Source organism: Lichenostomus cassidix, chromosome 2 (assembly GCF_008360975.1).
Source record: "Lichenostomus cassidix isolate B80296 chromosome 2, HeHo_3.0, whole genome shotgun sequence".
NCBI lineage: Eukaryota > Metazoa > Chordata > Aves > Passeriformes > Meliphagidae > Lichenostomus > Lichenostomus cassidix.
In genome coordinates this window covers 102,109,847-102,232,675 of record NC_139482.1, presented here as the reverse complement: position 1 = coordinate 102,232,675, position 122,829 = coordinate 102,109,847, and the positions used below count along the sequence as shown (strand labels likewise).

Here is a 122,829-nt window from a genome sequence, read left to right as displayed (position 1 = left end):
CGGGTGCGGCGGGAGCGGCGCGGCCGTTGGGCGGCGCTCGGGGGCGCGCCCGCGCGTCTCCGCGGAGAGGCGGCGGTGGTGGGAGGTGCGGGAGCGATGCTGCCCCTGCCCCGCTGTGTGTTCCCTGCCCGCCACCGAGAGCGGAACAGCTCTGCCCACCCGAACCCGCCTGCTCTCCCTTGTGCAAACACTCTGGGGGGTTGAATTTTAAAAGGCGTAACGTGATCGCTAGGAGGGAATAAAAGCTTTTTTTTGCACCGCTCATCTTCCACCCCTAGTTTTCTTTCCGATGAGCATCTCATGAGATGCTGCTGCCTTGATGGTACTGCTTTCAACTGAATAATTTGTACATAAATTAAACTTTACGGTGGCGCTGCTAGTGTAAAATGCAGCAGGTCTGCTTGGGAAAAAAGAAATCTCGGCAAGTACTTATGTTGGAAAATACGGCGAATTAAAGAAGTTACTTGAATAGTTGAGTCATCTCCTGGGAGCAACAGAATCATCAGGTTGATAACTCCTTCCTCTTCCTAAGGTGTTTCTGAGAGGTTTCTGTGCAATGCACTGACATATGTAGTGAATTTTGCTCCAGCTGGATCACTGTTTTGTTGGGTTTAATAGTTTTTTTTTACACCCCCTATTAGACATAATGAAATAAAGTCCCTATTTTGCCTGGGCAGTCAAAACTTCTAGGTTTGTTTTTGTAGTAACATTGGTGATTTGCATTCAGAAGGCAGACTTAACTGTTTTAAATAGGACAAGGAGTAATTCGGGGTAGATATATGGAAGACATTCTTTACGGTGAGGGTGGTGAGGCACTGGAACAGGTTGCCCAGAGAAGCTGTGCATGCCCCATTTCTGGAAGTTTTCAGGGCCAGGTTGGGTGGGGCTTTCAGACTGTAAGGTCCCTTCAAATCCAAACCATTTTCTGATTCTATGAAATCTCTGAAGTGTTTCTGATCCTGTACAAGAGCTCTCTCCAGTGTCGAAGGAGCTTCTCTTTTACAACTTCATGACATGCTATTTCTTTCTTCAACGATGTCCCAAGCACTCCTGCAATAGCGTTATTGGTCCTGAGAAACTGTAGCTGCTGGTTTGCTCTCTTCCTGTTCTATCTGTATAGCACCTGACAGACTGTGAATATGCCTACCTTCTAGGGTCAGGTTCTGCTGCAATGTGAGTAATCAGAATTAAACTAGAGTGGACAAAAAATACAGTACCTTGCAAAAGGTACAGCTATCCATTTCTTCTCTCTGCTTTTCTGCATCTTAGGCTACTGCTAAATGTGTGTTTCTGTGTGTTTCTAATTGTATCATTAGTAACTCCCACTGAAATACTAAAATTGGGAAAGCGTATGTTCAGTATCCAGACTAGGTAACTGAATTGTGGAGAATAAAACATAAAGCGTTGTTAGTGTCTAACTGTGTGATGGTTTGACTGTGGCTGGATGCCTGGTGCCCACCAAAGTCAGGGTTAACTGGGCAGGAGAGAGAAGATAGATTGAAAGGCATGTGTGTTGAGATATAAGGGCAGGGACAGATCACTCACTGATTACTGTTACTGGCAAAACAGAGGAAATTATTTTAATTTATTATAAGTCAAATCAGAGTAGGGTGGTGAGAAATAAAAGCTAAATCTTAAAACACCTTTCTCCCACGTCACCCTTCAGTTCTTCACAAACTGCTCCAGCATGGGACCATTCCCATGGGATGCAGTCCTTCAGGTACAGACCACCCAGTGTGGGTCCCCTGCAGGGTTACAAGTCCTGTCAGCAAACCTGCTGCAGTGTGGGCTCAGCTCTCCATGGCTCCACAACTCCTGCCAAAAGCCTGATCCAGTGCAGGTTTCCCACAGCGTCACAGCTTCATTTGGACTTTCACCTGCTCCAGCTGGGCATTCTCCATGGGCTGCAGGTGAATATTTGCAGCACCATGAACCTCCATGTCCTGCAGGGCGACCAACTGCCTCACCAAAGTCTTCTCCAAGGGCTACAGGAGAATCTCAGCTCCAGTGCTGAGCACCACCTTTTCCCCTCCTTCTTCACCTGCCTTGGTGTCTGCACAGCTGCTGCTTTCACATGTTCACCCTCCTCTCTCTCTGTTGCACAGTTTTGCCCCCTTCTTCATCATGTTATCCCAGAGGCACTACCACCATCAATGGTGGGCTCAGCCTCAGCTAGCAGTGGGTCTGTCTTGGATTCTTCTGGCATTGGCTCTGTCAGACACGGGAAACTTCTAGTGGTTTTTCACAGAAGTCACCTCTGTATCTTCCTCAGCTACCAAAACCTTGCCACACAAACCCAATACATTATGTCATATTTTTCCTTAGATATGAATGTTGCACTAGGTTTTGGAAATAATAGGCAAAAGGTAAATGTCGCAGAAATTCTGGTTGATGAGACCTGGGATTGAAAATACACATTATTGAAGGTGAAGCATAAGAATAAAAAACCTCACATCTCCACTAGCATGTTTGTGGGCTAATGTATGTAGTCATGTCAGTTGCTAAAACTAAGTATTTTTTCAATTTACTAGAAAATACCCTTCTGCAGAAAAAGTGTTTGAGTCATGTATCTGACTGAAACACTCTTCCTATAAAATTACTCTGTACCCAGCTAGCACAATTAGCAATCAGGCTTTGAAGTAGTTTTGCTGTTTTCCTATCTGATGAACTAGACTGTAGATGCTGTGGACATGTTGAGCCAACAGGCTCTTTCCAGATTGTTTGGATTGCAGGGATATCTGTAAGGGAAAAGAGCCCTTTGTAGGATGTGCTTCTTTTGTTTAGAAAATTGTGTAATAGGAGTGAAGAATGACAAGTGCCACTTTGTGTAACCATGCATGAGGCATTGGAGATGGCATGCAGGGAAGACTGAAGCTTTGCAATCTAACACATTCTAAGTAGTGACCAGTGTTAAATATACATAAAGTGTCAGTGGATTCCTGTGTGCTTGAAATTGTTAGATATATAAAGTCTGTGTGAGTTCCAAATTACGGAAGAAATTGTGATATTATGGCAAGGTTTCATGTGATGAAATTGTACCTTGGCCCTGCAGAATTGGTCATCACCTTAAAGGACACAGATTTTCCATATTTACTTCCCATAGGTCAGATTGCTTGTCAGTCCGAATGCACAAAAGAAGGTGAAGATACAAAATGTCCAATATTTGTGAAAGGGAGTCATAGACCCTCTTAGCATATTCCCATGTGTCAGTGAGGACAGCGAAACCTCCTGAGAATGTAAGTGAATGTGCTAGGACGCAGGAGGAAAGTCAGGGAGCAGATGCTCCTTGCAGTGTGTGTTTCCCGTAGCAACCTGGCAAATTTCCCGGCAGAAATTTGCGTGTGAGTTAGTCATGTTTTCGCATCACTTACTCGCGCCTGTATTTTCAAGTATCCTCACAAAAGAGGAAATAGTAGAGGCAACTGGGGAGGAGTGCAGCTTAGATGATGGAGGTTGGTGGCACAGCCCCTAGCTAAACTATACCAGCAGGGATGGCGAGAGGCCATGCCACCCTCCAAATGACTGAACAGCACTTAGAATTTGCAGTTTACACCCATGCCTGAAGGGACAAAAGTCCTCTCGAGAGAACCTGATCTATAAAATCGTATTTAATACTGTTGTATTCTAAGTAGAAGAGAATTTTAATTATATGCTTTTCTTACCAATTAATTCTACTACTGCTGTTGTGATATACGTGCTGTTTATCTACAGTCACGTATAGTAATGCATGGAGACACGTGATTGTCAAGAATTGTGGGAGGTAAATAGATGTGGCCATGTGAACGTGGCAGTTCACACTGTGCATGCCCAAGGCATCCCACAGTCTAGTCAGGTCTAGTTGTAACACAATCACACATACTCTCTTACTGTCCCTGTTAAGGTTGTCTCTGTCTCTGTGATCCATCTCCACCCCCCCTACCCCTTTTATACTTTTTCATGCTTTGGTGTTTGCACTCCATTTCTTTACTAATTTTATCTCTTTCTTCCCTCTATCCTGCCCATCCTCCTATTTTTTCCTTTGTTTCTTTCTCTTTCACTGTCAATTACCTTACTCTAGGCCCAGTTCTTGAGTCTGCTGATGCCCTTATTTGATTGGAACCATACAGACAGTTAGTGAAGAAAGATGGATGCCCCTTTCCAATGCCAAGTACCAGAACAATACCATGAAACTTTCTCTCCCTTCCCCAGGGTTCTCTCTGTGTTTTCTTACTTGTGTCATCGTCTTCCTCCCTGATTCAGTTGTGATCCTGTCCTCTGGTGCTGAAGCTAAGAAGTGCTACAGGTAGAGACTTTAGGAAATAGCAGCATTTACTGTCATTCACAGCACCCAATGGGAAGAGAACACTGAACAAATGTGAGAGGTCCCAGAGGAGAAAGAAGGAGTGGTGTATATATTTGGACCCTTCAACCTTGGTAAAGATGGCAACAAATGGAAAAAAGCCGAAAATTACATATTCATTCTTAAGCTGGATATTTCTTGACCTTTAAGGGTATAATATATAGGCAGATAGAAGGTATTTTGGTGAATTAGTTAATGGTCGCTAGGCAAGAGCTGTTTCTGTGCTTGATTCCTGCTTGTGCTGCAGACCTGCCAACAGTATAATGTGCTGCTAAGAAACAGCTGGTCCACAGGAGTATAACAGCTTCCTCATGCCTGATCTATCAAAAAAGAACAAATTTCTCATTTGCAGGTCAGGTGCATTTTTAATTTACAGAGTGCATATGCAACCTGTTCCTATATGGTGGTTTTAATTTCAGCCATGTTTCATGTTCCTGGCAGAGTCTGTCAGTATGCAGTTAATAGGAGAGACTGCCATTCTGTGAATTATTTACGTGCTGTCCAGTTTGTGTAAGTAGGGCAGACAAATATTTTTGGATGAATTATTTGCTGGCGTGAGAATGGGCAGAGCAGAACAATTTAACCCTTTTTTGAGCTTGAGTTGTGGTTACCAAGATATGTATCTCATCATGGTTATACAAAAATTATTTTTATTCACATTTGAATTTTAATGATAGAATCATTTAGGATGGAACACACCTCTAAGATCACTGAGTCCAATTGTTAAGCCAGCACAGCCAAGTCTGCCACTAAACCATGTCTCTAGTGCCACACCTACATGTCTTTTAAATGTAGGTACAGGATGGTGATTCAACCACTTCCCTGGGAAATCTATTCCTTTTACTGAAGACATTTTTCCTAAAGATAGAATCATTTGGACATGGCATAGTCTGCATTTCTGAAAGGAGCCAAGCTTGCCAAATGCAAACAAGTTCTGTTTACTGTGATGTTTTTATTATGTGAAAAACCCAAGCCTTTATCTTGTGTTTGAATACTGGAAACTGTTCCTCATAATTATGGATAGACTATAATTGAAAAATCAGTCGTCTCACAGCTACAGCCTTCAGTCCCCTCCAGCCTTACTCTTTGTCTGCCTCCTGTTTTTTTAAAACAGTTAGATGTTTATTGTTTACAGCAAGAATGACTCATTTAATTCCCCATTGCTATATTTGTTAGTCAATGCTCTGTAAAAAAACAAACTAAAAGCAATATCTAATATGATAGTTTCACATCACTGATTGGCCAGTATTCCTGCATTCATAAACCTCACTAAAAATGCCATCAGTAGAGACAAATCAGGCTCCCTCTTAAAGAGAGGAGGAAAGTTTCATTACAATGAACAAGTTGTGTGGCTTCATGTGTGACATTTGATCTGAAAGTTATCATAAGTGCAAACTGCATTTTCAGTCTCACTATTGAATCTGAATATTTGTAGAAAGCATGGAAACAATTTTATGGTAATGAAAGTAGAATTCAGAAGTGATCTTATCTAAGAGCTAAGTCATTAAAGATCACTGCAATGACACGTCACCAAAAAAACCCCAAACCCACCATAACCGCAGAAGACCATTTGAACATAGTACTCCAGCTAGAAGCAAAAAACCCCTCTGTGTAGTGTGGAACCAATTAAATATAATTAATTGTAACCTGTTCAAGAATAAGAAATATTTAGATAAAGGGAGAAGTGTTTGATTAATTTTAAGGGAATAAATCAGCCTAGAAATCTAAAATAGTTATCCTGATGTCATACAACATTAAGGAACTGAGGTTTGACTTTTCAGTTCCATGGACAAACACAGAACTTTCATTACCAGTCATTAAAAGTGGAGAAAAAGAACTAAAAACTTTGGTATCCACTTCTCTTACCTGAACTGACAGTCTCTGTTATATTAAAGGTGGCAATACCTGTCCAGGAGAAAGAATTAATTTTGTCTGTAATATCAGTTATTTAAAGTAGCTTCCTTCTAATGGCAGGTAGACATACAGTAATAGAAAACACAGAAAGAGAAATTGAAGTTCTTCTGGTGTTTACTCTTGCTTGTAACCTTTTCCTTTTCAAAGAACAAGCCTTACACATTGCCTTCAGGCAACTCTGAGATGTGACTCATTTGTAGTAGCAGTAAGACTGTTTTAAGATATCACTTTTTACTGATGTTTTTTGCCACATGGTTGTAGGAATGCTGCAGAAGGTAGAATCTTGTCTAGCAGTCTCAAATGCAGAAAACGAAGCAGAAGTAGGAAGTTGAAATCTAAGGTTAACATCTTAGGTGAATCTAAGGTTAACACATACCTAGCAAAAGCAACAGTACTAGCAGGATTCCCCTGGCTTAGGATGGTCTGAACATCCTTGGGTGAAGGACCAGTGTTTTTGCAATGGATCCTGACCTTAGAACAGTGGCAGGTGGTAAAGTGTTCTCCATGCCATCTGCTTTAATTTTACTACTGACACTAGCAGTCCTTGTTGTTGTGTAATTTTTTTGTTTCTGTATTTAATGTTTTGTGGAATGTAAGTAATATCATAATATAGAATTAGTCTCATAAATGTAATAGGTCTGTGCCTGTCCCAAAAAGGCTGCATAATTTTTTCCCAAGAAAAAGAATGGGTATAGATATATAGATATATCTGGGTAGGCTGAGGCAGGTGTGCATTGTTTTGGTTTGGACTCATGATGGGTATTAGTCTCTCATTTCATGTTGAAATACAGCACACTTCTGATTCCAGTGTTCTGAAGAGGATGAAGGAAAAAAAGCAGAAAGTAGCTTCAAAATTACTTGGAGGACACTGCAGGAAGTGTTTTAAAGTGAGAGACTTCATTACCACAAGTTATTTAGCTTCCTCAACGAGTATGCATTAGGATGACTTGATTACAGAGACTAAGACACTTAATGGAGAAAAAATACTGAGTGAATAAGGGGATCTTTAGTCCAAAGACAAAAGACTTGAATTGCCCTTAGCTGGAAGCTATGACCACGAAACCATTCAGATAAGCAATGAAGCACCTTTTTTTTTTTTTTTAAACAGAAGGAATGATTAACTTTTGGAACAAACCAGCGACAAAATGAATGGATTCTTCATCTCTCAAAATCCTGAAGTGAAAAAATGAATGCATTTCAAAGTTATGCTTAGTCACACGCTAGTTAATTGGCTCAAAGTAATAGCAGCAAGTCACATTGTGTCCTGTTTTATACAGGAGGTCAAATTAGATGGTTATAGTAATTCTCTTTGGCTTTCCAGTTTGTGAAATACTGCAGCTGCCAAAACCCTGCATTAAAAGAAAAGCAATGCTTTGAAGTTAAGCACTCCAAGGATAAGGAAGGAAGAATTAAGGTTACTTTGGTAATCTTCACTATGATCCTCTGTGTATTTGCATTATGATGCAGTCTTAACTGCTCAGCAGCTCAGATTACCAAAGCTATAATCCTAAATTTCTAGAAATGAGACTATTCTTCTGCTTGATCTATAGAAACAACTCCTACCCCTTTTATGTGGGTCAGCCCTTAACAAGGGGTGCAATGAACAAATAATTGTAGAAAGGACTGGCAGAATAAAAAGCACTTTGTGTCAATGTCAAGTTAATGAAAGTACATGGTCTTCAAAGGGAGAGGATAACCCATTAGGCCATCAAAATGCCTATTCTGGAAGGCAGCACAGTTACAGAGAGGGCATGATCCTGCATATTAAGGATCAATATTCTGTTCATAAATGCAGATACATGACATTGGTCACTGCCCAGTTGCAGAATATGATGGATTTTTGCAGGGAAGAATTTCTTTCTCATATTTATGTGTGTTACCTGAGATGCATACAAACATCTTGAGACTCCCATGTGCCTGTTAGGAAAAGGAATGAAGCTGGGAAAAATTGCTGCCCAACAATTTGCTTGAGCTCATTCTCCTCACAGTCAGTAGGAATATTGCCCCTCATTAGGGAAGTAGATGTGAACCCAGAATTTATAGTGCAATGTATAAATAAAACTGGCTTATTGACTAACATTGATTTTTGAACATATCACTTCATATACAGGAAAAAAATGTAAAATTTGTATTGAAAAGATGCATAGAAATATGAAATTATCTTTAAAACCCATTGAAAAATACCCCTCTCTATGGCTCTGTATTTTACAAGGAATTTAGGAAATAAATTTACCGAATTAAAGTCGTAGATTAAGTGCTTTTTTAGGAGAGAAGGGAAAGAGTGTTTTAGTTTATAAGGTTGCCCGGCTTTGTCTCATAGGAGTCTCAAGAACATTAAAAAGTTTTGTGTTAGAGTATGAAAGAAAAACATAAGCCTACATTTGGGGATTTTTTTTTAGTGTGCTCCTTTATTATTCAGGCCCTTTTCAAATGCCATAGTGTTCAGAAATCACATCCAACATCCACTAAAGTACCTAGAATGGCTCCCATTGATTTCCATGGGAGACACTGCCAAGCTGTGCTAAGATAGGACTGAACACATCATAGGTCTCTTCAGATGTAATGGAGTTTTATTCTGATAAATCCAAAGCTATTACTGTAAATCATCAGTCTCATTTCTTAGAAGATAAAAAAAACCTAGCTCTCCATTTAGTTTAATGAGAGTTTGGAAAAATGAAAATCCTGTATTAGAATCAGTATAAGTATTATTATTGCCTTGTCTGCTTTCTTAGGACTGGATTTTGCAAAAGCAGTATTTAAATTATTACTCCTTTTCACTGTATTGAGGCTACTTGTATCCTCATGTGCTACACTGTGTGAACAATGTTTGTGGAATAAAGACAATGATTATGCTGAATCCTATTAGTATTACTGTTTAAAACAAAAACAATCCCCTGTCAACTAGTCTGGATCTCCTCCCATGTTCCTTATTAGTATAAGCTTCATCTCTATATGGTGTGGTTAATTTTTTGCCCAAGGGAAAATATATCCTGTTACCATTTTTGGACCTCATGGTACTTCAATATGAAGAGATATTAACTGTTGGCTGCTGGATTTGGTGGCTACAGAGAAGCCTTTACTGATATGCAAGAACACAAACTGTAGATAAGAATGATTTTAATCATCTCAGAAACACCTGAAAAAGCTTTACATAAGATCAGAAATGAGTGTCAAATTAAGTGAAAACTGTAGGTAGGATAGCTAAGGGAAAATAGTTGCCAATCACTTACTTTGTATATACCAGTCATTTAATAATCCCCTGAATACATACAAATTAAATTCTCTGACTGAATTCAAAAACATATCCAGAAGAAAAAGGGGTGTCTGTCAAGGATAATAAATTTCAACCATGATCAATACATCTTCTGTTGTGAAATCTTCAACAAATTGCCTTGCCACAGTTTTATAAATTGCTAAGAGATCTTAAGATAAGTATATCAAAGTGATGATGCGCAGGAAATACTAACATATCACAACTTAAGCAGCTCTTCCCTTTTATCTTCTTTCTGTTGTTCCTTTGCTATTAAGTATCTTCCAGAGGCTTGGAAGAGTCCTCAAAAAAGAGCATTTACTGGACTGCAAAAAAACATATGCAGCTATGAGCAAATAATATGTAGTGGCCAACAAAATGCTTTACTCCACTGTCAGTAGGGACCATAGTGACAGATACGACAGGTGCCAACAAGCAATGACATATACAATAGTTTAAGTTCTCCTCTTTTTTTTGAAGACCTATTCATTTTGCCTTTGTAGGACTGCATCCTCTGTGTAAATTCAGACAAGGAATTGCCAGAACAGAATATTTCAAGCAAAGGGACTAGGGTTTGATTTTTTTTTTGTTGTGTTTGTTCGGTTGTTTTTTTGGTGTGGTTTGGAGTTTTTTTGTTGTTGTCTTTTTTTTTGTTTGTTGGTTTGGTTTGGTTTGGTTTAAAAGTCTGGTACCACAGCATACTCCACCAATTTCTTCTTTTCAACTACTTTCCTGTGAAGTCTAGTGTCAAAAGATGTAATAATGTGGCTTTCTGAAGCTCAGATCTGCCTGTGTCTCTATATTTGCTTTAAACACATCACTGTTCAGTGGTGTTTCAGGGGATGCTAATAGCTCTAGGTTGGCTTTGCTACCATTTCAGAAGCTTGAAAATAACCCAGTACACTGTAGCTTGTAATGTTTAACCTATGGCAAAATCAAAAATAATCTGCTTTTGACATCTGAGACAATGGCTTAGATGCATTCAGCTAATGCACAAGATCCCTAGGGATAACATATATCCTTAGGAACATGGGTAAACATAGTTAAGAAAATAAGAAATGTTATGACCACAGTATAAAAAAGTATAGTTCAACAAGTATGGCAAACAAGAAGTTATAGCACTGATAAATGCTTCTGACTGAGGCAGGAAACCTATGGATTTCCCAGTCTGAAGAGTTTGTATAAGAGGGATTGGAAAATTGGAAAAAATCCATGGGATGTAGCTACTGCATGCTAGAATGGTAACCAGCTGTGGTGTGCCACTGCTCCTAGTGCAATGATGTTATGCAGTTGGACTTGGCCTGAGAACAGCATTTGTTGTTCAGCCACAGGATTGTCAAAATTTCTGCCAAAACAAGCTATTCTTACCAGCTTGTTTGATCAAGATTCTTTCATGTGCTTGAGTCCCCAGTATGTGTGTGTGTGTCTTTCAAACTGATAGCATGAATTCAACTGGATATGGACTTTGCAGCCATAATTGGGTCTGTGATTCAGTACTCTACAAGTTGCTGGAAATACAGGAAACATAACTTGCAATAAATTACAGGCCTGTGTGAATTATTAGTCCCATGGAAATAAGTAGAAGTTACATTTGCCTGGTTTGAACAATCTATGTTTTATAACCACAGTCTGTTAGAGTCTTTTTCACAGGGCACATATAAATATTTCCAGCAGCTGTGACTGCCAAATTACTTGGAGCAAGTGAACATTGCTCAGTCTCAGTATGAAGAGATTAATAACAATCATGCCTTATGCTCATCCCAAACATTACTCATTCTGCTTTACCTCATGCATACTTTGGACTTAAATGCTCACTGACATCTCAGCCAAAGTTGTGAGTGATACAACTACAGCCTGTGATGGTAATACAAGAAGTCTTTTTGCTTGAAATGTACTATGACTTTATAATAAGGTAGAGTTACATCAATCACTTATAGTATATTTGCAGCAGAATTTGCAAACTTACACTCTGATTATTTTATGCATTGGCAACTTAACTAATCTGCATTTAACTTTCAAGCTTAATTTATTCACAGAATTCAAGGTGGATTGCTAAGCATTGATTTCTGCTTTCTATCTCTGGCAGTCTTCCTTCATGTTTTATTTTGACATGAAAGCAGTCAGGTAGTCTCATAAATGTGGAAGAGAAAAACATGCTAAAATAAGAACCTCTTCTTGGAAAAGCCTTGAGGAGTTTCACAACTAAGTCACCAATCATCCAACTATGATAAGATACAGCAACTTCTCAGAAACCTTGCATAAATACCATAATAGATATGCACAGCTCAGGAATGATTCTTACAGTCCCTTCTTGGTCCCAGTATCTGTGTGCAACATAAGCCAAATGAGGAAAGGATGGAGGGGATAGAGTGGAACAATTTTCATAATATCAACATAGTGGCTCTGCCTACTCTCTGTCAAGTAGTCCAATTTACAGAAAGTAATGCTGCTGGTCTGGATCATCCTTTAACGGTGGGTGCCATGCAGGTGAAGTCAATGGAAAGCCTACAGAGTGCTTTAAAATAGATTCTGTCCCTTAATGGACTTTTCCATCTCAATTATCATCACTCCTTTAATCAAATGCCACTAGCCATTGTAGGTGTTCCTACCTGTTAGGGGAAGATATGCACAAATAAAGCAGATGTGTGGTACACTGCTACTGCATGTTGATTCTCACTCTCTGAGCTTACCATAGTCAAAACATGATTTTCCACATGCTGGCCAGTGCTGTCCATCATGGTACCACTCACTGAAATGATAATCAGGGTTATTTGTGCACATTTTAAACTAGAGATATTTTGTAACTGCAGCATTTACTGGACTTTCTCTTGTGTGAATATGGTATATTGTTATTAATAGAAGTAAACCAAGTTCTTTTTGTCAGTCTTAGGTGCATGCAATTACACGCTTTCACAGCTGTTAAAATAACAGCAAGCAAGTTCACATACACATCTAAGCAAGTCAAAGTGCTAGGATAACCTTTGCTTCAAATACACCCATATGAGAGAATGTGGCTGTTTTTCTGACTTAAACCATGATACTCTCTTGTGAATTTCTCCCATCAGTGCCTATGAGACCAGTCCCAGCATGCACGAGAAGTTTCTTAGGCCATACAACTTGTACCTTAACAGTATAAGCCCTGATTTCAGAGATTTCTTTCAAAGAGACTGAAACACAGCAGGAGTGAAAGTGAAATGACAGCAGCTATAAACTTCACCTCTTATATCGACATAGTTTCTGTAGATGTCATTCATTTCAGCAGCAGAAACCCCTCTATTTAGGTATATGATGTCCATAAAATATTCCAGAAATCATCGTTTCACTTTTAAACCCCTGTGGTGCATTTGGCACTTGGGATGGCAAATGCTTCTCAGGAGATATTGTACTACATATGATCTGCACTTAGCTATGTTGTAACTCTGTCCAAAGCCAAATTTAGAGAAAAGTAGCATGGAATATTTTGCTTGTTTGAAGATCACCAAATATAAGTGCCATACAATTCTCAGGGGTTCTCATTTGCTAACATAATTGTCATCTTGCTTCAGCAGAACCTGAGATAGCCTTTGCTAGCCCTCTAGCTTGAAAAGCTCAGGTGTAGCTGTATTTTAAAAAGAAAAAAAAGTAAATGTATTGGCTTAAGAGCATACAGCTTGGTCAGTTAGTCACAGAATCATAGAATATTTTGAGTTGAAAGGGACGCACAGACATAATTGAAGTCCATCTCCTGGCCCCACACAAGACACCCCAAGAGTTACACCATGTACTGAGAGCATTGTTCAAATGCTTCTTGAACTCTGTCAGGCTTTTTCCTGTGACCACTTCCCTGGGGAGCTGTTCCAGTGCCCAACCACCCTCTGGGTGAAGAAGCTGTCCTTCTGCTTCCCCTTGTGAGACATTGTAGACTGCAATGAGGTCTCCCCTCAGTCTCCTCCAGACTGAACAAAACAAGTGACTTCAGCTGCTCCTCATAAGGCTTCCCCTCCAGATCCTTCACTAGCTTCATGGCCCAAAAGCTCTCTGATAGCTTTATGTCTTTTTCATACTGTGGTGCCCAAGACTGTGATACTCAAAAAGAGGCCGCTAATGATCACAATATTTAAGTATTTCTTGCACTGCACAAGTCAGAGCATCTGTTAGAGCTTCGGACCGGTATGTTGCCTATTAGTCTACTACACTGAGTGTTAACATTATTATATATGTTTGCATGTTTTGCTGTGACAGTTAAAGATTCACAGGATTATGTATTATGAACACAGAGACTAAATATGTCATAACAGCCTTAGGCATTGCAGGCTGCTTTGATTAACAATATTCTGTTGCAGTCCTCTAACACACTGTTAAAACTTTTTTGTATGCTCGCTTTGCAGGAGCAATTTAACCATTAATTTTTGCTCAGATAATTACTTTGCTTTTCCTGAACATACAATATGTTGCTCACAGAAGTTTCACATAAGTGGTAACTCAAGTAAGACTTGGGTGCCTTTTCCCTCTCATAAGATCACTAGTGCAGAAAGACCAGAGTGAGGATGTGACAGCTTTTACTTTCCAGTCTTCTAATTTTCAAGTACTCTCACCCTCTCTGACTTTCAGAGCACTTGATCTCACCTGACCCTTCTTTTATTATATCCTGGATACCTCAAGTGTGGACCCTGTACAGCACTGTCTTTAATTTTGACTTATGTTGTCTGTTGAATGTTTTTCTCCGCAAGGCCCCTCATGCTCAGATGTCAGTGACCTTCTTGTTGATGGATATCTATAACTTCCCATTTTCTCATCCTTATAAGCTTATCTAAAAACTCCCCACAAGGATGATTGAGATGTGTCTTCCTTGAATAAAACTCTGTGCAATCTTTGGCTCCATTCCACCTTGGTACATTTCAGTTTCTTGCCTCGTTGGCTCCCACAATCATATCCTGTCACTAGTCCAACCATCAAAATCTATGTCTTAATTTCTCTTAGTTTGCCTTAAATTTTCTCTCAGGCAGTCCATTGTGGGACTATTTTGGATTTGTTCTGGAAATTCTCTATAAACATGACTAAAGTATTTCTTGTGTTCTTAAAATTTCCCCTTTCAAAACTCTTTGTAGTAGACAAGCCATGGGCACTGGGATCCTTTATCCCTCATATCCCTTTCTATTCCCCTAGGTGTCTTTACCCAGTCCTCTCTTGCACTGCCTGTAAGCTGTTTGGTGGAAGAATCCAAATTTTTGTTCTATATGTGTGCTACGTCTTGCAAAATGAAGCCCTGTACCAGGAGTGGGGGTTGAAGACAGTATGGTAAAACAAACCATATACTATACTGATGATGAACCTAATTGTCATTAGTTCCTCTCTTTTTGCAATGTTTTAGTGTGAAATGTCAGTAAATATCATGCCAGATATACAACTTTTGTTCAATACACTGGCTTAAACCTAGAAGCATCGTCAGGAGGTTCTAGATTGTGTATTTACAGTTTCCCATGGAAGAAAAAATATTAACAAAGTTAAAGCATATTTGCCTCATGAATTACTGTCACATGATAAAATAAACCTTACCAGTTCAGGCCCTCAAAGATCTGTGGTGTTCTTAGGCGTCTGTTTTCATTGCTGTAATTATGAGGCTGCTCTGATACTGTAGTTCTAGAGATTTGCTTTTGGTTACGGCCAGATATTGGGTAGAAAAATCCTGTTTAAAGGCATATTGGCCTTCTGAAGTAAAATTCTGAGGCAAGATCATATGTCAAAGAAATACTACACAGTTTTCTTAAAAATGCTTGAAGACAATGGTTTTAAAGGGCAAGAGGGCTTTAAGAGGTAGTTGTAGTTCCTACTAGCAGTAGAATATATGCATTCTGTTTAAAGTTTACTAAAACCCAAAACATTGTATCTAGACATGAGAAGAGCCTGCAGAGTTCTGTTTGCTGCCCAAACAAAACTTGCTGCAGCAGAATTCCTTTCTCTTTTCTCATCTAGCTTCAAGTCAGCCTCCAAATCTTGTAATAACAAAAGCAACATATCTAGCAAGTACTGTTCACGAGTTTGGTTCTTAGAGTGCAAACATATAGGGAATCTTCAGTTCCAAATTACTTCTCCTGCTTTCAGTACAACCTGGTAAATCTGCTACACATCTGTTGTTTGCCTTCTTTTAGGGTTACATCCTTCAGACTCATCTGTTTGGACTATTTAGACCGCTAGCCCTCAGGGTATACAGACCTTCTTTTCCGCATTGAATCTCTTTTTAGAGAAAAATATTTATGTTTACCTGTGTGATATAGACAGATGCATTATTTCCTTCTGGGTCTGCCACAACTCTTTCCCTGTCTGGCACCGTAGGAAGGAATACACACTGTAGAAAGGAATATGCATTCTTTAGTACCCACATTACACATTTTCATGTCTTGAGATAACATCTCCCTGCGAGATTTCCTCTCATATGTTTGAAGCTGTGCCTTCCCACTGCCACTGCCATGCCTAATTCACTTGTACTTTCATTGGAACAAAGACACAGAAAATAATATTAAATCAAAATGACAGGTTTTCCTGTCATTTGCTGAGGCTGATCTGAGAACTTACCTGATAATTTCATTTCAAACGTAAAGAGAAAGAAGAAATAAAGGAATTGCTGTTAATGTTCTGCTTGTCCTGTCATCTGCAAAAGTAAGATCCTGACAAGCCATGCTGATGACCAATATAATGTACAAAATGGACATGTAGAGGAATCTATCTCTGAAAGACACCAGATTGCTGTTGTGAAGTGTGTGTGGGCATGTCTTTCCCAGTGAAGGAAAACCACAAACTGTCTGAGGAAAGACACTGACCTTCTTTCACCTTTGCTGTACTGGAGCTGGGAACATGCTTCTTACTGTTGAAGTCACCTTCATGTGAATCTGGGAGGAGTGTCTGTTTCTGCACACCAAATGACTGAGCTCAGTCTAAAAGAAGTTCCTATAAAGAATATTGAAGGATATAGTTTATATATACATACATCCTTTATATATATATACATATATATATATGTGTGTGTGTGTATAATTAATCTCATGCCTGATGCAGAATATTCAACTTATTCTGCATCAGGCATGAGATTAATTATACCTTAATATTTGCAATGGGATACATAGAATACAGACTGACAATTGTCTTCTGATGGCAGTAATACTAACACGCTGCATTTGTGAACTTCTGCTCATCAGCCATAGCGGCAGGGTATAGAGAGCTAAGAACTTGTGAAGAATTTTTAAGGAATAGTTGTTGATAAATGGGCATAGACATATTTCACCTATCATCTGATAAAAATAAAAATAGAAAATATTAGAGGAGGGCATTACATTTTATAGGTTTCAGCTTCTCTGTAGGTAGCTATTCCTTGCACTTCTGCTCTACTAAGACAAAGATTAATGCTCAGTCATATCCACAAAAGGGATAGCAACCCGGTACCTGAGTGTTTATAATGTGGAAAGATCTGGCCCTGACTACCATCATAGTGGGCTCTGAGCAGGCCACAGGTATTGGCTGACAAGAAAGTAGGCATGAGGGAAGTTTCCCTGCCACCTTGCATGGATAGGGATGCCTCTGCAAATTTCTGTCTTCAAGGAAGTAGGGATATTATATTTGTAGGTTGAATCCAAAAGACCGGTAAGGTCAGATCTTCAGGTCTTGTGACTTGTGTCACTGTTTTACTCACCAGGAAGATGACAGTAAAGCTCAACATGAAATATGGCTGACTCCATCCCAGAGAGAAATTACTGAGATGAAGCTGAAAGCTTTGTTAGAAGAAGGATGATGGTGGGTGATGAGAGCCAAGGGGCTTACAAGGCATGTGAGAAATATGTAGAACACCAGGGAGGCATATAGAAAGCAGAAACAGAACCAGGAGAGGCAGGTTTCTCCCCTATGCAGTTCTAGATTAATTAAAGTGTAACTGGGCAGGAAAGGCTGGCAAGAAGACTACTGAAAACCAGCTAGAAAAGACACCATCAGTTCAAATGTTCTTGGATACCACATCTTCTGAGGCCAAAGGCTTGCCCTGCCAGAAGCAAAGCTTGCAAGGGATTATGACTTCTATCCACCAGTGTATTCCCAAGAGAGAAATTCTGCTGTCTTTGTTTATTTTTTCTTCCTCCAAGAAAGAAATGGCTGCAGACACATCTATATGATCAGGTCTCAGATATTACTGTTGCCTCAAAAGTTCATTATTTCTCTTTCCATCAGCAAAACAGGGCCACAGGTGGAAAGGATGTGGGTGAATTTTAATTGTTGGTGCCAACAGAGTGTGCATCAATTTTGACAAAAGCTTTACCAATTGACTTATAACAAATCTATGTGCCAGAGTAGCTGAGCATGCAAGTCTTTTACCAAGCAGGTAGTTTAAGGTGAACATCATTATCAAATTATGTACAGCTGAAATCAGATCACTTGGGAGTCTCAGCAATAGCTGCTTTGCATAATTTCATGTAGGTACAAAGATATTACTGGTTTAGTGTTGAAATACTTCAAGCTTGTTCACACAATTTGTAGTTTCATGCCTGTTTATGAAGGGGAAAATACAAATGCAAATATTACTGCCTAATGAAATCCCTTGAAAATTTTGTTCATGACTGAGCCATCAGCAGTATCTTCACAGCAACTGGAGCTGTGCAGGCATTGGATATAGATTCTTTTCCCTAGTTTCTCCCTGGCATGCATTAAAAATATCATCAAATAACGAGGCAGTCATTGGTATCTAAAGACATGATTAGAGACACGGTTTAGTATTATACACTGAAGTCATGCTGTGGAAGTTAGCAACATTGTGGGGATGGTCTTTTTTATACTTGTCTCTAATCATCAAGATTTTAAAGTAATAGCATGTAAAGGTGAAATATGCCTGTTTCAGATGGTGTATGGATATTAGTCCATCACTATTTTTAACACCTTTTGAAGACAGCAACATTAGTAATTTATGACTGCAATGAACATTAAGAGTAAATAAAGCTATTTTTAGAGGATTCATGCTAAATGAAAAGATATGTTGTCTTGCATAGCTGAACTTTTCGTTACACCTGCACTACATTTTGTCTGATTTATTTTTTTACCAAGTGTTACTTGGTAAAAAAGACAAATAGGTCGTGTTCCCTCTACATGTCCTGCATTAGCACTGTCTGCCCTACCTCATTGTCCTAAAAAAAAAAAAACCAAACCACATTAATTTTACAAAACCCATATAGCCATTGGTTGTTCTGTATCACCATGTGCTGCAACACTATTCCCTTATTTTACTTGTACATACTGGAGGTTTTGGTTTTCTCACATGTTAGCTCTCTTATGTGCAGCCATAAGATTTTTCTTCCCCTCTGCCACCATTGTTTTTGCCTTAAAGAAGCACAGAATAAATGTTGTAAGCTCAGCACAGATAACAAAGTTTTTTACTGCGACTCAGGCATAAGAAGCAGCTTTTTTGATCCTGAACTGTTACCAACTGCCTTATCTTTCAGCCACATCATCTTCCACAGGCTCAAAAATAAGTTCTATCATACAAAGTGAAGGAATTGATTTTGCCACCATAACATGTCAACAATACTGATGCTTTGGGTGGAATTTTCTTAAGGCTGTTGTTCGGATCTTTTCACATCACTGTGAAAGGCAGGTTTTTAGTTTTGGCCAAATTAATTTTCCTTTGACAAAAAAACCCTTGTTCCAAACCACTAGAGCAATGGCTTTTGGCCTGATGCAGCACCAGGTGGCTTCCTTGACACTGCAGGGTTAGTTGTCAACAGGAGATTAACATACTTCACTGGAGAAGCTGGAAACAGCTTCCCACATTGTACATATGTTTCTGGAAAAACAAGGACATATAATGATAAAATTTGGGTAGGAAGCCAGCTGTGCCTACTGTTGTCGCAACATCCATTAGCTTTAATTGCTGGGGTGATTGATGTACTTGACAATACACATGGAACATGCAGGGTGCCAGCCAAGGTTTCTGTCACCCACAAGGCTATGGCAGAGCTTGTGCTTTGCCTGCCTCTCTTCTGCTATGTCATCTTGCTCCTGCAGCATCAAATGCACTGAACGTGGGCTTAGGGATGTGGCTGAATAAATAGTGTTGATGCACCATTTCAGTACAAATGCACCGATGCATGTAATCAGTGAGTTGATACCTGACTTGCTCAGCCTGTGTCACTGCAGCCTGCCTCACATGGATCAGAATATTTCACTGTATGCCTAAAATTTATGTAAGGGTCATGTGTACTAGAATGGCAGGAAACAGCCCTGTTCCTCAGCCCTTGCTCTGAGCAGATTAGGTAGAAATCAGCTCCAGTTCAGAGATTACAATGTTGGGGCCCAGTGAAGATGTCCCTTTGGTCATGGGCATTTTTATCAGTGGAAATAAAACTGGCTGTTTATTCCAGAACAGTTTAGGTGTCAACATAGCAATGATGACTGTTTATTCTCATATACTAAAAAATATCGCATTTCCTGGGGGTGTGTCCATTTTGCTTTCACACAGAAATCCTAATGTGGTAACACAAATGACAAAGCTGTTTCTACTAAACAGTGCTGCAGCTGTAAATAGACACAAATTGCTTGAAGAGAAGCAATACTAACCTTACTTTCAATAAGTTGGACAGAAATATGGGCTGGCTGAATCCACATTCGTGGGGAAGATCACAGCAAGGCAGTGTAAAGGAAGATTGGATGCATACGATGAGCTGCAAAGATTTCCACAGAAAAGTGAAGTGAAAAAAGTAGGGCCTTAGCTAGAAGAGTGGATAGAGAGGACTTAAGTGAGCACAGTGATTGACAAGATTTAGACAGAAAAGTGGGGTATGTGTCTACAGAGAGGGCAAGTCATGGAGGAGAAAAGTACTGAAAGGTACTGGTCCTGAGCCTGAGCCTGGAGAAGAGCTGCTGTGGTATTTGTTGTGGGGGGAAGACAAGCTCCAGAATAGGAGAGAGCAGCTCTAGATAATGTTGACATGATCCTAGATGTGAAATTGAGACTTGGTGGGGACCAGAACAGACATTTTTACCATGAAGAGAACAAAAAATTTAGGAAATAAGGCTGCTATTGTGAGGAGAAAGATCACTTGGGATGCAATCATGAGAATGTGTTGAGGCTGTCAGGAGCTGAAGCAGAAAAAATACTCCTATGTCTGTGAAAAGGGCAAGTTGAGAATGAAGATGAAGTAGAAAGGCTAATAATAGCCATTGCTATTTCTATCTGCATGTTAATTATGCAGACAAAATTTGCATTGGAATTAATACAATTTTTAAAATTCCATACCTTCATGCCCATACCTTCCAATAAAAAATGCACTAGAAGTTATGGGCAGGAGCCCATGCAAAAAGATGTACAAGCAACAGGCAGCACAGAGTTTGTCTTCTTGGGGGAATTTATTGAAATAGGAGAGTGTAGTTTAATATTGTTAGAGAAAAGAATGTTTATTCTACTGAAGGCAAAGTATCTACAGCATTTCCATCATGCATGTTTTTTAAGTGACGGGTCAGAAAGAGGAGCAGAGAAAGTAGGGATGGGGTTTGAAAGGTCTGAAAGCAGATGAGAACTCATCAAAGCTAATGGACCAGAAAACATCAAAGGTCCAAGTGTCAATGTGATGGAAAATGGGTAAATGCTAAAAGAGATCAGATGAAGGCTGAAGAGGGAGAAAGTGGCTATAAAAAAATATCAAAGAGAGTACTGCTTGATAAAACCACTCATGGGAAAAACACCAGCAATGAGAAGAATGAACCAAGACTGAAATTTGTAAAGAGATATGAAAGCAAAGAAATATGCACTTGAGGGTTGGATGTATCAACACTGTAGGAGTTGAAGTGGTTATGGATGAGTGAGGAAAACTGCAGGACAGAGAATTAGCAAGACTTTAAAGAAGGTTGATAGGTGTTATAAGATGTAACAGCAAAATGAATAGAAGGAGAAGCAGCAGATGCACACTGCTCAAAAACTGGGAGAAAAGTTGGAAGAAGAGAAGATCCAGAGAGAAGTCTGACAGATCAAACACAGATCAGTTAAGTTGGAGAATATGAAAGCGAGCAAGAAGGGACGAAAACAATTTAAAATAAATGGGAAGTGGTGGGATAACTAACTATTACAGGCTGTCCTCCCAGAGTCTGTAGAAGTCTTCTCATCACAAGAACCACATCATACAGATATTCAAGACAGTTCTTTATTTCTGTGATATCAAGCCACATGTTGCAGTGTTTTCATGTTGTTCTGTGTTATAGAATGATACAACAAAAAGTACCTGTACTGACATCTCATCCAACTGCAGGAAAAAAAATCTTGTTTCATGTCAATCACCAGATGGCATTTTGAAGGGAAAGAAACAAACCAAAACAAAAATATAGTGTTTAAAGAATATTCAAGGATGATTTAATCAAAATACTCTTAGAACAAGTAATGATCTTTGGAAATGCGTGTGTGTGTGTGTGTGCATGTGTGTTAGTCCAGTAGCTTAGGATTTAGGAGCTCTAAAGATGAGCAATTAAACTGTTACCACCTCTGTGACTATATAAAATGATTCACATCTATCTAAGTTGTATATTTATTGGAGATTAGACTACAGAAATAGAAATGCCTTTCGAAGCCTTCATATGCCAAATCCATCAACTGTTTGGCCAGAAAGCCAATATGTCTGAGAAACATCCTCCTAAATCCACTGAGAAAGAACATCTGGGCTAGTAACACTCTTGATTTAAGGAAACATCATATTAGCTGGACTGTTCCTACTGGAAAAGGCTTTAAACATTCTTAATTTTTTGCTTTTGCATGCTCATATATATTGCTGTATTTTTTTTCTTTGTCTTGTACAATTAATGATACACCCTCTCCTGACCCCTTTGATGTACTTTGTCTAATCTTGTATCTTTTACACTCTAGCCACCCAGGATTATATGCCAAATAACACATGCCCAGTACTTTATATGTGCACTGTAAGGCAAGGCTTGTGTGGAAACACACCCTCTGGGTTGTGATTCTGACAGCTCCAAAGCTGCACATGTTCTGGGATCTGCTTTTGTGCAGTTTCTATTAGTTGACATTGCCCAAGCTTTGGTTGTGCACAGAAGTTAAGGGTCATGGTACACCTCACCACAGGAGACAGCAGAGATACTTCTAGAAAATGGAAAAGAAATTCCTAGTAAACTCTGGACAAAAATCCCCCACCCCATCCAAGAAAAAAGGGTTCTTATTTAAGTTTTATACCGGAGAAGTAGAGCTGGTAGACAGTAGAGATAAAAATCTAATGTATTTAAAAATGAAAACAATTTCTAGTGTCAGAACTCTTTCTCATTTTTCTTTTCCCCTTTATGTCACTGTAGTCATGCTCCAAGACAGGCCATTAATACTACTTACAGTGAGTGATGGTCGTTTCAGCTGCAAGGATGAGGTCACTGATTTATGGAGGTTATAGCTGAATTTGGGAACATGAGATGATGGAAGAAAGTTAATTGACTTTTTTTGTGTATTTGAACATATTGGATTCCCTTTAAACAAGGATTTTTGAAATTCTGCTCCAGGAGTCTTTACAGGAACCATTAGTTCTAGCTGAGGAGCAGGACTGATGCTTAATAGGAGTCAGAAAAAAGGGTGGAGGTAGAAACAAATGGCATAAATCAAAGTAATGTACAGGAGCTGTATTGTTAGCTCTGAACAGGAGCTAACAGTATTCCAGGATAATGGAATAATCTGGTTACACTTAGTGAATACAGAAACTTGTGGAAAATATTTTTATATAAAAACTAACAATATGCCCCATTGTTTATTTATATGTAAATCCTTGAGATGGAACTAAAAGATGCATAAGTAATAATAGTCTTTTTAAGTATGACTGAGCTTTTATTAGGAAGGCTGGTATTTTGTGTTGCTCTGAGGGATTGGAGCAACCACGGATAGACTCTTTGCTGATATGGCTCAACATTAGTGACAAAAGACACAGCAAACCACTATTTGCAGCCTAAGCCTGATATAGCCTTTGGAATCCATAGATTTTAAAAAAAGTGCCTAATTTTCTTTCTTTAAAAATAACATAAGCAATGCAATTAGTGTTCTTCATAACCATCCACTGGTCCACCCATAGTACGTCAAACCACCACTGTACCTCGGGATCTATATAGGACTGCAGGAGATCTCAGCAATGCTACAGGTGTTGCTGTTGACCCACTAGCAGAGAATTAGAAACCCAGGTTCTCAGGCAAGAAAAGAGAAATTTATTATTTTGATTTCCATATATACAGACTTTTCACAGGTCACCCGGATTGGTCAATCAAAAACCTCCCCCTAGGCCTAATTGGCCAGGCCTGAACTACCCAAATCTCTAGACCTTGTTTGCAAAAACATCCAAACTTTATCTTTGTTTATAAAACACAGCAAAATGTTCTTACGAGAGAGACCTGTGCTAGCCACATACAGGCACATCAAAACTTTTGGTAACTAGGAAAAATTATTAAAAATAATTATTTGATTCCTAGTTCCGTTATTGTTCTGGTATAAAAAAGGGAAATGCATTCCTTTATCTCATCCTTATTACCTGTGAAGAGGGAAGATATAAAGGTGAAGCTTGTAAATGGGCTTTCTGATCTTAGCTGACAGAACTATTTTGGTGTAAGGCAAGAAAACTGCAGCAAGACTTGCCAGTGTGATTGCCAAACTGAAGCCTGGACTCAAAGTCCAATTTATATACCATGAAGAACTATTTATGAGGAACTACTATTTTAGCAGATTCAAATCGTTGTACAGATGAAACACATCATCTCACTAGCTGCCTAAATCTGCTCTAGGAAGAATTAAGGCTAAGCTGCTAAACCCTTGCTTTGATCTAGTGTATGGATTTAGAAGTTCATTATTTTTTATTTTTATATTTGCTTGAGCACAGAAACACCATTTCTTGCCATTTGTGATGCGACAGCCTTTAAAAACTTCAGGGGAATAAATGTTAATGGATCCCAAGCTGCTTTAAAAAATGTCAGCGTGATGTATTCACTCTTTCTGTATGTGTAATGGTCACAATTGCTGTGAGCACTTGCTATGCCCATTCTTGCCTGGTGTGCAAAGCCCTTACCAAAATGGTTCAGAGCAGCCAGTTCTCTCAGGATTGAAGCTGTGATTCCAGCTGTAGCAAGTGAGGCTGTCTCCTGTGCTGGTGTCTGTGTTTGCAATGCTGTCTTCAAGTAATATACTATCTGGTGGTTTATTTTCTAGGCTGGTTTATGTTGAGAAGCCAGACAAAGGCCAACAATAAATGAGAAGAGACGGAGACAAAAGATAGTTGGTAGAAACAGGCAGGTGCTCTTTATTTCATGTGGCACAGCATTAGGCAGACAACCCAAGAAACAGTTTCTAACAAAAACCAAAGCTATCACTTCCAGGAACCATCCCCCAAACAAGGGTCTACTGCCAACAGTGGCACTGAGATGTCCTTGCCTGTCCACTCTCATCTCCTCATAGTTTATATGCGCTTAGGCCGTATCTTAGTGGTGAGTGTCCTTTCCAAGGAGCCTAACTTCTTACAATACAATATCTTTAGACAGCATACATACTGTGCAGGATCACCAGAGTACAATCTCCTCAAGCCATGCTAAAATATAATGCTAACTCTGGAGAGAAGGCAGTGCAATCGCCTCGTGTCTCTCTGAGGTAATACAATGCTGTTTCTTAGCTGACAACATGAGGGGCACCTGAGGGAGGAACAATATGGCTTCAGAGTCTATTTTTAAACTCCTGATGCAGTAGTGAGGACCTGGTGTGCCATCGGCCAGACAGGGTGAGGACATCCTCCACCGCTGGCTGCTGCTGGGCACCAGCAGCACCAGAGAACTGAGCCTATTGTCCCTCAGGGGGATGAGAACAGAGATGGTCTTGGATGAGGAGGAGGAGGAAGAGGAGGAGGAGGAAGAGGAGGGGGAGAGGGCCATCAGAGATCACAACAGACCATCAGCTTTGAGTCGGTCATTAGGCGAGAGGTAACAATAATGGTGGTGTGGGGAGGGATTACATCATTAGCACTCTGGATTTAAAGGCATGAAGAATGGCTGGTGGAAGGGAGATGTTTTGGAGACTAAGGGCAAAGCTTTAAAAGCCTTGGGATATTACTTTTAATTATTATCTACAGGTTATTCTCTCTATATATACTATTTTTCTTTCTAAATTATGAAAATAAACATTTATTAACAAGTCACTGGGTCAAATCCTGCTCTCCACTGAAGGCAAATCCATTGACTTCAATGGGAGGGAGCCCCGTGTAAACAATGAAGGGCAAATTTGGCCCTTTATGTCCTGAAAAGTCTGCTTGTACCCATTGTCTTTCAATCCTGCAAGGAAATACAGATTGAAGGGTGAACTAATTGTTACTAGTTTCTCTTAAACTGCCAGGGGAGTGTCAGTGAGATGTGGCAAAGGAGCAAAAAAAAAAAAAAAAGAACCAATAAGTAATACTGCTTTAAAGAGAATTTTATCCATGTTTCAGAGCAAAAACACAAAAAGAGAGTGGATCTGGATCAAGCGCTACTGGCCTTTACTTTCTAAGCAATGACAAAATTCTTCATTTAGCTTCGGTGAAATGTTACACAACCAGAGAAAACAGAAGGAACCAAACAATTCTTTTCCTTTGCAAACATCATACATCCAAAGGTGAACACTGTCATCCCTTTGGATTCTCCAATAACTCTCACTGTCTGCACAGTGCAGTGTGAGCCGCTGAAGACAAAACACATCTACTGTGCACATGGGTAAAACCTGTGGTGTCTTACAAACATAGCATTTTGATGTTTTGAATGTTAAAATCCACTAGGTGCTTTTAGACACAGAACAATACAATTTCGGATGCATTTACCACTTTTATTTCACTATGCAGAAACATACATTCACCATGTGTTGTGATGCAGCTGACAGTGTAATGGACGCTATCCCTTCCGTGGGTATTAGAGCTGGACACTAACGAGTTTTCAGTGGACGTTCTGTACAGGTTAAGGCTTGACTCAGAACTAGATAGTAAATGCTGACCAGATTCTCAAACAGATTTTTTTTTCCTCTGAGAACAAAAGGGAAATCAATAGAAAACCATCACGGTTATTTCAGATTAATAATTTTCTAAAGCTGCAAACTAAGTAAAATACAGATTTTTTTCTTTTCTCTGAAATAACTACATATAATTTACAAGGTTTGTGAATCTGTGAAGGGTGACTGGAAGCTGACTCTGAACAATGCTGACAAAAATCATTAAAGTTAATATACTAAAACCATTACTACCTCATAAGGTATTCAGTCAGGTATACAAAGCACACTTTGTAAGCATTTAAATGTTTTGATAAGAGTAAAGATTCATCATCATTTATTGGGCAGTAATAAAACCAGATAAAACAAATATAAGATTCAAGTTGTTTACTGAATAAACTGTGTTATTGGCACATCTAATGTGTGGTAAAACATTATACACAGTACCTATACAGCTTCTAGCATTTTGGGGGTAATCTTCATTTACAATATCCGTAAACAAAAGGCTTGCCACCTAACAAATTTTAATTTGTTTAGACTTTCAGAAACTGTGAAAGGCATGAACTGTTTATGTGTTACATGAGATCACTGTTTATATTGTTTATGAACGTGCAGGTAAAGCTGAAAACTTAGACATTTTAAGAAAATTAAAAATGCTGCTTTTCTGTAATTTTATTGTTGCTTCATGCAATATTGTTTAACTGCTGCTGATTCAGATTGCTTTCTATGGGAAGGTATCTCTGCCAGTTTCTTTATTAACGGTCAAGATCAATTCTTCTGTACTGAAATTTTCCATAGACAGATACAAGTCAGTCAGGTTGGAACTGAGACTCCGTATAGGCTCTCGTATTCCTACTGGTATGCATGTCTGGATTCATATGCATTCTAGGTTATTCCTGCAGAGAAGAGAACTGAGTTAATTATTCAAAGCAACTACTCTCTTGCAAAAGAGATTTTGTCAATTTGTTCGTTATAGGAAAAGCTATTTGAAAATGGCATCATCCCAGTATAAGCAACTTGGACCAAATCCAAAGTCCACTGATGCCAATGGAAGAATTAGTGACATCAATAGACTTTTAAGCAAGCCACATTGAGCTGTCTCTGAAACAATTAGCATAATACCACAAGAATCACAGCTACTCACTCCTTAGTGACTGGTTCCATCTTCCAAATAAATAACTGACACTGAAATTCAGTTTTCTTTAGGGTCTGTATATCCAAAAGCAGGAGAGCCAAAGAGCTTCAAAAGGTGCTGTGCATTATACTCTGTTACTTACACCAAGTGCTAGGGAATACATATTGTTTTAAGAATAAAATGCTGCTATCGATTCAACAAATCTGACAAGCAGCCTTTTCTTCCCCTTCTGCATACAGCATTCAAAGCAATTTGTGCAATGGTGCTGGCATTAAGAGCTTTCGCATAGCAGGTTAGTATGCATGACATGTTTCTGCACACAGAATAAATATAGGAATATTAAGATGTCTGTTTAGCCAGCCACTATTGGAGAGCATGCCTTTACTGAGAAAAAGCTCAAAGCGAGGAAAGCTGCATTATCATCTCATCCTGATAAACAATGCTGCTTTAAAACACAAAATGTTCTTTCAAATACAAGAAAGCCAAGACACCCAAATACCGACAAACTATTTCACTGCGTTTAAAAGCGAGTTGGACCATATCTTTGCAAGTTGGGAATTAAAGCATAACTTGTAACATATCTGCACAGGACATTTAAAAAGCAGCTGTAGGTTTTTCCCTTGGCATTTTTAACCCAAAATGCACACCTTTAAGAACAAATTATTTTTGTTCTTAAATGACACAAAAGCAGACAACAGTTTTTTTATGACTTCAGAAGTAGAAAATTAGACCATAACAAAGCATGGACAATGAGGACTTTTCAGAGAGCAAACAAAAGCAAATGAGTAGTTTCTCTTTCACCAGCTGGCACTGTTTAATGAAGACAGATGTCTAGAGCCGAATGTGGTTTACTTTCAAATATCAGAATGATAACCAGCAACTTGAAAATGCCAGTGAGAGCAAGTGAAGAGTTAAAGGTGAAATATGGTAGGAAAACAACATCTGCAACATGCCAGTCCAATAAATGCCTAGGAAAATCATCTGGTCCTCTTACCTGTGGTCAATCCTCCCCATCTTCTGGTGTGATTTCTGTCTCTTTATGTACCACTACTTTGGTCACTGACATGTCAGGGTGCTGCTCTTTGGCTTCTTTAATTGCCTGAGCCAGCGCCTATCCCAAGGAAACCACAGAAGGGCAAAAACAAAAAGGAGGTGGAACATGCATGATCAGTAGTGAGGTGGAGAGATTCATGACATATTACACAATTTATAAATGAGGAAAATGATTAAAATATGAAATATACCATCACTGATTTAACTACTATTCCAGCTTAATTTAAGGCATGCCAGTATGAAAAATATCTGTCAAAGCAATGTTTAGAATTGTTCTCTTTGGCAGTCTTCAGGGTAGCGTTTTTAGCAGTTTGTAGATTTTACCTGATCATGATCAATATCTGCATCTCCTGTGATGACTATTCGCTTTTCAATTCTTGTCTCTGAGATGCCTCCTTTCACAGTCTAGATGGGAGGGAAAAATTCATGTCAGTAACTTTAGAGTGCTGCTACTCATCCCTGGAATGAACAGTGCAGGAACCCTCTCGTGACCAGACCAAACACAGGTAACTTTATGATTCTAGTTAATCTGCACATGTATCAAGAGAGATGTTTGTATGTCAAAAATGTCAAATTTGCCCCATGAACAACAGAATGGGAATACAGACAGCCCATATTCAGACCTATTTGAGTCCAAGTGCTTGCTTCAGAGCAGTGTACAGGGCAGTATGGCCTTTGTATAGCTCATCTACTAATGGGTGAACTTCACTGCTGAAAGATGAAATCCTGTTCTTGGTGAATATTGGTAGAACTGTCACAGCTCTAAGAGGGTCTCTGCTTAGGGAGGAGCTGTTATTTAAATGCTACCTTGGAACCTGGAAGACACAACATAATTTGTCTGTGCAGATATGAGTTTTTGGTCTGGCTGTGGGTAATTTCCTCAGGGTACCACTCAGAAACACAGCCAAGGTGTCTGAACTGACTGAATGTCCTATTACAGCTGCAAGATACAGATTTACTGTGTGCTTTCAACACCATGCAGGGCTAATAGCTCAGAGCTGAAAGGCATAGTCATGGCAATGGAGCCTCAATATTGCTACCAGGCCACTGTATGATGCCAGTGTGGTTATACTGTTTCCAGTTCCAGGTAGCATTTGCAGCTAAATCAAGTGTCTCTGTACAGCAAGGTTTTGTGCTTGCATAGACATACCCTAAGGGTTTAGGACCCTTGTCAAGTCGTTGGATGATGCCTTAATCAACTCAGCATAGCCAAAGACAGGTGAATAAAGACAATAATTTATGGTAAATTTACAAGATTTTTATAGAGAATATCAGAATGTGTCACCATTTTGAAATAAATCATAGAGCCAAAGCTAAGATAGCATACACCCTGGTGAAAAAGGATCTCCCTGTTTCCTGAGGACTCACTTTGGTGATATGTGTAGTAGTCGTAGTGCTGGTGGTTTCAGATGTGATAGTTTGTGCACTCATCAATACACCTGGTTCAGAATCAGCACCGCAATCCACCTAGAAACCAGAACAGAAAACCAGTCACTGAAAAAATACTCCTGACCACAGGGAGGCAAGAACTGGATTGTTAAACTTCCCTATTTCTACAGTTCTTCATAAAATGAGTATCTAATGATAGGGGTAAACTGCTATTAAGGTGACCATGTGTCAGTATTTCTCTGTGCATCTGGAGGCTCTCCTTTGCCTCTGGAAGGACAGATGAGAAGCTGTGGCTCTTAAATCTGTAGTTTCATCACTGTTTTCAAAAGGCCCTACACCAGGACATGAGTCACCCTCAGGTAAGTTATTCTTCCATGTATCTTCCTCATGCTAATATTTAATTCTTGAACAACTTAGAAAAGTTTGCACTAAAGCATACTCCTAAAGATGGGTGAAGAAATGGGTTCCTTAAGGGCACATTAAATTAGACCATGTCTTTGCAGAATTTCTTACCTGAGAAGACTCATATGTAATGGTTTTTGTTTCTGTATGGACTACTGGCACTTCCTTTGTTGAAATTTCAAGGGTTTCCCCACCAGCAGGAACACTGCTGAAACTGATGGTCTCAGTCTTCACAACTGGTGACTGCGTGAACAAAAAGAAGGGATTGGAACATTTAGCGAAGCTTATGGATTTCTCAGAACTTTCTTCTTTTTTTTTTTGCTTGGGTAAAAGAAAGAACAACAAAAAAGTGCTCTGCATTTAACAAAAAAAAAGAGAGAATTTGCTTCATTACAGTGGTACATTCATGTATATAATGCTGGCGACTTTTAGCACTTCAGAGGATTTTATGAAAACAAAGTCCAATATATTCTAAACATTACAAGAGTAGCAATGGTCACAATTTGAAAAACAGGAGGTTCCCTTTGAACATCAGGAAACACCTTTTCACTGTGAGAGTGACTGAACACTGGCACAGGCTGCCCAGGGAGATTGTGGAGTATCCTTCCTTGAAGATACATGGAAGAAGCTCTCTGGCCGTGGTCCTGAGCAGCAGCTCACTCTGGATGTCCCTGCCTGAGCAGGGGGTTGGTGCAGACAACCTCCAGAGGGCCCTTCCAGCCTCAACTGTTCTGAGAATTTCCAATTCTACATTTTCTTAAAATGACAAGGGAAAAAATCCTGTCCAGATCAGTCTTCTGTTCAGTTCTTGGAAAAAATCCCTTTGTAAAACAGCTCTTGAAATTCTGCTAAGAGGCTAAGATAAGGAACCTGGTCTGTTTAACACACAGTATACTTATTTATAATTGCACCAAGCATGGAAAAAAACAATCTCTTTCCTGTCTTTGAGGACATGTGAACTTTGCCAACCTCGATGGACTTTCCCAAACAGAATGCCAGCTGATTTTGTTATCTGTTAGATAAAATGCCATGAAATTTGGTATTTCTCTGTAGCATGAAAAGCACTTTCAAGTAAAACATGCATGGCATTTTGCTAATGATGGAAACCAGCAGCAAGCCTTGCAGGTGACATGCAAGGAGGAAATAAGAGGAGAAAAAAGCTGCCTGCTGTAAAAGGGCAATCATACAAGCTGGGGACACTTTACTTTCAGTGACAGGAATTAACTTAATCCACTATTGCCTACAATCACAATTCAGCACGGAAATGACCAATTTAACAACAAGTTACCTCAAAATGAGGTTTTCTTTCCAAAGACTCTGAAAGTTGGACTGTTGTTCTGTGCTCCTCCGCCTGCTCACGCGAAGCAGCGGCAGCGACTCCTTCCTGTTTGGTTAGGGCTTTCCCAGCCTCCTCCCTTTTTTCCTCCTTCGCCCCCTCAGTCCCAGCAGAGCCCTCCTTCCCTTTCACGCCAGCAGCCACCGCCGACGCTGCCTCAGCCTGGGCATCCAGCGCAAGTCCGGCCACTTTAGCAGGATCCCCGCCTGCATGCACCTCCATCCCATGTCTCTCCTTGACAACTACAGTCTCCTGTACAACCTTCTGCACTGTATCCTGATCCGGCTGGACTGCTTGCTTCATGTCACTGGAAGTTATCTCCTGAGACGTCGTCGTGTCTATTCTCTGCAGGGAAGGAGGAAAAAACCCTCAGCATCAGAAGCAGACAATGTTATTTTCAGTAGCTGCTCAGCTTAATGTACTGTGAACATAAATTAAAAAAAAAAAAAGGCATTGTATTTTGCCAAGTTATTTCTCTCACATTGCATGGATTTTTGTTCTCAGGATGTTATCAGTATAGTAGAAAAGGAAAAGAAAGCAAGAAAAAAATCTTTTAAAAGTGAAAAGAAATTTCAGTGTCAGTATTCTTCTCATTGGTATTCTTGTGTGAGTTTTATAAAGGCAAAATACAGCCCCCTGCAAAATGACCAAAATAAAATGAAATGAGAGAAAACCTGGTTGTTGTTTTTTTCTTTTTCTTTTTGGTGAAGTTTCTGTTGTGGTCCATTGTAACAAAGGAAAACACATATGAATACATGCATTAGTTATACAGTTCCAAATTGTGCAAAAAAACGCAAAACAAAAAAGCAAAAGTAATTGGTGTGTGGTTATGACATCGATGGTGGGAATCAAGCAGCCACCTGAGCCCAGCTATGGGAAGTAGAAGTAACCCCTCCTATGAACTCAGTCGGTTTTCTGGCGGACTCTATTAAAGTGAAGATATCTGAACCGTCCAAGGTTTTTTCACTGGTGGACTGTTTAGTCTAAATAGACAAAGAAATGTAGAGTCATACACAGAGAAAAGGCAGACCCATATGCACAGACATATTAATTGCCAAAACCAGAGGCGGAGACGGAGGAAAAGGAGAGAAGGTTGCAGGGGCACGGAGAGCTTGGAAACAGGAAAAGAATGGGAAAATAAATCAGAGCAAATTCACAATGGTGGTAGTAAGCAGTAGTTACAAAGCGTAGTTGTTAGCATTGGCGTTTTGCTGGTTCAAGCAAACCTTTTTTTTCCTTTTATAGACAAGGCACAGCAGCAATACTAAATTTCAGTACATAAACCAGAAAGGTTGAAAGCCTTATATAATGTCTGCTTCCGACTGTGAGACGGATTCAAAGTATGAGAGAAAAAAAATAAGCTGGGTTGGCTGCTGTCAACATAAAGCCAGGCAGCAAGAGAACTGAAAGGTAGGGTGGTGTGAGGGGATTGCCTAAAAGAAGTCATGCTTTTATCTTTAAATCGTGGCATGAAGTCAAGGCCACTTGTTACCACTACTTTTGATGCAGACGACTCAGTAACATAGTGAGCAGTAGCAATGGTAAATGGCTGTTCTCTGGAATATCTCCACTCAGACAGGCTCTTATCTGTCCGGGCAAATGCCCTTGTTTTTACAGCTTCACCTCCAGGATGCTTTTCTGCTTTGCCAAGCTGTAAGCTTTCCAGTGTACCAAGCAACTGCAAATCCTGGTCGATCCTTAGCGTCTTTTTCAAACTCTCCTCTTCAGGACTTTGCAACTGAGATTCTGCTTCCTTTATGGGTGTCAGAGAGTCAGACAGCTTTCTTTTCGTGCTCTGCATGTCGGATCCCCGCCTGGCTTTCTCATCAGTGACAGGCTTGAGGATTTCATACTTGGTCACTATTGGAACGATTTTCACAGATTCTTGCACTTCCCTTTCCACTTTTTGCAACATTTCTACTGAAGGCTGTACTGCTTTCTCACCCTCTTTAGCTTTACTTGTCATGGTTACAATTTTCCCAGATACGGTATCATAGGACTTTCCTAGGGTGAGCATTTTCTGCTTATTCTCCTCATTGGATTGTATTTCACTTTCCAAGTCCTCAAAGCTCTGCATTAGAACAGTACTGGATTTTAATATCTCAGGTGGAAAGGCAGTTTTACTGCTCACAGTCACTACTTTGTATGTCAGATTTTTTTCCGATTCACCATCAACTACCCCAGAGGGTATTTTGTCTATAATAACCCAATCCTCAGTGCCCTATATTTGAGATATAAAAGCTAAATTAGAATATCTGAAGGTTTATCTGTACTTCAGGAGCACTAAAGTATGAAGGCTTTTAAGAAATCATGCTACTTCTTCTGAAAGCATATAATAACTTTTAGCATTGTACCTCTTAGAGCAGTTATCAAGCAAATAAACAGAATCACCTTAGGCAAAATATGATTTCTTTGCATATTCTCTCTCTTCAGAGGTCCATATAATGTGGACCCAAAAAAATTACTTTTGCCACACTATTTTTGTATTTTTCTGAGGCAGAAATAGCATGTCAGCACATAATTTAAAATGATGATTGGAATCAACCTGGGGTTAAAAATCACATATTGCAGCAGTTCTCAAAGCTACAGTCAAAACCAAATTACAAAAATAGGGCAAATAAGCCCATTCAACTGTACCCCAGTTGCTACAAACATGCTGTTAATGATGTTTTAGAATAGTATGCGTTTGTATGTAGCTGTAGCCTGCACTGAATTTCCTTGTTTTCGTTAGAACATTAACCCCCTTCAGGATTGTTTAAATGCAGAAGCAAAACACAGCAAACTGTATAAAGTAAGCACGCTACTAAAAATTCTGAATGGAACTTAATTGCAGCATCTTTTTTCCTCCTCATGCAAATGTGCTATGTGATTTACTTTGACTATGCAATCAGCATCCAGTTATTTGACTCTAAGACCATAACTCCTGTATTTAACTAAGCAAATGATGTAGCTTAAAATTGAATGAATTAAAAATAACCTCTAGGGATGATGGGATACTTTTCTGGATAATGATTTGATGAGAAGTAACCAAAGTGCCAGCAGATTCTCCTTCCTGCAGCTTCTTCTCTATCACACTTGGCTAATAGAAAAACCAATAAAAATATAAAGTTCACCATCACTCAGCATACTCTAAATTCACTTGACAATATAAAGGAAATTCATTCTTGTGACAGAAGTGCCCCATTCACCGTAACGTTCTCAGTGAGGTTTATGCTGGAAATGCATGCAAACTGCAAACAACATCCAAACAGCACCGTGCAAGTAGATTTCTAACTAGCAGAGAAATCATTCTCCATTAGGAAGCCATAAGCTCTGGAGAGGACCCATTCCTCAGAATTTGGTCCCCAGATTATATCTCTGTCTGAAACTTATGAAATAATAATAATAATAATAATAATAATAATAATAATAATAAAGTATAAAAAGGGAGGGCTTGGGAAGGAAAAAGGATAATAAAATAATAAATCATTGCTATCCTTTCTGACTGCATTTCAGTGAAGTATTGTTTGTTTTTACCTGCATTTCAAGGAATGTAGTACCTCCCTTCTGCAAAAATATGAGTTTTTCTGATTTTTCTGTTTCTTCTTTGGTCTAATTTCAGGGGAATAAATAATTTTAGTAAATGGAGGGTATAAAGTCCACTATACTTTACAGTAGATTATCATATTTCTCTACTCTACAAGTTATTAATCGCATGGAAAATCAGGAAACAGAATTAAAGATAATCATTTTACAGCATAGAGGTTTCCAATAAGAAGTGAAATCAGTGTCTCTCTATGGTGAATGCAAAGCAGATAGGAGTATAGAAATGCTATGCACAAGTTTAGCACAAAACCCACTATATTGAGCAACACCCAGGTGTGGATGCACTGTGTTTGTCTCATTTCATATTATTAACTGTGACTGATGCCAGCTTACACAGCTTCCACCAATAGCCCAAAGCAGGCCCCTTCACCTTCACTCTGCACAAGGCTCTCTCCTGAGTTTGCACCCTCTCTGCTGAAGCAGGCAGGTGTGTTCAGCAAAGATTTCAGCTCTCCCTTTTTTCCTGCTAGTATTAGAAGTCTTAGGAGCACTTTTCCTACACAGGAAGCTAACTGTTGCTCTATTATCCTGTAGTGTGACTGTCGTAGGTTGCAATATAGATGTAGTTAAGTATTCTATTACCACCAGCTGTGGGCTGTTAGCTGCTGTCAGCTGCTAATGACCCACTCCGGATGACAGGCAATGGGCCATCCGTTAGCTATTATCACTTGCTAACGACCCACCCGATGACAGGCAATGGGCCATCAGGGACCCACCGTGTGACTGATGGACTTATCTCATCCCATTGTGAGATGCTCTGCCCAGGAGGGAGGAACCAGGTGTTCCCACGTGGATATAACCTGGCCTTGGAACTGCCTGAGCTAGCCCTGTCTACTGGGTTCCCAGAGGACGAGAGCTACCACTGGATCTTCAGCTGGAGACTAAACCTTCACAGGATCACCGCTTCAACTGGACTACTTCAGTTGGACTGCTACTACCACCCTTACAGGGTGTTAGGTTGTATCTGACTTTGTCAGTGCTTTTCCTTGTATTATTTCACTTATTTTTAATTTCAATCTGGACTTGTGATCTCCCACTGGTTTGTTTTCAAACCAAGACAGTGACACTCAAATCTCCTCACTTTTATCCCAACAGTGCTTTCCCAGTGCTGTGAGAACAGTAACTGTATCTCTCTGACTTCAACAGCTGGGAAAATTTTAAATGTTGGTAAGACTCAATTTCCCAAGCCTTTTGAGCCCACCCTCTGGGCTGGCCACTGTTGTCATTTGGCCAGAGAAAGTAAGTCCCACAGTGCAAAATGGGTTTCTTGCCAAACCCTTTCTAGCAACTTCACTGTACTCATCAGACATACCAATGGAAGTTCTCTGGCATAAAAAAAGGGTTCATGTACTCAAGAGGAAAGGCAGAAATTTAAAGAAAGATAGAGAAAGGGATAAATGGTTCAATTCCCTGACTGCAATGAGATGCATAACTCCTTTATTCCTAAAGTGTTGGTTTGATCCAGTCCAGGTCAGACTAAACATTGTCAAGGAGTTTGTCAATATGATGGTTTTCATGTTCTGCAGCTGTCTGTCCACCATCATGGAAGATATTTAAAATGTTATTTTTCATCACTAAGGAAAATCAAAGTATTTCCCCATCTGTTCTAAGAAACCAAGTTTTGACTAGTCACAATGACCAAACACACTCAGGTGGCCAAATGCTCGAAGACCACATTTTGAAAAGGCATATTTTCTCTTCTGTTCTTGTTTTATTATATGAAGGAGCTACAGGTAAAAGTACTGAACACATATTTAAAGTGGATATGCTAAATGAAAAGTGTAACTGCTTTGACTAGCAGAAGGCACTGCACTATTGTGACTGCCTCTGCATTTCTTAGTAGACCTCAAAGTGCTGAATTTGACCTATGGTGGTCTTCAGTTTTTTTCCTGAAAAATTCCGCTCTCATCCTATTCACATCAGGACATGGGAACTGAAACCATCCCACTTATTGGGACCAAAAGGATGGCCAGGTGTCATCTACAGCAGAAGGGACCTCAGAGTTAGGCTCTGATAGCTCAAGTCCACTCTCAATTTTCCACAGAAATCCCTTCATTTGGATGAGGTTCTGTGAAACAGGTATAGATTAGATGCATGTAAGACACAGTAAATGGACACTGCTTTTGAGCAAGTCATCTACTAGCAAGAAAAGAGATACTGGATAAGGATAATTCTTGCCCTTTTCCTTTCCAAATGAATGGCTAAATTCAGATGTGTTTCCTCAGGGTGAAGCCTACATAACTGTGTAATACTTTGCTACTGCTTGTGTGTTTGAATTAAAACCTTTTATTAAATTCCTAAAGTAATAAAGATATAAAAAAACAGGGTGGTGTGAAGTTTGCTTCCACTGAAATCCTCTGATTCAGGCTCAGCTAGGCACCCTTTCCAACAGCTCCTTACATCTTTATTATGATAAATCCACCCTGTTCATTGTACTTACAGTTTTACTTTTTAGAAGGATAAACCTGTATTTTCAGCTACAACCAAACTAACCTGTTTGTAGGCTCTGTTATGACTCTTGAACAAAGCAGTAGGAGCAACACTAAAACTCTGTGCTGACCTCAAAAGGGAAGTTTTGAGCGCCGAGTCTGCTTTTTTAGGTATTTTAATCCAACTTGAAGGCCACACTTTACACACATGTGGTGCCCACATCAGCCACTGGGTATAATGTGGGAGAGGAGGAGGTGAGGCCTCTTCCTCAGCAATATCCCTTTCCCTGTGAGGAGAAGCTGACACTTGCTACCTACATGCCTCCAAGGATCCCTTCCCGAGAGCTGTGGGTCTGCAACACCAAACTCTTGAGGTGAGAAAGCAGAAAACTCTTTCAATTTACACTATCCAGACAACTTTTACTGAGTTCCTTCCAATATTACATCAGTGCTGGGGCACAGAAGCAAATTTCATGACCATTTATTGGTCTTTAATGCTAAAAGCAAGAGGTACCCATAAAGATAATTCCTGTGAGACAGAAACCAGATATCTATTCATAATAAAATAAAAAAAAAATAACTTTCAGACAGACCACACAAGCTTATATCTTTTTGTTCCACTGGACTTAAGCCAAGACACTGCATTATGTATTTTACTGCAACACAAATGCTGCCTTGCTACCCCTACATGTCCTTACCTATCTACAAATCAAGTAAACATCAGCTTTTAAATTGGCAAGTTTCTTACAAGCATTTCAAGACTGCATAGTGAGCAAGATTTTTTCACACATGCACACTGCATGAAAACACAGACACTTAACAATCTGCACTGGGTCTTCAATGAAATGGTATCCAGCAGACTGCAGCAACCATCAGTTCCCTTATGGAACTGGCCAAGAAGATCTAATTATTATCATTATTTCTTCCTGTCTTCAAAGACTGAGAGAGTTCTGCCCTTTGCTCTGTATTTTCTTGTCAAGCTTGGCACCATAACCCCCACCCGTCTCACTACATTGCTGTTCCCAGCCAGTCACCATTGTTTAAATTTTCTCTCCATCACTTTCATGGTTTCTTTCACACATGGCTGGACTTCCTCAAGCTCACCGAACCTGTAACAACGCCTGTGTTTTGCACCCTCAAAGAGACCTAGCTCTGCCACACGGCTTCCAGTGAATTTCATTCTCTAAATACCTATACATTTATATATGTATATATTTATGGTATCTACTCTTCCTCCAATCTTTGCTGCTAGAGCCTGAGTCCTGAGAAAACAGAGTGCCTGCAAGTAGGGACTGGCCTCTAACTAGGGCCTCTAATCTACTGAGAGCTGCTATAAGTAAAAATGAATAGACAAATACACAATGAAGCCTTTCAGCTCACGCTGACCTCTTCAGGCACTAGTGGTTCAATCATAGGAGCATCCTCCTGCCTTGCTGCAAGCCGAACGGGAGATGTGGAAAGCCTCTTCTCCCACTCATTAGACACAGTCGTTTCTGTGGAGGTTTCCAAGAAGGTGCGTTTCAACTCGCTTATATTGGTCTGATGTTTCATCAGATCTTCCTGGGTTTTGTCTAGATCCTGGACAGTTTTAAAAGAATAGAGCAGTTTGTGATACATCCTAAGCCAACCAAACTTTAGAGCCAAAACACACAACTCGGTTAGTATAGAGGGAAGTAATAGCTCAGGGAGCCGGGGAGCACAGCACTAACACAACACTCTGTGAAAATGTGGCATTTTGAAAGAGAACAGCATAGCATATCTCGTACAAGTGAGTCTGAATACACTCTTAAAGAGCTTATCCATATGGCTATAATTTGCACCTGATCAAGAGGCTCCAAACAAACATACATATGCGCGTGGAGGCACACACATATACGCACACGCATATATCGATATTTATAGTACAAGTTAGAAGAGTCATCATAATCTGAGAGAAAAAGTAGTCTATTAGCAGGTGGGAGTACACAGTGCATGCATCATAGTGCAGATCCACAGTTTACCACTAAAACTAACACACATGTACGTACATGCACTGGTATATACCAATACCAACCTCTAACATAAGATTACTATGTTTGACATACACATTTTCACCCTGTATTCGCTTAATCAGACTATTCTGAAAGAAGTGAAAAAGAAAGGGAAAGGTAAGGGACACAGTATTGAAAGGATACAAAATGCTGTTTCTACACATTTCTTCACAGAGAACTGACAGTAACATGCTGAAAGAGGCAAACACCTCCAACATTGATACCTGAGCAACATCTAGACCTTTCGTTTCTGTACCTGTGCCTTTAGATCTCCGTCCTCCTCTTGATCCGACTGCCAGCATGAGAAAGATGGGAAAACAACACCTTACCCACTCGTATGAATGAAGGCTTTATGAACATTGGTGAGAGGTACACGCTAGGTTCAAATCCCATTTTCTCTGCATTAATGATTTAAGGAAGAAGGACTAAACACACTGGCTTTGCGCAGTTTTTCTAACTCAGAGCAAGCCTCCTCAGATTTATTTTTTGTTAACAAAGGGGTATTAAACATCTTCTTTTTATAAATATTGCTATGCTCCACATTCATAGATCTCTATTTATGGAGCAGCATTTGCACCTTCTCACCAAGGTCACAGCTAGTCTACGACCAAACAGCAACAGCAAATTCTTTGGAATTCCATAATCCCAGAGTTTACACATATGACATAATCTGGGCCACAAGCAAAACAGCATAAATTCACCAAGGGCAAACAACCTGCAATGCTTTCTACAGATGGAAGCACATTTTATTTGCTTAAAATGCTATTTCCCTAACCTTACTCCCTTTCTGTTATTTCTGTAATTTTATTTCATATTTAGCCTGTATATATTCTTTCAGGACCTATCATCTGGAATGGCACACACATCCCGTCCACTTCAGTGAACATTTTCAAAAGCAATGCTGTTAGGGGTGCCCTGGCAGCCCAATTTCTGAGGGTGCAATTTTCAGGTGGCAAATACACCACAAATTGTGAAAATCAGGTATCTGCAAGGAGAACTGAGATATACTATACCTTCTCCTCTAAATAAAGATGGCAAGCAGGGAGATTAACACATTTTTAAGTAATAAACTGAACATTTTAAATGTCACAATTTTATGATTATGTTTTACTTTCTGCAGGGCTCAAAGTCCAAAGCTATGGAGTGGAAGAAGCACTTCAAAGCATTTTGTACTCCTGACTCATCTCAACAGACTTTCTGTTGTTGCACCGTTTGAATTCTTTTAATGCCCATGCTGCTATTTTATTGTTAATTTTTCATATAGTCCTAATTAGACAAATGACTCATGGGAAAATCTGTTGATTACTTTACAACTCAGTTCAAATTTATTCTATTTACAGCCAAGGCCGAATTTTCCTGACGTGTCATACAGAAAATTTTTCCTTGATGATAATTTTAACAGTCTCAAATATTAATGAGATCCTTCTGAAAACCTAGAGTAGTCTTTGTGGTAAGACTCTGTTTTCTAGCAGATGTCAGACAAAATTCAGCTCATGTTTGCAGCTGCAACCACATTAATTATGAAAGCATTATATGCACTTCAGTGAAGTCACACAGAGTTGAATTTGCCTGCACAGTCTATGTACCATGTTGTGGATATGAGGCTTCTCAGTCCAAGGAAAATATAAACATTTTACATTTCTCCTCTGAAAAGAATACCTGGGCTAGTGGTGGCAATATGTGAAGATGCCATGTGAACTTACATTAAAGAAAAACCTTAGATAATTAAAATGTGAGAATACCAGTAGCCAGTAAATTTGAAAACTGCTTTTTACTGTCTTTCCCCCACTCTCCCACTCAGGCTGCAGAGTATAAGAACAAACAAGCAAACAAAAAACCCCAGGGCATGATCTGGCCAGCACGACCCTCCAGGTGGGCAGCACCAGTGTGGGTGACACTGCCACTGCCCCACTAACCGCACAATGCAGAGGCCTCGCAGCTCCCAAACCAAACTCAGAGACAAGAGGATCACACAGGGAGCACTGGGAACTCAACTCTCCTAGCGAAGCTGTCCCACTCGCAGGCACGCACATGCACACACGCGCAGGGAGGGATCCTGGACTGCCGGAGCGCACATGCGGTTTAGCCCCAGCCCCAGGGTGGGGAAGAGACGAGGCGAAACGCTCTCCCCTGCCATAGCTGGGTGCCGGCGACTGTACAAACCTCGGTGGCAGTGGTCTCACCATCAGCCGCAGTATCCGTCTGCTCACTGTCAGTCTATTGGGTTAGACAAGTACCCGGGTCCCGAGAGGAAGGCAGGAATAAAGAATAAACCCAGCTCATCAGTACACGCGGCTCACGTGGGGAGCTGTTAAACTCTACATCCCTGTGAACTGCATTAGCATTGCTTTTCAAACAATGCACATGTCAAAGAAGCAAAATAAAAATGCTATATTAGTAAACAGAACAGACTCAGAGGAAGACTTGAGGCGTACTGTACACAGTATATGGCTTTACTGGAACAAATTTATAAGCCAAACAAAATATTACCGGAAAAGTGTAATTTGAATAGCTGATTTTTTTTTTCCTTAAGAAAGCTAGGTAGCTTTAAAAAAAATGGGGAAAAAGCAGCTAATATTTTCTAAACAAACTTTTCCTTCCATAATGATTTTTAACCGAAAATTATTAAACAAATTTTTGTTCTAGCCAATATAAAGTGGTGATTAAGTTTTTTATTAGGAGGGGGAAAAGATAATTAAAAAAAAAAAACCCACAACAACAAAAAAAGCTACTTTAACAGTCATCTGACTTTCAGCCCCTCATTTGTACAGAAGTTGTTCTTGTCTCCACGTTTATACACCACGAGGCTGTCTGCATTACCAAGGAGTTCAAATAACCATTCCCCCAGCCCATCTACTGTCTGTCTGTGGAGTAATGGTAAGGCTCAGATCCCACTTGGTTCCAATAAAGGGCAGCTGATCATTGTTAATGATAGTAAAAAGAAAGAAAACTGCCATTAAAGGAAGAAAAAAATACTTCTCATTCCATTTAAGAATATGGATGAAAACAGGAGAAAAACAAAAATAACTCCGCCACCCCCAAAACACTTACTAGGTATGAGTGATAAAAAGGAAACAAAGCACAGCATTGCACAGACTGATCTATCCCTGCTTTGCTTGACACCATGAAGAACATTTTAGTGGAGAACGCAAGTGTCAAGATAATAGAGAGTAGATTGGAGGTTACTGCAGGCTGAGAAGAGAGTTCAAAAAACTACTCTGATGTCAGACAAGCATATGGAAGACTAGTAAGTAAAGTGCACCCTACTGCCCCAGACTGGCACATCCAAGTTGTTTTGATAGCAGTGAAAGCGCTGGTTTTCATTAGGGATTTTCTGTGGTCCTTAGATAATCTAAAGTAACCCAGGCAGGCAATTTAAAGCCAGGACAACACATCTCATCCTCCAATCACATCAGTATGAACAAGAAGAAAAAAACAACCTACTGGTGGATGGAGTATCAATCTTAGCTTTGAATTTCCTCCAATCTTTTGTCATTTTCTGACAACTCCAATGCTTCATAAGACAATGTTTTGGTTTTTCTTATTGCTTTGTTTTCTATTCATCCCTTCCTTAGAAGAGTTTGTATTGTTTGTATAAAAGGCAGAAGAATAAACAAGCATTTTGCACTTCTTGCTAAGTGCACGAATGCAAATTACATGAAATTTTTCAGGCAATGACCACTCATGAGACAGACTGCATTTATTTTTAAATGAAAGTGTAATGTCAAAGTAGTCTACTAGGCTGGTCCAATTGCTTTCACTAAAATGCTAGAAAATTGTTTCTTTATTAGCAAAGGATCTCACATTTTTATAATGCTATAGGCAAATGTAAAGGCATGGCAATAGAAAAAAAAAGTATGCATTGTCACTCCTATTTGCAAAAAAAACCAACAACAACAAAACAACAAAGAGGAATGAATCTTGGCATTTAAAAAGAATTAAAAAATTTGTCAAGGCACTGTAACACAAGTCTGGCACAGAGGGTTCAGTTAAGAACTTGAAGTCAATAGAAAATTAGCTGCTAAGGTACAAACACAGAAGCCAGTGAATTCTAAGGGGTGAGATTCTGTCTGACTGCACAGACTGACTCCAGATGTATAGCTCAAGGGAGAACAAGCTCAACAATCTATGCCATTGGTTCAGGATATTGGCTGTAGTCTTCTGCATCTCTGTGTGCAATCTCTTCTGAATTGGGGGAGAGAAAGGATTCCTATTTCTTTTGCCATAAGTGGAATGAAATCCTAAACAAAGCATAAAACTTGCTTTATTGCAACATACATGTCTGCTAATAAGCCAATCAACAGCCATGGAGTCGAAGTCAGCATTACTGAGTTACTTGAAATAAAGATCTGGGGTTATCACAGAGCAGGGAATGGCGAACTAAGGCTGAGCAAGGCAGGTCTCCTCTGCAGTGAGGAGTAAGAAAGGCCAGGCTCAGCTCCAAGACAGGCTGTGGCACAGCTGAGGTGGAGCTGGCGGGCGGGCGAAGGCTGGAGCAGGACAGAAGGCAGCTTCTCCTGACGTGCTGCAGCTGCACCTCCCCTAACCTGCAATTGTAATTGCTGTGATTTGTTTTGCCAGTGTAATGCAGACATGCCCGAGTTTAAAACATATTCACTTTCATGCAATATTTTGAACAAGAAATACCCCGTGGATTAGGCACAAGTCTGTGTTGTCTGCCAGGAAGCACTGCCAGAGTAATCACCCTCATAAAAGAGTGATACTAAAAAGCCTATTTTAGATGTTTTTATGCTCAATACTTCCTAACTTTACTAACAAAAAGAAGTGCTCATTTCTGAAAGAGGAACAGACTAATGTATTACATAAACACTGCCTCATTATTGCCTCTGGAGCTGGCACTATATTAATGTTGTTATTGCTATTACATTAATCCAAATGCAGAGCTAATGCAAATTGAGACCTAAAAGCTGTCTCAAAATGAGGACAAGAAATGAGACAGCAGCATTTTGGATGCCTTTTATCAGAAATTGCACATTATTTTTTAGTTAGGCATCACAGAGCCAAAAGCATCTAAAGACAATGTTTTTACAAGACAAATCGATGTGACTTTTGGCTTTCCGTAAAAAAGAAATTAAATCCTGCCCCAAGCCTTACAAAACCAACAGCAGCAGATGACACAAATGTTTAGATGTGCAAGCTGGTTTATTGAAGAGAACTATTGCAATGGTATCGACAAGTGGCCAAGGTGGATTTTTACGTGGCCAACTGGTCTATGATTATCCAATATGGGTTTTTTTTCTTTATATACAAAGCAAAACCATACTTTTGTATTTGAAACTAAAGAGGAAAATAGAAAATCACGGAAAACCTGAACTCATTATTTTATTCTGTCAACAAAGAATAACCAGGCTCCAGCTAAAACTGAGATGCCAGTTACTCTGTTACGCTGATTCCTTTCCTACTTCTGGATATACCCTCACATCCACAGTACCCAGAACCACTGCAGACTCCTCTTGCTGCTGGTTCATCTGCCCGTGATGACCCAGGTGGCTTGAGGCATCAGTTTTGGCAGTGCTAATCTAACACTGCAAATGTCAAGGCAGCCCAAATGGCATGCTCCTGCAACAGCTGCAGAACAGCTGTCCCAGTCTGACCCCTCACTGATACACTGGATTTAACCTTGGGAAAACAATTTAATCTGCAGCAGAGATGGGATCAAGACTGAAAATCAAGATCCAGGTTTCGCTGGACCAGAAAGCCTTTTCTGGGACTCAGCTACAGCTGATAGGCTTTTGCACAAAGCTGAGCCCATCTGGACTTTGAACGTACTGAAGTTGGTGAGGGTGCTCATTGTTGTTGGGTAGCTAGTTATATAAATAAATGTAGATACATATGCATATATTTGTATGATTCAGTAATTATGCAGAAAATTATACTTTTTACTCACTATTTAGATAACTAACCCTAGTATAAACTGATAGAGGGAAGAAAAAGATATTATTTAGTGCAACTTACTTTGCACCAGCTGACACAGTTCAAGCCAAGCCACTTCCACACAGTGTTGTGCCTAACCCTGGGTTCCAAGCTGTACTCCCAACATGAGAAAAAAAATTTAAAAAAAAAGAAAAAAAAGAAAAAAAATACAACAACTCCCAAACCAAAAAAAACCCTTCTAACATATCAGCACAGACAGAAATGAGGCTCTGAAAGTAGGACCACTATTGCAGCAATCTAACACTGGTTAGGACTGAAGCACTGAACACAAAAAAGAGTGTGTTCGATGCCGAGGTACACACCTCTTCCTCTGAACTGTCACTCAGGTCATTGGCAAGTGAGGCACTCAAGGAGGCCGCCTTGGGCTCCAGGTAGCAGAGGCACATAGCCAGAGGAAAGGAGAGAGTGAGGGCGTATGGCACTGAGAAAGAGGCAGAGAGCAGAAAGAAAAAAATGAAGAGGAAGCAAGGCACGAGGGAGGGGGAGCGGATGGGGAGGTAGTGCTGCACACTGGCAGGCAGGAGGTTGGTTTCAGAGAGGTTAGGGAGTGACAGGTAGCCATCGTCATCCAGGAGGGAAGGAAATGACTCTGGAAGTTGCAAGGAGAAGGAAAACAGTGTTCCGCCTTTGCCAGCTTTTTGCTTGTAGCCAAAAGCCATGTCTTGCTCGGCGGAGCAAACTCGCCCCTTTCTGTCAGAGTCTGGCTCCGACTCGCTGTGTTTTGGAGCGCTCTCTTTGGGGGCCTCACAGCCTAAGGACTTTGTCCGAGTGCTCTCCTTGCATCTCCTGCGAAGCTTTGCTGAAGATACATGGGGGCCAGGCTGAGAGGATGGCGAGGGGTGGTGGGAGTCAGTGCCAAGCAAAGATGGCTGGTGACAGGGAAAGAGCAGCAAACAAGGCGCAAAAGCAAAAGGACAAAAAGAAAACTGTAATTAGTTAATTTTCTTCCGTGATGATAAATCATATATATTATATATATAAAATTATAAACAGTATTTTAACACCACAGCTTTCCACTGAATTAAACGGTGTATGTCCCCATGCCGCACACCACAGGTATTAGTGAATCACGCTTCCAGCTTACAAAAGGCAACTTCTTGATTCAACATTTGTCTAGTCCTCTGCAGCACAGGATTTACATAAAAGCCTCCATGGCCACATGGGGAGTTTCAGGTTCTGCCAACTTCCACTTACTGCAAGACTGGCTAGTGATCATAAAGAGTTTTCGAACATGAAGTACATGGAGAGCAACAAAGAAAGAAGGGAACATATTTCTAATACCAGCACTACTTGTGACAGCATTCTTGCAGTCAGGAGGAGACCTAGTGGGGGCTAGATGCTTCATATCTATGCCTTGAACAACCTAAGCAGTAATAATTAAAAATCCAAAACCTTTAAATTCCTCCACAGCAATATTTAAAAAAAAATTAATCTAGGTCCCAAACTTAACTAAAACACATTCTGGTTTAGTGGGGGGACCATAAATCCATTCATCAGCTGCTACAGATGGAAAAAACCAGCTTGACAGCTACCCCAGCAGCCAGTTCCCCAGCATGGCTCCCACTGCTGGCCTCTGCTGGGCATCCCCACAGCCCTGCCCTCACCTGTGCCTGCTGTGAGCCCAAGCAGGCAGTGCTGGGGGCTCATCGCCTCCCAGCCATGCACCCTGCCAGCCCCTCCACACTGCCACCTCTTTGGCTGCACACTGAAAGAAGGGAGCTGAGACTTGTGGCTCAGCAGATCCCATCATCTCTCACTGGGGATCTGAAGGGAGGATGGCCAGAGGGAGGTCCATGCCTCACACAGCCACATCTCCTCATAATCAAAATGTGACCCTTTACCCATAATGAAGAGGCAAAAACGCCCCCAGTGCTTTTACTCCAAGTTTCACCACAATGCCAAGAATACTGGCCACCACCAAGCAGGATTTGCTTTGATATGCCACTTGCAGGGCATTCAACTGGCCTTTCAGGTCATTTGAGGACAAAAACTTGGTAGGAGGAGGGAGATGATTCAGCAGGAATGGTGACTTTCATTTCACACGCTCCTTGCAAGCAGACACCACTGCTCTTTAGAAGGACAAAACCACTGTCATCACCAAAATGCATACCCCAGTACAACACATCTGCCACAATGCTGATGGATCAGAGATGTTTTGGCCAAAGTCCACCAGGCGCACTTAGCTGAAGTGGCACACTGGATCCATGACCACACCATAAGTGCCTGAGCTGCTCCATCCATAGTGCATCTCCCAAAGGAAATATAAAAGCCATTTCACTGCTACTGCCACTTCAGTCTCCCAAAATCAAAGTGACTTCAAAGCCAAAACAGCATTTGCCTGTTTAAACTGGTGTTGAATTGGAGGCAAAAAGCAGATCCAAGTTTTAGGTTGCTATTAAGCCTGAACTTTACTAGGTATATTAATGGTAGGAATGGGATGTAAGCCAAATAATTACATGGAAGAACTGCTTTCCTTCCTCTTAATATTTCTTTTTCTCTCTTCTCTAAAAATCTATCAGTTCAAGGAATTTGTAGTCCCAAATAAAGCAAGCAAAACCAAGCCTAAATTCAAACCGCTTACAAATGTCTTCATGGCTTTAATGCAGTAAGCTCAAGTCAAAACTTAATGCTGATGGACTCATAGGTTTTTATGTGAGCTACATACATACAACTTCTCTTTATATTGTAAAGATAAAAAATCCAAAGTAAATGTATTCTTTTCTAATACAGACTATTCACTTATTGACATCTTTATCGTCTTAATATTTACAATAACTGCTGGTACTTAAATAAACATGGATAAAACAAAGGCAAAATGTCTTAATGGAAAAGCTGAAAATCTACCTAAAACATTTATATAGCCTTAAAAAGGGATTTGATTTCAAGCTTGTCTTTTGTTTCTTGAGACCCTATTTTCTTTATGAGGAAAGATAACTCTGTTAGCAGGTCCATGTGGAAGCCGAACTGAGATTTCTGTAGGATTACAGAACTGAAGCTCTATTTATGACTGGTTTAAACAGAACTCATCTCTTGAGTGGGGGTAAAAATCAATAATTTGTGCATATTTAAGTTCCATCAAAATAGTGTCCTAAAATACCTTTGAGTATTTCTAACCATATATAAAGGATAGCTAGATGATCTTCCAAATGCAGCCTCCATTGACTTCAATTAATAAACACTTGGAACAGAACTAGCTTCTGTTGGATATTTTCTACATTTGTGATTTTCATCATGCTTCCTCCATGCAGAAACTAACGGACTTTCAAGAAGACCCCTGTTAAATTTTGTAGATTATCTTTTAAATGCTACAATTGCAGCACACACTTTCAAATGAAAACCTTTTCTCATTTGCAATTTTTAGTAACTCAGTTTGTTTCTGGTTTTCAGAACCTTGACTGCAACTCTTTTTGAAGACTTGATCCTTTAGCTACGTAGCTCATTGTGGCCTTACATGCTAAAACTAGAAGTTCAGGCTCTAACATGAACCTGTTCAGGTGCATTTGTATACTTGACAGTTCTGTGGATGTAAAGGTCTACAAAAAAGTTTTTCTTCCTAAAGGATGAAGGTAAACCTTACTTTTTTGGTAAGTGCATTCCACAGGAAACTTTTTGAATGTTATTCTACCATATGCCTCTTCACTGTCAATCTCTATTCATTATTTTCTCCATCCTCCTGTTTGGTTTACTCCATATTATTATCTCAGTGCACACTATGCACCACCTTGTGTGTATATGTGTGTGGCAGTGGTGGGATTGAAGATGATGAGTGATGGCTCAAATTTAACAACTGAGAAGAGACCCATCAATAAAAACTGCTTTCTTCAACACAAACTTCAAATAAGTGAAGCAAATGCTTTTGTAAGCCAGAAAAAAAAATGCTTATAACAGCAGATTAATATCCAGAAGTTAATGGAGAAAAAATGCCCATCGAAATTCATGCAAGGAAAGAAAGTGTTATGAGAAGTATAAGAGAAAAATACAATAATTTAAAGCAAAGAGCTACATAAAAGTATACAGAACTATTTTGTTGCCTTGTCAGAATAAAAAACCAGGATGGCCATACTAATGTCAAAATATGACCAAAAACCCAAAGAATAAACATGTACCACCAGGCTACTTCTGGGCATTTCCTGAAGAGCTGTTGAATACTGTGTGAAAACCACCACACTGACTGCTAAACGGATTTCAAAAATCAGTCCAAGGCAGGAACTAACTTTTACAACATCATATGAAAACTGAAAGGACTACAAAAACACTGATTCAAGACACATATATACACTTAGTATATTTCCTTTCACAGAACTAGTTATATTTCCTCCTTCCCCTCCCTCCCTAAAAATTCTGTTTCTCCAAGCACTCTCCAGGCAGCTCTGTTTAATACAAAACCCTGAAAGTTCTACCTTGGTGTCATGGCGTATTGCTGAAATCGGAGTGACTTCCTCTGCTCTCTTCTTTTTGCCCTCTTCATCATCTTTCTCCTCTTCTGTCTTTTTCTCTGGAGTCACAGTGGTTATCAAGTTGGTCTGAGAGATGCCCTTTGTTGTGGCGTACTGGCCAGTACCAACCTCTGCAGCAGACACAGAATCCTTCATGTACATTTCATGGTTTTCATTCACTGATGCTAAAAGCAAATATTTAAAGAGGGAAAATCTGAAATAGCTTTTGCTGAGAAGCTGCATAAAACTAAAAAAGCTGGTTTAGAAAAACATTCAAGATAATGCTGAAAACACAGCTATGTCATGTTTCAGGAATCAGAAGCATGTGCATACATTTAAATAAACTGTTTACTTGAAATAAAGCTCATAGCTTTTATATGCATACACATATATTATGGATGTGTATACACACATTACTGTAGCTAATGTGTGCATTACACAGTTGTTAAATGTTAGCAAGCCATTAAAAATACTACTGTAGTAAAACACCAGACAAAAAAAAGCAACGCGTTGCCAGAGTTATCAGGCAGGAAACATAAGGAGAACCAGCTATGACATCAGCCATGGGGGTGTAAGAGATGGGTTTTTTTTTAAATCTGTCAGAGTATAACAATGCAGATCAAATACAGAGTTAGTAACGTGCTGCATTACAGAAAATGATAATATTGATGTAACACAGGCACAACACCTGAGAAAAAAAGAAATGTGATCCTTGTATTATTGAGTACTAAAATCTGCCAGTTAGGCAAGCTCATTATTCCAAAAAATTCTGCGAAGTGATGGCATTCAGTTCAGTGGACCCAACCAGAATATTTCAGGATGCAAATGCTTAATAATTCATGAAATTTAAATATATAAAAGTTACTTTGAAAGAAATAGTACCTTTACAGAAAGAATGTAATCAAAACTTAACAGATGCCCAGACCCTGCTCTTGACTATTGGGCAATTAATTTTTAAACCAATAGGATTATGCAAATTTGTAAACTCACTTGCATCTGTAACAAATGACAGAGCCTGGGTCACAATGTAAGCACAATGCAGAATGTTACAGACAGATCTGCATTGTAGTAACAGCACTGGTGAAGAGATCATAAGCATCGATTAAAAAAGCCTCTTCCCCCATTTGCACTTAGGCAAATTAACATAGTGAAAACCTTGCAGAGTCTAACAAATGCTGGGTAAAGCGTTCCAGGTATCTTGTCTCTTGGGATTAAGTTTAGGAGGCAGGAGAAAGGAAAGGGAGTAGAGGGAGACATCTTGTTCAGATGTTACAAACAAAATAATGCAGAAGGATAATTTCTGCTTTGAAACACATGCACAGCAATCAGGTCACCAGTTGCTTGGTAACGAGCAAGAAGCACATCAGAATTAGAAGATTCCAAAATAATTAATGACAAGCAGCACCTTTAGTGGGAGAGAAAAAGGCTGGTCACTTGTACTTTTAAATCAAAGCTTCTCCCCCTCCCCACCACCAACTATACTCATTGCAATTTACAATATTCTGCAGGAGAATTTGCCTTTTTTTTCAATCGGTAATGGTTCTGAGTTTAGTCTCAGTCTTTTTTTTTCTACAAAAATAAACTACAAAACCACGACCTCTTTTTACTCAACAGCTAAGAGTAACAGCTGATGGAAGTAACTGATACTCTGAATTACACGCTGATTTAAGCTAAGCCAGCAGCAGACCCATGACCTCCATGAACCAAGGATAAAGAGAGGAAAGATGTACTATTAACCTATGCATGTTACTCTCCATTTCATACCTTCAAAAGTAACGTCTGAAAAAAGTCTCTCAGTGCTCATTGGACCAGAATGTGAGGTAATTGGAATCAAGTGTTATTACTCAAGGGAAATAATTAACTTCTGGATTGTAACAAACTTAATTGAAAACCCTAAACAGGAAAAAAACCCAGATTCAACCAAACCCAAACAGCCACTCATGCAAAACCTGAAAAAGTGTTGAAGCCTGACTTTCTTGGGCAGGCAGGTCCAATCATCCCTGTTCTTCCCCAACGCAGGGAAGCAGTTATCAGGCCAGGGACAGAGGATCTGTGAAGAGTGGGCTCCCAAGAACATCCTCCAGGCAAACGCTTTGTAAGGACCACAGCAGCACCTTTAGCATGGAATTTCTCTGCATCCTCCTCTACCCCTGCAGTGAACATGCAGGTACTCACAGCCTCCACCCAGCCGAATCCCAGGGAGATGAGATGACGAGGTTTATACCTAATCTAAAGCAGTGACCGCTGTGATGATAGCTTTTGACAAAGTCAGCTGAGAGGACCTTACCCCCATCCAAGCTGCGAGACATGGTGTAACGTTTACTAGAAGAGCGCTCAAAGTAAGGTGCAGGACGGTCTATGAGGGCACTGGCTCTTCTCGTCTGGGCCTGTGTCCGGCCACTGTAGCGGAACTTGGAGCCCAGCGTGAGGAACTTCTTTGGAGGTGCTTCTGGCAGCAGGAGCCTAAAACACACCAAGCAGTGCACCTGTTATTGCCTCTCCTCCCAAACCAGCCCACTGTTTCTGCAGAGGAGAGAAGACGACTGCTGGGTATCACTTTCCATCGTAACCTGTGCCTCACCGGTCTGTGGCGAAAAGGGAATCGAAGGATGCCCCTCATACAGCATGACAAAACCACTTAGCTAAAGCATTTGAACATCTGAGTTCTTCCTAGTGGGCAAGAATCACTCAGCTCCTTCCTGCTTGAAAATCAGATTTACTGTTTTCTGATCATCAAAAGTAAAATTGAGGTGCTCCTTGTATTTTTCAGAGGCCCCGACTGGGCTGAAATGCAGATATGTCTCTTACATATCAAATTTAACATGGTGATGTTATGCTGAGGACAGGGCCAGAACTGATTTCCAGTGAATGCTAGGCAGTATTCACTCACAGGGGTGTAGATATTTTTCAGGTTAGAGCTCTCCCACCCTCTGTATTTTGATCATGGGAACTGGCTAAAGAAGCCATTCTCCTGCTCTGGAGTCTGTGCTCCACACATTGATTTTTCATTAAAAATCAAATAATTTAATAAAAAGAAAATATCCCAAAAATGCACACTTCATTTCTCTTTAGATCTTTTGCTGCTAAGACTGCATTTCATATGAATGTACAGACAACCCAAATCAACAGTTTTAGGAAAGGAGGGAAATTCTTCAGTATTCCCAAGCATGCCCCAGAGGGGGTTCTTAAGCACTGGAAACCATTTCAAATTGTTGCAAATCTCACCCTTTTGGGCTCCCTTGTTAATTATCTCTTTGATTACTATCTTAGCACAAACTAATTACAGCATTTAGTCCATTATCCCAAACACTTCTCGGTTTTTCTTAGAAGTCCGAAAAATGGATGCAAAACTCCTTAGTAATCCAAAAATTACAGCGATGGGTTGGGTATTCTGGGTGGCCAAAAAATACACCACCTACTACTGTCTGTACTTTCATATGTGATTAAATAAAAATATCCTTCTTTTTTTTTTTTAACTCTTGCCCACATCCCCCAGCAATCTTCCATAAAAGTTGTTCACCCTATGCAAGCTTATATGCACTAGTGCAGCAGAGTCCTTAATCTCTTTAACTATAGTGGCTGATAATATCATAGCACAGATAAAACAAAATGATTAATTAGGACCATATGGTGATTTTAAGCAGTATCTATCTGAAATAGTATGAACAATTTGGGTGCAACATCTCAAATTTTGAAGAAGCAATAACCTTCGCTTATCTGCTCAGAGGTACCTCATGATCAAAAAGACAATTTGATTTGAAGGGTTTTGTCTCTGCTGACAGAATTGATCTTTTCTGTTGCGTTTGATATCACACCTTTAGGAAAAGAAATCCACATACCTGAAAAATGTATGGTGTTCAACACACACTTTCCATAAGCGCTTTGCAGCACGATGATTTGGCAACTTAAACCCAATAGTGCTTTCAAACTGCTCAAACTAGGTAGGAAAAAAGAATAAGTATGTTTTTGATGCTGAGCATCTATTTTTAGACAGTGTACACAGGTTCATCTTCATTTCCTCCGTCTGTATCATCTCATTGCAAAGGCGAATGTATATGCTCATGTATATAACCACATAAATACATATTCTACAGAAAGAATTCTGGGAAAGAAGCTGTGAATGATAATCTATGGCAACCTTTGAGGATCATTTCTGGAGGGAAACACTGGTAATGAGCATGAGTTTTCTTATGGTGACCGTGATGTTTTATACCCTACAGTAACAAAGAGATCAGTTAAGACTCGGGAGACTTGTGAGAAAACATCATTTAAGTGTTTTAACATTCTTGATTTAATTTCACCAGTTTAAACTACAGTGGGAAGCCTGGAGGTGAGCAGCAGTCTGCAGGGACTGGTTTCCTACAGCCTTAGATTAAGGAGATTTACAGAGAAAGTACTACCGTTGGTAAATCACAATGGTTAGAGCTAATTCATCTGAGGAGGAGGAGGCAAGACAGGTAATTGAAAAGAGTTGTCTGGAGATACAAAGAGACCTTTTTAGATTGTGCTGCAAATTTAGATATTTCAGATGCAGAAGCTGTGCCAGCTACATCTGCTGTAACGTGTTGATGGCTACATGCAGATATCTGGGTAGATAAAATAGAGTTGCTGTGATGGGGAAAGGGTAGGCAGAAGGGCACTTGTACGGAAGTCTGGATTCCTATGGAAGCTAACAGAGAAACAAGGCAGGAAACAGCAAAATAATAAATGTGACGTGGATAGTGAATCACATTATCATCAAATGTAATTAGGAAAGAGGCTGCATTGATTATTTTACATACAGAACTATGACCTGGTCACAGGATTCTGTGTACCAAGACTGGCAGAGCTCAACAGGGCATCAGTTGTGGGGAGCTTCAGTGCAGGCATTGGGAATGCCAGTGACTGTTTGGTTTTTTTAAATTGAGCTCAGGACTGGAAATATGGTTACCAAAACTGTCTGCTGAGAGGCAGGAGGCACAGGTTTGTGGATTTTGGTTTAGGATTCTAACAAAGGCTCAGGCTTAGAGGTGGGGAGCCCCAGCAGATTTCCCAGGTCAATTATGAAATCAGTCCCAAAGACATTGGCTGCACTAAGGGAGAAATGCCAGTCCTCATCTAGGTGATTTCTGTCCTGTTATACAGCTCCACACTCAGAATGGATATGGGGTTTTCATCTATCACAGACCAATTATTGTACCAGCATTTAAAATGGAAATCCTCCTTTGCCTGTGATGATCCTGAGTTCCTCCTGAGGTTTCTCTTAAGAGTTATCATTTTATAAGCCAGGTTGGATGGAGCTTTGAACAACCTGGTCTAGTGGATGGTGTCTCTGCCCATGGCAGGGAGGTTGGAACTAGATGATCATTAAGGTCCCTTCCAACCCAAACCATTCCATGATATCCATGGTTTCTGGGCGAGCGCATGCTCAGCCCGCGAGGTTGGTATTTGCTTTGCATCCGGCTGAGCCACGAGAGGGCACTCACTGTACAAGGTTTCACATCCCTTCTGCAGAGCCAGAGCAGCAACTCCTGTGGGTCTGCGAGGGCTAATGTGTGTAGCTATCCAAAGTGCTGTAAATACTGGTCTGACATGTTTATAAAGTTTGGTATGGCCTCTCTACATCTCTTAGTGGATGAGAAAAATGCCAATTTAATACAAAATATGACACAGGATAGCAAGCTCTCCATGAATAAGCAATATGCTACTTTAAATGCCCAAAGTATTCATAACATGGACGAGCTTTTTATGTGCAGATGGCCATAATTATTCCTTATGTAAGTTCATGGGTGTAAACAGAAAAATACCAAAGTTTTTCACCTATATTTTAAATATATACCTAATCTTTCCTAAGAAAATCAGCATAAATTAAAAAATATAAATGGAGATGAATGTTAAAAGTTTATAAGACAAAAAAACCCCAACAAATCAGTAAACCCCATGTTTCTTTTAAGAGGTTCGAGTCAGGATGCCCTTACCTCCCCTGGTCGGATTTTGATGTAGAAGTTATTCCTCTTGTAGGAAATTTTCAAAACCTTTGGCCAGGCAAATCTATTTATTCTGAGTCTGTCTCGATATATCAAGAGTCCACTTGCACAGACTCCTAGCATGATTTCCACTCCTTCAGAATCCTGGAATAGCAAGCAATGAACTTAGTTGAGTATTTCCATCCTTGCATCCTACAATGCTGCAGATTCCTGTATCCTGTGTTTTAACTGAGCTATGCCTTTTTAATGCATCAGCGGTAGTGACCTGATTTCTGAGCACTACCCCACTCACTGAATGCATTCATGGAAATAATAGTAAGGTTGGGCAGGGTGAAGGAAACTGAAGGTTTCCAATGTTTCCTTATATTTTAGAAAGACTCCAAAAGGAGGAGGGAAATTTTAGATGTCATTAAAAGAATTATATCAATCATATAGCAAAAGTTTTATTAGCATAATAAAAAAGGGTTATTAGCATAAATACCAGATTGAAAGTAAGTATGAAAGTATACAAATTTAGTTCTCCTGGTATCACTCATCTCCATGACTAAGCCTATTGAATCCTTAGATAGATTTTTCTTCTGTAGTTTGCTCATCTTGGCTTTAGTAGGTTTGCTAGTTTCTTTAATGCTGTTGTGCCTTTACTCAGTGTTTTCCCTTTGAAATGCACATTGGGCATAAATTTGGGCATTTGGACCAGAAAAAATTCTTTTTTAAAAAGTGTGCGACTGTGCCTGTGCTATAACCCACATTTGACACAAGGCTGTAGCTCAGACACATTAGCACTACAAAAGATTTGTCCACAATCTTATCAGAACATACCCATAAACATGTATTTTTTAAAATCAGAAATATACATTTGTCTTTCCTTTAGAAGTCTTCAAATAGTCTAAACCCAATCTTCACTATATTCTATCACATTTGTTTTCATTTAGCTAAGTACGAGTACTGATAAAGAAAAGAAGAATCCATTTTAAAGCACTGAGTTCTTCACAAATTGTTTTTAAATAACCTAAAGTCACAAAAACCTGATAGCAGAAGCTATGAAGATGTCAGCCTATGAAAACACACCAATAGAGGACATATGTTCCAACAAAGATGGTATCATCACTTAAAGATAGATCTTTTCCTAAATATAGCTCTTGTGTGGTATTACCATCAGGCACTACAGAAATAACAAAGCTATTTTTTTTTCAGTGAACTTCAGTTTCACTTTCCTAAGCAAAGAACAATGTATTAATATAGTGAATACATTATAAAAAAAAAAAGTCTCTTTGCAGTAATCACATTCGCTGGTGAATGCCTGAAATGCAAGTGTGCTCATGCATGGCACATTTCTGCAGGTGCAAGAGGCTCCTTTTTTTCATACACTTTCTCAAAAAATTGTAAAGAAATTTGCCTTCTTTCCTTATCTCCACCTTTGCTGCAGATCTAAGTTTATTCAAGACTTCTGTTACTTGTTGGTGTCAGACACTGTTTTCCAACGCGATACTACTGGTGTAAAACAAAACCTGAAAAAAAGAATTTGGCTTTTTTCAGGAGCCATGTTGTTGCATGGGACAGAAACCTGTTAGCTGTAACATCCGAGGCACATCCCTTGAGCTCTGCATACAGATGGGGAGGCTTCCTCAGAATGGTGACAGCCTGAGGACAAATCTGTCTATTTGAACACATTTTTCATGGCATAGATAACTGAGAACTTGTTTTAATGACAGTTGGTGAGTTCAGCATCTGTCAAACACCTAAGATATTGGCACAGCCTTAATGAATTGACATTTACACAGAGACATTTGCCATGGCATGACTTCCAAAAAGCATGCACAGAGATACTTGCTCCCTAGCCTGACGCCATCAGACCTCACTGGCAGACCTAATTAAAACTAAACATGACTTCTCACACAAAGTCTACTTTTCCCACCTTAAGCTCAGTTTACAAGATTACTGTTGGGTTTCTTCACCCACAGACAGACGCAACTTGGTTATCACTGAAGCTTTTTTAAATTAAGAGCATCAGTTTGGAGAGAGATTAGTTTTTCTAACAACTTCTCTTGCTCTGAGTCTTTCCATACGAAAAAAAAAGAGAAACCAGGACACTGATACATTTTCAGAAAAGAATAAATAAAATTGTTATCTTATAATATCCCATCTTAAACTTCACAGCTGTTCTCCAGTATTCTAAAAAAATTCTTAGGCAAATTAAATGCATTAAATGCTATGTTACATAAAAATTTCAATAACAAAGCCTCTAACTTATTTAAAACAGTAATCCACTTTGTTGCTGGTTTGTGGATTTCTTTGTGTTGGAAAAAAAGCTATCAAGTGACACTTGCCAATCCATTTCTCTCTGCTCCAAATGTGCCTCAAGACCTTGCGCATATCTGCAAGATACAGGGAAGGCAGTGGCATCCCTCCTGGTAGATGCTGCCCCTTGAGCCATCCCCAGATTCTTCATTTTCAGTGAAGGCAATTACAGGAACACAAAAGATTGCCTTGAATTCTGTAACACACATGCACAGCTCCTACGAAATGCCCCAGGGACATGGTTGCAGGCTCTTTCAAGATCCGAGCTGCAAATTTATCTCAATTCTTGAAAGGATCTGCTGCAGCACAAAAACAGGCTCACAATCATTTGACCTTTACAGAAAATGCAGTTCTCTCCACAAGGCAGAATTCTTTGGTTCAATATTCATTCGCCAATGATGCTTGCTAACCTCAAAAATGTTAAAATTCATTAGTCTTACTCTGAACAGTGAAGAAAACAATAGTAATTATTTATTTGGAACAAAAAAAACAACCCTAAAACCAAAAATCAGACAACCAACACAAGGCTAATAGGTGGCTCTCCCAAGCCACAATAAGAATGACCATGTTTTATTCATAACTTAGCCTGCTGATGATTAGAGAAACTACTTGATCATGGGAGAATGTTTCCAGGAGAATTACTGACCTCCCTGTCAACCGCAACAACCACACTTCAGGAAAGAGACAAGCTGCTGTCTCCCCATTATCATCAATGTGATTAGGTTTCCAGCACAGCTAAATAATTGCTTGAAAGTTCTTTGCAGCATAGAAATGATCTGCTATCCAGTCAAGATAGCATAGTTTGCCTTATTAAACTGAAAAACGTAGTTGAATTAAATGACAATTGACTACTCTCTGGAAACCTTCTGATATCCTTCCTCATCACCCCATCCATTCAATATATCCCTCAAGAAGAGTGTTGTTTAGTCAACATGAAAGTTGATGTGCAACATCTTTGAATCTATAGGCTAAGTTATGTTATGGTTTTAAGATATATTTACACTTATCCCATGAGTCACCTTTCCTCATGTTCACACATGATTTATCCCACAGAATTCCTGTCTCAAAAATACAAGAAAGAATAAATCAGGGAGTCCAAGCAGATTTAAGTGCTATGTCACAGGAGAAATATAGCCAGTGAAAGAACCAAAGTACATACCTTGGCATGATGGAGATCTACTCCATACATTGATAGCTTTTTGGCATTCTCCAGGAAATGCATCTCAGCTTCTGCAGGTGTCATTCCCCTTTGGAAAAATAAGCAGTTCTAGCATGAATGCTAAAGAAACAGAATCCAAAAGAAAATCCAGCAGCTGGAAAACATTTTCAGCTTGTCAGAACTACACCAGGGTCTGGTGCAGACCCTCTTTACTTTTGTGCTGCAAAGCTCTTCTCTATCCAAAGACACAGAGAGGAGTCTTGTCGGAAAACATTAAGTAGCAGAATTTCACACCTCCTGATGCACCAGGATGGTACCTGCAGCAGGCTAGAGCTCACACTGAGGCCCTCAGCTTACCTGTGGCTCTTGTGCAGCTCGATCACTTTGTCCTCCAGCTCTTTCGTGTGGTTTGGCGCGAAGCGGAACTCGCTGATGTAGTCGCTGCCGTACTCATCAGGGTCGTAGTCGCCGAGCTCCGACTGCACGGTGTAGGAGCCCAGCAGGGCCAGCGTGACGAACGAGCAGGGCAGCCGACCCGAAACGATGTCATCTCTCAGCTGCAAGCAGAGGTAGTACCTGCAAGGGAGCACCAAGGCGGCTCAGACAGGGCTCCTCCACTGCTATCCCCAAAGGAGCACCTCCTGAGCACCAAAAGAGGCCTCAGTTCTGCTAGGAATTTGCAAACAGCTCCCAAGCCCAGAGCTTTTCAGGCATTTACAAGGACCATAATAATTTTGCAAAAACAGCAACCAAAAACCCCCAAAACACCAAGCTCTTGTCTAATTTATCAGTAGGAACACGTATTTTATCTTTATACAGTAGCATGGGGATCTCTCAGTAAAATAGCTTATTACTGTTTTTAGTGACCTAGATGAAGAAATACCCATTAAATATACTCGATTTCTACCATAAATCACTAAGATATAAAACTACCTGATAATTCTTGAAGGAGAAAGAAAATAATTTAAAACCTCATATACTGTTTATTTAAGAATAGCTGAACTCCAAGTCATTAAAAAAACATTATCCGTCTCTTTAGCAACCTGTTGTGCTTTCTCAAAAATACATTTAAACAGTAAATGCTGTTAAAACCACAGAGTTTTGCAGTGCAAGGTATCACCAGATAGATGAAAACAGAAAAAAAAGTGAAGAGCATTGGTTTGGTGGCAGAGTTCCCAAGGGAAATTTAAGAGTCAGAAGAGGAATAAAGCAACCCTTTCCTTTGGATGTCCTCTGTTGAAGAGTGAACTCTTGGCACAGTGTCTTTCTGCACTGTACCTACCACAGGGAACCCTTATCTAGGCCAAAGTCTTCATGCTACCTTAAAAGCAACAAGTAGTCCATAAAGCACTGAAGGTTAAAAATATTCAAAGGCTGTAAAATGTTGCAATAGGCTGGGAACAGTTGGCTGATGGCACAGTAACTCATCATGGCTCAAAGCTTTTGTGCCTCCTTTCAAGGAGGAAATCAAGTGAGGTTTTGCTTTTTTTTTGTTGTGGTTGCAATCTGAATACAAAACCAGAGAGCAGAGGTTTGGAGTGCAGAGCTAAGTGACTTGGAGAGCAGGGAGCAGCATCAGTTGCTTACTTTGTCAAATTATATACAAAATTTGCATGTATGCTTATTCTCATCTATCCTGGTTTCATCTGGGAAAGAATTAATTTTTTCCTAAGTAGCTGGTACAGTGCTTGCTCTGTTGTGGATTCAGTATGGTCATGAAACCACAACGTTATCTCACTTTTTTCCTTTCATCATTATGATTTTACTTACAGTAATAACTTGTTACCATTGGCAAAAACGGGCATCAGGAATCTTTGTGAAAATTAGAATCAACCCCAAGGAATATGCATATTGAAAATTCTGGGGTTTAGGGTTAAATTATACAAAAGGCTTCATAAAGCAGAGGATAGAGGAAAGACTTTTCTGTCAAAGCATTGTGTATTTCCCATAAGCTCATATGAAAAAGGAAGACAATAGGAATATAAAACATTTCTTTTCTTGGATAATTAGAGTGTAAGTGCTACCAGGAACAGCTCTTAAGCCACTTCTAAAAAGATTTATAATGTTTAAAACACCTGGTAATGTCTTCAGATAGCTGGGCAGGGTCTGGAGGGTAGAATTTCACATTAAATGCAAACTGCCAAGCACCACCTGCAAAAGAACACAGATTGACTGAAGGTACACTGCGAGTGCAAACAGAGATGCTCATGTTATTCAATCATCAGCAGACGTAAAAATATCCCAGAGAAGCAATTAATAAGAACAGGTTTCCGTATATTTTTCCCCACACATTGTACTGTATTAGATCAGATTTTACAGCTCTTTTCCTATTTAGTAAGATTTCCTCCTGAAGTGAGGACTCTGAGTGAACAATAATTTATTACTAATGCTAAAAAAAGCCTTCCAGTCTGAGAACAAGCTTATTGAAAGTAAGCACCACACAGTCTGTACAAGCTTTAAAAACCAACAACCCAAAACACAGAGGCGCTGGAAACTCCACAAGCCAGAGCACGAATGGGCTCTGGAGCATGGTGATGTGCTGAGGTCTAGCTGCCCAAATAGGCTCACAGCACCCTCTCAGAGTGCTGCCTCAGCACATAGCTCCTTTCTTCAGCAGACATAAATTATTGTGCAGACAAAACTGCAAGGACAAACACAGAGAGTATGACTGAAAAAAATACATAGCACTGGGCAATTCTTATTTAATTATTTAACTAAATTTAGTTGACTCATGGGATGGATACTGGTTTGTATCACCAGAGTTGGCAAAATTATTTCTGGAGTGTTAGTTTTAAATGTTGTAAAGAAATAATACCAATATTTTAAAAAAGAGTTGAACATGGTATGTAAATATAGAAGCTATTCTGAAAAACAGTGTTAGGTTACACTGGTTTGAATGCAAATGAATGCAAATGAAAAGCAAAAACAAAACCCCAAATCCCACTGTTCTTATAAGCAACAACAAAATTTCATCCCATGCAAAGCCCCATCCACTCTGATCCTCCACACATCTGAGAAAATGCTCAAATGTTCAAGGCCAGGTTGGATGGGGCTTTGAGCAACCTGATTTAGTGGGAGGTGTCCCTGCCCATGGCACGGGTTGAAACTAGGTGATCTTTAAAGTCCCATCCAATCCAAATATTCAATGGTTCTATGAATGTGCAAGAAGAATTTTAATGTTTACAATCAGGACTTCAACTCTTGATAAAACTTTTAGAGTCCTTGATTTTAGGAATTTTTCCATTTTCTTAGGCCATAAAAAATGGTGAAAGGAAGATTTGGCTGGCAGTAAGAATGGAGCATGGTCCCACAATAGATGGAAGGGGCCATGGCCTGTAAACCTATTCCTTGCCACACACAAAATAAATCAAACCTATGAGAAAGCCTATCATAATGCCCAGATGTTTAAGATAGAGGAGAAAGCAGTTTTCACCCCATATTTACAGGGGTTGGAATAAAACCTAACACTGTAAATTAGTGAGCTATAACTAATGGGGTGTGAACCAAGGGCACACACATAGTCCTTTCTCAGCCACGGGGATGAAATGCCAGCAGTGTGGTCTGAGTGTTGTACAACTAACCAGCATTTAGCAGGACTATATATATGTTTTGGAAAGCATGATGGGTAACAGCACTACTTTTCCACTGTTGGCCTGTTCCAAACTTCTGGGATGAATTGTACAGAGAAAACAAATTATTACTGTCATTTTCTGCAAATACAACTGTCCATTGCTTCAAGTCCAGGATGAGACTCTTCTGCCCTGGTTAATCTCCTGCTGTCACAACCTTTCATTGTCTATTTCATGGCTTGGGTACATACTAAATGCATTTCAAATATGTGTTGGGGAGCTGAGCTGCTTTTCTTGCGTGGACCATCAGTGTAACCTGACTCATCAAGGTCTAAAGCACCTTCCACTCCAGATCCGTCCCTTTGTGAGATTTAAAAAGGCAAATGCTCATTGCTTTTTATTGCAGTTCACTTACTTGTAATGGAAATAATACTGGAGGAAGGGGGAGGTTGCTCAGAGTGAGTGGGGAAATTTTCACACCAGTGTAAATTAACCCTTCGAATCTTGGAGAGGAAAGGGATTTATTTATCAGGCCTGACCCAACAAATGTGGCTTGTGAAAGCACATGTGCTAGAAGACTTCATTTACAAAATGTGCAAATAAAAAAATTAATTAGCCTTTTCTGCCCACAGAAGTCATGTACATAAACATCTTGTTGATTTTTAAAAGTGAGGGAAAGTAAAAAAATGCAAGTCAAATTTCTAACCCAGCAGTTTCAACAAAGTTTTCCTTTGAGAAGTTTTTTAATTTCTAATGCAGCAGATGCCTAGTTATAACAATCAAGCTTTTTAAAATATTCCCATGAATCAAAGTTGACTGAATATCATTTCAGGAGCAAAGATCAAGCTTCTGAAATGCAGAAAGGAAAGTTATTTCAGATAGAGTACTATTTTTGTATCAGTGAATTATTTCAGTGTGGGGCCTGAGCAGTGTTTCTGGATATGATATAAATATCAATAATGCAAGAAATCATTCATACACGTGGTCTAGTCCCTAAGGTTACATTGCTTAATGTCAGACTTCAGGATTTTGCATCTCTGCAAATGTCAAGTTGTTTTCAGCAATGCAAGTTCACGTGTTACGAGCATCAGTAAAGCCTCACCATCATCATGGGGTAAAAACTGTAAAAGATGTAGATAATTCCTTTGCTAAAGATTTGGGACAGGATAAAAAAGATGACTATAAAATAGGCTTTGTCCCCATGGGGAGACATGTAGAAGGGGACAACAATAACAAACTTACTTCGGATCTGCTTCTTGATTTCCTTGGCAGGGTCCAACCAATTCTGCAAAGAAAATGTTTCCTTTTTTTCAATTTGAATTAGAAAACACAATCAACATTATTTTTAAAACAGTGCTATGATTCAAAGCTAGAACACGTGAAGCTCTGCCACCCCTTTCTCCTTGGAGCACAGTAGGCAGGGCTAACACTAATTTTCAAGATGCGGCCTTGGGTAGAAGCAGGATTTTTATTAACCTTCCCAGACTTTGAGGACCTGAATGGTATGAAATAAAAGACTAAAAAAGTATGAATTGGTAAAATGAACCCACAGAAATGTTTTTGCAGAGTATCTTCTGGGAAAACTAAATTTCTACAAGCTTGCTATGAAAAGGTTTTTTTTGATTGATTTTTTTTCTCTAATCCTGGAAAGGCTGAAAAGACTTGCAAGAGGATAAGCAAGTGCAGAGTAGAGCAGTACCCTGTTTGCAATGCAGTGTGGGCATGAGGGGCTCTCTGGGGAAAACCAGAGGCAAAACCACAGCACCTCTGCCCCCATCCACACCATGCAGAGCCCAGTGACTGTGCAAGACAAAAGCCCTGCTGAGCAGGTGGGGAATTATCCCAGCAATGTGTTAGTACTCCATGGATGCCAAGGAGCAGATGAAATTCCTCTGGAGGAGGCACACAGCAGCTTGGGGTCTCAGTGCCTCTGCTGCCTTGACCTCTAAGAGAATCAAATCAATATTTAAAATGCGTCACAGCCCAGAACAAAAAGCTCGCTTTCCCCAGGAAAGTTCCACTTTCTCCAAAGAAAGATAAACAAATGTATCAGAGACAATAAAACACTAAAGAAATATCAAACAAGCAGAGCACAACAATCCCTCCCCAACAAAAACAACCAGTTTGCAGCTGTCCAAACCTGCTCTGTGGTGCAAAACATGAGCCTGAACAGCTCCAGCTATTGCTGAGCATGAAAGCACACAATGCACCAAGAAATTAAAGATGCATTTGGATTTCTGTTTACAAAGATGACGTGATGTGGGCACATGTGTTGTCTGGCTGGAAGTTACGTGCCAGAGGATGGAGGTGAATTGCTATTAAATTAACATGAAAAATACACGTTATTGATCAATAAAAGTGGTGGCAGGCAGTTGTTCTTTTAACTGCTTAGCTCTGTAAAGTAACTAGTGACCTATGAATGTTTAGTGCTTCGAAACCACATGTTAATAATGAATCCATTCTTCTCTTTCCTGTAGGAAAGCATACCTGTCCGGAAATGCACTGAGACTTCTGCCTAGCCTTTATCAAAACTAAGCACATGCTAAAGCATTATTTTGCATTGGCATGGACCAAGTATTTGCTTAAGTGATTTTCTGAATCAGAAACAAAGACGTCTGCAATGAAAGGGGAAAAAAGAAACAAAAAGACTGATTTCTTTCGTATCATATAAATTTGAAACAAAAGGAAGCCTAGAAAATACAACTGTTGCTCTCACAAGACATAAATAGCTAAAAAAGTAGTAACAGCTTCAGCTCCATCAGGGAAGACCTTTCAGGCCATGCAAAGCACAAAATACCTTCCCCTGGCGAGCTCTGCTGAGCTACTGAGCATATTGTTAAGAAGCTTTGTACTGGTTTCAGTCAAAATATTTATCCTAAAATGCCAAAATAACACAACATATTTTAAATCATCTTTTGATACAGTCTCGTTCACCATACCATGTCCCAAAGTATATATATATATATATATGTATATATATATATACATATATATATATATCTCACCTGCACATTAGATCATCTTGGACACTTGTAATACACAGCTTATTTCATTCTGAATTTGGGATGCAGGGCAGCAGAATGTGATTCACTATTGCTGCCACCTGCTTCTGAAGACTAATGTCTTTAGTCAAATCAACAATAATGTTAAGATAAAGTCAAGGCTTAGAGCCTTGCCTTATCTTAGCAGCTAGCAGGAGCAGTCAATCATCTCCTGCCTATCTGTGTCCCAACCACTATTATTAAGCCATATTTTAGTATTATATGTTTTGTGGTGTATCTATGAGTGTAAATATGACTTTCACCTATGACAGTAAAGGAATAAATCATACTAGAAGAGAACCAGTGATATGATTATTATCCTTCGTGTCATAAATAGCCAAAAGAGAGCGAACCCAGGGAAACATAGGAGATGCTCTTGAGAAGTAGAGTCACAAAAAACAATAGCTCAAACTGGAACTTGGCAAGGAAGATAAAGCCAACTTCTGTATTGTTTGTGACTGTCTGGAGAGTGTCTCATGGAGTTCTGATATTCACATGCAGTTTTGTGGGTTACCTTTTGGTTTTCTGTGTCTCTGTATGTTAGTCCAAAGTAGTCTTTTTCCAAAAGGTTCAGATGCTCACACACTTTGTCGAATAGCACTTGACCTCTGGAACGTTTCTGTGGGAAATAAACAGAGAAAAAAACAAAAAAGACCTTAAGTTTGCAAAATAAAGTAATACAAGCATTAAAATAACACCTTTTCTGTCAAATCAGTAACCTCAAAATGATTCAATTCAATGCATCCATCTTTCCAATCTATTGACCTAGAGCTTCATAAGCATCTGCTGAATTGGGCAAATCCTCTTTTCCTAAAACCTCAAGTCTTCTTGCAGAGTTAAAAATAAGTCATACATGTTATGTTTCAACTTCCAATGAGAAAATCTCTTCTGTCTTTCAGAAACTGCAACTTCAAGAGCATGATGAGGTCATACCTCTGCAAACTGAAGCCATTCTTTAAGTGCAAGTAGCAACAAGCAGTGGTACAAAATATTCCTGGTCATAGATTATCAGAATTGTAACTGGGGGGACAATCCACTGGACAAAAAACCAAACATGGACATACTTTCTACTTTGGTGAGAATATGGACTGATTTCAGGACCCATTTTTGTCTAATACACAGGGAAATGTAATTATGCCATCTACGGAAATCACGGAAAGAGCCTAGTATCTGACTGGGAACACAGCTGGGTAAAAAAACAGCTTTCCAGTGTCCCACTAACCTTCTTTACTGCTGGCATGTCAGATGAGAAGACCTCTCACTGTCAACAGCCAGAGCCCTTAGCAGAAGATTCGTAGTATCTATCATATTGGACAGCAAAAATTCAGGTCATACTGGTTCTCAGCGTTGTATATGAAATTGAGGAAAAAAATCTCAAAAAAACCAAACAGACAGAAACATCCTCTTTATAACCTACACACGCCAACTTTGATATGCGTTAACAATGATAAGCAATTCAAAATTATTTGGGCCATATTCATCACTGCGTTTCATCACTGCCTGCTTCCCAAAGTGCAACTCAGATAAAGGAAAAAATCTCCCCACTTTATTCCGACCACACACATACATAAATACTTTATTTAATGTCAGCGCAGCATTTTCTTTATCTGTAGCATACACGACTAGTAGCAGACTGGAAATGCACTACTTGCTTCAAATGCAATGCAGGCAGTTGACACAAAAGAAGGGAGGATGCCATCTCCAAATTTTCGTGCCTCTGCCGACAGAGCTATGCCTGAACTGCACTGCCAGCCCAGCAGCCTTGGCTTGGAGAGGGCAGCTCACAATCCAAGCTGAAACAGCTATGCCAACAAACCCTTGGAACCCAACACTGGCCTCAAACTATTTTAGAAGTGGTAAGTAAGCCAAGAGAAAAAAAGGAAAGAAGTGAGGGTTGCTGCTTAACACCCAGTGAAAACATCATATGAGATGATAGAGGGAGTTGTGGAGCGTAATCTAATTTATGGTATTTTTATTGGCATTCTAATGGTATATTGGAAAGGACACTGGAAAACATCCTTTACATTTTTATCAATGGAGAAATGAAAGCATAGCCTAAAAAGTGTTCTCCAGCTGAGGAAAAAACCCAGGCCCAAAAGTGCATTACAAGTGGATTCCTGTGACTTCGTTTACTGTGCCTTCCAGCATCATTTGAGCAAACAGCTTTAGGGCCTTGTTCTGCGTGTCACATGCTTTCCACCGTGTAAGTAAGAAGCATAAATATGCCCCAGCTCCTTTATAATGTCAAACAAATGTTTAGTTAATTCTTCACGCCCCAAACTTGAAAGTAGGCAATAAGAAGTTTGCCGTTTTGTACTCAGTGCTCCCTGTAGAGGAAGAATAGGAAAAAAAAGATCTTAGTACTCATGTGTGGAGAGGAACCAACTCAGAAACTTCAAGCCAAAATAGTCACATTTCTGCTATAAGCAAGCAATGCTGCATTTTGCCAAATTTCTTGTTCTTCTACTTGTTAAAAAACTAAGTAGCTATTCTGAATGGAGAAAAACAAGCAGGTTAGCTCTAGAGGAGATCAGCTCTGAAAAACACTATGTCTGCACCAGTGAACCATTTACATGGATTTGAATAGTGACACTTCAATGCTCTCTTAATTTTAAGAGTCATTTAAGGCCAACACAGGAGCTGGTTTATATGGCCAATACCCGTAGCTACACAGATGTCTGTTTTGAGGAATAGTAGCTAGCAGCTGCGAGGTATGGTGTTTTAACAGGGAATTACAGGAAACAGTTGTGCTGGTCTGTGCTGTAATAAAAACCAAACTCCCAGAAAACCCCCAGTGCTCAGTATTTCTTGTTTGGCTACACTGAAGGCAAGTGAGAGTATCTATGGCAATCTGGAACAATTTTTGTAGCAATGTAACCTCCTCCTCCTGCTGTATGAAGATGCTCAAGTTGTACTTAGTCCTTTTCCACAAAATTCCTGACGCATCAGGATATGGGAAAACTCTGCTGGTGGTGAAAGAGGACATCAGAAATACAACATGTAACTCACAACCCTTCCTGGCCAGGGTCTACTCTTCACCATCACAAGGTAAGAACTGGTGATGGTTCAGGGGAAGCTTTACCAGGACCACTTCTCTTCCTACTGTCTGCAGAAACCCCCATTAGTGTCCAAACAGACAAGCCTCATATTGCAGCCTCACCACTGCCCCGAACGCCTGTTCCCAGGTCAGAGGTGACCTGTGGGAGAAGGATTTAGAGGATTTCTGGTCATCTGGGGAGTTGGGGCTGCCTGGCAATGGAGCCACTCCTGCTGTTCTAATGCAAGAGAAATCCTCGTGCATCTGTATATAGTAAGCAATGCCACTTTATACCCATGTGGTGTGAGCAGGCACACTGTTTCTAAAGCATCATTGCACAGAAACACAGTGAAGGGAACTTACTGCATAAATTCATGGGAAATAAGTGGTTCAGTTAGAAATATATAATTAAAGCAATTGAACAGACCTCTTTTGCCCTTGTTAATTGTTTTTATTTTACTGCATGCCCAAATAACCATGCCATGAAAGGTAAGGATATCATTGCTTTGGCAGGGAGAGAATGGGAGGAGGAGAGGAAGGTCAATTTACAAATTCACACAGTTCCTCAATCCGTCCTAAACCTTTGCTCTCCATTATTTCGGAGTGACAAGTCTAAGACGATGAAAGATTGACAGTCTGCTGGTTACTGTGGATCACAAGTTAATGCCAAAAATCAATTCTCAGCAGTCCAAAAAATGTGGATTTTAAAAAAATAAAAAAAAAGAAGACTTTGTACTATAAAATGCTTTGTAAATGAAAAAAAATTCTGAAAGGTAAATATGGCAAGAGTATCCACTAGAAATGTTCTTAGATATTTTTCAGGCATGAATGGGATGAAAGAAAATGTGCAGATGTGAAAAAGACACTTTGCTTAAGCTCTGGGAAATAAAGCAAACAGAAGGAATACAACACACAGATTAAACAGTATCAATGAACACAAAGGTCCAGGAGCAAAAACGTTACATTTTTTCAAGCCTCATCCCAGCAGCTCTATAAAGGCCAGGGCTCATTCTTGAAGCTGGAATGGGAATAAACAACCTCCTGGTGAAGTTCCCAGTGAAAGGAGCCAGCAGCAGCAAACTTGGCAAGCCTGTGCCTGCCAGCAATTCTCACACACAAGGGAAAGGAGAAGCAGCCTCTCTTCTCACCAGCTTCTCCTCGTTTTGAAGCTGAGTTTCTCCCTCCTTGGGAGGCTGAAGGTCACAAAAGGCTCTCTTGTCCCCTAATTGGCTTAGGCAGAAACAGTCCATGCTCAAACCTTTCCATTTCATCTTCTTCAGCCCATATCCCTCCACCACACCCCCACCCCCTTACAAGATCACCAGACCAAGATAACATTGAGTGAACACAGAGTGAGGAACTCAAAAATTAAAGTACTTCCACGTTGGCTCTGCCTGGATGACAAGATCATTATAAAGTCAGTTATTCTTACTGGCAAACATTTGGGTACAGTGTTTGGTATTTCTTAATGCAGAACAATAATAAGGAAATTTTCCTTTACTATGATTAAACTCATAAGCTGTAAACTACTTACAATAAGCAAACATTATTAAAGTGAAAAAACACAAGCCTTTGCTATCACTTCAGCCACAAATTTGTTTACTGTATGATAACCACAGAATCTCTGATTGGCTGAGGCTGGAGGACACCTCTGGAGATTGCCTAGTCCATGTTCCCTTCCCCAGAAGCACCCCCTAAAGAGGATTGGTCAGGATTGTGTCCACTTGGGTTTTGAATATCTCTATGGATGGAGACTCCACAGCCTGTGTGGGCCACCCTCATAGTAATTTTTTTTTCTTCTGTTTAAATGGAAATTCCTGTCTTTCACTCTGTGCCCCTTGTCTTTTGTTCTGAAAAATGTGTACCACTGAGCATTCTGGCTCTCTCTTCTTTATTCCTCCCATCAGATATTGATACACATTGTTAAGATCCCCCCGAGCCTTCTCTTCTCCAGGCTGAGCAGTTCCAGCTCTCAGCTTTTTCTCATAAAAGACATCCTCCAGGGCCTTCATCATATCTGTGGCCCTTTGCTGGACTCTGTCCAGTATGTTCATGTCTCCCTTGTGCTGGGGAGCCCAGAATCAGACTCAGCACTTCAAGACTGGCTAAAGGGGAAGCATTGGCCTGCTGGTAGCATTGCCCAGGATGGCACTGGCCTTCTGTGCTGCCAGGGAACATCACGGACTTTTTTTCACCTTGTTGCCCATCAGGACCCTGGAGTAATAAAAACCCTGTATTGCAGCAGCCAAGCTACCAAACCCATATGTTATTGGACTGTGATAAGCAGCAAGGAAAATTACATAGAAAATGGGCAACCAACAATTTCATACAAAGATGTGACACCAACTTCCTTGTCACAGACGCGCTAGCAACACTGCAGAAAATTCCTTTGGGAGTCAGTAAAATATAGGGCAGAGATCAGGGAAATTTCAAATATTATGTGCTGGATGGTGCATCCTAGACTGGAAACCAGAGGAAAATTTATCAAGATTCTGAACAGCCACCTCCAGGGGACAAATATTATTTCTGTGACAGTCTGTAGGCTTGGCTGCCCCATGCCAGGAGGCACCACCTCTCCAAAAGGTCTTCAAGCTGCTGTGGCTCCTGCTTTGGCAAACCTGCCCTGTCCCTGAAACACAATCATTTGCAGTCTTCCTGCAGGCCATTTTGGCATCCACCCTGATGATGCAGTCTGAGCCTCTTCTGATGCAGCTCACCCTGAATGACCCACTTTTGCTTGTTGGGTAACCTCCAACCCACAGGACCAGTCATCTTTCCTATCTCTATGCCAGCTAGAGCTGTCCATGCTGAGGACCTGTCACCACTCAGGCTTCTTTCAGACAGAATCCAACCCTCTGTCTGACAGATTTCTCCCTGGAGGGGCAATGCCACTCTAGGACTGGTAGTTCAACACGGCTGAGGAGCCTCTGTTCTCAGAGGGTTTCAAGGCATTGGCCAGGCAATGGCACAGCTGGCCTGACCTCATCTGCTCACTGCCCTGGCCGCTGCCCTGCTCACGTCAGGGGCCTCTCCAGTCCCTCTGAACCAGCACAGCCGTGATACTGGGATTCCCATGCACCTCCCCAGGTGCTAAGGGGTTAAATGTCATGCACTGATCACAGGATAGAGTGTTAGTCTACTCTCAAAGCTCTATTTTTGCTCTCTAGCAGATTACCTTCCTCTCACTGATAGGGAAAGATGATGAGGAGCTGAAGGGTAGCAAACAGCCCTCTCTGCTTCCTAGAAATGAAAACTATTGAAGCCTCCAAAGTGACGCACTTTGGGGCGGTTCTGCTTTGGCATTTGATGCTGCAGTCTCATGTGGGTGCAGAATGCTGAGCAAGGGCTGTCTGCAGCATGGAATCAATTACAAGAGATCACACTCAGACCAAATTTTGCAGTGGTAGGGAAAACACAAAGTGAGAAGAGAGTTCTTCGGCCAAACAGCTAAAACAAGATTCATTTTTACCACCAATAGCCATCAACTCCACTGCACAATAACCACAAGGTCAGGACAGCCTGATGAATTGAAACTTCACTTCCCTTTTAGACCAGTCAAAAAGCACAGCAAGACAAAAAGGTATCACAGCTGTAGACCTGGATTTTAAATGGGAAGAGTTTTCATGTAACTTTCTGCCCAGATACATATGCAAACGACCTTGCTGCTTTCCTCAGAAAAGCTGCCAAGCTGCCAGTGAGCAATGTCACACTAGCGCTAGCCTGGCATCCAACTCCATACAATTACTGTAATAACTCTAGTTAGGCAGGATTGCTGGAATAAGGACAAAGAGATCAGTATCATGAAATCCCGGTATGAATAATTGGACTCGAACTGATGCTGAGGTTATCTGGTTCACATTCCTAATTAGCATTTGCACTTTCCAATGGATCTCAACAATGCACTGTGTAAATGTGTGGGCTGGCTCTAGCCTTGCATGCTGTAATGTATTTTGGCATGTGGCTGTACTATCCTCTTCCTTTTTCCCTCTTCTTTCTGGTGGGGAAGAACTAGCTAACTTTTTTTTTTCATTTGCAATGTTTCAATGGTTTATTTAATCAAAAATATTCCAATTGTGTCCAGACCACTGATTTTATTTCATTTTACTGTTTCAATTTAAATTACTTTTTGCAATTTAATTTGGTTGATACTTCGGTTTTCTACAATGCGTGGGCTGCACGGTAGTCTCCTCTGTGCAAACACAAGTAAAACACCTGCAAAAGTTAAAATGTATATGGCAACAAATAAGTAACACACACAAGGGGAAATTTCTTCATCCCCACATTGCAGCTTCTGCAATTATTCTTGCAACACAAACAAGTGAAAATGATTAACTGGTTGTCGGGAATACTTTGTACTCACCGCAGAGAGCACTCTCTTCCCAAAATTTCCCCAGCTGACTCTCTGAGTCGCTAAATTCCAGCCTCCTGACAACACAATTTCTCATTCTTTCCTCATGAACTACCCAATTTACACACACACACACAAAGACAAAAAAAAAGCCAAATCCCAGAAAAAAACCCCCAATACTTCTGCAAATACTCATTACTTGCAAGCTAAAGAGATCAAGTCTCCAAGATCACTTTTGTATTGAGAACCTCATGTCTGGGGGATGGATATGAACATCACACATAAGTCATACATGAATATGCATAGGCAAGTATGCATATAATTTAATGCATACAAGCATATGTGAATTTGTAAGTGGATGTTCATTGTGGTTCCAAATGTAGAGAAGCTTGTGGCCACATCATGTTGCTTGTCCATCTGACAGAAAGTCAGTCAGAGATTCTAAACTCACACAGTTGTTCTGGTAAGGAGCACGTTTTTATCTGTGAATGAAATAATAATCAACATATTATGACATTTCCCAAATTTTTTGTGAAAACCGTGTGAGCTGTTCAAAATACAAAGAGCTGAACTGAGCAATTCTAGAACCTGATCATTGCACTTTAGGCCAGAAAATTTCCAAACATGGAGAACATGTTTTTTGAACAAGTTTTGATTGAAGCCAAAAGAAAGAAATAGTGATGTTTTTTTCTCCCAAGAAAGACGAATGGAAAATATCATTCCGAAGAAGTTTAACTCCATTTCACTTCTACACATTTGTAATTTGCATTTTCAAAGGATTTACTCTTCCCATGTTTGTACTTCTCCAGTTTCTCTCCACAGGGAAAAGAAGATAAAGCAGAAAGGTGAGAGAAGAGAAAACAAACCCTGAATTTCTTTAAATTTATCATTTCTCAACTGAATTCCCCAGCAAGAAGCTAAGTGAGGAGAATCCAGAAAGAAATACAGGATAGAGAATCTTTCCTGAAGCCTTAACTGGCAGAAAATCAGCAAGTTTTCTTCAGGTTTACTGAAGTAAACCTCACATGTGTAATGTGTAGGATAAAAACATCTGTGAGCACAACATGACTTAACCACTGGAATTTAGGCCTCTAAATCCCCTGCTGTGCTTGCCGAAAATGACACTGGCAGTTCCAGAAGCATCAACAACAGTTAATTCATCTGAAAGTTCAGTCTGTTGAGAGTGATGTTGTAGACATTCCACAAAGCATTTTCAAGTAAGTCATTTCTCCTAGAGAACAAAACCTTTGCTGAAGTTAGCAGTGCAGCACTGTACACCAAAGAGGTAAGATATACAGTGAAAAAGTAAATGCCCTACTCCCCTCTGCCACACAGACAAACAAAGAAAATCTTAAAAGAAATTAACTCCTGTTTTCTTTTTATTGCAACTGTTTTGTTTCTGACAGAAAAAAACTGCATATGCAAAGTATTATAAACTAATGTCTTGAGTTGGAAGAGCCCTTAAAGATCATTTAGTTCCACCCCCTCGCCATAAGCAGGGACACCTTCCACTAGACCAGATTGCTCAAAGTTCCATCCAACCTGGCCTTCAACACTTCCATGGATGGGGCATCCACAACTGCTCTGGGCAGCCAGTGTCTCAGCACTCTCACAGTAAAGAATTTCCTCCTAACATCCAATCTAAATATTTCCTCTTTTAGTTTAAAGCACTTCCCCCTTGTCCTATCACTATCTGCCTGTGTAAAAAGTCTTTTTCTCTTTTCCAGGCTGAGCAACCCCAACTCTCTCAGTCCTGTCTTTACAGGAGAGGTGCTCCAGCCCTCTGAGAATCTTTGTCGCCCTCCCCTGGATGAGGAGGAGACATAAATGTTCCAAATTTAACATGTAATCATTAATAATAAAGGTTCATAGATGTATCCCTAGGATGGACAGAATGCTTTCATCCAGATTGTAAGCACTTTGCCAGCATGCATAGTATATATTGAACAAGACATTTTTTGCCAGCCTTTCAGGCTGAAAAGGGAAAAAAGACACACTCAAAGAGAAGAAAAGGTTCAAAGCAGAACACATTCATTTTTTGGCTCTCAAAAGTTTTCCATACTTCAGTGGTAAACCATATTTTGAAATGTCCCAAGTCAAAATTCCAGATACTATCTACTGAATAAAATATTTAGCCAAAAGTGGGGAGAACTAAGAATTAAACAATTTCAAAAAGATTTTGCTGAATAAAAGCTATATTAAAAAGACTTCTTTTTCCATTATGAAGCTACCTCACGTATGGAAATGCTTTTCGTAAAAGCTGCATATCAATATAAGCTCTGTTCAATATAGGTAATAACTGTTCAATCAATATAAGCAATAAACCATTCTATTTCTTTATTAACTTTTTTATATATGAACCATCATAGAATGTCCCAGTAGGTGACTAATATAGACTAATAGTTTGAAATAAAACCTGCAATAATATTTTGCCTATCTATCTCTGCCCTTTAATTTAGAACTCTATCTTATACTGCTCAGCACATATAAATGAATGCCACATAAGGAAACTTAGATTAGATGAGAAGGTATTTTAACAGACAGTGATGACTGGTGACTATCCTTTTCCCCCATTATGGTAGCACTATAATTCAGCTTATTGATATTTATTGTAGTATACCATATTGAAATGTATTACCATCCCTGAAAATTACCTTTTCTGTCAACCACTAACCAAGCATTTAGATAAACAGATAAATACGTAACACTGCCTAGGCTACAGTTACATACCTGCAGCAAATGTCAATGACATTGTATAATATGACACAGTTTTTATCGGGGCAACCTTCTTTAATGCCGTTTGAGCTTGCAATCCTAAACAGCCAGCACTAATCTAAAAAAACCCCAGAGGACTGCTAAATCCCAGTAAGAAGATTGGTGACCTAGTCCCGATTCTGGCATCAAACCAAATTAGGGTTTTTGCCTTCTACATCAGCAGCAGAGATCACACCAGCACTGGCACCACACAAGCTCTGGGCACACCGATGGGTGCTACACACAGCTTGCATCCTTAGGAAAACAGTGAGCACTCCACTCATGGCAATGCAACCACTCTGGGGCACTTGAGATAAAATAAACACTCTGCAGCATGTTTTTATATGTGGAAGTGTGAGAGCCATGTCTGCACGTGCACAATGGCTACAGAAATACCTGTCAAATGAGATGATTTTCAAATGTGTCCCAAGTGCATCAACAGAATGCATACTGTATAAACTGAGGTCTGCTAACAGCTTATGAGTGACTACTCTCTGATAAATGAAAACAAAAACAGTGGACACAATTTCTCAATTAGAAGTTCTGTTCTCAGCACATTCATTAGCTTCACACATTTGCTAAATCATGACATAAAATAATAAACAGTATTCCATTTCTGAAGGCTTTTCAAGAGAGAAAGTAACCCCCTCACTCAGCTTTCTTGAGAGCACAGATTGTTTGGGCTTGGATTTTAGCTAGACATGCAGCTGATCCATTGGCTTAATGCCTCCTGATTGCCCTACCGCCTCCTGCAAGACACTCTGCAGTAAATCAGGCAGATCCCTTGGGATTCAGTACAGCAGCTGAAGCTTTCCAGTGGTGGCTATAAATATTTTCTTTATTCTACCTATACTTGGACAAACTCAGCAAACACTCATCTCTCTTCATCTCACACACTAACTACCTGTGCACAAGCCTCGTGTCAGCACAGCAAGGGGAACCAATCACTACCCGTACTATAAATAGTCCCCGGCATACATCAACAAAAAACAACCATAAACATTTTGTTTATTTTCAGCTGAAAAAAGCTCTACTGTCAACATAGTCCGATTTACAGAGTAATCTTGCCATATGAATTTAAAAGCCACAGAGCCCTCTCTGACCTACATTGCCAGCCTGGAGTAAAAAAAAAATACACTGCACAGAAAGATGCTCTTGAGGCAGGAGAGGGAGCAAGATGATCAGGCTTTTAGATTTGGGGTACCTTAGATGGTATTACACCATCAATGCTGGGGTTTTCAAGAAAACTAACATAGCCTGTTCTGAAGCTATATTCAAGCTTTATCCACTTCAGATCAAAACCATTTCTGCCAGAGTGAGATAAACCATGAGAGACTGACCTTGCTGCCTATCAACACTTTGCTTTGCAAGCAGATATTTCACCACCCAATCCTGTCTATGATATTTTGTTCACTGTATCAACAGACAAGGATAAGAAAACATAAAAGCAGCCCAGTGCTTCATGTGGCTCAGCTGTAAAAAAAAATAATCACCCATATGAGGCATTAAGACTTTATATGACAAGCTAATATATTTAGAGGATCATCATAAAGTGAAGATTTACTTAGTTTGGGTCTGGAAATGGCAACTCTTAGTGTTAACATGGGTACAGCACTTATAAATTGGAGCAACTAGCAACAGAGTTGATGATTAATTTAGACAGCTTGGTTAGGAGCTGGAACAAGTAGCAGGCACTTCAGTGACACAGAAATGGGGCAGCTAAATGGCAAAATGCAGGAAGGCTTTAGCAGGAGCATGACTGGACAGTGACATGAAAATCAGCAACTTCTGTGTTGGTTACACATGGGGTAGAGGGGGGAATGTACACATTGTCCAGAAACAGCACAAGACATTAAAATCTGAGTGTCCACTTGGAAAATGGAAAAGGCAAAGACTTTCATCCACTCTTTGTGATTTATAGTCCAGCAGTCCTTAAAAAACACACGCAGAGGTTGAGTGCTGGATGCACTAGGCACTCCAGTAAGAAGCTGGAGGCTCTCTGGGGCAAAGACCACCCAGGCAATAAGCCTAGAGAAGACAAATATGAAGGGACTGACACAGTCTCATTCGGGTGAGGCTATCAGCAAGGATGGTGAAAAGGACAGGACTCCTGGTGCCAACAGACCCCTAACTGTCTGGGGTAAAAGGCAGGTAGAAGATCATCCTCTTCTGGGTTCTTGCAAACAGATTAACCAGCAATGAACCTTGCAGTACCTCAGTTTGAGTGTGCATGACCAAAGTCAGCTTTTTAAAAACTTTGCCAGATGGAGAACAAGCTCTTCTTGCCTGGCTCATGTCCAACTGGTGCCCCAAGGGGAGGGAACCGGAGGCAATATTTCAGTAGGAAGTTTTCAGCTAACCATTTATTCCCACAAATATGCAGTTTCAGGGCAGCTGAAAGTATTTTTCAATGTAGGTGGACCCCTCACAATACTTTTCACCGTTATGAAAAACGGCTGGCCCCTCCAAAGTATCAAAATGAGTATTTTTGCCTGATAAACTCAACATTTCACTGTGCAAATCATTTTCAGAAACTATTGACACAAGGCAATAGATAAGAGGACTAGATGTAGAAAATGTAGATGTGGAGAAGGTGTGTACAAATTTTTATTTTAATTTTTTAAATTTTTTTATTTATTTTAAGTTTCTAGCATTTGATTATGACCATGTCCTCTGCTGTGCCAAAAGGTGTAGTTGAAGGCCCAACCTGCTGTTCACTTGGTCCAGCATCTAAAGGAGTGACTTAATTTTAATTCTTGGTTCCTCATTCAGTCTCTAAAATACTTGCATATTAACTGGAGAAAATATCAGCCTAATCACTTAGGCGTCTCCCTACCAAGGTTATAAGAGACCTTCTCCCTAAATACCACACAGCCCAGACATTCCCAGCCACGAGAAGCTGTGGGGGACCTGAGCCTTCCCTGGCAAGGCAGAAATGCTCCAGCCCCATTCCCTCAGCCTTGTGGCATTTCCAAAAGGTTTAGCTCAACCTGACTTGTTTTGATTCAGATTTCTTTAGTGTCAGTGAAATAAGAATAATAATCATCATCACTAACAGGGAGCCCAAACACTTTTATTTTTGTTTCAATTACCAAACTGAAGGAAAAAAAAAACCACCTCTCTCTGCTCAGCCTCACGGTTGATTACTATGATCTGGATAACATTGGTGCTGATTTCCAGACCATTGTGCTTCTTGAATTGAGAAGTATTTCAACTCAGAAAAAGCTGCCTATGGTATTTGGAAAAAAGCAATCCAGAAAAACTGTATATTAACTTTATTCAGCTGCAACATATTCAGGCAATACTCAGACTCTTACTGACATGTGTCAGGTAACATAGATCTTAAGTGAATCCCCTGGCTAATCCAAGTCAGCCCTAATTAGAGGGTCTGGGGACAGAAAACATGCTGTGTAACAGCAATGATGCCTCTCAACCCAGTCACTTTTACTGAAACATGTCCTGGGGAAGGAACAAAACCCAAAACAAAGGTCTTCATATTAAATTAAGTGAAATGTAAGCAATGAGTAGGTCAAAAGGAAAAGACTTATTAAAAAAATTCCCTCTTGCATTCAGTAATCAGTTTCACATGTAAAGCCATTTGCAAGAGACTGTGTGGAATTCATTAAACAATTAAAATGTGCAGGGGGTAACCGAAACTGTATCCTTCAGAATGCAGAGTGCATCTTATTACAGAGGTTTCCTTCCTGACCTTAAAATCTACCTCAAAAGGGACGAGAAATTCGATGTTATTAAACTCCCTGTGCCAAAGCAGCTCGCAGGTCCACACACAGAAACTCCCCGGAAAGGGTTAGCTCAGATGCTGTGTGGGGAAGGGGAACCATGGGGCCATGCACTCTCCCACTATCATACAGAAACACGGAAGGATTTTTCCTCCAGTGGGAGCCTTGCAGGTCAGGAAAAGCAGCACAGGCAGCCACCGCTCTCCTTCATTTCTGGCAGAGGCAGCAGTGCAGAAATAATTCTACTTGTACTCAACTCTTCAGACCTGTCCTAAGAAAATTTCCAATGGCTTATTTTTTAAGGAAGCATCCTTGTATTCTCACTTTTTAACAGGAAAATGAGAAATGAATGTAAAATGTGATACTTCAACTACCAGACAATTCCTTTATTTCATGTCCATTTTGTCTTCAAAAAGGAGTATCAGCCCCAGTATCAGTATCATACCTGTGTAGGGCAGAATGGGACCAGTTCACACCAGTTTTCTTCTGTCCATGTTAAAAATCCTGGTTTCAAATGTATGAAAACTTCTTGCTATTTCAAGGCAAGTATGCTACGCTGATGTCACCTGAGGATGCAGGGAAACCCATTAAGAAAGTGGGGTCTCTACCAGGCAGGAAGGCACCAGAGGCTCATTAAAAAGGTGTAGCAGTGGCTACAGCATGGGGCACCCAACCATGGTGCCCAGCTCCCAGAGGCAGCATGAATGAGAAAACTGGAGTTGAAAACCACCCACACACAGTGCATTTTAACCAGTCCACTCCTACCTCAGCTGACCCCCACTCACCCAGAAGTGGGGTTAACAGTAATACTTTGTGAGATGTTGTTTCTCCATGTGCTGTGCAACTTATCTGAATCCTACGTCAACTTGCTCTGTTTGATGTAGAGCTGCAGAGATGCCACAGAGAGGCTGCCATGGAAACATTTGTTTTCATTTACTGGTGGCCTGCATGATAAGAAAGTCTGAGTGGTACAGGAAGAACCAAAGAGTATGAATTACCAATGGGCTCAGACAGCTGAGCCTTTCAAAATGAAATCTAATTATTTCACCATTTATTTAGACATATTATGTTATAGCTTTCTGACCTCATGTTGTGAGTAACAGCATGTATATGTTTAGAGCAGAAACAAAGACAAATTCCAACTTGTTTTAGGAAGACACTTTAAATTAGGCTATGTGTAACAGCATGACAGCTTGTTCCACTTACATCTTTTAATTAAAATGCAGTGGTCTAGATAACAGAAAATTGAGATGGGGCAGAGATGGACAAGAAGGGAAATAAATCCTAGAAAAACATAACTGTACTATAGCATTTGAAAACATCTACTTAAAGCGGAAGAAACCCAGAAATAAGTTATTTTTGCTTGTTTTCTTGAATATTTTGAAAAATTTAAACTAGTATGTTCATTGTCTTTTTTAAGGTTATCTGAAATTAATTTGCAGCCTTGGATCTTTCTTTCTCTTTGGTTCTTCAAACCAACAGATACAAAGCATAGGTCTAGCTGGCTTAACAGAGAAATCTTCAGCTACCTCTTTGCTGTGCAGTTTTGGCCCCAGTTTTGGCCTTGGATGTTTGACAATCAACATTTCTGAGGCTGATGCTGTCTGGGAGAGCACAGTGAAGAGCCCAAGGAGAACCACTGCTAGCAGGGTTGGACATCTAGATGTAAACCACTGCTCTGCACCATCCCTCTGAACAGACTGCATTGGCTCCTGTGATCCAAGCGCCCCTCAGAAACCTCTAGGGTCTTCATGAAATGGGAGAAACACACAGCTGCCCTGAGGCTGTTTTTCTTGGCAGAGACCCAGGGACAATATCTTCTCCAAAAGCCAACAGCTTTCCCTGGGGAGGGGAAGCACCATTAGGTGGCCATCCCACTTTGGAAAGGAAACCCCCCTCTGAAATAAGGCTGCCACTACCATCTGCAGGCTACCGGGCCAGAGCAGCACTGGGGTACAGATGGTACCACTGGTGGTTTATGGTTTTGGAGGAGGATGAATGAACAGGTTGGGTTACCTACTTAACCTGGTTTTGGCTTGTAATGTTTTACTGCATGAAAGACTTTCTGGGTCAGGACAGATAGAGCACACAGGCAGTAACAGTGCAGGGCCTCATGGGAAAGCTTTTACCTGGCATTTGCTTAAGATCCTTTCACTGAATGGAGAGTACATTAGATGACCCCCTGTTAACCTCAGCTTTGAAGTTAGCTCCACTACATTTTCCCTCATACGTCTCACACAACATGAAAAACCCCCAGTGTCACAAATGCAAAGCACTGAACATGAGAGAGACTGAAAGATATACCAGAAGACAGTGAGGATGCTCAGCATTAAATATGGAATAAGGAAGAGGGGCTTCTGAAACAAAGGACAACAAGGGCAAAATGGATTAACCAAACTTGCCTCAGAAGTGTCTCAATCTGTGAGTACGCGCCACGTCGGCTGCCAGGTCATTAACTGGATGAACACATAATTGATAAGCTGCAGGTTGCGCTCTACTGGAGAGCAATAAGCTCTTTTAAATTACATTAATATTTAACATATATAAAAAGCATTTGTCATTTGCAAAGCACTTTATAGAGTAACTGATGGATTCTATAATGATCCCCAACTCCCAGACTGGGGAATGCAATTCTGGAGAGATAAATACCTGGCCAGTATCCAAATCAAGATTCACTGACAGAGCTATTATTCTAGCTCAAAATTAGGTTTCTAAGTTTCTGGTCCTTCCAGATTATGTTGCTTTATATCCTTCAGTAGGTAGAAGCATGATACACAAGGAGCTCAAAGACAGGAGCTGACAACACAGGCTGACATTTCTGACTCACATCTAACAACAGTCACATCCCTATCCTGGGTCACTGTCCACTCTGAAAGATGCAGTAATGTGGGTTGAACACAAAAAAGGAAAGTATTTAAATATCTGATTACCATGTGTTGTCTGTCCCTCTCACTTTTCTTTTCAAGAATTAATCTTAGCGAATTTACTCCATAATTTGTTGGGTGCCTCAGCATACTTTGTATTTTATATATATATGTAAAAGAACTGAGATAAGCTCACTTGCTTATAGCATTGTGTTAATAATACCAGGGTGGTGTTTTCAATCCCTGTATTGGCCATTCACTTAAGAGCTGAACTTAATGATCCTTTTGGGTCCCTTCCAACTCAGAATATTCCATGATTCTGTAAAAACTGCATGGCTTTGTGTGCTGCTGACAGAGCAGAATATATATATATGTATGTGTGTGTGAGTGTGCGTGCATGTGTGTGTATATTTTCCCCCATATAAATTGATACCATGAGTTCACTTGAAGGTGATCCTTAAAATATGATAGCATTTTTCTGAAATGTGATAGATTGTTTCACATGCTGCAGCATTGGGTTTCTGTGTAACTGACACAGAACTTTATTACCCAAAATTTCTGTAGAACTTCACCTTCAGCCTTCTACACGATGTCTCCTGACACAGACCCTCAGTTTCCCTGCCCCACTAACTCCCTTTGTGAATACTTTTTACTCCTCAGGAGAAAAAGCACAGTGAAAGTCACATAATTTTTCTTGGCTGGACTAAGCAACCTTTTGCTGTAGCTAAACTTTATGCACATAGGAAGTGGACTCCTTTGGGATCTACCAAGAGTTCCCATGGGCTGGAGTGGGCTGTGCCAGAGAGGTACCTGCAGTTATACCATCAATACACACAATATACTGATATACTGTGCATCTGGGAAGGATGCACAGTGTGAATCACCCTGTTTAAGGTATGTAAATTTATGCATCCCTCCAGCTGCGCTTGTTCCCTGAAATATTTGTTCCTCCTAACTAACTTTGTTTCAATGCACCCCATGGTCTGTTCATCATCATAGTCTTACAGCTCTGTCATTTGAAAATTCATCCTTTTAGAAGCTCTATTCTCATCAATATTACATTCTGCCTGGGAAGCCTGATCATCCTAGAAGCAGTAAAATGATTACTGATGACAGTCAATACAACTTGAAAATATTTCAGAAATGTAAGTAGAAAAAATGCATACAAAACTTATATTGGACATTATTCAAGAGCTATTGAGAACTTGCAAAGCAGAGAAATCTGACAAGCAATAAAACATGATGGCTTCCATATGCCAGCATTTTGACACTTCAAGAGAACTCAAGTTTAGTGAAAGAGTGAAACTTCCTATAAAGAAATATTTTTCACAGCATTTTTTTGCATAAGTGGAAATCTAAAATAACAAATCTCCCTTTCTGCTCTATCTTAGATTCTGATAAAGCTCAGCCTGCTAGACAAGATTTCCATAGAAATCTTATTTGGTAAGCTTTGCTTGATTGTATTCCAAAAAGTGACTCACACTTTACAAGCAAGTGGCAAAAGCTGAAATGAGTTGACTCTTTCCATGAAAGCTAGTGTGAGTCACCCCTCCAGCGTAATGGCCCCCACACTATCCCTGAGTGACAAAACTGAGACTGCAGGTCAAGAAATGACCATTTAATAGTCACAAAGGAGGTGTCCAGATAGCTAGTCTTAGACTGAAGGAAACAACATGGGACTTGGCCAATGAAATTAAAAGATATTTAACAGCATGGACTGCTAAGTTGCTATAAAAGTAGTAAAATCCCAGCTGCTGTTTGCAGCTCACTCCTAGCACTGCAAAATTTGACCAAAACTGTAAGGCCAGGGTTAAATAAAAACCAACAAGGTTTTTTCCTCACCTGCCACTCTCCAAAGCACTTAAAATGAGAGCAGCTGAAGGACAAATGGGCTGAACACAACATGATTGTAAATATGTCATGATTTCGCTCCCAGTCAGGTACTCCTTTCGTCCACCCTCTTTCCTTCTCCATGCTCCTGTGGATTTCCCTTTCAAGCCTGCAAACAATTTCATCTCTGCCTTTATTCTCTCCTTTTCTCCCCAGGTGTCTTTTCTTCTCCATGGCACCCCCACGGTCACCCAAAGGATGGTTGGCTTTGCAAAGCCCTCCAATACACATCCTTTGCAGCCTCTGCTCATCCAGGCTCAGCTTTGTCTTGTGTGCATGACCTGACCTAAAACAGGACAGGCTGGTCCACTGCCCAAAAATCACCTTGATGACAATGATTGAACGGAGAAAGGGTCCAGTCTGAGATGCTGAATTTTCTCATGCTTACTCTGAGATGCTAGATGTGCTCACTTTTTGCTTTTCTGGGACCTTCTGGAGTTGAAGGCATCCTCTTAGCATGGGTCTGCCTCCAGGCACAGACTGGCTTTTAAGTGAGAGCAGAGCAAAGACCATCCCTCCCAAAAGTAGGCTCCTGTCAGAGTCCCAGCAGGGAAGGCAAGCTTCCTTACAGAAAAATCACAGCATCTTTCTGCTAGCAATGTTCAGACACGGTTATGATTCACAGACATCATGGAAAAGCACACAAAACTCTCCATTCTCACTGCTATTTGTGGCTGACATTTCCCCTGCTTACCCAGGGTGTCTCTCATGCCTGCACTAATCTCGCAATAGTCAGAATTCTGGACAATGGCTCAATGGAAGTCTCGACTCAGTAAAGCACCAAGGAAAAGAAAAGCCCAGTGAGACCAAAATCCTTCTTTGTTATGGGCTTTGTTGCCCATACTTTGTTTGCTGCATTCTGCTGTGGCATGTGCCAACAGAAAATTAATCAAAAGTCTCTAGTTGTTTCAGGGAGCAATCAGAATCCTTCATCTAAGCTCAAATCTGTGCACCAGAGAAAACCCCCAGAGAAAACAATGAAAGTATCTCTGTGCTTGGCCCTGGTGAATATCAGGCCATTCATCCTTTCTCTTAAATTAGAAATATAATTTTCACCATTTACCTCCTGACAGGATGAAAAAAAAGATGACAAAAAGCCATTTACCTCTACTTCACACGCATATTCCGATCCATCCAGGAGTGTCACTTTGCATTGCATATTTTTCGGTTTCTTGACAATCTTTAGAGGAGACTTGGAAAGTTTGCTAGATGAAGATTTTTGAGAGAGCTTGTCGTCTTCTAGCTGCTGATATTCCAGCTGTTTTGCACTCGCAGCAGCAAACTCCTGTTCTTTTTCTGTGGCCTATAAAGAGGAAAGAAGATACTTTTGAATTGAGATAAACCAATTGTGCCCTGCGGTTCACTGTACATGCTGCACCCAAGCATTTAAGTGAGCCTTTTGTGGGGTTTGGACAAGAAAGCCCCTGATGTAAGACAGAGTCTTTACTTAAAAGATTTCCAATATTCCATCCAGCCCTCCTTTCTCCCTCCAAAATGTACAGAATACCCATGAAAGAGAGACATTCATGAAAATATTTAAAGGTTTCTACTTTTTCCATAGGTACAAAATCCCACTTGGACTGCCTGACTTGTATTTTTAGTGTTTTGGAAATATTGAGTAATTAGTAAATGTTGTTGATGAACAAATGCTCCCACAGATTCTTGATATTACTTTGAAGTACTGTACCTGTTAAATCATACAATGTTTCCATCGTGTCATACAGAATAGAAAAATACTATCAGTTTTGCACTAATTTTGCTGTCAGTGAGAAAACAGTCCCTGAATGAGGGCATGGATCCCCCCAGGACAGTGGGGGGAATTCACAAGGGGATGTTGATGTGCCTGGGAGAGTGAAAGGCTTCCCAAGCATCCAAGCAAAGGGTAAAGAAACAGGATAGAAGTGAGAGGCTAAACAACTTTAATGTGCAGCTGGCTGGCTAAATGGACATTAAGTACAGGATGAGAGGATGAATTTTGCTCTCTGCTGATGCCCAGAGAGCTCCTCAAGCTGGAAAGAAGTAGGTGCTATTTTAAAGACAAATATATGGCAGGGGAGAGGGGCAAGAAGTAACAACCATTTTTATGCTTGGGTTTATCTGAGGGTCGGGCCATTTGAAGTTACTGTGATGCAGCACAGCCCTCAGTCCTCTCCACAGCACCAGATGAAACCCAGAACAGCTCTACAGCATTTCACCCTTCCTAGCAACAGCACTGTGCTGCAGTCATTACCCTTCTCATCAGTTATGTCCCTGATAGGGCCCAAACAAAACCTCAACAGGAGTGCAGTAATAGCACTCCTGTACAGTATAGTAGCAGCTAAAGCTTAAATGAAATAAAAACATCCTTCTGTTATCTCACTACAAGGCAAAAAAACCCAACCTGCTCTGGCTCTGAATTATTTTAGTGTAATACACAACACGCATTAGTGGAAATATATTGTAAATTAATCCTCCAAGTCTGTTTTCATTCATTGCATATAATAAACCTTCATAAGAATGGAGCAAATCCATCCAAAGGCTTTAAGCTGCTTTGAGACCAGAACAACGTGGCATCATATAACCTGAAACAACAGTGTACTTCTAAATTACAGGGTACTGTCCCTGAGCGATTTCATAAAACAAGCCCTAAGTTTCCCCTCTGCCTTCAGTGAATGAGGGGAAGGAGAATTTGGAGCTGGCTGTAATACCAACAGCATCAGCTCCTGCCAAAGCCCCAGCAAACTACAAAGAGGTGAGGCAAGACACCACAGTCCTCCTTTCCCTTCAAGACAGGACACAGCAATGGCCTCCTGGGCTTCCCTGGATAGGGAGACTGGAAGAAAGTGGGACTTGAAAGATAAAAAAGAAAGAGCAGCTTTCAAAATCTGTCACATCCCCTGAGCCATGAATGTTTTTCCTCAGGAGCAGCCCAGCACCAGCCATCTCTTCCCCTGTCCAGCTCCAGCACAAGAGGAGTTTCTCCTTCCAGCACTTGGACACCAGTTCTGTGCCTGGATGTCAAGGTCCTCCCGTACCTTGAAAACTGGCGGGAGATGAAGGCACAGTGTATGTAAGTGGATCAGCTGTTTGCCGAGCATTTAGCACTCCCAGCAGCTGTGATGAAGAGGCAGAGTCCCCCTGGGCTCACAGCAAGGCTTGAGGCCAGCTACCCTTCTACCTCATCTGCAGCCAGCTGGCAAGGGGTGCAGCCTTGTGCAGTGAGAAATAAACAACACTGAAGATGCCTCCTGCTTGGGCCTCTGTGCAGAGTGGCACTGCTGCTGGTGGGCAGAGGGGCTCTGAAGATTTCTGTATGTTTTGTCAAAAGAAATCTTCCATGAAAGGTGTGTGTGCACACATGTGGGTAAAAAAGTAATTTCAGTGGTGTGGAAAAATGCAGTGGCCCACTACATTTCTTACCCAGTGGCTCACTACATTTCTCATGTGAGAGTTAGCATTTTGCTCCAACAAAAAACAATAAAAAACACCAAATATGCCCCAGAATGGAACTAATCTCTTTCAAGAAAAGAGAAAAGCTGCTTGAGAAAAAAATCCTCAACAAGGACACCCATCATCCATTTAAACCTTAAAATCATATGCAGCCTGCAAGTAATTTCTGTGAATCCCAGTGGACTAGTCATTATTTTCTTTCATAAAGATGCTCAGTGTCTCAAGACTACAGCAGAGTTTTGCCTATTTTTAAATATTAAAAAATATTACTGAGATTATTTTGTTTGTTACAGTTCCCATCTACATTAACACCAAGGAGCTGTGTCTAGGTTAAAATCATAAAAAAGGTTTTCCTCTCATTTGTCTGGAGAACAAAACATGCCAAGAACTATTACAGAAGATTCCCCCAAACTATGCTGACATGTTCAGGCATTGAGGTACTTTCAGACTGTATTAAGTCTCTTCTTCCTAAAGAAACCTGACATCCTGGAATCTAGGAAAAAAAAATGGCCAGTGAAAAACCCATGTGCACAGTGAATTATTTTGTACTCTGCAAGCATAGCTTCATTTTCTCCTAAATTCTTCCCCAAGATACTTCTGCACCATATTTGTAGTTCCTGTGCTCTCCTTTTGCAGTATTTTTAAGTGTTGTGGACTGAATTATACTGCAGCAGAAGTTGCTTCAGGGTTTGCATTTTTTGAGCATAATCACTCCCGTGTATGACACAGTATGTTCAAGCCCTTCTAAAGCTGGACCCCCCTCAAAGGAAGCCTCTGTAGTCATGAGATTGAGCAGTAATGATCTTGGATGCTTTGCAGCTTCTCACTGGGGTATAAAGTAATATTGCCACACTTGCACAACACATTAATCCTATCTACTTATGGTAGTTGCCCAGAAACATTGGTGCCCAACCTTGTGTGATGCTGGCTTCTCTTCTTCAAAGAGACAGGAAGGCAGGCAGAAAGTACAGGTGCATCATTACACCTGATAGGAAGGACTCATTTCTCCAATAACTGTTAATCTCAATATTAAAAGTTTCTTCACCTACATTAAAATGTTGGGGGGTTTTATGTGTGATGACAAAGTCACTGTCATGGATCGGTAACTTCCTTCCCAAGGTTCTCTCATACAAGCAACAGCTATAATCAACTTCCTCACTGCAATTACAGACAGCAAGAGAGAGAATGAGCTCCTTCAGTTTTTGGCTTTTTAACGACACCACTGCAAACAGCTTTGTCTCTTAGGGCTGCATTTAAGTGCTGCTCTCCTGAGATACAGACACTTAAGCCACTACAAAATACACTGGGCCTATCTGTGCAGCTGGACTTGGCAGTCTGCTTACAGCATAGACATTTGGATTCAGTCTGGTAATCTCAGCAGGAAGGTGTCACATATCCCTTTCACTAACCCAGTTCTTCTATCATGCCTTCTTCAGAAACCACTGCCCTGGTGATCTTTGGGAGAGAAAGGAATCATGCAGCACATGAGAGGATTTCACACCTCTAAACACCCATGGACAGCCTTGGTGTCTAAACTGGGGGGTTTGTGTGTGTGGTTATTTTGGGGCTGGGCTTCCTTGTGGGTTTTTGGTGGGTTTTTTTGTTGCTGTTGTTTTGGGGTTTTTTGTTTGTTTTGTTTTTGTTTTGTTTGTTTTGTTGTTGTTTTGGGGAGGTTTTGTTGTTGTTTTGGGGAGGTTTTGTTGATGTTTTTTATTTGTTTTACATCTTTTTAAGATGAAAAGAAACTTGAAGGGGACAGATTACTGAAGATGTTTGGAAAAACATCTATATAAATAATAATACTTATGCCTAAGACTGATAGAATTACACTTGTAATTAATGACCAGTTTATTCAATACCTTTCTCTTTTGGACAAGAAGCCTTGCTTCTTTTCCCCAGTCTAGTTACAGGCAATTTCTGATCTATTTCAGGGATCGAAATTGCTTCATCAACACTGTCTACCCCAACCAGGTAAAACAACAGGAATCAACTTCAAACAGCCAGAATTTTTTGAAGGATGGAGGAGAGAAGGAGCTAGACCGGCTTATTCCACTCTCCAAAGGTAAATGTGATCAGATGAAGGTCATAACCTTATGGAGCTAAGGGAAGTGATTTGCAGGTAACTCATTAATTGTGTGTCACTTACCCATGAAGAACAATGCCTTTTAATCCCATTGACTGGAAATTATTAACAGAAAGAAGAAAGCAGCTTCCGCAAATTTAATAAGTGCAACAATGAACTAAAAGGAAAAGCATGCAATAGCTCTTCTGAAACCTATTACATGAATAGCTCAAGTAATTATAATGCAGTCATTTCAGAGCCACGAGAAACTTAAGGGACCACAGATTCTTCACGGCTCACACATCAGACAAGCAAGCATGAAATCAGTGGTCAGCAGGTGTCAAAAGAAATGAACTCTGAAAACATTTTCAGCTTTATAAAAACTGACACTGTTTGCTATCTAATGCAAACGCAAGGTCGAAGATGTTTCCTGTTTAGCTAACGAGACTGCCCTCCTATTTAAGTACTGGGGGCAGAAATACCTGCCATGAATTTAAAAACATTCTGCCTGAGAACTATTTTTCTTTAAACTCGAAAGACCAACCAGCCCAAATCTATAGCATCCCATCAAACACCCTTCCATGCCTATCTGCATACGTATTTCCACTGCTAATGTGCCAGGCTCATTTCCCAGGAACAGCAGGTGGATCCCCAGGCAGTTGCGTGCAGCTAGCACGTGTGCTGGGGCTCCCTTACCTGCTCCTTTCTCACCGGTGTGCTGTGCGCTGCCACAGCAGAGAACTGCTCGAGCGCGGTTTGATGTTCTTCACTCGGCTGCTGCGGCTGCTGCTGAGGCTGCTGCTGTGGCTGCTCCTGTGGCTGGGTCTCTGCCGCCCCTTCCTGTGCAGGGCTCTCCTCCTGATCCTGCTCTTTATCCTTGGACTCGGAGTCTGATCCCGATTCTGTAGTCATGGTTGGTTATTCTGCAAAACAGGGTGAGCAGACCTGCTGAGTATCATCTAAAAACTGAATTTGTAAGCTAGGCATACAAAATGAAGAAAGATTAGAAAGTTTTAGTTTTACTACCCTCAGGCTTTAAAACTTAAGTGCCAATCACACTGGCCCAACCAAGATCCCCAGGAAAGCTTCCCCAGTGCAAAAGACCAGGTCTAAATGCATCCATGTTCTAGGGAAAAAACATGTTGCCAAAAAATCTTATTCTACATCGTAACACACAGACATTATATGACATTTCAAGTTAAATACAGAATACATAGTTCGTAATTCATAGAGGGAGAGTAACACATCGGGCCTAAAATCTAACAAAACCCAGTGGAGTTTGGGTTTCTAAACCATGTGGAAACTTGAAACATTAAATCTTTTGTTCTTTACGTTGAAGTCAACAGGGCCTGAGCTCCTCAACACCTGCGCTTCCTTTTGGAAATGTACTCAAGTACTTTTGATATTTCCAAGCAATATATAAATGGTTGAAATAGATGATCTTAGAGGTCTTTTCCAACCTAAACGATTCTATGATTCTACAAATACTAGAAACACCTGTTGGCTCACCAACAACAATGCAAACATAGAATTGCCCTTAAATCCAGTTCTGTCCTTCCCACTTGAATTCGTCAACACTTCTGTTGTTTCTTTCTAAGTGCTAGAGCATCCAAAAGAAAACATAAAGATTTCCATGATGTCATTCTAAGTGTTAGATTTAAAATGAAGTGAATACAACTCTCCTTGAATGTGAAAAGTCCATGTTTGTCCAAACTAACTTTGTTCAGTACTAAATCAAAATGGAAATATTAGCAGTATTCATTCAAAATTTTAACTACTTCAACTAAATAGTTTTGATGCAAATATGTGGTTGGCACCCAATTCTCAAACTAAATACGAGCAAACACCAACTTTAAAAAAAAATACTGTGATTTTGTACCAAAACATGGATTTGAAGAAGCAGACTCTGCATCAGTTCAGCAAAGGGAGTGTGCTTTTATGTTTGTTAGTCATATGTTCTCAGACCTCACAAACTTATTCTTGAATATTTTGCTACTAAGCAACTTGAAGGCAAGCCAGTCTGCTGCAACCTCTTTCTGTTAGTCATTGGGATGTGATTTCTTTAACCTGGTAACCATGGCTACTGTGTAATTACAGGTGATTCCACAAAACATACATCTGCTAATTCACCAGCCAGGAAATCACTATGAACTCCTAGCATACACGACAATGTTTACTAGTAAAAGCAAATTTATTATAGAACGTAAGAAAAGTACAAACCTTTCTTTTTTCTTTGCTTAAATGTTTGACAGAAGCTAAATTGCTTGACAGAAAATGTTTCAAATGAGGCCAATTACTATTTTCAAACTCACTTGTGTATTCTGCACTTTCAAGGCTAAGCTCTCCAGTGAATACATCTCTGTAGAGCAAAGAAAGTCACAGCGTTCAGCCTGTACTCTGCTCCTGCTCTGCGTGTGAGGATGGGGATGTGTGTTGCCACCCCCTGCAAGCCAAAACAGCACGAAAGAAAAGCAGAACTAGAAAGCATACATGGCAGATTTATGCTTCAGGCCACATTTTCAAGGTACTAACATGTGACACATTTGTTTAGAAACACATCGTAAATTTCAACACTCAAACTGGCACAACTGTATGAAAAAATACCTTTTGAAATGTGTTATTTAACAAATTGTCTTTAGCATCTACAAAATGCAATCATGAACTTGGGTCTTAAAATGTGACAGTCAGAAAGGCGTTCACTGAATCAAACTTCAGCTGTCAATATCTGAGATGGTCACTTTAAATGTGGAGCAGAAAAACAGACGTTTCAGAGAGGAACTCATCTGACCTATTTTAAATTCCTGCTTTAAGCTGAGATAAATCACATACAAGAGTGACTTCAACTTGCTGCAAAGGAAACCTAAACAAGTTCCTCCAATGCAGATCACACAAACCCATCCTCCATGTTCAATTCTCTTAATCCATTCTTTTTTGTATGCTTTAAACATTAAATTGCAGAACAGTGTTAATCTCTCAGAGTTTTGGTTTGCCCATCTGTCAAATCAACATGGAATAAACTATTTTTCATCTGACACTTATTATGTTTGCCTTGCTTTAAAATCACCCAGGTCTCCAAGAATGTCCCAAGTTCCACCCCCCCCCCGCACTTTGTACAAGCGTATGAAGACAACAAATGCAAATTAATCCAATAATTATTTCAAGATACTCAAACTACATATTAAATTTCCATTTCCAGAAGCTATGAATTAAGAAGTTACCTACAGCTACAAAAACCATTGCTCAAACAATACTAAAGAACACCTATGACCAATACAAAGAGTAATGCATGTAAGTTGTAGTGCTTTTCCTCCGCTCCTGATATTACTTAGAGCCATGTAAATAAGAAGTAACTATCATGCTTGCTGTATAGAAAGACGTGTTATTCTCTATAGCATCAGATTGTTAGTTAATACAAATCAAAAGCCTGTCTTCCTTCAGCTGCCATCCCCATGACTCTGAAAGCTCATTTTTGCACCCTATGTAGCTTCTTTCCTAGTGAATACTTGTATCCTGGCTGTTTGCAAGCCTGGAAACATCCATTTAAATCAGCCCCATAAACCACAACTTCATGTAGCATGAGATGCAAACAAGTTTTACTTTTCCTGCCAGTTACAATTTTGAATCTCAGGGAACAACAAATGTGGTTCTTATATTCTTCTGGGACATTCCTGCATGAAGCATAGCCTTACAAATACTGAGTTACTTTCCAGGACTGGTTTTCCTCCAGTTCCATGAGTTCTTGCTGGCTTTAGGAGTGTTTTATTAGAAAACTTTGTGTGCTTTATCAAATCTTTCAGTGTAAGAGACTCCCTGGATATAATATTACTATCATTAGTCAGACAACAGATGGATTTCATTAACCCAAGGTTACCCATTTCCAAATGTCTTTGTTTCCCCATGCATATAACATGTTTAATAACAAATACTGAGAACAAAATACTATTCTTTTCACACTGCTTTCTTACAGGTGTAAATAGAAGCAAAGCAAACACATTGTGAATCCAATTTCTTACAAACTCCTCAGATGACAGTATTGTTAAGATTTATTTCATTCCATCTAGTGCGGGTCGAAAATACCTAAATTACAAGGTGGAAAACAACATTCCTCTCTCAGTGCAAACCAATAGTTGTTTTGCCTTCCTCAGCAAACAGCTGCTTCTCCGCATGAACCCTGACAGCATTTCATTTGTTATAAGTAGCACAACAATCCTCCTAGGAAGAGGTAATTTCACTTATTGAAAGAAATAACAGTAATCTTAAGAAATTTACCAACATAAATATTACTCTAGATTTGTTTGTATGCAGCAAACCTGACAGAATAGCTAGTAGTACCTAAACATTTATCAAACATAGAGCTGGCTCAGAATTTCTTATTCTTATTTGATTAGTTTATTTACTGTAACTGGCTATATACAAAAACCATGACTTCTAATGTGAATTTCAGTATAGGAAGAAAGAAATCACTCAAGTTCCTTAAACTTTTTCTGTTGCCAGCACAGCGTTTGTATTGAATTCGCCTTTCCAGCAAACAGAAAACAAACCAATGAAGAGAAACTGGGAGCACTACCTTATACAAATGAGGTAATACTATGCAAGCCAGATGTGCTCTTGGATAGCTACACCTTGGCTTACAACCCAGTATTCAAAGATTCCAAAAGATTAGCTGAGTCCAAACTTAACAAAGATGCTGCTAATACTGGATAGTTTGAGGCAAAAGGACATTTGGCTATGGAATGAAAACCAGAGTGAAAATCAAGTCTTTTGATTAAAGGGAGAGGGGGCTGAGGAGGTGAGGGGAAGCCCAAAACTACCTTATTTTAATCTACTACTAAAAAATTCAGTTAAAAATATATGTATTTCCAGCCGTGTAAAGTTTAAAATATCAGTGTTTTATCAATGTTCATCAGCTGCTAATGAACAGGTAAGGGAATATAAATATTAATATACTGTCAAAGTATTAAAATGCAACTTCAAAAAATCAGCATGGCATTTTATGACCAAATAACAGAAAATAAATCTTTTCGTACCCTTACACTGCACGAAGACATTACATAAGGGTTGCAAAACCTGGAAACCACTTGCACAAAACCCCTACACCACATCTAGACCTTCTTTCCTCCTGCTACCAACCTATTCCAGCTTGTGGGATTCCCATTTCCATTACCAATTACTCGCTATAGACTTGAAGCACATAATTTCCTTTTCTCCATAAGGGAACCAAATCCACGTTGTCCTCTGTGTCACCTGATCCCCTGAGGCAAGTGACAGTCCTAATCTCCTGTATATATTCATACATTCAAAAACTTATTTGACACTCTACCTCCTGTTTTCAGAGCACAGACCTTCTGGGTTGCAACCACAGAGCAACAAAATTCACAGCTAATTGACAGCAGAGCTCACAGTTTAATTAACGTTGCAGTCATTAATAAACCTTTATTTATATATAAATACATGCTAGTGAAAATATCTGCTATATTAAGCAAACAGAAGTCATATTAGACAAGAAATTGCAAATTAATTCTGAATAAATTCTGATGTAATGAGAAAACAAAATTGAACCAAGTATAATTAAATGAACTATACATAGCCACTAACTATTTCCTGTAATGCACGGATTAATGATTTACATTTAAATGCTTCTTTGATCTAATTAATTCTCTTTGCAGAAAGTTCTTCTTTAATTACAGTAATTCTTGAAGATTGTTATAAATCTTTGCAAAGGTCCAAATTTGGAAGTTATGTAACAAAATAATGATTCCATACTTCAAAAATAATGTTCTGCATAATGAGAGACATATTTATCCAATAACGATGAGATACTGATGAGAAGAGCATATGGAGAACAATATTGCTGCAATGAGCAGTGACAGAAATGCCAATATATGTTTCAAGAAAAGAATACACACCAGAATGCCGACTTCCAAGCTTGAAATATAAACTGTTTTCATCAAACTGCCTGAGTCTCAGCTCACTTCATTCCAGTTGGGTTCCTTTTTAGGAAAATTATAATTTTCTGTTGATCCTCTTTAATGTGGATGAGTTTTACCCTGACAAGCAGGAGGCACCCAAGCCACAAATGCCTGGTGCAGAGTCACCAGGAGTTAAAACCAGCTCTTTCTTGACCCATCACCAGTGCCAGCACCAACTGGAAGCCTCACAGAGGAGGCACTTCTCTGGCATTACAGTTACTTCAGTGGACATCAACAAGCCAAAACAACTGCAGAGATGGGTCCTGAATGGACATGGGTGGGAAACAACCCCAAAATGGGCCACTGGATGCCCCCTCCCAATTGCATGCTCCTGTCCCTTGTCTCATGTCAGCACCAGTGTGACTTTGGGGGCCTGGTGGCTCAGCTGGGAGGGCTGGACCTCCCAAGGATGGGGAGGGGGAAGCAGCAGCCCTCCTTTGGGCATGGATGAGTATCCCACCTGTCTGACGTGGCTGTGAGGCTCCAGCCCAGCAAGTGCACCCCTTATACTTCAACACACAAACACACTGGCTGTGCTTAGAGTTCACCATTGCATCTTAAATGTACACATATAAGCACAAACCCATTAGAGTCAGCACATAAAAAAACCAAAAAAAACCCATGAAAAAAAACTCAGAGTAAGAACAAAAGAGACAAGAGGAAAATCAATGGAGAATGGTGCCAAGCATCTGGATGAGCTGCCATCATGCCAGCAGAGTGTGCTCCAGGTTAAATGACTTAAGAGGTGTGGGGGCACAAGACATGGACCAAAGCACAGGTGCAGGAGGGAGGCTTCAGGGAGGGCAGGGAGGTGTTAATCAGCAATAATTAAAAGAGCTGGTTGGAGGTGTTGCAAGATATAGAATGAGTTAAAATATTTGTTTGGTGTATGATAACCAAAGGAGGTGTATGATACAGATTTCTTTAAAGTTTCTTGAAGTAGATGAAAGAAGGAAAACCAGAGGCAGCATCTAAGGAAGGAGTAATGTAATCTGGAGGAGATGGAGAAGATATCTTGAAACTACTGGACACACCTTTTAAAGTGGACAAAAAGGGGACTGCAGATGTGAATTACCTGTCAGGACCCAAAACTCCCTCATCCCCCGTGCACACATGCGCTTCTTCAGCAGCATCACCGCAAAATGAAAATGCAGCTGAGTGTTTCTGGAGAAACTTCACCTAGCAAGGCTGGGGACAGAAACTGTCAGAAGCTTTGAAAGGACCTGGGATTGGGTGAATACATCAAAAAGGGATTGTACACCAAAGCAGAGCCAAGGACACATTACTCAGGCATGAACATAAAAGGAAAAATTAAGAATAGGATGCAAAGTGACTTAGAATTAACCAAGAGATGTGGCAAACAATGAGAGAGTCCATAAATAGATTAGAAGGGAAACCAGGCCTGTTACAAAACATGAAAAAGGCTGAATTCTTCAGTGCCTCATTTCACAGCAGCTAGCTGGGACCAGATAATGGGGGCATATTTCACTTGACACACAGGATGTGCAGGTGTGGGTTGGATGGAGTAAGGCAAGAACAGAGCAAACACATCACTCAGCCAAGTGGTTTCAGGTCAGCAGGAGCTACTGGAAATGTCCCTGCAGTGCTTGGGGAACCACCATCAATCATCTTTAAACCATTAACCACTGCTATGGAGATGCCAGAGGGGCCAGGTAAGGTCTCAAAGAAATGAAAAGACCAAACACAGCACCCAGTCTTACAAAGGAAAGTGGGAACAGAAAAGCAAGAGTACTTTTAATACCAAAGTTACTGGAGCACACTGCTAAAGGATTTCTAATCATGTAAAAATAATGAGATTAGAAACAAAACATAAAAAATGGCTAGCCAACATGAATGTATCAAAAAGTCAAGTCAAACTAGAGTAATGTCTTTCTCACTTTGACAGGGCATCTGTCCCAGCTGATAAAAAGGAAGTAGAGTAGTACAGATGACAGAGCCTATCTTTAGAAAGGCTTTTAAAACAGCCCCACATGATTTTTTCATGAGTGAACTACAGAAATAGTTTACGTTATCAGAAGAAAAATAAGGGGGGGAGGGGGAAGGTGTACAAGTTATTAAAAAACCCAAACCCTACCCTACAAAGTCATCAGCACCATAATGACATGTGAAAACTCACTGATCTGGGGAATCAAAGCCATTTGAGGATCAATGGAAGATGGGAAAGTGCCTGATCCATGCTCAGCATCACACTGATGAGGTTTGGACACACCACTGGCATCCTCACCTGACTTAAAGGAGAGCCAAGCAGTCTGAAAGAAAACCATGTGTGTGTTGAATCTGACTACATTTCTGTAAGGGTAATGGCAGCTGGAGTGGGGACCTCAGAAGTGAAAAGTGGTGAGGAAGACATGGGTTAGGTAGCAGGAATAAGGCAGCATGAAGGTCTGACAAATTTCTGTGGGACATAATGCTGGAGCTGTTCTGCCTTCTGCAGCACCAGGGAGAGGTATACAGGATACTGTACCTAAGTTTGGGATTCACATCTTCTTAAAAAATATGCATTAAAGAGTGTCAAGAAGGGAGTAGGAAAACAATAGCAGCTTTAGAAAATGGGACCAGTGGAAAAACATTTAAGGAGCTGGATTTGTTTAGTCTGGGAAAGGGAATAGAAAGAGGGGCTGATAAGAGTCTTGCAATACATTCAAGCTTCTTGCAGACAGAAAGCAATCAAGCATTTGCTAACAGTGGAGCAAGAACTTGATTGGCATCAAGTGGGATTTAGAGTAGACAGTGTATCAACTATAATGACAGTCAAGAAGAGGTTATCTATAGCTGTGTGGAGTCATCACAGGACACTTACATACTGACAAAATGCAGCAGAAAAATTCTCTATTTGCAACTGTACAAAGCATAAGATATTAAAATTTTGTGTGTTTTCCTACCCCTTCCACTTGGGTTGGCAATTCTAAATTCACAAACTGCATATATTGGTTTCTGTTTCAGAGCTCCTGGATGCACAGGGTGCCATTTTTATTTCCTGTTTACCTTTAATTTCTATGATTCAATGAAATCACCTGGGCCTGTTTTGCTCTCTGAATGGGGGGCTTCACACAGCAATAAAACCCAGAATCACTGCCATTTCTGCTGCCCCACTTGCACACAAGGTTTATGGAGAGTCTGACTGACCGGATTCCCTGAAAACACTAGATCATCTTTTGGAGGTCATAACACCTAGAGCACCCCAAGGCTACCCTAATTTCTGAACAGGAGAAGAAAAATCAGGCCACCATAACATGTTTTGGGTCATTTTTTCCTGTCCTGCTGATCAAAGCAGTTTTCCCCAGGGGCAAACATGAATTTACTAGTGAAAGAAGGGAACTGAATTTTCCCACCAACCTCTCTGTTCAGGTCTCCAGGCATGGGGTGCAGTTGCTGCTGCACCATTCCCTCCATCCAGAGTGAGGGCTGGCTCTAGCCCCTCATCCCCTACTGCCAGGATTTATCCAGCAGCTCCAAAAGCAGGATTGATTACAGCCCCTGCCCACCACTCATGCCAGCTCCTGCACATGGCTCTCGTCTGGAAGAGCCCAAGTACACAAACAGGCAAGCCCACACCTTTCTGGGAGTGCTAGGTGTAACTACAGAAATGCACAATTTAACCCAAACCTGACAGTTATTTCATTCGTTAAGAAAAAGCCCCAAGTGCCACCACAAAGAAAACTGAAAAGGTTGAAGCAGAACTCCTGAGAAACACAATAAACTGCTGCCTGTAACAGACTTCAGCAAACTGTCCGCCCACAAAAAAGCTTTAATCCGCAAAAATACTGCACTGCAGGAAGGTACAGGGAAGCAAAAATAATACACAAATAACTTAATAAATCTGTATAGTGAGAAACAACAGGGAATTACAGGGAGGAGGCAGATGTGAGGAGGAGGAGGAGAAGGAAATGGAGAAGTTCATAATGGAGAATACAGCAACATCCCACAGAGGCTAGTCATGAGAGAATTGCATAGAAACACACCCAGCTTCACCCCTCTTTCCTCATTTCACTGAAAAAATCTAGGCAAAAAAACCCTAAACCCACAGCAAAACTGCTTGTAGTGTGATTACAACCAATTGATAAATATTTCATTCAGAAACAAAAAAGGCAAGAGCAAGCCCTCAATGGCACAGGCTGATTTTCTGCAAACAAGTGACTTTGATTACTTGGGTTACATTTACATGAGGTTTTGACCTTTCTAAATTGCTCTGGAGCCAAATGTTCACGTGGGGCTCCCCATGCATCATTCACTATTTAAAATTTGTATTTAATGCCATAGAGACTGAGTGTGCTTCAGGCATCACATCATTAAAGTTCATATTCTCTTATATTGAGCAGAAAATAGAACCAATTCAAACCCCCCCAAAAAAAGGGGAAAAAAGAGTTGCACGGGTTCCTGACACATGGCAGGTGGGCTACATTATCACACCTCCCTCAGGCCAAAGTACTGTAACACCTGTGAACAATATTTTTTGTTTCATGCAGTACTTAAATAGACTGTGCTCCACTGCTCCCAAGCTGGTGACCTGCCTAAACTCACAGAAACAAGAGAAACAGACAGACAAGGTACAAATCAGAGCATCAAGCCCATCTCCTCCAAGGGCTTCTGACTCCTTCTGACCAGACATTTATCATTGCAGCTCAGGTGGCAGAAGAGCCTATGAAGTAAAACAAAATTTGAACTGTAATTTAAAATATCAACTCAAATTTTCTGATTTCCTTATTAAATAGAATCCAGAAATGAAATCTCTTGTTTTTTTGCTTTATTTCACTGAACAGTGCTTGAAAAAGTCACAAAAGACTGAAAAATTGAACTCTCCCCAGCTTATTACTTGCAAAAGTGATGTAGCAGTATAATTTTTTTGTTTGGGGTTGTTTGGTTTTTTTTTCTTTTTCAGTGATTGGGTATTTTCCCCTCATTTTTATAGTTTGGAGGGGATTCACTTTTACAGTTTTGTAGCCTTTCTCCAATCTAGTGTGGTTCAGAGACGGAAGAAAGGAGGCATTTGAGGCAGAGAAGACATTTTGCAGCCATTTGCCTAATACCTCTTTCAGCTGGCCAGAGCCATTTCCAGAGTACACCACTGCTCCTTCCCAGCAAGACACAAATCAGCACTGCAGCTGCAAGCTCTGCTCCCAGCCCTGGCACAGGCTCACAGGCACTGCTGCCCTGCAGCACAGTCAGCTTCAGCAGGTTTTCCATAAACCTCCCCAGAACTGAGCATTTTAAAAGCAATTTTTAAGGGGGTGTCATCAATCACTTTTTCTTGTAGGCAGATGTCTGACATGGGTCATGCAAGGCAAGGTGCTTGAGCAATGGCTTCCCCCACAACATCCCAGAGTGGTGCTTGCTCTCCATCATTGGGAGCTCCAAGTTTTCCTCAACACTAGAATAAAATAATCGAGGAAACTTCAAAAATTCAGGCATATGCAAAAGGAAGGACGAAGTCACAGGCAACAAAAAAACCCAGAGGAACCACCGAGAATTCATGCTGGGTCCTGGTTAAATAAAGGCAGCTCCATGTGAGGAGAGCCATCATGCTGAGGCCTGGGGACAAAAGTGCTCCTACTTCATCTTCCTCTTTCCCTTTTGTTCCTTCCTATACCAATACCAATTTTACGTCCCGTTTTTCAACTTCTGAAGGTGCTAAACGGGTCTGATGCAGTATGACTCCTTGATGGTGAGGCATCACAGTATTTTTAGTTATAATAACTTTTGTTTTTTTGAAATTGATTATTCATTTCAAATTTAGATATTAATCTCCTGGGCATTCATGTCAGTTTTGAACGTAAAACACATCCTGCACTATCAAGTAATAGACTTTCCAGTATAGAGCACTGCTTCAGGAAACCACTGGCTCCCCAAACAAATTAAAATCTTGTGAGCCTAAACAACAAAACTCATGGCATCAGACAGCTAGGTTTTCATACTTAAACTCTTCTGGGATCTGCATGCACCCCAGAGCTTTAATTACCCAATACAGGTTACAAAATCATTTGGCACCACCAGCTATTCCATGCTCCAGGTTACACTGTCACTGCAAAAACAATCTCCCAGTATCCTCTGAAAATGCAGTTCAACATTTCCCCCCAAAAAGTCAAATGCACTTGCCAGCAGTCAGCCCTAACGCCCCATAGACATCAGCTGTAAAATCATGTGCTGGATGCAAACCACGACCTGAGGATGGTCTGGGAGCAGGGACTTCTAGGAACAAATTGGTCAGAGTGGAAACATACAAACAACAAGAATGTTTGTGGTGGATCCAGGCATCTGTAGGGTGATCTCACTTGAAATCAGCCAGGAAGTGGGATTCTCTTCCAACGTCAGTTACAATTTGATTACACGTTTTAGGACCATTTTAGTTACATGTTTCCAAAGCAGGGGAAGCTTGTTCACACCTCACAATGCACACTAGCTAAGTCCTGAGAGTCCTTTGCTGATCAGCTCTATAGGGAATTAACAGCAAGCTTTTGGTGTCTTCATGTAACATCCCACTAAAGCCAAAATCTTTCACCATCTGTGCAGCTACACTAAACTACAAGGATTTTCAGACCAGACTCCAACACAGCCTGACAAAGAAAATAGCTGTCTTTAAAGAGGCTCTAGCCCTTTTTACCTATTAAACCCACAAATGCTCTACATAGGGCTCCATAGTAATTACATTATATACTCCTGACCCAGTGTTATACTGGATTATGCTGTCTCTGAAGATGGATGTCACCAGATCTGGCAATTCCTCTGCAATGTGTATGACCTTCTTGGAGTTCAGAGACATAGAAATGACAGCAGCTCAGAGAGGACAGAAGGGGTTGAGGCAATTGGGACAGACAGGTGGCTTAAAGTGTCCCCACAAGACAGTGGTCAGAAGAAAAAAATGGGGGAGGAGGGGAAAATAAGAAAGCAGAAAGTTGCAGTCATGCAGCCTAATCACAGAAAAAAAACTATGTTACTCAACAAAAACTGAGCATTTGAAATTATAAAAATAAATATATACTCTGTATCAAGTGGATAACTTGAGAGGAGAAGTGAAGGTAATTAAGATAGATCCTGCAGTTCCCAAATTCTGGAACAAATGACTTTACAACCTGAATTATATCCTTCCCCACATACTTTTCTTTATACTTACCTTTGCTAAATGTTTGATGGTATGTTTTTAAGGCTACAAACCAGTGATTCTGTTGCTGCAATCTACCTTTATTTAAGGGAGAATGCTACAATTCAGAAACAAAGTGAAAGACTTTGATATGGAACCCTATTTAGTGTGCCAAGTTTCAAACTTGTCACGTGTCCTAACGAGGTAAGTGCCCAAATCAATTAAACAAGTCCATGAACAGTGGCTTTTGCCATCTTTCCTCCTGATGTTGTGCAGGACACTATGCAAGACTCTCTGGGCAAGTGACAAAGGACTGCTGTGCATTGTACCTAACAATTATTTTATGCCAATCCATTTTCTTCAGTGCCCTTCAGGTCACAGCATTTAAAATTCAACTTATTTATATTCCACATTATGTGGTAGTTTGGGCGGGAAAAAAAAAGGTAACTGCATAACTGTCTTAAGCCTTACTGGAAAGATTTGCCCTTCTCAGGAGCTAATAAACATGTAGGAAATACAGTTATCCCCTAGAGCATCATAAATGGTGACTCAAGAACCACAAGCTGCTTCTAGACGTGTCTGATGCTAGATTAACAACAGAGTCACATTTCACCTTTCCTTCCCCTTTTCTGCTCGCTCTGCAGTCTGTTTTCTGTGGGGACACAAAACTCTATGCCAATATTCACAGGGCCATTACATCTGAACTAAAAAATGAATGAGCTAATCCACCCCCTCCCTGGATGTCAAGAATGCTCCAGGGAAGTGGTGCCCTGCAGCTGGGCTCCAACCCATTCTGCTCTCTGTCACCTTCACTGTGTGCATGGGTTTTACTACAGCTGGGGCCACAGAAATTTTACACTCAAGAAATCATTGCAATAAAGGTTTGCAAAGAAGCAAGAAACCAACTAACCCTTCCCCCAGCTCCAGAATGGCATTAATTATCCCTACAGCAGCAGACACTACATTTTCTTTGAGAGACACAGACATGCACGCATGCCAAAAGCACCACCACAAAACAAGCACATCAGATACAATTTGGATCTCAATCAGGGAGCTCATCTTGCACACTAATTTCAATGCTCCATGGGTGCCTTCCCAGCCCCCCTTGTCTATGCACTACTTGACACATATTTGTACCACCTGTTACTAAAATCCCACAGTGCTGATGTTTACACGTTCCCCATAGGCCATTTACTGCATTGATTCCCTAGCCTCAGTGTTTAGGAAAATTTTCCCAAATGTCTGACCTAATTCTTCCTACATGAAACGTACTGAGTTCTCCTCCCCCTGACGGCAGTGGATGCATAACATGGCTCTGCAGCTCGCAGACGGCTGCTGTTCGCCCCTCAGACCACTGTCTCCTCTGCCTCTTCTGGCAAGTCCTATTTTTAGTCCTCTCTCAGGCTTTTTTCCCTCCTCTGTTCACTCCTTTCCAGAGCATCCAAACCCTACTTTCAGCAGAAGATCAACTGTGTTTACTGATGCTGAACAGCTTGCAAGCATGGGTCTGAAAACAATGCTTCATACTTTCAGCTAGCAAAGAGTTCAATATTTTCAGCATATTATGACAACTATCACATATATAGTTTTAACCTTTGATCCATTCATAATCCCACATGGTTTTCTCTACACTCCTGCCTAAAGTTCTCCCAAGTGGATAAAAACTATTTTAGCTACATTATATTCAACAAAAAGTTAGGAAAAAGCTCCATGTACTAGGTAGATATTATTTGGTTGTTTGTTTTTGTATTTTCTTTTTTTTTATACTTAACAAGATCCTTCTCTTTTGTTGGGTATCATTCAAAAAATTAAAGCATTTATTACAAGACCTAGTTTCAGTGACAAGAGTTTACATGATTTATATTAGAACAACTGCACCTCCCTGCATCCAAAGTACATTCATGTCATGAATGTTTTATTTGTTAAAACGTTTTATTTGTTGAAACATTTCCAATTTCACCTATAGCTTCCATTCAGTGATGACATGTGCACTCCAGGTCCTTGACAGGTCTTGGGGGCATTAGAAATCTGGCGAGGCTGACCTCCAGCTGTAATGGTGTCACAGGGGCTGAGAATATCTTCCAAACAAGGCAGGAACTCAACATTCTTGTCCACTTTCAAGAGCCACAGGGCTATTAAGGTGACCTGAGTGGCATTGCTGGCAGTGTCGTAACTTATTAATAAATTGAGAGCAAGCTCACATCTGCTAGGAAAGGAAAGTCTAGTCTACCTCATTTTATGGTCTCTAGCTGAGTCAAGCACATTAAAATATGTATTACCTCTGTCTACCTGTCACTTCGTGTAACATGCTTAGGTGAACCCATGGCTGCAAGCCAGAGCCCAAACTGTTCCAACACAAGCAGTGCTTTTGGGGAAAAGTTATTTGCAACAGAAGTGTCAGGTTCCTCTCAGTATGCTGGCAAATGTTTGCCTCAACCCTTACTGAACCAAAAGTTAAATGGTGAGGAAAGACTGCAATTTCAGGTTAATCTGGGTATCACAATACACTCATGAAATGAACTACATGCTCTGCCTCACCAATGAAAAAATGGAAAAAGCAGAAGAGAGATCGAGACTGATTCCTTTAACCGGTATTTTAGGAAAAATCTCAATATTGGTTTCTCAAGAGGTAACAAAATGTTACCTGGGGTTATGGGTTTTGTTACTCCAGCCTGCATTACACCATCAAGGAGATCTTCTCGTCTCTTCTGTTCCTACCTTTGGTACTGGCAGTAAATAATCCATGGGGCCATGAAGCCAAGAAAGGGCTGACAGGCCAATATAGGATTACTACTTCATTCCAAGCAGTTGCTAGACAATGGCTGGCATTCAGACAACTGAAAACTTGCAGAGAAGCTAGTTCGAGCTGGCTTAAGTGGATGCAAGTGTGGACTTGGATATTTAGGAGTTCTTAAGAAGAAAAGCAGCTTGCAACATTTCAGGGTGGGGTTCTGAGACTTTCTTTTTTGTCTAATCCATTAGCACTAAATAAAACCGGGAACATGGCAGGGTCATGTGTGCCCAGAGTTGCATCTAAGCCTCAGAATTACAGCTGTAATTAATGGGTTTTCCAAGTGGGGAATGGGGAGGAGGGGAGAAGAATCAACTGGAGGAAAAAAACCTAAACCAAAACCCCCCAGCAAACCACAGCAGCCTGCAGACTGAGCAAGTTAGACATTTCTTCTCTTGTTCACATGCAAGCACACAATCAAGGGCACAACTTCCAAAACACACACATTCGAGGTTCTTCCCTGTTTCACCCTATGTATAATCTTTTACAGTCTTGTAAAAGCACACTGACTTTAGAAAGATGAGGATTCTTTCTATTTCTTATTATTTCATCTGCAGTTCAGTGCATTGCTTGACCTGCACTGACATAACCTTAAGTGACTCGAGTTCAAGTATGCAGCTTCACCATCCCTAAAGTGAGATGCATTTTATTAGGCTTTTTTTCTTTTTCTTCTTCCTCTGCTCACACTTCAGATGACAGGAAATGCCTGCTGTGAATTCTTGTCCAGCATTTTAAATACCACATGAAACGCTTTCTGTCCAATGCCAGGCAGCTTCCCATGGACTGTAAGCTCTCCAAGAACAAGAGGTGTAAATTCCTTTGTTCCTCCTCAGTGAGTGGAGAGCAGCTGGGCCAGAGAGGGAGCCCACAGCTCCTGTGTGCCACTGCACCCATCCAGCACCTACTCAAGCCAGCAAGGACAGAAAATATCATCATCAGATAACAAACCCCTTCACTCGATCTCCCAGCCACAGCTGTAACCAAAACTGGCAAGCACCCAAATGCTACCAATTTTTTATGAAGATCATTCAGTCAATTTTCAAGCAGTTGACTCTACCAGGCATGCATTATATACAGCCTATACACTACAGCCATACATTCATTATCGCTGGTCACATGGAATTAAGTGCAGAAAGGGTGAATTATTAGTTTTTTGCAACAACCTCAGTGTTGTAACACCCAAAAGTCTCATAGGAGACAGTTTTGCAGCTTATTAAATTAAATGCATTTTTGTGCACTGCAAGTTTTAATTGTCAAGGAAGATAATGTACAACTATAAACCTATGAAATGTATTATAAATAACTCACATGTTCAAATTAGTTTGATTTTAGTGGAGAAGATGGTTCTCTGAGTTTATCCCTCCAATGCTCCAGTCACAGCAGTCTGCAAGGTACAGCAGGTCTATTACTGCAGCTGAATAAAAGGCACTTTTAAAACTCACATACAAGAGAGACAAATCCAAACTTCTCTAAGAATAGAAACACTAACAAGCCATGATTGCACTCTTCATAATAAAAAGGCTGGATCTTTGGTTTGGGTTTTGTAGGCTGGTTGGGTTTTTTTTGGTTGCCTTTGGGTGTTGTTTCTTGGTTTTTAAGGGGATTTTTTGGCAGGGTTTTTTTGTTTGTTTTGTTTGTCTTGTTTTTTTCAAAAGATGGCTTATGTTATCATTCTCTGTCCTCTCAGAGGATGACATCTCGTTACTGCAGACAGCAGTTTTCTGTTAGAAAGCAGATTTGTTAAGTCATGTATGCACCTAGAAAGCTTAAGTCTGGCACACATCCCTTCCAACTCCTCTTCATTCAAACAAAATTTATATAGTAAAAAACCTATGCCACAGAAGAAAAAAAAAGAAAAGCTATTTTGCTATTTTCAGAACAGACTGAATGTGCTTGAATGAAAAACCTAAACGCAGTACCTAGGAAAATGACAGAAAAGGAAGACTGATTCAGCCTTAGCACTGTGTTGGCTGTACCTATCCTTGCTCTTTTCACTCTTACTAACCTCAGCACTGCTGCCTGACCAGTACACAACAGGATTTATGGGTACCCTGAGCAGCTGCAGAACTATTTCCCAGTGTACCACTTTCAGAGGCAAAAGGATTTGGAGTTTGCTTCAAACTGCTGGTGTGGGTCTGCAACACAAGGTACAACATGCCTATAAACCCAACACTCCATGCCAGGGGTTTTCTACCTTGCTTGCCTGAGCTGAGGACTCTGAAACTAAAGAAGGATTTTTTCCCCTCCACGTGTGCGAGATGTTAAACTGAATTCACACAAAGTGGGGTCATGTGCCAAGGAACAAAGGCCTGGAGTTTTTGAATGTTCAAAGCCAGCATATGTTTGTCCCTACACTTATGCTCTATATGTTCTTTGCCTCACTGAAGCCTACAGCAAACAGCTGTCATTAGCATTCACCCCTTCTGCTAACACATTCCTTAATCCCTAACTGACTTCCCAGCCTATAATTAAACTTTCCAGCTGCCACACTCGGAGATGGCACCAACATCCATAATTTATTTCTAAGTAGTCCTTAAAAAGCTCTTTTTCCAATTTCCAAACCCATGGACTAGAACCAAAGCCTCTTACCCTGACAGGTTTTAGGCTAAAAATCTCCCATTCACTTACAAACTCTCTCATCTTTTACCAGGGAAATTAAATGGCCAAATAGTATTATCTTAACAATTAAACAAATGCATTTTTATAGTGCCAATAGCTGGAATGCAAAGAGCTTGAAAACTGATGCTTAAACACTGCATGTGTTTACACATTTTGTACAGAAAGCACACTAGAAAGAGCTGTATAACCAACAGCACTTATAAAGCTGTTTGATTCAAGCCCAAAGTTTAAACAGAAACCTGAATAAAAATAAGGAAAGGCCTAATATCTTACTTTAGATTGCAACAGAAAATTGGGGTTAGCACTTCAATCTTGAAAATGCGTTTTTCACATTCATGTAAAAGATTACTTGAACAGCAGAGCGGGTTGACAACATTTCTGTCTGGTACTATTCTTGTAGTGTTCAAGAGGACTTGATATTTTATAAGAAAATTACTGGCTTCACAGTTGAAAAAGGGAGAAGCTGTCTGAAGAAAACGCTGTATTTTTTGTTAGCATGACATAACAAGAGCCTGAGGAAGCTGAACAAAGCAGGTGGAAGCAGTTTAACACCCAGTGGACATGCAGCATCAGGTTCAGTTGAGCCATCATCCACAATCCCTTCAGATCCACTACAAGAAAACCCCATCAAACAGCCACAAAACCCTGTTATTTTTGTGAGCCTCAAATGTCTGGGACATCTGCTGAGCCTCTGAGACCACAGAGTTCCCCCAGCCCACACCTGAAGGCTGGAGAGCTATGTACAGCATCCTCAATCCCACAGCTCTGCAACTCCACACTCCAAAACCCAGGAGCCTGTGTCTCCAAACACGATCTGGTATAGAGTAGGGCAACATCTGCTTGACTGCTGAAGCACTATCACCGCAAACAGCAAGCAGGCTCCATTCACAATACGATTGGCAAGTGCCAGCTGGCAATCCTGACAGTCCACAGCCTGCAGCCTGCTGATGAACACTCAGGGATCTTCAGGATCAGCCACCTCCTTGTGTCCCTCGACATGTTTAGGAGTCACATCATGCTTTGGTTTTGCCTTTTGCCTCACATGGCAAAGAAAAATTGAGTGCTAAGATGCAGCCTTTATGTTTCTGAAACTGCAGGCTGGTTTCATTCATAGGGAATGGAGGCTGCAGCCTTGCTGGAAGTTACCTGCCATTTAAACAAAGAGGGGGCACCTTCAGGAAAGGAATGCATTGGTTTTCAATGTTATACTACTGGTTGAGGTTAACATTTTAACATTACGGTTTTAATGTATTTCAATAACTGTGCAGGAATTACCAGCTACTGTAAGGCTATTTTGGTAGGCTATCAGATTAATCATTCAGGTTTTGTCTAGTCTAAAAGCATCACTTCTGAGCAAAGAGATCATGCCAGACAGGTGCAAAAAATTCAAAGCCTGAACAGCTATGGCTTGTTCCCAGCAGCAACGCAAGAAAGGTCAGTATTTTAAGTGAAAATGAATACACTTTCAGTTCTAAGCTATAGGTGAAACTTTTCTCCCTCCTTACATTAAACATACCATTTTAAAGATGGTTTTTGAAGAGTGCGTGTGACACTCTTAAGCTTCAAATACGTATGTGTTGAGAGGTTAGAAGAACATGAAAACAGTGTTTCATTGAAACCCGTTTGTCATTTTTAATCACAGGATAACTCTAGAAGAGGTGTGACTGATGCAATTTAAATTTTCACCTGACAAACTGAATTATTCATCTTGGCGGTGCCTACGACAAAAGACCAAGCAGAGCAGTCAGTCAGTCAGTCAGTCAGAAGCCCCAGGAGCTACTAGAGAAAATCCTAGAGAAGGGGAAGCCATGCTTTGCAGCACCGTGGGGTGAAGTCCTGCTCCTTGCAGACACAGCAGCCAGGAGGGCCCAGGACCTTGTCCTTGTCCCCACTGCCACCTCCTACCTTTCATTATCCAAAGCAGGGGAGGATCCTGGGCAGACCACTGATAAGAAATGCTGTGGTTTGCAGGGAAGGTGACAAACAACATTGAGGGCTTTATCTGCACCTGGAAAGAGCTGTGTGTTCTGTATTTGCAGCTCTGACAGGGAGGACTAAGGAATCTGAGAAGCTTTTTGCTTGAAACTGAATGAAAGCCTTACCTATTGCCAATCACTACTTCATTGGCCAGTGAAGGTTGGGCACTGGATTAGGCTCCCCAGGGAAGTGGTCACACCAAATCTGGAGAGTTCAAGGAGTGTTTGGACAATACTGTCAGGCACATGGTGTGACTCTTGGGGCTGTCATGTGCAGGGCCAGGAGTTGGACTTGATGAACCTTGAAGGTCCTTTCCAATTCAGCTTATTTGGTGAGTCTGTGAAATACTCCAAGCTCACACTAAGTTTTCAAGGAATTGCTTTTTTCTAATAGAATGCACTTGTCATCATGCCTTGTCACCCCAATTCTGGAAGACACCATGCATTTTGCAGAACTGTTATATTAAGCAATGCTATATAATACTCTTATGATGTTCTAATTTTCTACCTCTCTAGTATTAGTGATCAATAGTTTCCTTATTGCAGGTCTAACCAGAGTTAAAAAAGAAATAAAATTCTAAAAATTTCCAGAGTTAATTAAAATGGGGTTTCCATACACCACAACTTCAGAATATTAGTTTAAGAGTAGGCTATCCAAGGTCTTAAAATGAAGACTAATTGCCACCATAAATCAGGATTCCTTGCCTGGGAATGTAAAGATGTTGGGCTTAAACATGAGATTAGTCAAAGAGTGAATTCTGCTCAGCCCACTTCTCCAACATGTTTTTAAGTAGGAAATCATTCCATTCATTATGTAAACTCTTATTCAGACTCCTGTTAATATTTGTGCTATCCCTTCTGAATTTCTGGACAGTTTTTTTCAGGCTCAGCAGCCAACATTTAATTAAGAAATATTGAACAACTAGTATTTTTTAGACAACGTCACGTTTGCAGAAATAATTGCATATCCCATCTACTTTACAAAATCAAAATACAGCCAGTTGAAACCAGATACAAAACACATGCCTTCAGCTGAGCTAGTTTTGTTTAGAAAATGAACAGACAATGTATTTCCTTGGCTGAGACCTTGATCTTTTTGCCAAATCCCGTCCTGCAGAGCTTTTTCTTCTTACAACAACATTCCAGGCTCAGAGGACACTATCAAGGAAGCACACTCACAGTTCTGCAGGTTAGGAACAATGATAACCTTGGCGTGCCTTAAAAGAAAGGTAGCAAAGCACTTTCAGTAAAGTACATACTGCAGTATGTAGTTAATGTATCTGTTTTATGCCTTTATAACTGCTCGGAAGCCAGGGAGTGATGGGTATCTTCTGAAGCAATTAGAAAGTTTATAACATGATGCTTTGTTCCTGCATCTTCTAATGCATGCCAGTGCTTTTTTACTTAGGAAAAAAAAAAAAACCACAGCGAGATTTCTTACAAATCTGGAGATATCAAACACTTGTATCGATTTCCACAGACTGGTTAAAAGAAGGAGGCGTAACTACACTGATGGTGTTCTTCAAAGCAACATCACAGGATCAGAAGGTCACGGGCGGCATCTTTTTTCATACCAGTTGTTTTGCTTTTAGATTGAAGAAACACTGGCTAGAATAAGAAAGGGGAGCTTCAGATGATGGAAAATTCAGGACAGAGGGAAACGAAAATAAACTGCAGTAACCAAACTTCTACTGGGGTGCGGGCAAGGTGATTCAGAACAATAAGCGATGGGAAAAATACAGTGATCATGTCTGCACAGCAGATAGGTAAAAAGGAAATTGGAGCTGAAGAGGGTGGGTGTCCAAAGCCAGGTAAAAAGTTCGGTTTAATACAGGCATTCCAGTTACAGAAGCTGCTAGTATCCTTCTGGTCAATGTAACCATCTTGCCTCCATGGGTAACCCCAAGACCATGCAGTATTTCCTATACTGACAAGACACATTTAGTGTCCATTCCTACAGCACAGCAATGGAAAGTTGGTAAAAATTTAAAAAGAAGGAATTTTTTATTCTTCAGCTCTGCATCCTTAATTCAATCACTGTCCCCTAGGGCTGAGAAAAGGACTGGCTTTACTGCTCTGCATTATCATGATGGCAGAGAAGCCACACAGAATATAAACTATATTCATAGTTTATATATGATGCAAGTCTAAAAGAAACAGTTTTGGGGTCACACAATGAAGAACAAGTCAGGAAATATAAGTCAAAGAAGTAGCAGATGAGGATAGAACAGTTTCAAACCTTAAGCGTGAACTTCCATGTGGTTGGGCTTCCCAAGAACTGCGGTCAATGGGTAACAGATCAGAAATAAGAACCTTAACACCAATACCTAGAATAGTAAGGTTGGCTGTTCAAGTAAGTTTGGTTTAGTTTAGTTTCAAGTAATTTAGTTATATCAGCTTTTCACCATTACAATAATTGTGTGACATATTTATCTATATGCAAATAAAAGCAGGTACACTGTTTATGCAGACAGAAAGCCTGGCTGAATATATTTAAATATACTGATAAAGGAGGTGGGCACCATCTTTTCTCCCTATCTTGGAAAACTGGTGAGGGCAGAAGCATTGTCTGCTGGCTCTGCTTCTCCAGCCCAGGCTTGAAGGGATTCCCAAGATCAAGATAAAGTGAGACAAATCAGCTATTATCTAGTTCTTGAGTGTCATTAAATGGGGTGGCATGAGAAGTGGCTGTGGGTGGTGGTTCTTTTTTTTTTCCAAAATAGCTACTGTAGCCCATGAATAGATGATGATAATCCACAAATATGAGAGCAGGACTGAACACAGAAGGCAAACCAGTGTCAACACCAGATCTAAACTGGCATAGAGCTTCTCCCCAACCTCTGTTTGCCGCACTTAGCACACTACCCCTGCAAGTAACTGATGAAATCCCAACAGCATGCTGGCACAGTATTAAAGGATCCTCCTAATTGCCATGCCTCAAATTCCAGCTCTGAGTCTGCTGAGAGAAATTCTGCAAAACTCTTTAATAAATCATAGAAATCAGAGATGAAAATTAGGTCATGTCACCCACGCCTCCTATCTGCACCGTGAGTTTGTTACCCGTACAGCGCTGCCGAGTGCTCTGTCTCGACAACTCCTAAATGATTCAAGTGCTGAGGTTTCTCCCAGTTCCCCAGGCAGGCTGTTACACAGCCCACTGAACATCACCATCCATACGCTTTTCACTGACCAGCCTCATCCTCTCCGTACCAATTTTGCCTCTGTCCCATTTTGCTCTGTTGCTATTTATATCTTTCTCCAACTCCCCCCAAATCTGCTCTTGATACTACCTCAACCACTATCCGGCAAAAATTGTTGCTCAGGAAACGTTCTTCTGCCTCTCCTGTAATACTGTTGTAGTGTGCTGCTATTTTTAGGAGAAAAAAAGGAGGTGGTAAGGGAATGAAAGGCTGCCAGCTCCAGCTGTACAAGAATAATGCTCCAGTACAGTGGAAACTACATTACAATGTTTCTCTTTAAGCACATATAATTGACCAAAACCTTAGTCTTCTGGAATGATCTAAATGGGAAAGACAGAAGAAATGGAAAAGACAAATTCCAAGGTTAAAAAAAACCCTTGTCATCTCACTTCACCTCTCAACCCCACAGCTGGGCTCCTTCTTTCAGGGCTGTTCTTGAGATTTTACAACAGCACTTGCCTAGTGAGACACATGGTTAAAGTAGCCATGCACTGCCATTATCCTAGAATAGCTTGGCTTGGAAGGGACTTTAAAACTCATCTAGTTCCAACATCTGTGCCATGGATAGGGACATCTTCAACTAGATCAGGCTGCTGAAAGCCCATCCAACCTGACCTTGAACATCTGACCTTTGACAACACTTTTGGGCACATGGTGTGATTCTTAGGGTTTTCTGCACAGGGCCAGGATTTGGACTTTAAGATCCTTGATGGAACACTTCCAACTCACTGTATTCTGTGGTTTTCAGAGATGGGGCATCCACAACTTCTCTGAACAACCTGGCTATCCCACCTTGTCATATCACTGTGTAAAAGTGTAAAAAGTCTCTCCATCTTTTCTGTAAGCTCCCTTTAAGTACTGAAATGTCCCAATGAGGCCTCCCCAGAGCCTTCTCTTCTCCAGGCTGAACAACCCCAATTCTCGCAGCCTGTCTTCATAGCAGAGGTGCTCCAGCCCCTCTGATCATATTCATGGCCCTTCTCTGTACCTTCTCTAACAGGTCTACACCTTTTCTTTGCTGAGAACCCACAGCTGGAAGTAATATTCCAGGTGAGGTCTCATGAGAGTGGAACGGAGAGAACCGCATCCCTCAGCCTGCTGGCCACATTGCTTTTGATGGTGACCAGGATGCTGTTGGCTTTCTGGGCTGTGAGCATGCCTTGCTGAGTCATGTTGAGCTTCTCTTCCACAAATACCCCCTAGTCTTTCTTCTCAATCCATCTCTCAGCCTGTATTTGAGCTTGGGATTGTCCTGACCCATGTGAAGGACCTTGCACTTGACCTTGTTGAACTTCACAGGGGTCCCCTGGGCCCACCTCTCTAGCCTGTCAAGGTCCCTCTGAATGCCATTCCTTTCCTCCGGCATGTCAGCCACACCAAACCTCCTGGTGGTGTCAGCAAACTCTATGATCATTACAAAATGATCAGTTAAGAAACCTGCTTACAAGAAGTCACTGTGCCTTGGGCCAGCCCCTCAAGTGGAAGTGGGACCTGTGTTTTATGCCTACTTGAAGACAAGGTGGCATGCTGACCTCCAAAAAGGCATCTTCCCATCACTCCCCAACCTCCTTGGCCAATGCTGTTGCCAGATGCCCCATGTAAAGGGCTCTGTGCAACCAGTTCCTGGACTATCAAGACCACCTGGCCAAACTAAAAGACCCTACTGTCCTGAGGACACACTTTTATACATCACCCACTGTCTACCTTCATCAAACATCATATTTACTGATATTCAAGGTTAAGAACCGCTACTAAGAACAAACCAGAGGTACCAGATTTCTTGTTACAAATAATCCTCACAGGCAAGCAGTGATATTTCTCTTTGCATATATGCATATGCCCATGTATGAACTCCAGTGCATCTGTGGGGCACCTTCAGGGATCACACTGTGCTGGGGAGCAGAGAGCTAAGCTCTGTCTGTCCCAAGAGATGCTCTGCAACAGCAGTAATTTAATTGAAAGAAAACAGCAATAAATAGAGTGCACCTGGTGAAGTAATCATTTTTAGGGTTCTTAGAAAGATTACAGTTTCCTGACCTAAGCTATGATTTGGTTGGGTCAGATTTTGATACCTCCATCTAAACCAAAACTGAGCCTTGCTTCACAGTCAGGCTTACCAATTTCCGTGGGAAGACTGGCAGATTAAGATACTCCCCGATGTGAGTCAGGGTGCAAGAACAGGTCTCTCAGTTAGCATAAACATATGTTTCCTAGGTCTGGAAGAACTCAGTGGGTTTTTTTGCTTTCTTCTTCTGTTCTTCACAGCCTGTTTACATTTGCTGCCTTATTAAACAAGATTTTATTTGCAGCCAGTACATCCTAGGAAACCGGAGCTGTTACACATAATTGCCCTCAGATTCATAAGGTCTAAAGAAGGTAACTTCCACCACCAGGGAGTCCTCTTGCTCCACTGTTAGCAGCAGTGTCAGGTTCCCCGGCTGCCGTGAGTGGTGTCACCTCCTGCCACCAGGGAAAGGGCTGCTGGTGTACCCCAGCACATGGCTGTCTCCCCAGATTTAGTCACCTCCTACAGGGAGGTGGAGAGTGCTGTGACTGAGCCACTGCAAGGGATGCAAGGGATGAAGTTCTGAGGATGAGGAATATGAAAGAATAATCTGAAATGAGGGGGAGGAGAAGCAGAGCAGGTACTTGGCCATTTTCTTGGGTGATGGGAAGAATGGACAGTGCAAGAGGATCCTGTTCCAGCAGGGATTCCATCAAGGAACTCCAAGGAAGGGGCATGCAGCCAGTGATCACAGTCAGGGAAAGAGGACAATGCAGGGGGAGTGATAGGCATGAGTCTGACTGGAGGAGCAGGACACAACTACAGGGCAGAACAAAACCACAGGTATAAGTGTGCAGCTTGCCCTGGTCTGACATGGGCCAGGGACAGCTGTTTTCCTACCTCTCTCCCATGAACATCCCACTGCTCATCAACAGGGCCCCAGACAAAAGCCCACCAGGGTCAGCTGTTGCCACCTCAAACTATTCCCTCATTTGCTACCTGCAGCCCATCTGGCAACAAAATCCAATCCCCGTTTTATGAAAAAGGCTGCAGTAAAAGCCAGGCAATGGCACATGCTACACCTTAGTAGTCCCAATTTTGACACAGCCCAAAACTAGAATCATCACCCATTCTCTATTCCACACAGGAGCTTTCTTCTCCCAAGTCTCACCCAATAGAGCAGTGCTGCAACTGCTTCCTCCTTTCCCATTTGCCAATTAACATCTGTTTCAAACAAATACATGCACATGAGCAGGTATCCAAAATTGCATCCTGCTTTTTTCTCTTCCCATTCTCTTCCCCTTCCTGAAAATATTTTTTATATTCACATATGCTTTCCATTTATTCTAGCCCTTTATCCCCAACACATGCTCTGAGTCCCCAGTTTCCACATTCTTCTTTAACCCTCTCAACTGAAACTTTTCTCGGTGGGATCAAACATCTGGTGGGCTATCCACATGCAGATTTCTGTACTTCTTTTGTTTCTCGGCTTGCCAACAGATCAGTTTTGATAGATAGAGAAGCTACTGAAGAGGATTCTCTGTCTGTGGCACACAAAGTATTTCCAAGATCTTAGAGGAAAGGCTAAAATTTAAGAGGTCTATGTAAAAAAGTTCCCCCAACCCCCAATTTTTTATTAGTTCTGTGTACTTTTTAAACTTTCATTTATGTAATATCCTTTCATGTACTGCATCCCATAGGATGCAAATAGATTCATGATTTAATAGATTATAATCTCCTTTTTGCTTTTATCCACTTTATTCAAGAACAGTCAGCTCTGCTGATAGAAAGACTGAGTAAAATTTAAAGATTTCATTTTCCTCCAGAGTCAAAAAGCTGATAATTACTCAAATTGCATTATATCAATTACTCAGGAAGGGTGCAGGAGATACTGATTTTGCTGTCTATACAGCACACTGTCTCAGATTAACTCAGTTGTCCCAAATACTGACCCATTTCTGCTTTTCCAGAGGTACACAGTCCTCAGCAATCCTCCCGAGCTTCCTCTGCACTGATGGTTATGGTGACGATGATTGAGAATGGCAGGGAGAGAGCAAAGGGCCTGTAGGTTTTCTCTTACCGAAGCCAAGAAAAATGCTTATGCTCCTCTTCTCCACTACCTGGGTTGTTCGCTTTAAGAAATGGATATCTTCCCAAACGAAATAAGCCTTTCTCTTTGGGTGTTTCTAGTCAGCTATTTAGAGAGGAAATGCTATGTGGCCATATATTCATTTAGACTTGGACCATTCCCCAGCCATTGCAAACTAACACTGGAGACTGAAAATTTAAAGAAACATGGTATGAAAGATAGCTACTCTATTATTCTTCCAATGTTTCATCTCTTTAAAAGACTTCCTTTATGGTGCTGACTCAAACTGCTTAGTGATGCTTATTTAAGTCTAGTTCTGGGTAACACTCTTATATACTCTACAACTTTTGTACCAAATAAAAACAATCCATCATGATTCTCCAGAATAAACACTTTTTCAGCCAAATTTTCAGCTTAGTTGACAGTGGTCATATTTTCTAGTTATATGCATGCATTTATACTCACTTGATTAGAGAGCAACTTTGTTTAAACAAAACACTTTGAACATTTAAACACTGCAGTCATAACATATTTCCTGTAAAAATGTGATAAATGACATGTGAAACCACAAAATCCTTGGGCCAGGATATAGACATCTAAAAAACACAATGCTGCAGACTCACAACAGCCCTCCCTGCATGGACCGACCCTTCGTTTTCAAAGCCCAACATATATTGAACATGCACTGAACATAGAGATTCTCACCCAAAGATGCATTTTGATGTGACAAAGTCACACAGTTTCATGCTTTTGTGTTGAAAATGCTGTTGCTCAAGGAATAAAGCTGATGCTTCATCCCATGAGAGACAAGTAGTCTTTTATAACCACTTATAAATGGTTTGACGTTTTCCCTCAGACAACAAGCAGTCATTTACTGGTACATGAGATTTCCATGAAACAAGTCTGAATGTCACCCACCGTGAATAACACATTTAACACATTTCAAGAACTTTCTGTTAACTCAAAGCCTGAAATACAAAGAAGTGACATTTTACATATTTTAAGAAAATAACCATGCATAACCCCCATGGAATTCACAACCATGCATCAAACAACAAATATAACAAACATAGGTGCGACCACATTGCTGTGGGACAAATCTACTATCACCTACCCCTCCCCGGATTTCAAAGAAAAATCTCTGAATAGCAATTCTTTCTCATCAAGACTAAATATTCAGCAGGTTTCCACTACAGACAAGAACAAATTTCACCCTGATTAAATGAAAAATTACATAAGTTGTAGCTTCACCTTCACTTGCTCCTTCTCGGAAGAGAGAACAAAACCCCAACCCAAACCAGCCCTCTCCAGTTTTGGTGCAGCTCTCCAGCAGTCAGACACAGCCCTACCCAGTGAGGAGCCGCCAAGGCTGAGGCACAGGGGGAGGCTGGGGATGGGTGCCACACCCTGCGCCCCCCCTCCCCCGCTGCTCCTCCTCAAGGCTAAACCTGCCCACCGCAGCAGCGAGCTCCCATGGGATGAGCTCCTGATGCGCATCCCACCAGCTCCTCGTCACACGGGGCAGCCTATGGGGAGAAAAGGCCATCAGCTGCACCACTAACGGAGGGATGCGACTGCAGGCAATTAGGCTGGGGAGCGGCCGGGGCTGTGCTGGTCTGATTAAATAGAACCAGTGTATCTTTAATGTATCCCGATGTGTTTCGTGTTCTCTGCTGCAGCAAGCAGGTCTGCAGCACGCCAGCAGCTCAAGGAGCCTTCCTGTTCATGCAGTGCCTTAAGGAATAAACTTCCAGCAGCTCTTACTCCAATGCAGTGCTCTCAGGCTCTCTTCTCCTCCCCTGATTGCCATGCAGGTCTCATCCTCACATTAGAGCTGAAACTTTCCAACCCAAGGAGACCAGCATAGCAGTATTTGCCTATACTCTATTATGCATGTACACACTCAGAGGTGCAGCAAGACCAGTGAATTTAACAACAGTGATGCAGCCTGATGAACTTGACCTTTTAATACTCTATGAAAGGACTCTTCTCCATAGATTTAGAGAAAAAGCATACATTCGATCGCATCTGACCTTTACTGGTCAAAGCCTTATGTAGTTTGCTTATATTCTTTTTTTTTTTATAGGATTTAATTATACTTGCTTTCTTTATACAAACCTTTCAGCTTTTTATGGACAGAGACAATTACTGACAACTCTAAAAGTAAAATAAAAAGGTATCACTCAGCTTGCCAGGCTGTAAAAGGACAGATGCACATGGGACACACCTAACCCAGAGCTTTTTTTCTTTCTTTTTCTGTTTTTTTTTTTTTTTTTGCAAGCGGGGCTCTGACTTGCAATCATTTTGACAGAAAAGACCTCAGACATTGTAAGTAGTTTCCCTTCAACTTCGAAGTAACGCGTATGTTCAGTGGAAGAAATACTTTGCATCTCTGCCTCAAACAGGGGCACACGCCGAAGAAGAGCGGTGAGAGTAACAACCGCCTTGACCCAGCGCTTTTCTCCTCCAGCACAGCCCCAAGAGAAATTAAAGCAAGACAGCGCAAGGCCAGATGGGGATGCTTGGCTATTGCGCTCATAGGAGTGCGAGTTTTTAAGCTTCTTGGTAAATGTGATGAAGTTTCGCCTTTGAATGAAAAATGGGACAACCGAAAAAGACAAAATCCTATTCCACCCACCCGCCCCGGCCCCTCTCCGGCAGCCCAAGGGCGCGGGGCCGCACCCAGGATGCGGGAGCACTGACGGACCCGCTCAGACCTCACGCTCCTCGCACCCGCGGCTTCTCTATCCCCCTTTCCCCACAGACCTGGCCGAGCACCGACACTTCCACGCCGCGCTCCGCGGGGCCAGGAGTGGGGCCGGGAGAGAGGGGTTCCAGGTCCGGGCAGCGCTGCCGAGCACCTGGAGCCCGCGCCGGGTCAGGCCGGCAGGGACGCGCGATGCCTCCTGCGCGGGGCGGAGCGGAGCCGAGCGGAGCGGGGCAGCCCGGCCCGGCGGGGCCCCTCGCTGCCGGCCAGGAGGGGGCCGGCTCGGCGCTGCCACTGCAGCGGTCCGGGGCTGCGATGTGCTCCGTGCATAACCACACCCACCGCATTGCAGAAGCCACGGCCCGGGGCGGGGGGGTAGGGGGGTAACCCCCCCATGGCGAGTCGCGCAGCCCAGCCGGACCCCGCACCGCCCAGGTGCTGTGTCCCTCAGGTGAGCGGGGCACTCGGGGAGGCACGGCCCGAGGGGGGCTCGGGGTGCTCCCTACCACGCCGCACGCCTCCCCCGCCCCCCTCCGCCGCGCCTCTGCCGCCTACAGAAGTTTCCCACAGAAATGCGTATCGTCCTAAAAAAAATTAAAATTGCGATCCCCTTCCCGCCCCCCGGCAGAGCTGCGGCGGGAGCAGCCGAGCCTGTGTGTGTCCCCGCAGAGCCCCCGCCGCCCTCTCCGCTCTGCGAGGGGCTCCGCTCGCTGCCTGACCCGGGCAGCCTGGCCGCACGCACACGCCGCCCCCCCAGCTTAAAAATGGCTCCTAAGAATGATGTATACATATATATATATATACATATATATACGCACACACATATATATTTATATGTGTGTGTATATATAAACGCACATATATAAAAATAAATACATATATGTTAGAAAAACGGGGAGATGCAATCTGCCCCCGCCCCCCCGGGCATACCCTCAGCTCCCCGCTGCGGGAGAGCACCGCAGGCAGTAGGGCCGGAGCGGCGCGGAGGTTCCTCGGCGGCGGCGCGGAGCGGCGGCGGGCGCGGGGCTGCTCCCGGCGCGGCGGCGGCCACGCGTCAGCAGCGGCAGCGCAGCCCGGCTCTGCCCAGAGCGAGCCTCCGCCGCTCCCCAGCAAATCAGGGCTGCCGAGGCTCCTCCGGAGAGAGGGAGGGAAAAAGGAAAGGGGAAAAAAAAAAAAAAAATTAAAAAAGCGTACGCCGGGGAGAGCGGCAAAAGCTGGATGACGGCAGGTTTCTGGAGGCAGCCCTCCTGCCTGCCCTCCTGCCTGGGCCACCGGGGGCTGCTCCCCGGGCACGGCAGGGAGCCCCCCGCCACCTCCGCCCAGCACAGGGATCCCCACCTGTGTCCGGAGGGATCTGCCGTTTTTTGGCTCAGCTAAATGAATACATCTATTTAGAGAGATGAGTTTAGCTGCTGCATTTGCAGGCAAAACCCTGCACTGGAGAAGCACCCCGTCAACTTAAAAGCAGCAAACTGTGAGCTGGCAAGGTCTGGCTTTGAATTACACATGGTGGTTTTAATGGGGAGGGGGATACCAGCCTTTTCAATTTTAATTTTCACTGACAAACCCCATGTTCTTAAAATATTAACACTATTCCCCTCAATAACACTGCCAAACTAGAAAAAAAGAAAATGTAGGTCCTGTCGCACATCAGATCGTGGTCCAAAAACAATAATGTAACACTGAAGATGACTTTCAAGTTTGCACTCCAGCACAGACTACAACACGCCACATGTCAGAAAGCATAAAAAATTTGTAGTGCGTAGAAAAGCAGTTTGGGAGGGGATTGATCCTACTTGCACCATTCCAATTTGGTAAATACATAGCTCCTCTTAAAGCACAAAACTGACTTCTCCACTCTACACACATAGGAGTGGCTGTTGAGTTTGAGACTCTGCTGCATCACTGTGCTCAGAGGCACTGCTCATTTGCTTCTCTGGCAGACCAAAAGAAGCTGAACTTGCTCTTTTCCAGAGGAGGAACTGACCACAGGAAGGG

The 122,829-nt window shown here is 40.9% G+C and overlaps 1 protein-coding gene across 13 annotated transcripts; it reads right to left on the bottom strand.

The window, feature by feature from the left end:
* Nucleotides 1–24,745: 24,745 nt before the first annotated feature.
* On the bottom strand, nt 24,746–121,932 carry EPB41L3 (erythrocyte membrane protein band 4.1 like 3). 13 transcript variants are annotated; one of them, XM_085052593.1, is made up of 27 exons: nt 120,891–121,124; nt 91,076–91,302; nt 85,994–86,191; nt 66,770–66,874; nt 64,457–64,499; nt 61,721–61,796; nt 60,003–60,221; nt 59,646–59,733; nt 56,180–56,332; nt 54,062–54,159; nt 52,510–52,685; nt 50,187–50,407; nt 46,089–46,655; nt 41,995–42,048; nt 40,088–40,123; nt 39,855–39,920; nt 39,188–39,379; nt 35,304–35,378; nt 34,765–34,866; nt 33,280–34,008; nt 32,648–32,770; nt 31,740–32,132; nt 30,563–30,694; nt 30,029–30,127; nt 28,985–29,065; nt 28,602–28,718; nt 24,746–27,368 (listed from the first exon to the last, which is right to left on the bottom strand). In XM_085052593.1, the coding sequence occupies exons 2-26, from the start codon at nt 91,289–91,291 to the stop codon at nt 28,608–28,610; spliced, it is 4,353 nt and encodes a 1,450-aa protein (XP_084908719.1). In that variant the 5' UTR covers nt 91,292–91,302; nt 120,891–121,124; the 3' UTR covers nt 24,746–27,368; nt 28,602–28,607. The 13 variants fall into 13 exon arrangements, with proteins under 13 accessions (XP_084908719.1, XP_084908720.1, XP_084908723.1 ...); XM_085052594.1 differs by lacking the exons at nt 46,089–46,655; nt 120,891–121,124 and adding an exon at nt 121,762–121,932; XM_085052597.1 differs by lacking the exons at nt 33,280–34,008; nt 120,891–121,124 and adding an exon at nt 121,762–121,930.
* Between the last annotated feature and the right edge of the window lie 897 nt (nt 121,933–122,829).

Bases quoted from the DNA above. Each gene is read 5' to 3' on its own strand.
- EPB41L3 (XM_085052593.1), bottom strand. From the start codon at position 91,291: ATGACTACAGAATCGGGATCAGACTCCGAGTCCAAGGATAAAGAGCAG. The intron at 86,192-91,075 runs GTAAGGGAGCCC...TCCTCTTTATAG, and splicing joins CACCGGTGAGAAAGGAGCAG to GCCACAGAAAAAGAACAGGA. The intron at 46,656-50,186 runs GTAGAACTTTCA...CCCTGTCACCAG, and splicing joins CAATACGCCATGACACCAAG to CCATCTTTGCTTGGCACTGA.